The 144,179-nt window shown below is 43.1% G+C and overlaps 2 protein-coding genes across 6 annotated transcripts; both read right to left on the bottom strand.

Moving 5' to 3' along the window:
* Nucleotides 1-38,373: 38,373 nt before the first annotated feature.
* On the bottom strand, nt 38,374-47,094 carry KCNJ8 (potassium inwardly rectifying channel subfamily J member 8). The gene is made up of 3 exons (XM_020801070.3): nt 46,694-47,094; nt 42,375-42,814; nt 38,374-40,247 (listed from the first exon to the last, which is right to left on the bottom strand). The coding sequence occupies exons 2-3, from the start codon at nt 42,737-42,739 to the stop codon at nt 39,347-39,349; spliced, it is 1,266 nt and encodes a 421-aa protein (XP_020656729.1). The 5' UTR covers nt 42,740-42,814; nt 46,694-47,094; the 3' UTR covers nt 38,374-39,346.
* A 12,098-nt stretch (nt 47,095-59,192) lies between these two features.
* Nucleotides 59,193-139,863, bottom strand: ABCC9 (ATP binding cassette subfamily C member 9). 5 transcript variants are annotated; one of them, XM_072999694.2, is made up of 40 exons: nt 139,602-139,863; nt 131,571-131,737; nt 131,355-131,496; nt 130,201-130,322; nt 127,623-127,789; nt 126,449-126,691; nt 123,235-123,447; nt 121,786-121,944; nt 120,409-120,564; nt 118,386-118,520; nt 116,910-117,072; nt 115,628-115,668; nt 114,394-114,536; nt 112,920-113,028; nt 112,259-112,369; nt 110,884-110,956; nt 110,036-110,141; nt 100,316-100,354; nt 97,771-97,869; nt 95,076-95,160; nt 94,048-94,128; nt 93,207-93,344; nt 91,651-91,776; nt 89,970-90,066; nt 89,115-89,356; nt 87,872-88,020; nt 86,457-86,526; nt 85,249-85,406; nt 81,989-82,081; nt 76,485-76,587; nt 74,138-74,239; nt 69,952-70,072; nt 68,647-68,777; nt 67,598-67,676; nt 64,841-64,949; nt 64,119-64,222; nt 62,815-62,948; nt 61,780-61,842; nt 61,227-61,410; nt 59,193-59,508 (listed from the first exon to the last, which is right to left on the bottom strand). In XM_072999694.2, the coding sequence occupies exons 2-39, from the start codon at nt 131,713-131,715 to the stop codon at nt 61,273-61,275; spliced, it is 4,689 nt and encodes a 1,562-aa protein (XP_072855795.1). In that variant the 5' UTR covers nt 131,716-131,737; nt 139,602-139,863; the 3' UTR covers nt 59,193-59,508; nt 61,227-61,272. The 5 variants fall into 5 exon arrangements, with proteins under 5 accessions (XP_072855795.1, XP_072855793.1, XP_072855797.1 ...); XM_072999692.2 differs by lacking the exon at nt 61,227-61,410; XM_072999696.2 differs by lacking the exon at nt 100,316-100,354.
* Between the last annotated feature and the right edge of the window lie 4,316 nt (nt 139,864-144,179).

The raw sequence follows: 144,179 nt of genomic DNA, 5'->3' as shown, positions 1-144,179 counted from the left end.
CCCAGAGGTTGGGAGTTCAATTCCCCACTGGGCCTCCTAGAGACAAGCTGTACTTGCCTGTGACAGATGTGATCACAACTGCAACATGCAGGAAAAAAATACTGTAGTAATAATATTAGAACTGTAGAGCAGGAAGGGATCCTATGATTCACTAATATAATTGCTATTTTTTTCCTGCATGTTGCAATTGTGATCACATCTATCACAGGCAAGTTTTAGTCTGATGGTTCTTCTGAAAAGCCCTGTGGACGATTTAAAGGAACAGAAACATTAACGTACACTAAAAACTTGCTAAATTTTAACTTCACAGAGAAGATGGCCATCCTAAAAAGTCTCTTACAAACAAGCAAGCTCCACTGAAGACACTGGGACTTACTTCCAAGTAAACATACCTAGCATTATGCCATATATATGCTTGTCCCACTCCTGCCAACCTAGACGTTTGAAAGCATGTAAATGAAAGTAGATAAATAGGTACCACCACAGTGGGAAAGTAACAGCATTCTGTGTCTAGTCGCGCTGGCCACGTGACCACGGAAACTGTCTATGGACAAATGCTGGCTCTAGGGCTTGGAGATGGGGATGAGCACTGCCCCCTAGAGTTTGACACGACTGGCCTAAATGTCAAGGGGAACCTTTAGCTTATATGCAGAAGGAAGAGTGAATAAACATGCAAAAGCTTACCGTGCAAACATTGTGAAAGGCTTTTGCTTCTCCTGATGAGGTGTGATCAAAGGCAACTGGGTTTACTTTTGTGTCCATGCACCTCTGAAAGGGCGTCCAGTCCCCGACCCCTCACGGTGCCTCCATGGAAGGTCAAGGAAAACATCACACTACCCTCTCATCTCCAAAATGGATGACGCAGAGAGGGGTTGGAAAGGGGTCCCTGGAGTTTGCACTGGACACTGGAAGGTATTGGAAGCTCAGCAAGAGGATGCTTCCTGTTCTCTCTTCAGAGGTGCTTTGGCGAGTAGACCCATGAGAGCAGAACAGAGATGTATTCTGGTCTTTACTAAATTCTAGCTCTTGGCTGACTGGATAGCTCAATGGTTTAGGGCCAAGTTCAGAGGAAGGCAACAAGGTGGATCGGGGGGGCTGGAAACCAAACCCTAGGAGGAAAGACTGAAAGAAATGAGCTTGTTTAGCCTTGGGAAAAGAAGACTGAGAGGAGATAGGTTAGCATGGTGGAAATACTTGAAAGGCTGTCCTACAGAGGAGGGGCAGGATCTGTTCCCGATCATCCCAGAGTGCAGGACAGGTAACAATGGGCTCAGGCGACAGGAAGCCGGATGAATATGGGGAAAACTTATTAACTGTTAGAGCAGTACGACAATGGAACCATTGACCTCAGGAGGTGATGAGCACTACCACCAGCTGTGTAGGTGAGACAGAGGGAGGGCAAAAATGGGCCCTAGGGAGCCTCAATTTCACAGTTGGGAGGATCCAAAGATTTGAATTAATTTAAATTAAATATTTTCAGTGTAAAGCTCCACTGGTGTAAATTTACACCAACTAGATTTTGGCCAGTAGGTTGCATTCTCCCCCCCCCCCCCTCCATTGAAGAACTATATCTGAGTAAGAGTTCTGTGTGACTCCACACGCCATTTGCAATATTTGAAAATTTAGTTGATTGGATGAAGGAGGTTCTGAAACTCCTATTACAAGGAGCCGTTTTTCTTACGGTTGATAGTTAGTGAGGGACATCCTGTCCTCTAGTGGTGATGATATGTATGGCATTACAAAACGAACCCGGATTGTTTTGTTTTTTTATGAGAAACAAGTGCTTTTCACTTTTTCTCTCCTGTTTTCTTTATTTATTTGGACCTGTTTTTGAGGAAAGTGACACCAAACAGGAGCTAAAACTATTGCTGGCTGATGCCTTTGTTGGACTACTAAAATATCAGAGGCGGGCAAGCTTTAGAGACCAACAAGACCCTTCTTCAGGCATTGCATGGCATGAGTGATGGAGCAACAGACAAGTCTGCACAGTGTTTTCAGTGTCATTTTATCTGCTTTAAAGCTATGTTCTAGGGTTCAGACTCTTTACTGGTTTTATCAACTTTTGTTATGAGGTTTTTTTCTTTAGGCAGTAAAGGATGAGTTGTCCTATCCCACTTTTGTGGACGAAAATCATCTGCTGCATTCTCCGTTGCCTTGCCTTTGTTACCATTTTATTCATGTTCACCTGGGAGCAGAAGCCCATAGAGACATGGCAATCCTCATAGCAGAAGGCTTGGAAAATAAATTTAGTTGGCACACTGGGCAAAATATGAGGAACAGAGCCAACTTAGAAGCATAGAACAATGAAGCTGGAAAGGGGCCTATAATGCCATAGAGTCCAACTCCCTGCTCAAGGCAGGAATACAAATCAAAGGATATCTGCCACGTGGTTTCTCTTGAATGTGTTGGAGCACTCACCACCCCCCAAGATCATTGGTTCCATTGTTGTACTGCTCTAACAGTCAGGAAGTTTTTCCTGATATTCAACTGAAATCTGTCTTCCTGTAACTTGAGCCCATAATTACCGTATTTTTCGCTCCATAAGACACACCAATTTTTTAGGAGAAGAAAACAGGAAAATATAATCTTTTTTTCTTCGCTCCATAAGACGCACAGACTTTCCACCCCCCTGTTTTGTGGGGAAAAAGTGTGTCTTATGGTGCAAAAAATACGGTATGTATCCTGCACTCTGGGAGGATTGAGAACAGATCTTGCCCCTCCTCTGCATGACAGCTTTCAGGTATTAGAAAAGTGCTATCATATCTCCCCTCAGTGCTTTTTATCTCAAGGTTTATTCATTCATTTATTTATTTATTCATTCATTTCATTTGTATCCCATTCCTATTAGTATCACAGCACTACTCTGGGTGGGTCATAACTCATAAAATACTGTGTTTCCCTGAAAATAAGATCTAACCTGAAAATAAGCCCTACTATGATTTTTCAGGATGCTCGTAATATAAGCCCTACCCCAAAAGTAAGCCCTGGTTAAGTGAAAGCCCGCCCTCCACCCTTGTGCAGCAACCAGAAGAAGATGATGACATGACTGTATTTGAATAAACGTAGGTTGCTCATGAAAAAAATAAAAAATAAATGAAAAAAATAAAATGTCCCCTGAAAATAAGTCCTAATGTGGTTTGTTTGTTTTTTTGAGCAAAAATTAATGTAAGAACCTGCCTTATTTTCAGGGAAACACGGTAGGAAACAAAAATAAAAACAGAGATATTAAATAGGCTGAACATGCCAAATTTTTTCAGTCTTTCCTCCTGGGACTTGGTTTCTCCTTGTTGCCCTCCTCTGAACAATACTTAGAAGTATTACCTAGCTTGCTAGAGCTAGTTTACTGATGGGCTTGAAAGATCACCTGTGTTGTTTAATAGTGTGTTGTTGTTGTTGTTTTGAAAGCCCATTACCTACCCTGGTTTTCTGGATTTTGCACATGGAACGTAGGACTTTTTTTTTCTTTTTAATTGATTGCCAGAGAAAAGAAAGGGTGTCTCAAAGGAATACGTGGAGAACAGCGGCCGCTGTTTCCAAATGGATGTAGAGCGCCCAAGATTGAGCTGACACACAAACGGTGTTGATACTGGCATTGACATGATGCATCGGGGACTATCTTTTCGAGACAATCATTTGCCAAGGCATGCACAGGGCATGAAAAGCAGAGCTGTGATACAGAACCGGCTTCTAGAAGAGACTCTGGTAAAAGCCCAAGCAAAGATGGAAGCCTGAAGACAAGGTCGGGCAAAGAGGAAACACTGGACATACTGGTGGAATTTTTACTACCTTGCATGCTGCCTGGAGGAGATGTGGCTGGGAGCCCCGCCTTTCTGCTGAGAGCTTTTTCCTTCTCCAGTGTATGTTCAAGTCTGTTAAAAGCAGTCATGTTTGGATCAATCTGTTTGCAACTGTAAGTAAAATGTTTTTTATTCTTTCTCCTCCTCGTGTCTCAGAGTGAGTTATTGAGATTGCAAGTGCCAGTTAATGAGAAAAAAGGAGTGGACTACTTTGGTGAACTTGAAGCTATTCTGCTCTGTGAATCCCCACACTTCTGCAGCGCAGCTAGAGGAATTTAACCAGAAGAGCAAAGCCGTACAACTCATAGCACTACATCTGTTTGTTAGGACAAAGTTTTTCCACGTTGATACCACCCGGATTTATCCACATCCTGTCCATCTGAGTTGGAGCATGGCACCAACTTCTTTCTGACCTATTCTCCATAGTTTTCGTTCTTCTGGGGAATAGATAATAGATAATAAAAGAACATCAAAAGAAAACACTCAAAGTTGGGAGCTTCTGCCAGACTGCTTTTTCTACAAAAGAAAAATGGCAGTTGAAACAGGCTTCATTTAAAAAATAACATTTAGTTCTCCAGTTCTTTATATATATTTTTTGATTCTGTCTTTCTTCCTGTTATGAAGCTCAGGACTGTGTAATTGGGGTTCCAAAGCAATTTTCCGTGGAACTGTTGATTAACACAAATCTGCTTCTCTTCATCAGGAACAGAGATGTAACTTTTGTTATCTGTAATTCCCCTGTCTGTTCCATACCAACATGTCCTTGGAAGGGTAAAAAGGAAGATTATGACTTAGCAGTCATACAGATTATGTTACCTGTGAACAGGTACAGCACCTATGTATCTAAGTGTGGATATCTGTTTTTTCCCCTATAAAAGGGGAGAAAGCTATGAAAGGGGCCACAAAATTCAAGAAGCCACCAGCCGAGTTTTTGAACAATCTCAAGGTAACTGTTAGAGAAAACGTGAGCTTCGTTCAAGAAACGGACACCTTACACAAAGCCGAACTATGAAAAGGAATACAGATGAGCACAAAAGAATTTCAAGAGCACAAAAATGACATCATAAAGAGGTTTGGAGGAGCATTTCATTAAGACTAAAAATGACATTTTCTTTGAATACACCTGAAGCAGGAAATTCCTGCAGAAACAGTTCGCTATTATATGAAGGTGGAATTAAACTGCTTTTCCTTATAGGAAAATAAGGAGATTGCTGAGAAGCTGAATTACTTAAGGAGATGGCTATTACATGTTGTTATTATATGTTCACCCCCTCCCCAATACGATTTTTACCTTTGAAGTTTAATACCTTCGTTTTATGTATTGTCAAGTCATATCTGACTTATGGCAACCCTAATAGGGTTTGCAAGGTATATGAGATATTTGAGAAATACTAACTACACGTATTATTTTGTTAGGTTTAGAAGCAATCTATCAAATTTGAACCCAGATCTCCTGAGTCTCGCACTCACTATATTCCCTGCACCACAGTGGTTAGCTTAATCCTAATCATAATATGGATTAAACCACTGCTTCTTCATTGAACTGATTCTTAAATTTGTCCACTCCTTTGATTTGTTCACTTAGCAGTGTTATACTAAGTTTAGCAAATAGAAGCAATCAGTCTTATTAGACATTTAGAATAAATGAATCACTATTGGTTTCCAAATATCAAATGCCAATTCCCTCCCCCTCTAGAAAATACAAATAAGATTGATTAAAGAGGTAATAGGGGTTTTCCGTTGCTTTATATGTCTTAATAAAGATTTCAAGTTTTTAAATAAGAGGGGGTTTTTTGGTGGGGAATAGTTGCAACGTATGGTAAGAGTCGCTGCTGAGAAATGGTAAACTAGTCACCACACGATGGCAGTGATTGCACGTGGTTTTCCATCCAAGTGCATTTCTGTGGGAAATAAAATTAAAACAGATTGTCGTGGTTACATGGAAGACGCTTATGTGTCAGGAACAGGGGCTCAAAAGGGATCAAGCCAGAAGAAGGGCCAAGGAGGTGGCTTAAATTTAGGTCTGGCTCCCCCATAAGGCAGGGAAAGTCAGCTGCCTGGAAAAATGGGATACTGGGAACATCTTTACGATGCTGACACAACTTCTTTGAACCCGAAACAATGGATAAGTAGGGAGACAGATATATGAGGCGTAGAGACCCCTGGAAAGTTGTTACTCCATGAGCCTGGGATCTTTCTTAATCATAGATATGATGCCTAGGTTTATGCCACCTCGCTGACATGTGCACAGAGGTATATTTTGTTATTGTTTGGTCGTTAAGTCGTGTCCGACTGTTCGTGACCCCATGGACTAGAGCACGCCAGGCCCTCCTGTCTTCCACTGCCTCCCGGAGTTGGGTCAAATTCATTTTGGTCACTTCGATGACACAGTCCAGCCATCTCATCCTCCGTCGTCCCCTTCTCCTCTTTCCTTCACACGTTCCCAACATCAGGGTCTTTTCCAGGGAGTCTTCTCTTCTCGTGAGATGGCCAAAGTATTGCAGCCTCAGCTTCAGGATCTGTCCTTCCAGTGAGCACTCAGAAGTATATACACTGTTCCAAAGTTATAACAGGGATCACTGAGGAATTCTATTGGTTTCCACCATTTGCTAGAGCCACCAAATGGATGGCTGAGTAGAGAGTCAGCAACAGGCAGTCTTTGGACCAAGCATCAGCTAAAGTGCTATCTTGACATAGCCCTTATTCATATATTCCATATTCAGTTTATGGTGTAGGTTTTATTATTTATTATATTATTATTATATTATTATTATTATTTATTGGACTTATATACCGCCCCATAGCGCTACAAGCACTCTCCAGGCGGTTTACAATTTTAATTATACAGGCTACACATTGCCTCCCCAGCAAGCTGGGTACTCATTTTACCGACCTCGGAAGGATGGAAGGCTGAGTCAACCTTGAGCCGGCTACCTGGGATTTGAACCCCAGGTCGTGAGCACAGTTTTAGCTGCAGTACAGCGTTTTAACCACTGCGCCACGAGGCTCTTAACTTTAAAGGAGAGGCGGGTGATCTACAGAGGACTGCGCACATCCATTCCTTGAGTGTAGACTGCCACACCTCCCACAAACCCTCCCTCTTCAAAAAATTATCTTTAAAAATATCTTTCTTTTGGCTGAAACAGCCTTTTGCGCCCTCTAGTGGTAAATATATTTTTCTTTTAAAAATTTGGGAGGTGTGGGAGAAACCCCTTCAAATGATGGGAACCCCCTTCAAAACACGGAAGAAAATGCCTCTCGTGTATCCTAGGGAAGATGCAACCATACTTTCTGAGTCCTCCCGAGAATACCGTCACTACTGAGTCCTGCTTGAAGGTTTCATCCTAGGTTCCTTCCAGATTGTGGAATGCATTCTTCCCACACCGTCCATCATCAGCCCTCTTAACTGTGTGTAGGAAGCATGTGAAAACAAACCTCCTCAGTTTGGCCTTCTAAACTATTCTAATTGGTTTTTTTTGTGATCTTTATTGTGATTATTTTAATCGTTTTATTGTTTTATTTGCTTTTCTGTGATGTCCGTTAGCGGCCTTGAGTGCTGTATTTTTGTGAGGGCTATTTTCCAGAAAGGCAAGATACAAAAAGAATACAGGTCTCCCTTCAGCAAGGCTAGAGTTAAGGGCATGAGATCCCTCACGTAGTTCAAAATCTGTGCATAACTCTTATGCCCCCCCCCAATTGAAACTACTAGAGATGGGCACGAATCGCCGGTTCAACCGTTTGTCCCAGTTTGTTTACCACCTCAACTGGTGTGGGTGGGTACTCCACCCACTCGAAGGCAACGGCCCATCTTCTCTGCCTTGCCTCCTACAGGCTCTGCCTCTGATTGGGTGTTCGCCGGAGGGGGCGGGGAGCCGAACCATCAAACATTTTTTTGGGGGGGGAACCATGTATTATCAAAACCATGCTCTTCAGATCCATGCCATTCAAGGGAGAAGTATATATAAAATAAAATTTATAGAAGCTAACCACAAGGCCAGCAGGTCTAAGGGCTCATGGATATCCCAATGCATCCGTGACAACCATTCAGACCACTCTCCAGAAAGGAAGGAAAGGAGGACGACGGAATGGACAGCGAGCCAGTGTAACATGTGGCCATAGATCAAGTCAGATGCTATAGTTAGCACATCATTAGGAGGGGGGAAAACCACACTTGTATTTCAGCCGTCCACTCAAGCTTAGTGTCTGAACACTCAAAATGCAACCAAAGCCCCTGTTTAAGCAAGCTAGTTTTGTGAGTGACGAGAGATCAGAGCAGCAAGCGAAATTTTGATTGGATTGCTTTTAGCGGCTTCTTCACTTATGGTTGCCTTTCCTAGGTATCTTTGGACTACAACTCCCATCATTCCCAGCTGCATGCATTGCACATCCAAGCGGCCTCTGAGCTGTCCCCTTCCAGAGACAAGCCTTGCCCTGATCTCTATAGGCGACGTAATACATGAAAGGAGTGATAGTGCAGTTCGCGGGGGGCGGGGGCGGCGCTCAGCATCTCAAAGGTCCCACGTTGGCTTTTTGAGATTCCAGCGTAAAAGATCAGATACGAATGACGGAAGGAAAACTGTAGCCCAACCTCCTTGGGAACGTCTTCTGGCCAGGAGAAAGAATCGTGGGCAAGAGAGACAAATAGCTTGGACCCGGGGATAGAACAGTTCCCTGTGTATTCCCTATTGAGTCTTTTTGGGGATTTATTTTCGTTTAGATCTTGGCTGCCACGGAGGGAGCAGCCCTCAGAGGTATCCCTGCTTTAAGATTAATAGCACACATGGGACGGCCAGTTTTCTGAGTTCATGGAAATGTAATAAGTGCTGTGCTGCCATTTTCTTCCAAATTAATAAGGTGCCAGGTCAATGGGATGACTCTGGTCTCTTGGGAAGCGAAGCTGAAATGCTCCATCGGGTTAATGCTACAGGAACGCAGCCCACTCCCGAAACTCTTTCTGGCAGCTCCTCTTAATAACCTCCGAGCCGACTTACTGCTCTTTGATGGCAGGGGAAGGTGGGAGGAAGCTTACAAAAGGGTGTGTGTTTTTTTTGCATATACATAATTTATTTTTCAGCTATTAGCTGGTCATTCTTTTGGACCTTTTCATTGCTATCGTCGTCCTGGCAAGTCATGCCCTGTTTGGAATAAAGGAGGCTACGGCCTTTCCAAAGTACAAGCACACTCTTTATCTGCAGGATCCATATCCACTGATTCACGTATCCGCTGGATGAAAATATTAAATAAACCCCCTTAGAAATACCTGTTTATAGATATTACCAAGGTGTATTCTCGAAGGCTTTCATGGCCAGGATCTGATGGTTGTTGTGGATTTTTCAGGCTCTTTGGCTGTGTTCTGAAGGTTGTTTGGATAGTCTATCTAACAAACAATTATCCAACAAACAGCAACAGAGCACAGACAAAGTTCCTACTCCTGTCCTCTGAAGATGCCGGTCACAGAGACTGGCGAAACATCAGGAAGAACAACCTTCAGAACATGTCCAAAGAGCCTGAAAAACCCACAAGAACCATTACCAAGGTGTATTTACCAGAACTGGGTGCTAGAGGGTGACAGAGATTATGCAATGCATTGGGTTTGCATTTTTTTTCAGCATCCCTTGGCAGGGATGGTTTAAAACCAATCCCATCCGGTCCTACTGTAAAAACATAACCTGGATGTTGTGTTCTCAGTGACACAAAGGACACGCTACCGGAGAGCCAAAGGCAGGGATGAATGATCAGAGCAGATCTGCGATTTTGAGAACTCATAGGCCAGCATGTTAAATAATCCGACAAAACTTGGTTTATTTTGTGTAATTGCTGTATTGGTTAAGATGAGCTCCAGTCTTCATCAGACTCAAATGGAAATGTTTTCCCTTTCTTCTGCTGCTCTTAACCTCAGATTGTTTTTCGTAAATGTGAAATCCCCAGGGGACTTGGTATCTGCAGAAATATGTACGCCTGTAAATTAAAAGGAAAATAATGGCATCAAAAAGTCCAGGGGCACTTCCAGATAAAGCTTTTATGACGCCGTTTCCCCATTTTCCATCCCGGAAACTTTGCATGGGGTCTAGACCTTTCATTTATAACACTCAGATGTTTTTCCATTGCTTCTTCCTTCCGTCTTCACTCTTACCACAAGTGTTAAACTAAAAGGCCAAGGAACTGCACCATGTCTTTTTGGGTAGGTATCTCTAAGCTCTGTTAAATCTTGAAGGAGCCATAAGGCAGTTCATCGACAAGGACCTGTGAGCCTCTGATCTATTTAGAAATGTTGGGAGTCTCCCTTCATGAAAAAGAAGCAGATAGAAAGGGGAGTTGACGAAGGGCACATTTTGCTGAGGAGGAAAGGAACACACTCCAAGTTCCTAACATTTGAAGATTAGTATCTGTGAGGATTGCTGTGCTGGGATTTTTACAACCTCGCATGCTGCCTATGGTTTGAATTACTGGGAGGGATTTTTTCTGGGCTGAGCTGACTGTCAGTCTATCCAGCACTGGCCAATGGTTCCCTCCTGCCTCTGAATTCAGAGAGAGCCCCGCCTCTGTGCTGTGTCTCCCTTTCCCTCTCTTTAGTCTGTTGGAAGCCAGTCTGTTTGCTTACTGTTGATCTGCTCACAATTGTAAATAATGAAAGATTTTTAGCCTTTCTCCTACAAATGTATCGGATTGGGTTATTGAGATTAGAGATGGGGATGAATCACCAAATGGTGGTTCATCTTGGTTTGTGGCTTGTCCAGGTTCATGAACCACAAAACATGAATCTCCCCACAGTGAACTAAATCATGGTTCATTGGGTCTATTTTCTTTTTTTTTAGACAGGCCGCGGCTGTCTTAAAAGGAAGAGCAGAACCTCCGGCCCCCACACCACCTTCCCACTGTCCCTTTGCCTTCTATCTTGTCCTGTTGCATCCTCCTCCTCATTTGCTGCTGCCACTGCTGTCTCCGACGCCACCTCCATGCCACCGCTGCTGGTGGAATGGAAGCTAGGTTGTTGGCATGGCAGTTTCTGTTCCGGTAGCCAAGCTTCCATTTCCACAAACTGTGGCCAAAGAGGATTCCCTTCAGGCATCCAGGTTTGTCCTGTCTGTCCATGGCCTGCTGAACAGCTGATTGGCAGGAACATAGGGCAAGCCTGGCTGCCCAAAGGGAGGCCCCTAGTCTGTCTTTGCAATCAGCAGCCAGGTTTCCCTTCCGACAGCTTAGCCTTCCCTCTCTGCCTATGCCCCGGAGGAATAGCTGATCCATGGGAGGATAGGCAGAGAGGGAATCTGCTACAAATGGATGAATATACAACAATTAGGGACGTGGTGGCACTGTAGGCTAAACCGCAGAAGCCTGTGCTGCAGGGTCAGAAGACCAAGCAGTCGTAAGATCGAATCCATGTGACGGAGTGAGCTCCCGTTGCTTTGTCCCAGCTCCCACCAAATGCAAGTAGATAAATAGGGACCACCTTGGTGGGAAGGTAACAGCATTCCATGTCTAAGTCGCACTGGCCATGTGACCACGTAAGATTGTCTTCGGACAAAACGCTGGCTCTATGGCTTGGAAACGGGGATGAGCACCACCCCCTAGTGTCAAACACGACTGGACAAAAATTGTCAAGGGGAACCTTTACCTTTTATACAACAATTATATTTGTTCCTTCGTATTTGTCACAGTCTCTGGAACTGACTAATACAAAGTGATGAATATCCGATGAATCAGCGATATTCAACAAATATCGCAATTCATTTTTAAATTCATCCCCATGTCTAATTGAGATCTTGAATGCCAGTCAATGAGAAAGGGGTGGGCTATCTGAGGAACTTGAAGCTGCTCTCCTCTGTGAGTCTCCACATTTCTGCACAGCCAAAGGAATTTAACCAAAAATTAAAAACTCTGCAACGTGTTGATGGTGACTAGGTCTTCTCCTATGCTGCACAGGGATGCTTGAGAAAGAAAGGGAGAAAAATGTGGAGGTTGGAAATAATACTTTTTGAACTAAATCTTCCACCTAGCCTGACCAACAGGAAGTGTAGTCTAAGAAAATAACATTTCCACTTTCTGGGGAAATGGGTTTGTTTTCCCCTCCCAAATTTCTTCCCCCAAATTTTGAACCACCTGCTACTTAAAGAAAGGAGATTGGGGTTTCCCACCAGGTCAAGTAATTTCTGTTGTGAAGTTGGGCCTTTTTTTTTGGGCTGTGACCCTCCAAAGTCTGAAGGCCAATTCTAAATGATAACAAATGTGCTTTTTCAAAGTATTTTTCAACCAGTCATTTTTATTGAGACGAGAAAGCAACAGCCGTGCTGTGGTCTAGATTGTGCTTCTCCGAGAAAAGCTGCCACAGTGTCATTTGGCAACATCTCCTTCTTTGTGATATCATATATAGAATTTGAGATCCCGGGGTAGGTCCTTGAGATCTCACAAATGTGGAATGGGCAAAAAGGTGTGTGCAGAAGGCTTTTGAGTTTCCTTGCATCTCCTGGAATGCCCCGGGGAAAGAAAATCAGCATGATGACTGGCTGAAGTTGTCCATTTCGGTCATATTTCGTGGCCCTTATTAGTAGTGAGAAAAAGAATTCAATTAGAACCGAGGAATTCTTAAGGGCTGAAAACATCTAGTTTTCACTGCAGGATATTTTCACCTCTCAGGTAGTTTGGCTGTTAGCTTGATTTGTTTTGTATTGCTCTGCGAGATATTAATATAGAATCTGTATATGTGTCTGGTTTCATAGACCTGAACCTTTCATGGAATCACATCTCAACAACGTTAGTGTGATTTCAGCTAGAAGCGCATGCTATGTGTAATGTGTAATTTAGCCCTGGGAGAAGGAAATGTAACTCCTAGGACAGGGGTCGGCGCGTTCCTTACCCCCTCCTCGGGATTTGGACACCATGCTTAGTTTTATGGGGAAAGGACTAAGGCCAGAATATATTTTTATTAGTAATTTAAAAAAAATAAGTTACAATCCTCTGATCACATAACAAAAAAGAAAGGAATAATAATCACCTATAAATACACTTCCAATAATTTTCTTATCTATAGTATACTAATAATATTTAAACTTTTATATGTATTTTACTTATAACCCTATAGTTATTCAGAAGAGCCAGCATTTTAAGGCCAGATTTTTTGAAGGCACCATTGATCCTGATGTTCGTTCTACCCAAAACAAAATTGACTTCACTCTCAGCTATCCAATTTCATGGCCTTACTCACTGGTAGTGAGAGAAAGAAGAGTATGAAGTTTATTTTCTGTCTATGTATTTTATCCCTTCTCCAGTACTCTCCTAGATCCACGTTCACTGCATGGTCATCCACGCCACCAGTCCAACCTTTTGTGTGTGTGTGAACTACATTGTGTTATGATAGATGACAGATGTTCTGGGGCTTCTGGATTCCCAGAGGTCTTTCAATACCCCGAGAAACATCTGGGTCACGATAATTTGTCCTCCCTGGGAAAGGAGAAGCATGAGAAACAAGAGGAACAGAAAACAAGGAGGAAATGGGTTTGGTCTCAGGAGGGAAGAGAGAGGATGGTAATAATAAAAGATGTGGGTCTCTCTTGTGATAATGAGCTCTGAGGTCATGGAGGAGGCCTCAGAGAGACCAAAACAAGCTGGCCCTATGACAGGAACCAAGTTTGCCTTCTGCTTCACTCCATCTGTGCTTACAGACAGTGAGATGGGATCCTGTAGAACAAAAACATTGCATTATATTGTCTTGTGTTATACTTTGCAATACATGGGGAAGCGATGGCCTTCTGGATGTTATTGAATGATGGCCCCATCATTGGCCACACAGACAGGGGTTGATGGGAATTAAGAGTCTTAATGATATTCCCCAGGCCCACAACCTTGAAAGTTCAAATTTTAAATATTTTTACCCATTGAGGGCAACAGAAAAAGAGAGAGGGAACTGGAGATGTCTTGTAGAAGTGAAGAGAAAAGCAAACGATCATGGTGACGGAGAGGAAAACTTTACTAAGGATCTTGCCATGCTACACACAATGGTTTGTCTTTTGCCATAGAATAGGAAGTAAGAAATGGCACCCCTTGGAAAGAAACCAACACTCTGGTAAGAACAGTTGGTGACAGTGTCATCATGTCATTAACATACACATTTTCATACATTTGCCTTGTGCCTACTGTATTTTCTGTGGGAAGTGAACTGTTAGTATGAACGAGATCTTTATTAATATTAGAGTGTTGCACAATTTATGTTAGGATAATTAGACTATTTTTTTACCAGAAGCGGGCTACTTCAATGGCGTTACCTTGGCCATTTTCTAGATTTTCTTTTATACATGTAGTGCACTTAAGTGCTGCTTTGATTGCATTTCTCCACATCACTGTATCCAAGTAGCCCAACTTAACTTGATTCTTGTTCGATCCTTCTACTTTACTTCCAAGTCTATTAAGTGACTTTCAGATGGACCCCCTAGTGCCCTGGTGGGAAACATTCTTCAGCATTCACCCATTTTGTGAGGTGTGTTGTCTTCATTCTCCATCGGTTTAGCCTAGCCTCTTTTAGTTTAATATTTAGAGTTTGGGATGTGTGCAGAAAACTTTTTCCCTCCCAATTTTAGCCATTGTCTAGCTTGACCTAGCTTGGGCGACAAGCAGATTGACACCTGTCTCTGCCTGTTCCTGAATCCCTATGGCAGGGGTGGCAACCTCTGGGTAATCCAGGGGCCAATTTTCCATCCCAAAGACCCACCTAAGCTTTCACCAGTTTGTTGATATTTAGTCATTAAGTCGTGTCCGACCCTTCTTGACCCCATGGACCAAAGCACGCCAGGCCCTCCTGTCTTCCACTGCCTCCCGGAGTTGGGTCAAATTCATGTTGGTTGCTTCAATGACCCTGTCCAGCCATCTCGTCCTCTGTCGTCCCCTTCTCCTCTTGCCTTCACTCTTTCCTAACATCAGGGTCTTTTCCAGGGAGTCTCCTCTTCTCATGAGATGGCCAAAGTATTGGAGCCTCAGCTTCAGGATCTGTCCTTCCAGGGAGCACTCAGGGTTGATTTCCTTTAGAATGGATAAGTTTGTTCTCCTTGCAGTCCAGGGGACTCTCAAGAGTCTCCTCCAGCACCAAAATGTCACCAGCTACCAAGATGCAAAAGGGTGCATGATGCAAAGCTGGAAGTCAAGGTTCATAATTCTTGGAGGCTTCCAAAGAGGAAATTGATACCTTTTTTTAACGATAATTTTTTTCTGGCAGGGGAGCATCAGAGGTGAATGTCTTTGGTGGAGTCACGTGCATTCCAGGGAGAGGAACAGTCCAACCACTGCTTTATCATCTCTGCTTGATCCCTGCTTGGTAAAAAAATGAGTCCACTTCTCTATCCATCCACATTACCCTGAAGCCTCTGGCATATCAAGGGACTTTCCTGCCAACTCTTGGTTACTGTGCATATCCCAAGTTGCTGCACACCAAATGGGAGGGTTGTGTTTGTGATGGGTGCCTTTGACATTGACCCTGACAAATTATCAACTGAGTTATCTATTTTCTAAAGTAAATGGCCAGTTTAATCAGTATTTAATTTAACGTGGGGCGTTTGCATCTATGTTTCTTCTGCGATACATTAGTCAGGTATAGGAGAGTGCAGGGAAAGAAAGCTGTTGCCAGACGACATGATCATTAATGAACTGCATAAGAAAAATGAGATTATAAAGGAGCAAGGAAAGGGGCAGCAAGAGGAAGTTTTTTTGTTTGATGGGTAGAAATAGGATTTTCAAACATTTTTGCATGTATTTTCATTCTCTGTAAAATACAAAATGGCAAAGGGGAGGAGTAAAATCATGGATGAGATCTTCCAGTAAAGTTTTACATATAATAATACAGTGAAAATTTAAATGCTCACTTGAACATCTCTTGACTACCCTCTTTTTAACATTTTAACAGTTTTTAAAAAATATATATATATATTAACAATGAAATTCATATATGACTATTTCCCATTAACATTTGAATCTCTTTATTTGGGTTAGAATGGTTTCTCCTTAAGAAATTTAAGGATCAATATTCTAGCTTTTTCCCCCCACCAGGAACCCAGAAGTCAGAATCTCTCTTGCTTCTACAAAATACAAACAGTTAAAAATCATTTAACATAACCTTGCATCTGAAGCTCCCCCCCTGCACTCCCCAACTTCTTGATCTTGTTTTGCTGGCAAGCAACTCCCTTTCTACTGTTGTGCTTAATTTTCAAACAGAGAAAAAAAAATTTTGGTAGATGTTGACAACATTGGTCTAATGTTCTTAATACAAAACATCTGTGAACCTTCTTCACAGAGTCCCTTGTAGGTCATGGGAAAGCTTTATCTTCTTAAATGTAGTCATGTCCGTATCCACAGTCTAGTCCAGATGACCAAGGCCGACTGTATCTCTTGTCCGGCAACAGATGCCTCCTGCCACGTCTCAGAGGAGCTAAGGTTTAGCCTTCGATCCGTTTGCTCCCGTGCAATCCCTCTGAGAAGTTTGGCAGCTTGCCTCTTCCTCAAACGTGTGAGAACATTTTCAACCACTACCGCATGTCATCCGATGTACACGCAAATAAAATCTCTAAAGCAACAGGTCAGTGACACTGAGGAATGTATTGCCTCAAAATGTGCGGGAATTTAAACCAATTGTTCCATGTTGCTTACAGACAATGAGGAAATGAAAAGATGAATATCTGTCTCTTCCAAGTAGGTGGCTCAGATGACTTTGATTCTCAAGGATGTTCCTTATCGAGCAACGTAGGTTCCCACAGTTGTTTCTGTATCGAAGATAGCACGAAAATAAAATGTCTTCTCCCCCTGACTTCTTTTAAGATATTTATAGAGGTTTTAGCTCTCTATGAGAACATGGAAATGTGATAATTCCTTTTGTGGATTAGATCCAGGTTCATCTTCCCTAACACGATGATCCACACAAGACCAGCTAGACACTTCTGGGTCCTTAAAAGCTGGGTACCTTCTCTGCCTGAGCTCGGCCTTCAGAAGTATCTACAGAAATGGGACAGTGTGATTGCTCCTGTTCAGGGTTCGAGTAAGATGGTTTTTGACCTGGAAAAACCACCACCACCAAACATCTACTGACCCCTGCTGTCTCTCCTGTCTCCTCTTGCATCTGGGAAGAAGCATCCCACTTAGCTTTTATTATTTTTAAAAAAGCTATGCAGCACATATGTGCTGGCTTAATACACTTTTAAAAGAAATCAGTTCCTCTCCTCCTGAAGAGGTGTTTCATTTGACAGTCCCCTGAAAGAAAGACTCTCTTAAGCCATTTCATGATATTAGCACATTGACAGTGGGCCAAATAGCTTGAGGTCCCTATGCCGTTTGGACGCAAGGATCACACCAAATGACTAGCGACCCTACGTAATTTGGTCCAAGCTACTCCGAATAGGTGTTTCGATGAACCCTGGGCCTGCCCAGCAGCACAAATGTATAGAGCCAGAAGAGATTCCAATGGCCTCATTGAGTTCAACCCACCGGCCAACACAGGAGATCCACAGGTAAAGCGTTTCTAATGGACAACCATCCAAATATGTTAGTTATTTTTTTTAAAAAAAATCATAAATGTTACTTCTACGCCACCCTTCTCCCCCATAGGGCACCCAAGGCCTTTTAAAAACCTCCAACAAAGGAAAGTCCACCACCTTCTGAGAGGGTCCATTCCACTGCTTTATAGCTCCATACATCAAGACCTTCTTCATAACAGATTGGAAGACTCCTTTTTTATCATTTGAATCCAAATCACATAGATGGAGTAGAATGTTGTGGCGGTCTCCCCACTTCACTCCTGTCAATCACATTCAGGATCTCATTTACATGGGCCTATGAGAGGAGTGTGTAGGGATTTGAATCCACGTGCTCCCTGGAAGGACAGATCCTGAAGCTGAGGCTCCAATACTTTGGCCATCTCATGAGAAGAGAAGACTCCCTGGAAAAGACCCTGATGTTGGGAAAGTGTGATGGCAAGAGGAGAGAAGGGGACGACAGAGGACGAGATGGCTGGACAGGGTCATCGAAGCTATCAACATGAATTTGACCCAACTCCGGCAGGCAGTGGAAGACAGGAGGGCCTGGCATGCTCTGGTCCATGGGTTATGAAGAGTCGGACACAACTAATCGGCTAAACAACAACATGAGAGGAGGTGGAGGTGCGGAGTCACCAGAGAAATAAGAGGCTTGGCATGAGAGAGAAGGGGAGATAGTATCTGATGGGTGTGGAGAGTGGTGGAGAGAAATTGCAGAGAGAGAGGGAGAGAGAGATAGTCAGGGAGATAGAGATACAGTGGGGTCTTGACTTGAGAACTTAATCCGTATTGGAAGGCGGTTCTCAAGTCAAAAAGTTCTCAGGTCAAATCTGCATTTCCCATAGGAATGCATTGAAAACCATTTGATCCGTATCTGCTCTTTTCCATCCATAGAAACTAATGGGAAGCTGCTAGTCTGCCTTCGACCACTAGAGGGGCATATTTTGTTTCTTTTTTTTCTTAGGTCAAGAAAGGTTCAGGGAAGGCAGGGAAAATACAGTCCAGGCAGTACCAGGCAGTCTGAAGACTCCCAATCCACTCTCTAAACGCTGGGAGGAGTGAGGAAGCAGACAGGCACCCTTTTCACTGGCCAACAGTTAACTGGAAGTTCAAATTTTGCACTTTCCTTGCCTCCCACGTGGTTTTTTTTCAGTTCTTAACTCAAATCTAAGTATGTAAGTCAAGTCAATATTTTCCTATGAGAGTGGTTCTTAAGTCAAAATGTTCTTAACTCGAGCCGTTCTTAAGTCAAGACCCCACTGTAAGACATAATTAATAGTGATAAGCTGGTTAAGGTCAATACATATAGTAGGTGGTGATTGGGTATGTGGAAAGTATCTGACCCTTGAATGATTTGATTATAAGAATTAAATAAAGAACATGTGTGATCCTGAACAACTGTAATACACCTTAATAAATAAATAAATAATAAATAAATAAATAAATAACTTTTGTTGACAGTAATCAGACAAGGGTTTGTCTACAGTTCTTGGTATTGTGGATAAAAGAAAATCCACTGGTGGCAGCGATAAAAAGAGGAACGGTCGCAAGTGGTCAGAAGGCGTAGTGTGAGCTCCTTGTGAGGTGAAGCAGGCAGGGGCCAGAAAGAAAACATCACAAATGTCTATTATGTTTGCTAACTTTTCTTGTACCATACCTGGAGTGGAACATATGCCTCATCATCATTACTTCCTCTTCCATCGTGTTCTTTCGTTACTGAGCCTCTCTCATTACTAAAAAAAGAAAGCTTTGAAACATGAAGTTTCAGTAATTTGTATTCAGATGTGAAAGAAAAAGTCTGAAAAAGAGAATCACATAATGCTGCTTGTACATTAATTCAACCTGGGTGATTTGCTGTTTAAAAAAAAGAAAACCAGAGCTGCTGTCTAATTTTCCTGTAAAGAGTGAGGAGGTACCCTCACCGGAGGTGAAGCATGTTGTTTTCTTTAGTACTGGACCCTGTTTTCCTCAGAAGATGCTGCCCTGTCTAAAATTCACTTTGAATCTTCTGGCACATTCGTCTTCTGTGATTTTTGCTCTGTCAGCTCTAGCATCCACAGAGGACAAAGTATCTCATGTTGCTTTAGCTATGATGCGCTTCATGCCTCTGTCTTACATCTTGAATTTTCCCCCGTAAGGGCTTTTGTGACTAACCGGCCAATCCTACACATGTCAGCTCAGACGTAAATCCCACTACATGGAATGAGATGTGCTTCCTTATGGTTTTTGAATTCAAGGAGAGCCCCACTTCTCTACTGAGTGTTCTCTTTCCCTCTCTTTGTCAGGTAGTGGCAGAGGCTTGTTTGCTGTTGATCTGTTTGGTTGGTTCCCAGTATGTGTGCAATAATGAAAGCAGCATTCACAAGTCGGTAATTTCAACAAACTGGAAATTTCAGTTAAAATTACAGTATTTCTTCTACAAATGTCACAGTTATGGAGACTTCAAGTGCCAGTTAATGAGGAAGGGGTATACACTGGGGTACTTGAAGCTATTTTCCTCTGTGCTTCTGCTGTGTAGCAAAAGGAAAAAATTAGCAGGAATTGAAAACTCTGCAACAATTCCAGATAAGTGGATACAGTCTCCTATATTAATCATATATCCTTCTCTATTTTTCTCTCCTTCCATTTCCCCCAGGCTTTAGATACACCTTACGCACAAAAAGTCAACCTCACCCCCTCCATCACCGCTTGTCCTGAGATCTATTTTCTGTCAAGGATTTGGCGACAGAAAAAATGCAGAGTTATTGAAGACACTTACAAGTTCTTTTCTTTTGCAAGACGGTTGTATTTACAGTATTTACAAGTATGTACAGGCAGGCATCACATTAGCATGGCAGGACATCATTACACAAACCGGCATAGAGTATAGCAGCAAATGGTGGAGAGAGAAGAGAATGATACAAAGACACTGTTCACTTATATATATATATATACATGGCATCTCTAGTCCAATCAGAAGACACATGACTTCATCTTCTGCACCTGGGTGTCTTCTTATTTCCAGACATTGCATCATCTTCTCAGTAGTCAGAGTGACTCAGCATACACACATCTGTGCACAATGGCAGCTCGTTAATAATACATTTATCCAGGTTCAGGCCTATAAAATTTCTATATTCTGACATTTTCCCACCTGAAGATTTGGGGAGGCAAAGCCATTCCCTGAGTCTTCAGATGATGATCTGAGACCCGCCAACCCAAGCTGTACAACAGAAAGATGTCTTGGTCTCTGAAATGAAGGTTGAAAGTCTGCTGAGGCATAGAGCAGACAAGTGATGACTTATCACTCAAACTGTACAGATCAAAACGAAGCCTGCCTGATGCATATGCCAGAAGCAAATAAGGAAGACCATAAGTAGGAAATGTCCCCAGTTAGAAGTGGATCAATGGAATTTAGGGAAGCTGTGTAGCAAAGCTGTGCTCATTCTGCACATGTGAATGGCTCCAGGTTCCAGGTACAAAGCCCTGCATCTCCTGCTAGGGCAGGGAAGATCTTGTCTAAACCAGGCAAATGGGCTACTAGCAACATCCCCTTCTAACCCATGGAGTGCACAGCCGAGCAGCATTTCATTGGGTGTGTGCAGCTGCCCCCCATTTTTCCACCCAGACCAGCGGTTCACCACGAGTGGGGGATGTACCATGAGTGGGGTGCAGCAACAATTTGGGTGGGATACACTATTTTCCTAACAACTGTGAAAAATTCACAATCCTTTCTCCCAGCAAAAACAGGGTAATCGCCCGTTCTGTTGTTGTTATATGCTGTCAAGTCGCATCTGACTAATGGCAACTCTAATAAGGTTTTCGAGGTGTGTGCAATGTTTAGGGAGTGGATTGCCCTTGATAAACTGAGAATGTTTGCATGGCTGTGTAGGGATTTGAATCCACGTCTCCTGGGTCCTCGTCTAACACTCTATCTACACTGTTTTGGCTCTCACTTTCCATTCTCCTAATGGAATACCTAGTGTTGTGTGTATTCACTCACAACAGTGCTACTGCAACTCTTTATTATTGGTGTCTGGGAGAGTCCCAGTATACTGCGGTGACCGAAGGATTCAGCATTCTGTGAGCTGACTCAAAAAACCCCAAACAACAAAAAAATATATATAACTATGAAACTGGACCTTGTATCAGCACTAAATTTGGCACGGATGGAGTAGAAAGTATGCTGCCCTGTTCTGCTCACTACCTTCATATTTGTTCAAAACCAGCCCTTGATCTTTGATTTGTGTTTGAATAAGAAGTGGCTGCCAACCTAGCAGTTCAGAAGCATGTAAAAATGCAAGTAGATAAATAGGTACCACCTTGGTGGGAAGGTAACGACGTTCTGTGTCTAGCCGCACTGGCCACGTGACCACGGAAACTGTCTATGGACAAACGCTGGCTCTACGGCTTGGAAATGGGGATAAGCATCGTGCCCTAGAGTCAGACATGACTGGACTACTGTAAATGTCCTGGGGAACCTTTACCTAAGAAGTGGCTAGGGGGATGTGGTGGTGCTGCAGGTTAAACCACAGACGCGTCTGGGCTGCAAGATCAAAAGATCATCAGTTTGAATCCACGCAGCGGAGTGAGCTCCCGTCGCTTGTCCCAGCTCCTGCCAACCTAGCTGTTCGAAAGCATGCAAATGCAAGTAGATAAATAGGTACCACCACAGTGGGAAGGTAATGGCTGTGGGTATACGCGCAATAACCTACATGCTTGTGGTCACATACTCATGTTGTATTAATGTATTACTTTATGTACCACATTAATGTCACGTTGATGTCTTCGTGTGGTGTGATACTGGGCAGATTATACTCGACGCCCTATTGGCTCATGGCATTCAGTTATGTAACCTGACAGTTAATGTTATGTAACCTGTAATACAATAAAAGGAGGTGCCAGGCATCGCTGAATAAGACAAGACAGGACAGTGATCTGAGATCAGACAGTGAGCCATTGTAGCAGAGATCCTGTACTTCAGTCGATGATCCTGAGCATGCTTTGAACCAGATAATTCGACTGCAGTCTCCTTTATTTCAGAGGTCTCTCCCTCCGGAACCTTTCAGGGATCTCTCCCATCACCGCAGGCTTTTGGAGCCGGATTCCGACAAATGCCGTTCCGTGTCTAGTTGCACTTGCCACGTGACCACGGAAGATTGTCTACAGACAAAATGCTGCCTCTACAGCTTGGAAACAGGGATGAGCACCGCGCCCTAGAGTTGGACAGGACTGGACTAATTGTTGAAGGGAACCTTTACCTTTACCAAAAACTGTCTAACTGATGAAAAAAGAAGTCAGCTTCTGGGATTTTACCTTGCATGCTGTCACTTTGTGAATGGCAGTGAGCAGAAGGGGGTCTCCCATAGACCATCTTGATTGCTGCCCTTGGTGTTATCAACATTCAGGCTGCCCTTTGCTATGTAAAACCAGGCATCCTTTTTCCTGGTGGCAATGTGGGCATGATATTGTGTAGCAATAGTGGGCCATTTCCTGGCTTTTTGAATTGTGGGCACAGAAGTACAAAATCCCACATTCATAAACCAGAAGTTTTCTGAAGGATTGAATATGTCCTTAAAGCTGACTCTTTCCATATGCATTGTTTCCGACGCATTTTTTGGCATCACCTGGCAGGACAAAGTTCCAAATAGAGTTGTCCTAGAATGAGCTGGAATTTTTAGCATGTATACATTGCTGAAACAGCGACATCTATGTTGGCTCGGGCATGCTGTGAGAATGGCTGAGGGTCAGATTCCAAAAGATCTCCTGTATGGAGAATTAGTGCAGGGAAATTGCCCCAGAGGGAGACCACAGCTGTGATACAAGGATATCTGTAAGCGGGATCTGAAGGCCTTAGGAATGGCCTTTCAGATGGGAAACCTTGACATCTGAGCATTCAGCCTGGAGGCAGGCGGTGCATCATGGCCTCTCCCAATTTGAAGAGACCCTTGTCCAGCAGGCCAAGGCAAAGAGGCAGTCCGGAAAGCAGTAAAATCAGGGAGCTGGATAGGGGACAGATTGGATTTGTCTTCAGTGTGGAAGGGATTGTCACTCTCAAATTGACCTTCTCAGCCACACTAGACACTGTTCAAAGACTTTTATTCAGAGCAGGTTACCATACTCTTTCAGGACTGAAGGATGCCTACACATAAAGCTGCCCATATCTGATAAATGTACTAAATACAGTTCCTTGTAAGCATACACAGGATTTTAGTGTTGTTTTTATAATCCAGATTCTTTGAGGAAGTGATTAGGGAAAGCTAAGGAAACTCTTATGCTAGTGGGAAGGAGCTCATTCAATGGACCTGTAATTACTGGTATTGTTTCTCTGAGCACTCAAAGATTAGAGTAGTCTTTGAACTTCCAATGAATTGTTTTACCCAAGAGCTGGTTAATACTGCAGAAAACTGTCTTCCCATAACTCCACCAATGCAGATCTCTTTCTTCCTGAGTTATGTGAGGTGCCAGCAGAAAAGGACTCGCTTTGTTGATACAAAAATATACACACAGCTTAGTGAAGATTAAGGAATTTATGGCTGTATGAACAGATCAGTGCTGAAAATGGAACAGAGCAGATCTTCCTAATATAGAGTCACAATCCATTGGAAAAAATGAACATTTCAACACGCAGCCCGATGTTTCCTTACAAGTGAGCATGGTTCACGTAGGTTTAAAAGACCATAAGCCTGCTCCGAGGACAGAAGTGGGGGACAAAGGAGGAAAAAGAAATGAGTTTACAATACATTATTGCCTCTGTGCTGCAGAGATTAATCTCTCTTTCAACTCAATTTTAGAAACCATTCCCTGGGATAGGCTAGAAACAGGATTTATTTATTCTAAATATTTAACAAATCATCCTATGCAGTACAAACTTGGGAGTCGAAAAATGACCACCCAACTGGATGAACTAAGCAAATTTCAGATTATAGTCATAATTCTGATTATTCTGGCAAAGCTCCTAAGTGGTGTTTACTTTCTGAAAAGTGGAGTGAAACGCCAGGGCCATAGAAAGTCCTATTTTTAGATGTGTGCAGGCACCATCAATACTGCGCAGTCAAGAGTTGTAAGCAGATCATGCATGCTCAGAGGCCATCTTTTTATGATTTGCTTTGCAGTAGAGTTCTAGTGTAAAATTGGATTCCGGAGCTTGCTTCTTCTGAGCAGTGGTATCACTTATGTATTATTTATTTCATCTATCTTTCCTCTTAGAAGCAGGTACCCCCTGTTGATTTTAACCTGACAAGCAACCCTATTAGGTAAGTGATGATGAGAAATAGTAGTGGCCAGTGTGACAAACCCAGACCTACTGGGATCTATCACACAGTTACTAAGCTGCCACCAACCATTCCCTATAATAAGTCACACAGACCAGGGATGGATTTTTAAACAATAAAAGAATAAGGTTTATTTTAAATACAAACAGGGTAAATAAAACAATCAGGTGAATAAAATAAAGTAACGTGGCTTATTCTCACACACACAAGCATACAGTTTGGTTCACCTAGAACCTTTAACTTAAAGCACAGACCCTGAACCCATCAGTTCTGGCTAACCCACAGACACCTGAACCTATCAGGTTGGTACTCTGACACACAGTAGTACCCTGTCAGACACCCAGACTCCCACAACAGCTTCTTCTTCCCCAGCTGCTGCTTCGTCCCAACCCAGTGTCTCACAGTCTGTCTCAGCATCTACTCTTCACCACACAGGCATCACATATTTATACAGTACAGCCCCTCCTCCTGATGTCCCGCCTTCCACTCCCCATAGGATGGAACTTTCCCTCCAAACCCATGACAGACAGGTAACATCAGTGCTGTTATGTAACACCTCCCCTCTTTATAAGTTGTTTTGTAGGGGGAAAGCTAACGTGCTTTTCACCAAAAAACAACCTGTATAAAACACATAACACCAATTATACCTACCATATTATACTTACTTACATTCTAAGTTAAACATTTCAAATAGGCATTTAAACATTTACCATATACATTACACCAATTTACCTTTATTAATACAAACCAATTTAAAACCAGGTACATTTTAACTTTTTGTTTTCATTATATACATATAGTCCATGTTCTTTCGCCGTCTTCAGTCTTCAGGTCTTCTTGATAAGGCGTCAGCAACACAGTTCACTGACCCTCTGACCACCTTCACTTCAAAGTCATAGTCCTGTAAGTTCAAAGCCCACCTCATAAGTTTGCTATTGTGGGTTTTCATCGTCTTTAACCATTGCAATGGTGAATGGTCAGTACATAGAATAAAATGTCTTCCCCAGATGTAAGGCTTGGCCTTCTGGATCGCGTAGACTATGGCCAAACACTCCTTCTCCACGGTTGCCAAATGTCTCTCACCTTTTTGAAGTTTCCTACTCAGGTAGGACACTGGATGCTGGTCACCATTCTCATCCTCCTGGCACAGAACTGCTCCTACCCCGCTGTTAGACGCATCGGTGTAGATGATGAACTCCCGGTCGAAGTCTGGAGCCCGCAACACAGGATAGTTGATTAACGCCTCCTTCAACCTCTGGAACGCCGCCTCACAGTCGCTGGTCCACGGGATGCGGTCATCAGCCTTCTTCCTCGTCAGATCGGTCAGCGGAGCCGCAATCTCGCTAAACCTCGGGATGAACTTTCTGTAGTAGCCCACCAACCCAAGAAATGATTTGACTTTTTTCTTGGTGTTGGGTCTAGGCCAATCACGAACAGCTTCTATTTTGGCCTCCAGGGGTTTTATCATTCCTCCCCCTACCATGTGACCCAAGTATTTTATTTCTGGGCTACCCAGCTGACACTTGCTGGCCTTTACCGTTAGCCCTGCTGCACTTAACCTCTGCAGCACTAACTCCAGGTGTAACAGGTGATCTTCCCAGGTATTACTGAAGATCCCTATGTCGTCAATGTAGGCCACTGTAAAGTCACTGAGCCCTGCCAAGGTCTGGTCCATCAGCCTTTGGAATGTGGCTGGTGCATTTCTGAGACCAAAGCTCAGGACTCGAAACTCATAGAGACCAAAAGGGCTGCAAAAGGCAGTCTTTTCTTGATCCCTGGGATCAATTCTTAATTGCCAATATCCCTTTACCAGGTCCAATGATGAGATGAACCGACAACCCCCTATGGTTTCAATCAGGTTGTCTAGCCTGGGCATTGGGTAGGCATCAGGAGTGGTTACACGGTTTAATTTCCTGTAATCAACACAAAACCTAATGCTCCCATCAGGCTTGTCCACAAGGACTATCGGAGAGGACCAAGGACTAGAAGAGGGGACGATTATGTTCTCCCTCAGCATTTCGTCCAGCTCCTTCCGCACCTTGTCCCTATAGGGTCCCGTTACTCGGTATGGGGATACTGCCTGCGGGGGTGCATCCCCTGTGTGGATCCGATGCATCACTCCCTTCACTATCCCCGGCTTGTTGGAAAACACCTGTTGATATTTACTAAGCAGCATTTTTAGTTCTTGCTGCTGGTCTTGGGTGAGTGCAGGACTGATCTTTACCTCCTCTGGGTTGTATTTTACTTCCCCTCTACCCTCCCAGAAGGGTAATTCCGCTTCCTCACTCTCAGCTGCTTTTATCGCGAATAAAACCCTCTGTTCCCCTCTGTAGTAGGGTTTTAGGGCATTCACATGAACCACCCTCCTTGCTTGGTTCTCCTCTTGCTCTATTAGGTAGTTCAGGTCTGACATCTTGGAAATGACCCTATATGGTCCTGCCCATTTGAGCTGCAGTTTATTCTCTCTGCAGGGCCTAAGCCAAAGCACTTCCTCCCCCGGGTCAAAGTGCCTCTCTCTAGCTTTGTGGTCATACCATGTTTTCTGTCTGACCTTCTGAGCTTGCAGGTTTTCTGCTGCCAGCTCTGGATTTCTCCTTAGGTCATTCATCAAGGTGTCTATGTATGTCACTACGTCTTGTGGGTCATCCTGGGTGATCTGCTCCCAATTTTGTTTGATCAAATCAAGGGGCCCTTTCACCCCTAAGTGTGCAGCAAACATGTCAGAGTGACCCCTTTGTAAGATCATGGGGCGATACTTTTCAGGTACCACCAGCTGACTTCTGATCCCATCTCCCCCTTTTGAGATGTTCCTCAGGGTTTCTCTATATAAAATCCCCTTTTTCTCCAGAAATCTCACTGGGGTTTCAGGTGTTAGCTGGGCGTCAGTCACCTGTTCAAAACACTTTTGGAGAGTGGCGTCTGCCTTTTGCTCCTGTCCAAATCTGCTGTCTGTGGTTAAGGTTTCCACCACAGCTTCTGAACTCCCCTCTGCTTCCGTCTCTGGCTCATCATTACCCCCCTGAACTGTCCCTGTGGTGGCTTGTGAGCGTGTAATCACTAGCACCCGTTTCACATGTTCAGCCAGGTCATTTCCCACGAGCACGGCTGCTGGCAGAGTCGATGAAATTGCTAGGCGCCAAGCTCCCCTCCAGCCTTGAAAGTTGACAGGTACCTCTGCTACTGGCAGAGAGATTACCTGCCCCTCAATACCTGCCACCTTCATGCTCTCATTTGGGATTATAAACTCCCGAGGAATAATATCTGGATGGCACAGGGTTACCTGGGAACAAGTGTCCCGCAGCCCCCTATACTGACGGTCAAGTATTCCTACGTCCACCCCTGCTGTCTCAAACAACTGAGAATCTGTTTTTATCAGCAAGCAGCGCTTTACCTCCACAAGAGGACCATTTTCCTCAGCCTGTTCAGCAGAGGTAGCTGTCCCAGACTGAGTAGTCATGGCAACAGGCTCCCTCAGTGACACTGAGCCTTGCTCTTTCTGGACACAGAACACAGCTTTTGGCTTGGTCCCACTAGAATTCTGAGGCACCATTCCTTTTAGCTGCTTTAATTTCTCACACTCTGAGATCAGATGACCCTTTCCCTGACAGAAATAGCATTTTCTGGTGTATTTTGATTCTCTCTCCTCTTGTTTTGGTTTTCCCTCCAAAATCTGAGGTCTTGGTTTCATTTCTGAGGGCTTCCCTTCACCATGGGCCCCTCCCCCTTGCTGGCTTTTCCCTTTTATTCTCAAATCCAGCTCCTTTTGCTTGGCCTCAAACTCAGCCCTGATCTGTAAAATTTCTTCCTCAGCCCTTGCTTTTATCTCTTTTACTTTTTCTTCAGTCTTATCTCTGATTTCTTTTAATTTAATGTCTTTTTGCTGAGTATATTTTTCAAGATCTTGCTCACTTTGTCTGACCTGAGCCTCATACTTTTCCTTCTTTGACATTTCTTCCACTGATAAATTGTTAATAAACTTATTTAGGAACTTCAATTCCAATTGTACCAGTCTAATTTGGTGTTTCAGTTCCATCTCTTTTATCCTCATGGCCATTCCCCTTTTCTTGGCATCTGCCTCTGCCTGACAGATTTCAGCTCTTTCTTTTCTTCTGATTTCCATTTCCCTCACCCTCAGTTCATGCTGTTGGGCTAGGAGTATTTTTCTGAGTTCTGGGTTTTGTTCTCCCGTGCTGTCACCTTGCACTGAGCCAAATTCATTCTCAGAACCTTGGTCAATCTGGGGGTCTTTCACTTCACTCATGTCTGCTACTTGGCTTCGAGTCAAGGGCATAATCCCCCCCCCAGAACAGGCTGCTTTAAAAAGTCAAGCCTCAAAATAAAACGACCACTTTTTTCCTTCTTGCCTCAGAACCAGCTCTCCCTAGAGATTGCTGCTGTTCTTCAGCACTAAATTTGCAACAGTATCGAGTCAGAGCCTACCCCCCTCTGCTGGGCCTCTCAGCTGGCAAGCTAGCTCGCTGTTGCTACGCAGTTTTGCCTCAGCGTTTTCCCGCCAAAATCAGGCTGCCTCAGAGCACCTTAATCTAAGTCTCCCCAGTTGGCACGTTCTTCTACTAGTGCACCTCCCCGTGAGGTACACCTAGAAGATTACCTACGCGCCTCAGACTGTCCCTGACTAGACCCCCCTTGCTCTGGGCACACTTGCCAAGGCTTTGCTGGACCGCTGGACAACTGGACCAGTCGTATCCCACACGCTGGACACCAATCAATGTGACAAACCCAGACCTACTGGGATCTATCACACAGTTACTAAGCTGCCACCAACCATTCCCTATAATAAGTCACACAGACCAGGGATGGATTTTTAAACAATAAAAGAATAAGGTTTATTTTAAATACAAACAGGGTAAATAAAACAATCAGGTGAATAAAATAAAGTAACGTGGCTTATTCTCACACACACAAGCATACAGTTTGGTTCACCTAGAACCTTTAACTTAAAGCACAGACCCTGAACCCATCAGTTCTGGCTAACCCACAGACACCTGAACCTATCAGGTTGGTACTCTGACACACAGTAGTACCCTGTCAGACACCCAGACTCCCACAACAGCTTCTTCTTCCCCAGCTGCTGCTTCGTCCCAACCCAGTGTCTCACAGTCTGTCTCAGCATCTACTCTTCACCACACAGGCATCACATATTTATACAGTACAGCCCCTCCTCCTGATGTCCCGCCTTCCACTCCCCATAGGATGGAACTTTCCCTCCAAACCCATGACAGACAGGTATCACACAGTTACTAAGCTGCCACCAACCATTCCCTATAATAAGTCACACAGACCAGGGATGGATTTTTAAACAACAAAAGAATAAGGTTTATTTAAAACAACACACAGGAAAATAAACAATCAGGTGAATAAAATAAAGTAACGTGGCTTATTCTCACACACACAAGCATACAGTTTGGTTCACCTAGAACCTTTAACTTAAAGCACAGACCCTGAACCCATCAGTTCTGGCTAACCCACAGACACCTGAACCTTTCAGGCTGGTACTCTGACACACAGTAGTACCCTGTCAGACACCCAGACTCCCACAACAGCTTCTTCTCCCCAGCTGCTGCTTCGTCCCAACCCAGTGTCTCACAGTCTGTCTCAGCATCTACTCTTCACCACACAGGCATCACATATTTATACAGTACAGCCCCTCCTCCTGATGTCCCGCCTTCCACTCCCCATAGGATGGAACTTTCCCTCCAAACCCATGACAGACAGGTAACATCAGTGCTGTTATGTAACACCTCCCCTCTTTAAAAGTTGTTTTGTAGGGGGAAAGCTAAGGTGCTTTTCACCAAAAAACAACCTGAATAAAATACACAAAAACAGTTATACATACCATATAATACTTACATATACTTACATTCTAAGTTAAACCATAGCAAATAAGCATTTAAACATTTACCATCTACATTACATCAATTTACCTTTATTAATACCAACCAAATTCAAAACCAGGTACATTTTAACTTTTTGTTTTCATTATATACATATAGTCCATGTTCTTTCGCCGTCTTCAGTCTTCAGGTCTTCTTGATAAGGCGTCAGCAACACAGTTCACTGACCCTCTGACCACCTTCACTTCAAAGTCATAGTCCTGTATCACTTATGTATTATTTATTTCATCTATCTTTCCTCTTAGAAGCAGGTACCCCCTGTTGATTTTAACCTGACAAGCAACCCTATTAGGTAAGTGATGATGAGAAATAGTAGTGGCCAGAACTGAGCTTCTTAGCTTGGACAGAGTATTTCTAACCTTAGAGGAAATGGAGGCACAAAGCCCAGCTGAAACACAATGCTGAATTCTCTAATTCTTACATCAACAAAACCCTGGCTTTAAACATCTGCAATATGGGCAGACATGGTTACTATAATGTTGAAATACTATCACTAGAACTTCGTGTTAAAATGGATTTGTCAGGTCACTGGGCTTCTCCAAAGATTTTCAGCAATTCTTGCCAGATTATGATGAGGCCATTGAGATGAACACAACTTGCTACAAGTGTTTGGATCAAGCAGCTCTCCAGAATCACTGTGGCACATTGATGGGGTATAACAACAACAACAACAACAACCTTTGAACTACAGAGCCCTATAGATCATCAAGTCCAACCCCACTCTAGGAGGCACAGTGGGGAATCTAACTCCCAACCTCAAGTTCTTCAGCCAGAGACCCAAGCCACTGATTGGTCCAACAGTTACTGAGTATTTTAATAATAATTCATTAGGACACTAACTGTCTCAGTGAGGGTGGGGCATCTTCCTCTTTCATCTGAACAAGATAAAACTGTTTTTCCCTTCTGTAAAAAAAGCCAAGATAATTTGAGGTGCAGGTAGGTAGAGCTTTGGAGAACTTCAGAAGTTTAAAAATTACAATTTCTATCATACCTCACTGTTGACCTGTTAAGTTGAGAACATGGGTGAACTAAGCTTTAAGAGCACTGTAATTTATAATACTCCTGGACCGTTCATCCTATGAAATCCATCACATCTAACAATTCCTATGAAAGAGTTCCCTACACAGTATGAAGCAGAAGATTGATCAATCCGAAAGTCTGACATTGACAAAGTTGTCTAGTTGGTGGGCACCACATAAAATTCTGACCAATAGGCTTGGAGCCCAGCGCTTCCAAATTCTGGACCAGAAGGACATTGCCCATCTAGAAAAGAAAAGAAACACGCTCTTCCTTCTCAACAATAGTTGGAGGATTGAATGTGACATGTTCATGCTCAACCGTATTTACTGAAAATAATGACTCTGCTCATGCTAATGGGGGAACTTAATCTGGAAATGCATTTCTCCAGAAAGTAGTTCATTAAGAACTTACTGACCATGGAAACATTGAAATATCTTTTGGATTTTGTGTGCAGAAAAAAATGTGGATGACTAAAGCTTGCAGAATTAGATAAGATAATGTTGCCTGGACTCATTTTTCTCTGTTTAATTCACCAGGAGTGGAAACAATGATTTATCCTCATCCTCTGAAGAGAGACGGAGAAAATATGCAAACTACATTTTTGGCAAGCCAGCTGGGAGACCCGATTAATTAATTACTGCAGCCTAATGTTCTTGGTGAACCAGGCAGGAACAAGTAAATGACATACCTTGATACAGTACCTGGATGAATTTTGATATGATTGTCATGATTATTTGATGGGCCACCACAGACTACCAAGGGGTGTCATAAGGTTCTATAGTGCTCCAAGGGCTTTGTTTGAGTGTCATACTTTTGACCTTGACAGGCCACATTGGCTGAAGTTGAGGGAAACTGGAGTTCAACAACATTTGGAAGGCCTCATGTTTCCCCACCAATGTTTGGAGTGATATATTAGGTTCATGGGGTCTGGCTGGTTTGAAACCTTCTATTAATGCAGTTGGTGAGGAAAATGATGCAGCATGACAAATGGATATCTTTTACTGCTTGATGGAATACCTCTTCTAAAAATATGCTAAATCCACTGTCTACTATAGCTTTCTACATCATGGATCATCACTACAAATCAGTAGATATATAAGGTGCAGCCATATGCTAAGTCAGACTGCTTTTCAAGCCCAGTATTACCTACTCTACATAGACTGGTCAACGTTTTTTCAGTCTAAACATACTGGGAGATACTAGGTGTGGCAATTGGCCCTTTCACTCATGACATTCATATTCATGAGCTGATTTGCACGAACCTATGACAGAGCTAGATGGGGGGAGTCGATAGATAGATAGATAGATAGATAGATAGATAGATAGATAGATAGATAGATAGATAGATAGATAGATAGATAGATAGATAGATAGATAGATAGATAGATAGATAGATAGATAGATAGATAGATAGATAGATAGATAGATAGATAGATAGATAGATAGATAGATAGATAGATAGATAGATAGATAGATAGATAGATAGATATAGGGCTGGTTAGTCAGAGAGGGAACTGAAACTGATACCGATAGAGATAGATGAGATACTGGGAGAGATAGGATTGGTTAATCAGAGTGATAGAGCTGATTAGGAAAATAGGTAGAGAAGGTGGTAATGATATTGGAAGAGAAAAGAAGTATGCACTGAGAGAACTGTTGATGATTTGCTTATGCATAATGTGTATTTGAGAAACTTGTGTTATTAGTCAATTGGCTTCACTTCAATAAATAAGTTCTGTTTGTGTTCACAAGACAAGTGTTCTGACAAATGTCATTTATATTGTGGATTGAAGTAATCCACTGGTGGTAGCAAGAAGAAAACGTGACATGAGCCTTTGTGAGGAAAAACAAGCAGGGTCCACTAGGGTGAATGTCACACTAGGGTTTAGACCTGGTCTCTTCCTGGAAAGACAATTTTAATTAGAATGTTCTTCCATATACAAGTAAAATCCATAGAGTCCCTGTTCTCCACCCCAGGGTAAATGCTCATCATTAAATATAGTTATTCTGCCAACACAAATATATTTTAAAGCACACAATTCTGTTTAAAGAAAGAATCTGGCCAGCTTGGAGAGACAAAAGATTTCTGTTTATCCTCATGTAAGCTCTCTTTACCTTCACATGGAGCATATTAGGTGCTTATTGTTTTGTAATTAGTTATTACAAAATAAGCACAGCCATCATTTGCAAGTTGATTGCTCAGACATGAAGCTTTAAAGGAAACTGTCTCTGACAGAAAGGTGTGACAGGTTGTTCTCTGCAACCCCAAAAACCCTGTATAAAGATAACTGCCAAGGAAGTGGTAGTGAAAGACTGAACATATTTTCATCTAGGCAGGCAGGCAGGCAGGCAGGCAGGCAGGCTGGCTGGCTGGCTGGCTGGCTGGCTGGCGGGAGGGCGGGCGGGCGGGCGGGCGGGCGGGTGGGCTGGCTGGCTGACGGGCTGGCTGACGGGCTGGCTGGCAGGCGGGCTGGCGGGCGGGCTGGCTGGCTGGCTGGCTGGCTGGTTGGTTGGTTGGTTGGTTGGCTGGTTGGTTGGTTGGTTGGTTGTCAGTCAAAGCATCAAAGGTACTCTTGGACAGATACTCCCATACCCAGACTTGAAGAGATGTCACATACTGAAGTGTGGTAAGAAAACGAAAACCAGTTTTTGATCAATTATGTTCAGATTATGAATTAAATGGGTGTGAATAAAGTAACTGAAAAGGATAGAGTTAAATTTTAAATCAGTACTGTAATAGGGAATGCATGTCTTTCCAGAAATTGTTAGAGTGTAGCGCCCAGCGGCTGGGAACAGCATAGCCAGGGCTAGGAGATTAACATAGAATTGTCGTAGGATTGGAAGGGATCTTGGAGGTCTTCTAGTCCAGTGGTTCTTAACGTGGGCGATAATGCCCCCCAGGGGGCGATTTCATTTTTCAGGGGGGTGGTAGAACAAAAAGGGGCGGCGTGGGGGCACTGGAGCAAAAGGGGGGCGGTAGGGGGGTGATGGAGCAAGCCAAACCTGTGAAGATGGCTGCAGCCTTTTTACAGTGTGCATGAATATATATTTTCCTGCAATCTTAATTTAGTTTTAGAGTTTTTGTCTTGAAATTTTTAGTTCCTGCATTGCGGTTTGTTTTTATGCCCTTTTTATATTTCTTTTTGCGTCTTAAAATTTGCTTACAACTAAATAATTAAATGTTACTTTTTGGGAGCATTTCATTTTCTTGGAATTGAATTTTGTTTTCAGCGGTCATTGGATTTAAGTGTCTTAAATAAATAAATAAATAAATAAATAAATAAATAAATAAATAAATAAATAAATAAATAAATAAATAAATAAATAAATAAATAAATAAATAAATAAATAAATAAATAAATAAATAAATAAATAAGATATCATCACCCTGGCGAGGGGGGCGATGATAACTTCTTCAATGGGTCAAGGGGGCGTTTCTTTCAAAAAGGTTAAGAACCACTGTTCTAGTCCAACCCCCTGCCCAAGGGAGGAGACCTCATACCAATCCCGGACAGTCCAATCTTTTCTTGAAAACCTCCAGTGATGGGGCACCCACCACATCAGGAGCCAAGCTGTTTCACTGCTTAATGGTTCTCACCGTCAGGAAATTCCTACTTATTTCCAGGTTGGATCTCCCTCTGACGGGTTCTTGTCCTACCCTCAGGTGCAATGAAGAATAAATGAATGCCCTCTGCCCTGTGGCAACCCAGGGACTTCCCAGGCTCAAAATTTTGAAGCTGTCACAGTTGTTAACCCCTGTATCTGCCTGCCTGTCTATATCTATCCAATCATCCATGAGTTTCACTTCAGAAACCCCATATGACTTCCAAAATACCACATGAAAGGAATGATGATCTTCTTATGTGCCATCAAGTCACTGTCAATTGATGGCTACATTATGAATCCATGACCTCTAAAAAGTCCTGTTACTAAAAGGACAAGTCAGGTCTTGCAAAGCAAAGGCTGTGGCCTCCAGCCTTGGGCAAGCTGCACAGTTTCGGTGTGTTACTTAACAGAAGGAAGGACTGATGAATCATGTCTGAGAACTTTATTCCTGGGAAATCTTTGGAAGATCACCATAAATCAGAACTGATGGCACACAATGATCTTTCTATATATCAGTTTGGCTGACGTTTTTACTTAAGATTTAAACTATTAAAATGATTTAAAAACAAATTTTGATGTTCCCTCCCCTCCAGCCCATGGGAATCTATGTTGCAGGTCATCCTATAGTCATCTGGACACTCACCGCAGAATGAAAATGAATTTTATCTCACCACTTTTACCACACATTTCTGAACACTGCCAAAGTAATAAAGAAGTGTTAGGAATGTGTGAGGATAACCACACTCTACAGATGATGGCACTCCCATCTGCACATAAGGAACCCTACATGTGAGGAAGTAGCTTCCATGAATAATTCCACGAATTATGCATCCATAGGATGATGCCCCTGTACATGTCAATGTAATGGAGTATGGTTAGCTGCCCCCTCACACATCCAGCCCAACGGGGATTGAGAACTTGAAGTGGCTGTGTATGAGAAGGCCAACTTTATCCAATCACAGCAGTTTTTTTTTATTATGATGCTTATAAGCAGATATATGACACATCAAGAGGATGGATTAGGCCTTTACGCATACTAATTTATTTAAAATATTTCTAACCTCCACCAGTGTTGACAATACGGTTTTCAAGCTGGCTAGCACCAGACTTTGTACATACGGTTCCAGAATAACACATTAAACATATCGTAAGAAAGGAAATTAGTATTGAGGTAAAGATAGCAACATTTGAATTAAATAGAAGTACAGATGGCACACACACAAACACAAAAAAGTTTCAAATGACATTTTCCCAAATGCTTGTGAATATAAAGCAGATTTCACTTAGAGAAAACGGACATTCTTGGTGTGAATTACATGTCAGGATGATTTAGTTGACATCGAGGAAAATACTTTGGTTTTTATTTACTCTTCCCACCAATTGCTGAAGCAGTTCAGAGCATGTTCTGAGAAGACAGCTTTAACAAATGGGTAGATTCATATTAAATGGGTGAGCAGAGTGAGGCCCACAGGCTGTATGTGCCCCTCCGGGTCCCAAATGTGACCCACAAACATCCCAGAAGATGCCAGCCCTCCACCATGGCTTCACGGCCTAGCTTCCTCTTACAAAAAGAAGCCGCCCCAATGATTGTTAGGAATTTCCCAGCAAGCACCAGGGTAGCTTCCTTTTGTAACAGGAAGCTAGGCCATGAAGTCTTCTGGCTAGGCCTTCATCCAGCTGAGCCACATTTCTGCTTCCAGAATTTTCCATTCTAGGAGTTTCACCTAATAGCCTCACACCTAAATGTGGCTCAGATGGATGAAGGCCTAGCCAGGAGACTTCATGGCCTAGCTTCCTGTTACATTTTGTTTTATTATGTATAAAATCTAAATGGCATGTCCCTACCCTCCAACCCCATAACGTTTTGGAAAAAAAAATCTGCTCAAAATGTCCCTGTGGGGGCATGGGAGGCCATTAGTTCACTTTTGGGGACCTTCCACTTAGGCTCCACCACAACCCTCCAAATCTTTGAATTTGTATTTCTTTTCTTTTTGAATAACACTACATGGCATGGGGGCTTGTTCATTAAAAAAAAACTTTTAAAAAAGAAAATGAAATATTTTGATGGTGGTTAAGGGGCAGGGCTGGATATGTCCCTCCAAGGTCTAGAGGAAAGCAGGTTTGATCCTTGAACCTCTAGAGGCCACCCACCCCACATATTGTTGTTGTTTAGTCGTTAAGTCATGTCCGACTCTTCGTGACCCCATGGACCAGAGCACGCCAGGCCCTCCTGTCTTCCACTGCCTCCTGGCGATGGGTCAAATTCATGTTGGGAGCTTCGATGACACTGTCCAGCCATCTCATCCTCTGTCATCCCCTTCTCCTCTTGCTCTCACACTTTCCCAACATCAGGGACTTTTCCAGGGAGTCTTCTCTTCTCATGAGATGGCCAAAGTATTGGAGCCTTAGCTTCAGGATCTGTCCTTCCAATGAGCACTCTGTCTGTTCTCCTTGCAGTCCAGGGGACTCTCAAGAGTCCCTGCATATAGAAGACAACAGATGCCCTGTTTCAACCATTTGGAGATTCACTGATCAAAAGAAGCATTTTGCATGTGTTCTGGAAACAAACTGGAGACCCAGGAAGAATTCAAAAGGCTGAATCCCAGTTAGCCTAACTAACGCTGCATTCTCAACCAGTTGACATTTCCTTTTATTTCTCAGTGCCAGTTCTTACACATGAGAGCTCTCCAAAGAAGGTTTGGACAATGGGGAAAGGATTATATCTCTCTCTTCCCTCTCTCTAGAATGGGATGCAAGTGTCATACCAACTGAAAATGTCAAAAAGCATGTTTCACTAGAGATATAAACTGTAAAGTGGAAAGCCATCACTCAATACAACCCCAAATACCTAGTTCTCGGCAATATAGTAAACTATCTTTAGATTAGTAGTGGACAAAATGTGAGGGTATGGACAGTCAAAGCTGTTTTTTGCACACATGCCCCAGTCTCCATTCACCACAGATGTCACTATGCTTCCAAAACCAAAAGGGAAGAAGACAGTCTACCCTACAGACTGGCAAACCTCTATGGTACAAAGGACTGCTCTTTCACGCCGTAGAGAGTCACTGCAGCTGCTGCCACGTTGCAGCAGCAGCTGTGGGAAATTCAGCAGTGGTAGCCAAATTCATTGGTGAGACTCTGTGGCCTTGAGCATTCTGGTGTCACCTTTAATCCAAGACATCATCCATTCCTGATCTAGACTGTGCCCATTTAGACTGAATAGATGCTCTTCCATACACAAACAAAACTCTTCTGTGGAACAGCCTTCTACTTGAAAGGCTGCCTGACCCAAGTTTGATTTAAATCCTAATTTTACCCACTATGGTAAGAGGCTTTGTATTTCTACTGCAATGAGGGCAATTGGCCAGAATCCTATTGTAGATGTATGCTTGGGTAGGGAAAACTGATTGTGCAGTTGGGCATCCATCCAGGAATACAACCAGCACTTCATTATGGAGCAGAAATGTGCCACCAAGACTTTGGCAATTTCCTTTATGTAGGCAGAAATTGGCAACAGGATATTGGGTAATATTGCTCAAACTGCATCTATACATACACTAGCAAGTGCACGTTTTATGCGGATCAACCTCTCCTATTGATCATGATACATTTTCCCCACTTCTGTTGCTGAGCTGCAAATACCCACTCTAGTTCTGGTCTATTTTTGTCCTCTAATATGTCAATTTTGTATACAAATCTTACCTTTTGATATGAAGAACATCTAATAATGTACCGAACCTGGAGTGTTCACAGACACCTCAGCCCTTGAAATACTACACCAGTGGCAACAAGGCCCAAGTTATGTCTTTCTCATATGGACTGGGAATGCATGATTCTCCAGGTATTATGGGACTACAGCTTCCATCATCCATCACCATTGTCTGCGTCATCTCAGACAACCCTCATTGTTGTCCAGAAACATCTAGAAGATCACACATTCCCCATCCATGCTGTGTTTCTTTTGACCTTATGTGTAATATGAATAGCCCCTGATTCTGTTACATCAGTGGCTCCCAACCTTGGGTAATCCAGGTGTTCTTAGACTGCACCTCCCAGAAACCCAAGCCAGCACAGCTAATGGCGAAGGCTTCTGGGATTTTCAGTCCCAGAACACGTGGCTTACCCAAAGTTGGGAGCCACCGTATTACATGCTTATGCCAAGTTGCTACTGCTTATATTGTATTTACATAAATTAAAAAGGAAAGTATTTGATTCCGCCAAAGAGCTCCGTGTGATCTGTTCCAGATCCGTCATGTCTCCAAGGTGCTCTGGCTTCCTTCATGGGTCATGAACTGGACCTTGGGCACAATGAAGGAAGAATTATTCCTTCTCATGGAGTTATTCCGTCTGATGGAATTGTTCCTCCTCATTGAATTCCGTTTCCTCAAAGAGTTCTGATGGGACAGCTCACTTTTCTGGAGTGTCTGGATCAGAATGGAAGGCTTGTCGTCCAGCTCCTTGGCACTGCAACGGGGCGCCGCCACTTTGCTCGTGTTGCCGAACTTGGAGTAGTCCACTGCGTAAGTCCCTTCCTCTTCCGTGACGATCGGCACAAAGCGGTGGCCCCACAGGATCTCTTCCGATATGTAGGATGTTCTTGCTTGGGTGGTGATCCCCGTGGTTTCCACCACACCTTCAAGTATTACGATAATTTCTAGGTCTTGGCTGGCCAAGTCGTTGGCACAGAGGTCGTAGAGAGGACTCCGCTTGTCAATGACATGGCAGATAATCAAAGGAGCTACAAGAAAAATATTGTTGCTCTCCACCGGATTGTCAACCGGAACATCTAACTGGTGGATGGGGATGATCTCTCCTTCCGGGGTTGTAGTCTTCTTAACAACTTGTATTCGCACTGAAGCATTGATGATCATGCTTTTCCTCAGGTCTCCCACCCGGAACATGAAGCACAGATGGCCATTACGAACGGCAATCACTGCATTCCGGCTAAAGATCAGCGTCTCTGCTCTTCGGTGTGCCTGGGCTGTTTTCATGAAGATGCAACCAAGCATGACGGCATTGATAATCAAGCCCACAATGTTCTGGAACATCAAGACCCCAATGGCTATAAGACATTCTTCAGTCATCATCCTGCCTCCAAAACCAATGGTCACTTGAACCTCAATAGAGAAGAGGAAAGCAGAGGTGAAGGACCTATGGGGAGAAAAGTTGCACAGTGTTATAAAATTATGAAGCCACTCAAGATATCTGTCAGTACAGCATAAGTGCAAATGGCCTGGAGACCAATTCAGATGCTATCATTTTGTACTGTAACTTAGTTCTATTTTGGGAGAAGAATTAAATGCACATAACTCACTATTTTTTATTAATTAATTCCATACTCTAGCATGGAACACATAAATTTGAGTTTGGTCACACCTATGTTGGCTGTTGCAGGTCCTGGACCTCCAAGTTTCTCCAGCTGCCCTCAAAACTTCCACCCGTTGTAAATAAATGGCTGTCATTCATGTTTCTATGACAAACACAAGTACTATTGAAAAAAAAAGGGATCTGTGAAGATTCTCAGTCATCCAGGTGAGGCTAATCTGGAAGTTGAACCATGGCAACTGGACTTCTTTCCTGTTAGGTTGAAACATTTTGCTATTCCTCCAAGTAGTTTCTTCAGTCTGAGGAGAGTTGGTAGGAGATCCCTGATAAATCCTTCACATTGGTTTCACTTCCCCCTGGTCTGAATAGGCTCGTTAGATGGACAAAGGACTGAGGGTGAGGGATAATCCCACTTCTGTAGTCTTTCTCCACCCATTGTCATGAGTTGGGCCTTTCATCGGTCCCCAGAAAGATCAGGACCAGACACCAGAAAGACCACTTTTAATGACTGTTAATGGCCCATGATAATGGGTGGAGAAGGACTGCAGTTACTTGGATGAGTACTGAAACATTTCAACCCAAAAGGAAAGAAGCCCAGTTGCCATGACTCAACTTCCAGATACCGAAAAGAAGGTTCTTTTGGTGAAGGCGGCTTCCACATGCACACTTGCTGCTGCCTCAGTGTCACTTGACACAACTCCTGCTGGATGCCTTGACCTGTAGAAGTCCAGCAAACACAAAACGTAACTGGTAGGTGGTGGTTGCAGGTTGTTCTGGCTGTTTGACCATGTTCTGGAGGTTTTTCTTCCTAACGTTTTGCCAGTCTCTGTGGCTGGCATCTTCAGAGGACAGGACACTGTCTGTGTACTGGTATAGTGTGTGGGTTAGTTGAGTATTTGTAGCTGTGGGCTCAGCTTTTGTCCTTTTCAGAAGATTGGGTGACTAAAACAACCAGAAAAATTGGCAGTAGCTGAACATGTCCTGAAACAAGCTGGACATGAAATCCTATTTCAAAAAACAGAAGTACTGGACAACACCAGTAATCATTATGTTAGACTACACAGAGAAGCCATTGAAATCCACAAACGTCAGCACAGCTTCAACAAAAAAGAAGAAAGTCTAAAACTCAGCAAAGTCTGGCTCCCAGCACTGAAAAATACAGCCTGCAAAAAGGTCAACGAACTCTACCCAGCCACAAGGACCGGTGATCACTGCACATAAAAGACTAGCTAACGACACATATCAATCACAGTGATAGATCATCTCCTCCTTATCACAATACACCAATAACAAAAAACACCCTGATCACCATATTACCCAATCTCCTGAAAAGGACAAAAGCTGATCGCACAGCTACAAATACTCAATTATCCCACACACTACACTAGAACACAGACAGAGTTCTGACTCCTGTCCTCTGAAGATGCCAGCCACCGAGACTGGTGTAACATTAGGAAGAAAAACCTCCGGAACACGGCCAAACAACCCAAAAAACCTACAACAACTGTTGGATCCTGGCTGTGAAGTCCTTCGAGAACACATTTAGGCTTGAAACCTAAAAATTATGCAGAAGTTCTTGTTACTTGCCATCCTGTCATCCTTTTCAGCCAACATAGCTAATAACCATTTTGACTGGGATGATGGGAGCTATAGTTAAATATGCAACTTGGACACATTTTGGAACCACAACTCCCAGAATCTCCCAGTCAAGCCAACAAACAAACATGTTCAAGCACATCTGAAGAGTGTCAGATTCGGAAAGCCTGCAGTATAGTCTGGGTGGCAACACAGGATACAGGTGCCACAAATATAGGCCAAAAATATGTGTCATGTACGCAAGAGACACCAGTTGCAGCCTACTTGTGACCATGCACACTTGAATGGCACTGATTCGTACTTTATTTGGCGGCTGTTGTTTTACCTACTTCACTGTGCTAGCTCGCTACACATTACCTGACGCAGGTGATGCATGGCTTCCATTTGCTGACATCCTCGTTTCCCACGCACGGCTTGTCCATGTCTCCGTGGGCAAAGGCCACCAGCCACCACACCATGGCAAAGAAAAGCCAGCTGCACAGGAAGGACATGGTGAAGATCACCAAGGTGTGGCGCCACTTCAGGTCCACCAAGGTGGTGAAGATGTCTTGCAAGAACCGCCCTTGCTCACGGATGTTCTTGTGAGCCAGGTTGCACGCGCCGTTCTTGGCAATGAACCGGGCTTTGCGGGGCCGGTCCCGGACACGTGGCTTGCCCAGGTTCTCCGCTGCGATTCGTGCAAGGACATACTCTTCCGGAATGATGCTCTTCCTAGCCAACATCTTCCTGTCACCATAGTTCACCAGCCAACAGAGAAGGGAGCTGGAGTTGAGGACTCAGAAGCAGCCTGTTCAATTCTGTGGAAAGAAAGACCACATAAAACCCCTTTTTGCTATTTCTGTTTGAAATGCCTTGCCCAGCTGAGGTGCCAGGCAGGTGAACCTTCTTACTGGTGCATTTCTTTTCCAAATGTGGGCAGCTTTTTGTGCTTTGCACTGATCGGTCTTTCTCATCAAAAGTGTTTCCTTTGTAAATTAAATTCCACTAACGGTTTATTGGACAGCATGAGATGGTTCCCAGCAACGGTTAGTGCTCAGTAAATAAACAAAATCCTCTTCCCACATATATCGCTGGTCTATTTCTCTAGCGGTGATTCTTGGGACCCCAGATGTTTTGGGATTAAAACTCCCAAGAGCCTTTCCCACTAGTCTGTGCTGGTCCAGATTTCTGGGAGTTGTAGTCCAAGAACATCAGGGGACCCAAGGTTGGGAACCACTGCTCTAAACACACAAGAAGTGTCCATACTCCTGCAGAATAAGTTACAATATTAAGAGACAAGAGGGGAAAATATCCAAGCCGGTTTAGATTATATCTGATCAGGAAGGTGAGTAAATCCTTTCAAAAGGAACAGCGCACTTGTACATTATCCTAGGAATTGCACTAGTCATCAGAACTTGTTGTTCACTTTGAAAGCCCCTAAATTTTGATATGACCTTTGCTATAAAAACACAGTGAAAATCTAGTAAAGTTGAGGAAACACCCCCCTCTCGCATGTGCTCTTTCTTGGCAACCCATAGAATTCTTCAGATATAGAAACCTCCACAATGTCTTCACCTTTGCTTTAATTGAAAGCTGATGACACGAAAGATACATGCACAGTCCTGCTAATAAATAGGAAGCATCATCCGATGGTCCCAGATTTCCCTGGATGAAAAGTAGGTTGAAATTATAACTAAAGGGTGCTTCAAACATAGACCCCTTGCTAAGTGCACACTAGTGCAAAACTCTCATCTGTCTTAAGTCAGTAGTTCCCAACCTCTGGTCCCTAGATGTTCTTAGACTACAACTCCCAGAAGTCCTGGCCAACACAGCTAAAGGTGAAGGCTTCTGGGAATTTTACTCCAAGAGTATCTGGGTACCCCAAGGCTGGGAACTATTGGTCTAAGTCGATGATGCTCAGCATGAAGAGCCTCGTGGCGCAGTGGTTAAAACGCTGTACTGCAGCTAAAACTGTGCTCACGACCTGGGGTTCAAATCCCAGGTAGCCGGCTCAAGGTTGACTCAGCCTTCCATCCTTCCGAGGTCGGTAAAATGAGTACCCAGCTTGCTGGGGGGGCAATGTGTAGCCTGTATAATTAAATTGTAAACTGCCCGGAGAGTGCTTGTAGCGCTATGAGGCGGTATATACCCGTATTTTTCGCTCCATAAGACGCACCTTTCCATAAGACGCACCAATTTTTTAGGAGAAGAAAACAGGAAAATATAATCTGTTTTCTTAGCTCCATAAGACGCACAGACTTTCCACACCCCTGTTTTGTGGGAAAAAAGTGAGTCTTATGGTGCAAAAAATACAGTAAGTCCAAAAAAAAAAAAGATTGGGGAATGAATGAATGTTCATGATTATGCAGATAAGCTTGCTTTGTTTGGTAATTATTCTTCTGGGCTTAAGCACTGGGGATATCTTTGACAAACATGGGAAATCAGCCTCAACCATCTCCCATCAAGATTGACGTGCTTTCAGAGCTAATCATGGCTACCTCTAATCTCTCTCTCTCTCTCTCTCTCTCTCTCTGGTTTCAGGCATTCTCAAGCCTGTTTTGCGAAGTGCTTAAAATGGAGAGTTCAGGAACTGAACCTTGGATCAGCGTGCAAAGTATGTTCATGCACCATGGCCCTTTCATTGAAAGTGAATGAGAACAAAGACATGGAAGGGGAAGGAAATGGAGCAGGGCATCAATATTTCTCCATGAGATTCTGCACAATCCTGGATCACATCTCATGCAAAACGAGAAGCTGTGAAAAACGGAAAGCAGTGTCAAGCCAGAGTAAGAGACAACCCGCCAGGAAGCTTTCCTGATGAAGTCCTACATCAAGCGAATGCAGAAGTCCTGAAATGGAGGGAAATCCCCGGAGATCTCTATTAATGGAAGTTCTGCCACAAGCAAGCAAAACTGTTCAGATTTTCCCTCAAACTTATATGGACATCATTCAAAAGCAGTTTGGGTTTAGTGAATCCTTTCTCAGACAAGTTCAGAAGACTAGATGCACTGTCAAAACTCTTTCCATCAATATTTCAGAGGAGGCCCTCTTCTTGGTCCCATTGCCAGCACAGGCATGGCTGATGAGGACACGAGACAGGGCCTTCTCTGTGGCTGCTCCCAGGTGATGAAATGCTCTCCCTCGGGAGATCACACTGCCCCCCTCCCTTTTACCCTTCCGCTGACAGCTAAAGATTCATCTCTTCAGGCAGGCTTTTAACAATCATGAGTGAGTCTCTGAATGCCTTCTTAGTGTTCAGATAGTTTTAAATCTTTACTTGCTTTTAATTATTCAATGGTATTTTAATTAGCCTATAGTTCAATGTGTTGTTTTTTATATTTAACTTACGTTTCTAGTTCTTTTCCTTTAAATATTGTGAGCTGCCTTGAGTTTCCTTATGGGGAGAAAGGCGGCATATAAATCAAGCAAGCAAGCAAACAAACAAGATGCACATTTCTACTATAAACACAATACAACGTGGAAGCAGTATAGGTGGAGATATAAATTGCCAGGAGGTTAAAATCTTGCTGATCTTCCAGCCAACTGAGAAACACCGAGCAGCCAAGATTAAAGATTTAAGTACCATTGCTCTGTTGCTTTGAGGTTGTCTGTCACTGAAGAGCAAGCGTTTGGAAACAGAACAAAGAATTTAACACCCCCTTAAAGACGAACATGTTTTATTTGCCATAAACGTTCATAGACTGCAAGCCCGTTGCATCACATCCATGCATCTGGTGAAGGAGGGTGCCAGCTGCGGTCTATCAAAATATGTGTCAAATAAACTTACTCTTAAAAACTCCTTGCTGTGCTAACTTGGCAACAGGCTAACATGGCTGTCTCTCCTTCCCCAGAAAGTTTTTTTGTGTTCAGAAAGGAGGCTTCTGAGTTATAGAAAGTTTTTCATTGTGCCTACTGTTGTAAACAAGTAGAAGGTGCTCATTCAGGCATGCCTAGAAAACAGGATTGAAGAAAGACCCTGTTCCAGCAAAATTATCTCATTATCACCATCCTAGAACATTATCCAGTATAACTGAAGAGCCCTGTCTGATCCAAAAGCTTGCTTCATTTACTTAGAACATTGTGTTCTTTGTTCTGTTTAGTTTTGATTAGTGTTGAAGCTGCACAAACACACACACCTGACTACTGAAACTCAAATTAGCAGTACATGTTAATAAAATACCCAACCCAAAAGTTAGCTACATAGACTTGGATGAAAGGAGAAAATTGCTCTCTGAGCTGGGGAGGGGGGTGGAGATCTGTGGTCTCAGCACATTTTAATCTGCTCAAAAACAGGATTAAATTTGAGTTGGAGCACACAGGGTTTTATAATGTAATCCACCTTTCCCTTTGAGATCAGCTGAGGATACATCAATGATCTTCTGAGCATGTCCAAAGTACTTCTCTCTTATTTGCAATCTTTTGCCGCTAGACCCTCCTGAGACCTGGGGAAAATGTTTCAAGGTCAGAAGATGTGATTTCCTGGCAAACGGGTGCTCTGGTCTTTCTCATATGACTTCAGCACAGACCCTCTGGCTTACTAGAGGAAAGGGTGAGGAAGATGGGAATGTTGTAAACTGGGAGAGAGAACATTCAGGACAAGTCACAACAGCTGGAAACACCTGGACAGGGAGGATCAGAGGAAAGGGGCCGTGTCTAAGATGGCGCAGACAGACCAAAGAAGGAAAATAGAAACTTACAAAGATTAGGGCGGCCGTAGATCAGACGTCTCCTGGCACCCGCTGGTCGTCAGCTTAGCCGAATCCTTTGAGTTCCCATGGCTGCTGAAAACCCAGGATGCAAAAAACAGCAGGGGCGCAAGTAAGAATATACTGCCGTGGGTCGCTGACTGCTCTTCTTTCTCTGCTCTTTTGCACTTGACCTCCAGTCTAAATGTGAGGGTTGGAGAGAACGGCCAGAGCCATGATTTCTGTCTTCTTCAGCAAAGGTGGGGGGGGAGGGAGGGAAAGAAAGGAATCAGAGAACAACTGGAATTTTTTAAAAAAAGAAAAACCTGCTGCTGATTAAGGGAAGAGTGACCAAGCGATTGTGCGCCAAATGAGGTGGAGGAGAAACATCTCAGCTGCACAAGCAGTCTTCTGAGATTTCTCCACCTCCCTGGACATCACAAACTTTCACAAAGTTTCCAACATTTTCCCAAGTGTTGGGAAGGGAGGGAGGGAGGGAGGCATGAGGGCTACTGGCTTGTGTCCAAAATTGCATTGACGCAGTGCGTGCGTGTGTGTGTGTGTGTGTGAGAGAGAGAGACAGAGAGAGAGAGAGAGAGAGAGAGAGAGAGAGAGAGAGAGAGAGATTCTAACCTCTGGAGTAAACAGATCTTACTGGAAAAGGGAACCTAAATCTCGATCTTCTAAACTATTTGGTTAGGCTGGTTTGTGTTGGTTGCACTTGTCTTGGTGGAGGGCCAGCCCCAAATACGTTGCTACCCCATAGCAGTTGGGCCACATGATTCAAGAGGAGTTTCCTGGCATCTGTGGCGAAATGTCATAGAAGGTACAGGAATAATGGTCTCCATCTGATGGAGAGTTTTGCCTTTTCTAAGGACTGGCTTGTTCAGTGAGTGAGGTATCTAGTTGTGAAGCCAGAGGTTGGGAGTTCAATTCCCCACTGGGCCTCCTGAGAGTAGCTCCAGGCCCCAAGGAAGGGAATGGTGAACCCCTCCTGCGTACTCTTTAGCTGGAAAACCCTGAAAAGTGGCATCATAAGTCAGAACTGAAGTCAGATGATGATAGTGAGGGATTCTTATGGGAGAAGACAAAACATATTCTCGGCACCCCAATATAGCAGTGAGGCTCCAAGAAATCATTCTTGCTGGGCCAACAAACGGAAGTGATTTGTGGGAGACAGAAAATTTTAGAGCACTCTTTGCTTGAAGGCAATGGGATTACCAGCAACTTGGATGCTTTTAAAAGGGAATGTCTGGACCAAGCACATTCACGGATAGTGACATGAAAGTCTTTCTTTCTGCACCAGTCTTTTAATCGTCGTATTCTTTATATTCCAAATCTGGAAGATTTATAAACAAACACCTTCCTTACCTGTGTGATTCTCAGGTTTAACTGGTGGGCCACTTTGGAAAGCAGACGATCTGCTACTGTATCAGCACTCATCTGATGTCTGAGCATTTGGAACAGCCTCATATTTTATTTTATTTTATTTTTTATTTTATTTTAATACCTCTCCATTAGTCAATGCACTGTTCTGGGCAGTTTACAGCATGATAAAATAAGCAACTTGGGAGAATAAAATTATAAATGAACAGTCAGAGAAATAAAACCAATGGTAAAAGGTAAAGGTTCCCCTTGACATTTAGTCCAGTCATGTCCGACTCTAGGGTGCGGTGCTCATCCCCATTTCCAAGCCGTAGAGCCAGCGTTTGTCCAAAGACACTTTCTGTGGTCACGTGGCCAGCGCGACTAGACACGGAACGCAATGACTTTCCCACTGTGGTGGCACCTATTTATCTATTTGCATTTGCATGCTTTCAAACTGCTAGATTGGCAGGAGCTGGGACAAACGATGGGAGCTCCCTCCATCGCATGGATTCGATCTTACAACGGCTGGTCTTCTGACCTTGCAGCACAGAGGCTTCTATGGTTTAACCCGCAGCGCCACCATGTCCTGGGGCAAAAAACACAAACCAATGGTACTAAGAGGCATATTATCTCTGACTGGCAGGACAGGAGGCAAGAAGTCATGCAGAGTCATTATCGAAAGCCTGTCTAAAAGCAACATTTTGAGATGCCTTCTAAATGTTAGGAGGGAAAGGACCAGGCACTGCCATGCCAGGAATTGATTTCAAAGTGCTGTTGCCACAGCGAAGTAGGCCCCACTTCTTGTAGATGACTTCTGGGCCTCCTTTGGAGTAGCTACCCGGAGGAGCATTGCCCGGGAGGATCTAGTACAGCGGACAGATGACCTTGGGGAGAGATGCTCCAACAGGTAATGTGGGATGGGTTACATGATCATTTATTCCTTCTTGTAAATTGTTTTAGTGTCAGGTGGCTGGTTGCCAAGGCTAATTGCAATTCACTGGATTGAAGCTGCCAGTAATAACATGATGCCCTTACTCAATGACTGAAGCTAGATTTCCTCAAAATACTTGCATCTAATGTTCTGTGCAGATCTTGCAAAAATGCACGTAGCTAAAAATTGGTTCTATATTTCATGCACTCTTCTGTTTCCATTGCTAAATCCCATTGCCTTGCTTGAAATGGCTCTGGCTGTTGGAGTTTTATTTGCAACCTTGCATACTGCCAGTGGCTTGAATGAGTGAAAGGCATTTTTCTGGGCTAGGGTGACTGTCAATCTATCCAGGACTAACCAATTATTCCCTCCCACTTCTGAATTCAGAAGGAGCCTCGCCTCTCTCCTGAGTGTTTCTTTTCCCTCTCTTTAATCTATTGAAAGCAATTTGTTTGTTTGCTGTTGATCTGTTCACAGCTGTAAGTAATGAAATATTTTTATTCTTTCTCCTACAAATGTCTCAGAGTGAGTTATCGAGCCATTAAGTGCTAGTTGATGAGAAAAGGGTGGACTATCTGGAGAACCTGAAGCTATTCTCCGCTGTGTGTACACCTACTGTGTAGCACAAGGAATTTTGCCAGGAATTCGAAACTCTGCAACACAGATCACACATTAAGTAAGGGCACTTTTCCTCCTCTTACAAAAATTATCCCCCCAGCACACAAATATATCAGTGCTACATGCTCAGGTCTGTAGGGAGGCAAATAAAGCTATACTATCTACTAACTGTTGGATTACAAAACAATAAATGCTAAAGGTGGATTAAAACAAACTAATGTTGCCATAAACAGGCAGTTTTTTTCACTTCAGGGTGCACTGCTTCTAGACGTGGAATCAGAGTCTCATCCACTAGGGACCTTTAGTAGTGACTAAATTTTGCTGGTTCATCCCCAACTAGCTTATTTTTATCTTAGAACTGTTGCTAGCGCAACAAAGTCAACAAAAATATGTATCTCTTTCATCTAAAGTGCAACCCATTACTGTCCGAAAGCTGGCAAAACACTTTGTATAAACCCTTGAGCTAATAAAAGACATCTCGATACGATGTTCTCTGTCTTCACCAAGAGCACCCCGAGAAATATGAACTGAAGTTGGCAGAAAACACCGAGAAGAAAGCAAAGCTAATCAGTTCACAGTGAAAGTTTGTGATCCTTTCCCACTGGTTTGGGTTGATGAAGTGTATTGGCCTGGCACTGAACTTCTATTTAATGGAAACTTACATTCTTGGAAGTCTGGTTCCTTTCTTCCTTGTAATCCCCCACGTCCTCAGAAAAACAATTAGAGTCACTAATAGGAAAATGAGCACCTTGGTTAGTTTCTGAAGCTAAGTTTACACAGCTAAATTTAGAAGGGTCTAGAAAATTCAGATTCTTCTTCTTAGCATTGAGCTGAAAGGTACAACATAATACTCTAAAGATGCACTGTTTGGAAAGGCAGTGTAATGTGGCGGTTGGATTGTTCACAATGCGAAAGAGATAAACAAATATTAAGTTTGCTCTCTGTGTTGCAGAATAGGTGCTGCAGTAGATCCATGGGCCAACGGGCGAATGGGAAAGCAGGAGAAGCAGTTAGCATCAAATAACTGAACTTACATTGAAGATTTTTGTTGTCATTGTTTAGTTGTTTAGTCGTGTCTGACTCTTTGTGACCCCATGGACCAGAGCACGGCAGGCCCTCCTATCTTCCACTGCCTCCCGGAGTTGGGTCCAATTCATGTTGGTCGCTTCGATGACCCTGTTCAACCATCTTGTCCTCTGTCGTCCCCTTCTCCTCCTGCCTTCACACTTTCCCAACATCAGGGTCTTTTCCAGGGAGTCTTCTCTTCTCATGAGATGGCCAAAGTATTGGAGCCTCAGCTTCAGGAGCTGCCCTTCCAGGGAGCACTCAGGATTGATTTCCTTCAGAACGGATAGGTTTGTTCTCCTTGCAGTCCAGGGGACTCTCAAGAGTCTCCTCCAGCACCACATTTCAAAAGCATCAATTCTTCGGTGGTCAGCCTTCTTTATGGTCCAACTCTCACTTCCATACATCGCTACTGGAAAAACCATAGCTTTGACTATGCAGACTTTTGCCGGCAAGGTGATGTCTAGAAAAGCCTAAATCATCATTCTAACTAGTTAGGCATGTGCCCCAAGGCTCCTGACTTTGAGACTGCATGTCTGCTGATTAGAAAGATGAAAACAAGATGGAAGTCAGAATGAGACTGAGAGGCAGACCCTGATCTCATGATAGGAAGTAGAAGTCAGAGAGTTAAAGGTGAAAGGCATGCTTTTCCAGACTTCTCCTCCCAAATATCTCTTCCAGCTGTTTGGGCTGGATAGATATTTAAGAGTAGATATCCAGTGTAGAGTAGATATGTGCACAGACTGGAAAACCATGATGGTTCATGATGGTTCATGGTTTCTGGCTACCACCGAACCACAAACTATCACGTCTCCTCCCCTCCCAAAATGAACTAGTTTGGGGTTCATTTTTCCAAACTGGGGAGGACATGAGTTTGTGCTGGGGAGGACATGAGTGCGCTGCTGACGAGCGGGTGCATGCACACAGACAGCAGGCCTGGCTTCCGTGCAAGGATCCGGGCCTGCTGCCTTTCAGGATGGTGGGGGCAGCTTCAAAACAAATAGGGAGGTGATGGAGGGGGCAGTGAGAGGGAGCAGGGCGGTCATCCCATTTTGCAAACCAAAGTGCTGAGGGGGGAAACGGTTGGTGCTTCGTTTCGTTTTGGCAAAACGAGATCCATGCACCGAACCACAAACCAGCCCTGGTTTTTTGTATTTTTTCCCCCTGGTTCGTGGTTCAGTTTGTGCCCATCTCTAGTGTAGAATGATAGCCTAGTGTTTGAACTGATTTCAATAAGGTTTTTCCCCTGCCTTTTAAAACTGAATATGTTTAATTGTTGATAGTATGATTATTGAAAATATATCGTCCATGTTTTAATATTTGTTTTTGAGCCATTTGTAAGCTGCCTACAGGGAGAAAGGCAGTGAAAACATGAAATGAAGGGAAATTTAACATAGAAATCAAGAGCATGGTGGACTCCTCAGGTACTCTGAAAAGAAGCTTTCCAGGCTGCCTCCCTGCCCCATGTAGCAACTCGAAACATACATTTGCAGAAACCTACCCAAAATAAAATAAAATTTAACTTAGAAACCAAGAGCATGTTAGAATCCTCGGGTACTCTGAAAAGAGCTTTCTAAGCTAGCCATCTCTCTCTCCCTCCCTCCCTCCCTCCCTCCGTCCCCCCCCCCTCTCTCTCTCTCTCTCTCTCTCTCTCGCAAATGGAAACATAAATTTGCAGATAACTACTATTATAATCCTGCATGGCTGGGAACTGCAGGCCGGCGTGTGAGTGAAGTAGAAGACAAAGACACACACTCCACTCTCTGTGAACGTCCTCAAGTCCATTTTAACCTCCTGCTCGTTTGCCACAGGAATGTGACTCCCAGGAGCTAGTTCATGAGGGAATGTAGCTTTCCGGCTTGAACCGTTTCCTTAACCCCAAAGAGATTCCACACCCCATGATGATTTTTTTAAAATAAAAAAAAACTAATTTCATGCTTCTAATGAGTTCAGGTCACTGTCCCAGTTTATCCCTGTCTCAGCTCCGTGACAGCAGTTCAGTCACAGCCTGGAAAGGTTGCTTTGGGGATAACAGCTTCCAAAACCTCCCAGCCAGGAAGCCCAGCGAGATGCTGGGATTTTGGAAGACAGAAAAGCAATTCCCCCAATCGTTGGTTTTAGTGTCGCTCTTGGAACAAGGACAAACTTCATGGCAGAGCAGGAATGGCCTCCAGGCAGGGTGGTGGGTCTACTGTAAAACGAATGAAGCTTAAGCTTCAGGGACCCTGATTCTAAAGGGTCCCCCAAAAATAACTGTGGTGGCCTGTCGTGGGAAAAAGACCCATTGAAGAAGATAACAGTGGTTATCCTGATTTCATTGCTGGTTGTGAAGGATCCCCCTCCCCCAACAATTCAAGCTTCAGAGACCCAAAAGGTAGGCCCAGCCCTGTCTCCAGGCCTACTATATCCAACAATCAAAAGGACAACACACACTGGCAGACATCCTATTAGTAGTCCCAAGTAAGATAGATCTTTTGCCTCTGGGATTTACAGAAGTGCTGACTCGCATTCAGCTGTTGACTTACTGGGGACACAGCTACATTAGCAACAGGGAGTGATCTAGTCTTGGAATGGGGGGGGGCTTGTTTGTTCCTTCTGTTCACATGGGCATCGCTCCTGCAGCCCCCGTAGTTGTGATCTAGTCAACCATAGTTGGCATTAGAACGGTCTGTTTTGGTCTGTTGGGTTGCAATGCTTCTCTCCCCTTCTTGCTCCTCGTCTCCTGCCTTCTCTTGCTCCTCATCTGCTATCAGCCAGTGGGAAACAGCCTGCTTCTGTTTGCTTTTGGGTGGGCATTAATGCTGGGGTTTTATGCACACAAAGAGGGGAGCCATGGAGTGCCGTGTTACATGGACATGCCACAAGGTAGTTAGTTATACAGAGGAGGGGCATGATCATCTCAGAATGCTGGACATGTAATAAGGGATATGAGCTGCAGGAACCTAGACTTTGGTTGAATATCTAGAAAAATGTCTTAATTGTTAGAGCAGTATGACAACGGAACCAATGTCCTTGGGAGGTGGTGAGCCCTCCAATGCTGGTGGCATTCAAGAGAAAATTGGACAGCCAGCTGTCAGATCTGCTTTGATTTGTATTCCTGCCTTGAGCAGAGGGTTTGAACTCAATGGCCTTGGAGGCCCCTTCCAACTCCATTGTCCTGTGATTCTATCTTTCAGCCCCACGTTTCTCGCTTTCTTCTTTTTTTTCAAAAAATAATTTTTGGTCAGTGGTATAGCGCTGCATTGTTTCATCATTGAAAAACCCTAAATGATTATTTGGTTTTCTTCAGTTCTGAACCACATTTCCATCTTAAAAAATAAAAAATGACTGCCTGCTGTACTTACTATTGTGCTATGTAGTCCTCCTTGACAGATGTTAAGCAAAACTAACAGGCAATAAAATGTATGTAAAGTTGAAGCTGCACAGCCAGGCTATTGTCTTCATCTCTATACTTTATAGCACTTAAATGATGTAGCATAATAGTGGGAAAGTTTCTTTTCTTAAAAGGAATTAGATTTTTAAAAAAGCCTTTCCCCCCACTTCAAAATGGGACGGAGGGTGCTATCTGCAGTCGTGGTCAGACCATGACTACCTTTATACATCATCTAAGCCGCCTAGAGTGGCCTTTTAGGCCAGATGGGCGGGGTATAAATAAATAAATAAATAAATAAATAAATAAATAAATAAATAAATAAATAAATAAATAAATAAATCTCCCATCCCACACTTGAGTGACTACCGTCGCCATTTCCGTTGCCTGTATAGCGAGGAATCCATCCCTCCTGTCAATACTTAATTTCTTTTTCTTCTTATTTATTTTTTGTTTTATTATTGTATGTGCCACAGTTTGTTTGTTAAATCTTTATGGTCTATTGTATTTTTTTGTACAGTGGACCCTCGACTTACAGACGGCTCGACTTACAGACTTTTCAAGTTACAGACTTCCCTGGCAACAAAATTTAGATTCGACTTGCAGCCAGAGAATCGACTTACAGACCAGAAAAAAACCAAAATGGAATAAAAATAGAATAAAGACCGCTGGTTATGGGATTAATTGGTTTTCAATGCATTGTAGGTCAATGGAGATTCGACCTACAGACTTTTCGACCTGCAGCCACTGTTCCAATATGGATTAATTCCGTAAGTAGAGGGTCCACTGTATATTCTATGGTTTATTGTATATTTTATTGTAAGCCGCCCAGAGTGGTCGACCAGACCAGATGGATGGGATATAAAGCAAATAAATAAATAAATAAATAAATAAATAAATAAATAAATAAATAAATAAATAAATAAATAAATAAATAAATAGGGGACTGCTCGGCAAGAAAACCATGTTATTTGAACTGATCCCAGTCATTCCAAACAATCAGGAGGCTCCAACCTTAGACCGATCGGGGACAGATTGATCCCCATTAAGAACACGTTGGAATGTTCTAAGAAGAACATCATGTAGTCAATGTTTTTTAGAGCAATCTCTACTGTTCTAGCAGGTGGCTACAAAGTGGGATAAACTCTGGGGCTGCTCTTTAGCTGAGACTAGCTATATGTGGCTGATTATTGTTTTCTGACATGATCACATGGCTGGGGAAGATCAGGGCTTTCTTATAAGAATTTTCTGAAGGTTTTTCTGGGAGTACATGGGGCTTTTGGTCATCAGGGTAATTGGCCGCTAGAGCATTTGGAATGGGACTTTGGGGGACCATGGGGCAGACTCTGTCTCTCAGCCTGATCTACCTCACAGGGTTATCATGGGGCTAAAGCGGAGGAGAGCTAAATACTGTATGTGCCAACTTGACTTCATTGGAGGAAACGTGAGAGATAAATGTTAGAAATAAACAAACCCTAAATGTTCAGCAATGCTTCTTGTCACTTTTCTGGCAAATGTCTCTCAGCCAACATTTGTTAAATTATGCTGAGTTTTCAGATACTGGCTTGATTCTACCTGTTTGCAGAAGCTTCTTGGACTTTCCTGATTCAGCAGGGCTTGAAGGAATTAATCACTGAACCAATTAATCAATCTGGGAAAGTGGACAGACAGTAAGAAAGCATGGATGTGTCTGTTGAGTCGCAAGCGCTGCCCTTGGTTTGGAGTGAATTGCTTTATTGTGGGGGGTGAGCGGCTGTGACCCTCCAGATTATTTCCGGCCGCAACACCTCTAACCTCTCAGAGCATTGGCTATGTTAGGCTCCTGGGGGAGGTAGACAAAAACATCTGGAGGGCCACAGGAAGGAAAATCCCTTTCCTTTCAGTCAGGGCAAGGCTAGCCTGCCATTTGCCTTTTGGTTTGCCCCAAATCCCAGTGTGCTGAGCCAGGTTACATCAACATTCTCCTCCTCTTTGCTACCTACAGTGACCCCCTCTTTCCTCCAAAAGATGGGGGCAGGGGTGTCACTGGCCTCTTTTAGGACATTCCTCCATTGGAATGGCCGCCATGCCACAAACCTCCCTTGGGAAGGCCTCCCTGGAGTTCACTGGCCTTAGGACAAGCATGGAAGGTTTTGGCCACGCCAACAGGTCCTCGTTGAGGGACCCGTTACACAGCTGGTTGCACAACCCTTTCTCAAGAGCAGTGCAAGAGTGGACCAGCAAAGGGAAGCTTGCACATTTGGGGAGACCATTTACATGGCTGCCCTTCCAGAACTATGTACAGTAGGACCGCTGTATCCGCAGGATCAGGACCCGTGGTTCCACTTATCTGCTGCCTAAAAAAACTTATAAATTAAAAATTAAATAAATACCCAACTCTCAAACAAACTGCACCAGAGCACAGAGTTCTGACTCCTGTCCTCTGAAGATGCCAGCCACAGAGACTGGAGAAACGTTAGGAAGAACAACCTTCATAACACGGCCAAAGAGACCGAAAAACCCACAACAATCAATTAAATAAAACCCAGAAATGCATGTTCCCAAAGTGTATTACCAGGACTGACCACTAGATGGAAACAGAGACTATGCTATATACAGGTGACTTAAGGGAAATGCGCTCATGGCCAGATGTCTCCAAAGGAAGCAGCTTGCAGTGAGGTAGAAAAGCCACATTTGCAAACAGGAGGGCAGGAAACACAGCCCTTTGGCAAGACTGGGCCAGGTCATCCTTTCTCAACATGCACATACACCAAAGAAACAGGAAAGAAGTGCTTCGCTTATCCGCTATTTCTGGCATCCGTGAGTGGGCTAGGAATTTATCTCCTATGGATACCCCAGTCCTACTGTAATGCAACAGGATACTGGGCAAAGAGCAAAATGAAGGAGATCATACTCTTGAAGTTGCCCGTTCACTGTCAGCACCTGGAAAGTAAACCTGGGAAGCAGACAGATGTCCTGGTCACAGTCTTCCACCCCTGGGAGAAATGCAATGCCATTCTACTTAAATTGTTATACATACATGTTTTGCATCCATATATCCAATTAACGTATGTTTCATTCAGATCCGTGTCTATTTTTGATTCCCCTTTTATTGGCGACAAGCAAGACTGTGCCGTACGAGGAGACCTCCACCAAGACTTAATGAGACAAGCGGTGATGTGTGTGAACAAAAATGTGCGGTGTGAACCACAGCCAAGAGTGAGCCTTTATGGTTTGCTTCTTGGATGGAATAATGATTCCCATGCTGGCTCTTGAGTTTGTAAGAGTCAACGCCCTCTTATCTCACAACAAACAATCATCATAGTTGACTTCTCATTAGATGATGGCAAAGAGAGTGCTAAATCCTGGCAAAAAAAAGAGAGAGGTGCTCAAGCTAATGAGAAAGCAAGGCTGGAAATTACTTGTGACAGCAGTTCTTGAACAGTTTGTGGAGGAATAATTTGTAGTTGCACTTCTAGAGTTGTGTGCTCTTTTCCGCGCTGATATTGAACTGGCGTGTCCCCAAAGGAAATGCAAGAATGTTGCCATTAAGGGGGAGCTAACTTATTCTGAAGAAGGCTTTTGCTTCTTAAGTGATGGCGCTTGAGGTTATAATATTGAAATTATGGTGAGGAGCTATTAAAGGTACTTGCATTAGTATGGGGTGATTCCCCTGCATCCCTGATACACGCTAAAAAATTAGTGACATTAAAGCTCTTGTTTGTCATCATTTTAAGTGAGGACAAAGAACTGTTAAATTAATCTCACCAATATGGAATTTGCAGGCACTTTTGATACAGTTCTCACATCAGTTAGCAATATGTTTTCTGCATATTACACAGATTTGCACAAAACTGCACAATTTGCATAAAACTATGACTGCCGCTTTGACTTTTAAGAATGTGAAGCATTGAATAGGTTGCTCATGTCTTTCTTAACAATCAGTCAGTGCTTCTGTGCTTTCTCAAGGAGAATTTTTTTAGTTTCTCACTGACATACTATATTTTGCACAAATATTGGTAGCCTAATGGATGAGATGGTTGAACAGTGTCATTGAAGCGACCAACATGAATTTGACCCATCTCCGGGAGGCAGTGGAAGACAGGAGGGCCTGGCGTGCTCTGGTCCATGGGGTCACAAAGAGTCGGACATGACGTAACGACTAAACAACAACAACAATCATATCACCCCTCAGTCTTCTTTCTCAAGGCTAAGCATGCCCAGTCCTTTTCGTCTTTCCTTCTAGAGCTTGGTTTCCATTCTCCTGATCATCCTTGTTGCCCTCCTCTGAACTTGTTGCAGTTTGTTGGCATCCTTCTTCAAGTGTGGTTTCCAGAACTGGAAACAGTCCTCTAGAATGATGAAACCTAACCAGTGCTGAATAGAGGGTGGCTGCCTTGAAAGCAATGGGGTTGATTGATTACTCCTAATTAAGGTCTAAATCTTAATCACACTTACTCACAGGTAAATTCCACCAAAAGGAGTGGGTCTTAGTTCTGAATCCACAGGGTCAGACTACACATTTAGTTCTCAACTAATGTTTGTAGCAGTCATGTTTTGCCAGATTTTTCAGTTTCTTTACTTTTTCTTTACGTTCTTTGTTTACCACACAAAAAATAGCTGAACAGAGGAATTCTCCTGTCTATCCTATGAAGTAAATCCGCCTCCTTGCCAAAATAGGAAAAAGCTCAACTCTTATTTTTCAAGGTAATTAATTAATTAATTAATTAATTAATTAATTTGTTTGTTTGTTTGTTTGTTTGTTTGTTTATTTATTTATTTTCCAACTTTTACTCCACCCATCTAGATTCAATGAATCTACTCTGGGCAGCTTACAAACAAAATTTAAAACAAACAATATCAAACAATGTAGAAAGGTCCAAGATGATAAGACATAGGGAATTAAGAAATGGAAGCGGGGAAAGGCTTGCCTGAAGAACCAAGTCTTCAGCTTGTTCTTAAAAACTCCCAGGTGAATTTCAAGGGGAGAAGATGTTCTGGAGGTGAGGGGCCACCGCCGAGAAGGCCCAGTTTCTAGTTTTCTCCTTGCAGGCCTCTCTCGGGGGTCAAACCCTCAGCCGCCCAGCCTGGCTAGATTGAGTGACGCAAGTAGAACTAGAAATACCAACTCTGTTCATGAGAAGGAACCCAATTATAAGGTAAGACAAAACTGTCCAGACTTTTGTGAAGAAAAATTTATTTCTTTAAACCATACATAATGCGGTTCAGTTTTATAAAAGTTACAGATGGAAAAAATCCTTCCAAAGTTTTCAGTGATACTACAGTATATAGAAAATATATTTCCCCTCTTCTTTATTGAAAAATCAGGCATTAAAAAGCCAACCACATGCAACTCTTTCACATGTCAGCCCGGACGAAAGACGCAAAGATGCTATCTTCTTGAGCCAGGAGATGTTCGGGGGTGTCGTTCTCCAAAATGACCCCTCGTTTCATCACCATGACCAGATCTGCTGTCAGGATGGTGTGGACCCGGTGCTGCAATTAGAAAAAAACAGAAGCTTTTGTTCATCATTATGTTCTACACTGTGAGAGGTTTAGACCTGGATTCCTGGGATAATAACTGGGCTACTGATGCAATTAGCATGGCGAGTGGCCACATGACATATATAAAAGAATGTGAAAGTTTGGAAAGTTACTTTAAAGAAGAACAAATGTAACTGCCTAATGAAACCATCTATAACAACAGTGGTGGGATGATGATCCGGGACCCAGAGTATTCTCCTAACAATGCTCAGTTATGGGTGACTTCAGTAAATCATTATATTCATTTCTCTCCAAAGTAATTTGATGAGCTTCACATGTGATACAAGGGGGCTATATAACAAAGGGGCCTTTCACAGGCAACTTGTGGACAAAGTCAGGACAGGGGAATGCCTCACTCTGAAATAGCAGGAGGAAGCACCTCCTGCTCTGGCCATGAGCTACTCCCATATATCCGAAGAAGACCCAAAGGTTTCATTCTTTTCCTAATTTGAGAGGGGAAAATCATTCGAACCATGCTTTTGACACACACAAAAAGCTGCCAGGATAACTGTTTCTGGTTTAGAAACTAGTTTGGGCTTGAGTAAAACTATAAAGCATGCTTAGCAGCATGTATGTAGAAGAGGTGCTCTCTTGATTGGTAAAAGATATCTGTTTGTCCTCACCATGTATCTCATATTTTGCCTGCTTTGTTTTGTGATTGGTCAATGCTTTGAGGAAACAGGTATTCACTTTAGGGCTCCTAATGTACACTTTAACACGTCAGGAAGTTCCTTGAATTATGTTGGCCTCTACAAGATTATTTTAAGGGAACCTTTCTGAAGTTGTGAAGAGGACATTTGCCCATGTTCGGTCCTCATTGGGTTGTTTGTTGGGGAAACGGGTGTGTTTGGGTGTGTGTGTGCTAATGATTGTTGTAATTCATTTACTTTTGTACCTAACATTTTCTGCCAAATGATGGGCCTGCTGTACTAAGGGTGCTTTATGTATATCCCCACCAAATTTCCTGTTAGCACATGGGACAAACTTAGTGGATCAGTTTTCAGCAGTCTCTCCCCTAAGCAGTATACATGAAGCATTTAAAACAGAATTATAAAAAGGAAACTTAAAATAAAACACAGGTAAGCAATTCTCTTTCAAGTACCAAAGGTCTGTTTGCAAACAATCGTGGGGGGAATGGGGGAGAAGAGAATATCTTGAGGAGGAGAGTTCCAAAGTTCTACAGTATGTGCAGAACAGCCGCTGTTCTTCATGGAAGCCAACTTGGCCTCTGCAAAGGTTGGTAACTTCAGAAATGTCTCATCAGCTGTTGTCAGGTTTCAAGGTGTGGATAAGAAGAGTTGCTTCATGAGGTAATCAGAACTAAAACCATGTAGGGCTAGATAAGAAACACTCATCACCAAAAATGTATGCATCTTTTCTATTTAAGATGGAAGTGTGACATTCTTTTTAGTATAAAGCAGTTCCCAACCATGGCTCCCAGTAACCCTGGCCAGCGCAGCTTGTGGTGAAGGCTTCTGGGAATTGTAGTCCAAGAACACCTGGGTTGGCCAAGGTTGGGAACCACTGGCGTAGAGCAAACTATGTCTTTGGTTTAATCGTTTGGGAAAACCTGGATCTCAGAATACCTGACTGCCCGCACTTCGAAATATTGTAAGTCGTACAGAGGTTGAACTGAGAAGAGGAGCAGAGAGAAATAAAAGCAAGAATACCAGAAGAAGGCCAGAAATGATGCAGGAAATCTTGGCTTGGGAGTATCTATTTGTGTGTCTTCACCAAAGTGGTGAAAAGGCCATCTTTGTTGAGAAGTAAATTAGCAGCCGAATCACACTCAACAAGTACGCCATCGGAGAAGACTAAAACAATGTCTGCATCCAGAATCTGAGAGACCCGGTGCTGGAAGGAGAAAAAAAGGAAGGAAGAAAAGGAAAGAAAAGAAGGAAGAATGAGACAAATAAGAGAAAGACTGTCATGTGAAAGTGATTAAAGCTTGGTATAAATATAGATGGACAATGTTTCTGAAAACTGAGAGGAAAGAACCACAGAGAGTTAACATGCAAGTATTAAACATTAGCATGACACTCCATAGAGAATCCAATAAAACAGTGTTATTTATCCAATTCTCATAATTATCACACATGGACTATTGCATGTGAGTTGACCTACACATAGGACCTAGACAACTCAAGCAACATCACATCTGATCTGCATGAAAGTGGGAAGATGCAGTGAAGAAGCAGGTCCATCATGATTGTATCTACTTACAGCTATTATTACTACCGTGCGATCAGCAAAGGCAGTCATGACGACTTTCTGCAGGATGTTTTCCTAGAAAGAAAAGAGCACAACAGTTAAACCCATGAATTCAACTTTCTACCCTTCCTTAAAATAGGATGGGCAGCATTTCCAATACCTTCCTAGCAATAATTACTTCATCCTTTGACTCACGAGTGAATTAGATTGAGGCTATGACTTGATGGATAAATATTTTGGGATTTGCTCCGCAATTAGCAGGGCAGAATTCAAAGTATTTTTAATGGCCACATGATGCAAACAGCAATGGAAATCAACCCAGTCCTTGGCATCCAATCTGGAATTTTCCCCCCTGCTGCTGGGGGCTTCCACTTTTTGAAAGCAGGAACGATTCAAATAGCGTTTTCACTGTGGAATGAGGTTGTTTCGTTCTACAAAAGGACAGGGGGGGCATGGCTCTGGGTGGTATTTTTGGATAGCAGGAACACCCATCTCTGCAATCTTTCTCTCTAGTGGTCCCAAAGTATTTTCTTTTAAAAAATAAAATATCAAGTTTGGCACCAGATTGCCTTATCATTACACGGATACATTAGCGCTAAATTTCCTCTTCACAGACCACCAAACAAATAAAGGAAAGGAGAGCCAGGGATCCCGAGGGGGGCAGTATCACAGGAAGTAGACCCATAGGCTGTCAGCACATATCAAATTGCACTGAGAGCCAGTGTGGACACTTACACTAACCGGGGTCTTTGTGTGGTCACTTAGACTAAATACAACCAAAAGGTGACTGAATTAAGCCACAGCAAGGCTGAATCAGAGTGATTTGCTTTTGCTGTGGCTTGACTCAAGCTTCTTTTATAGTTGTATTCAGTTTAGGTGATCACGCTGGTTGCACCCTGAATTTTGTATATAAAGGTAATATAATGGTTCCGTTATTATCTGCTGTTTTGACTTGGAGCTAAAAATGGCTCCGTTGCTTGTGCTTTGGAACAGTGTGTGTGAACGGACAGAGCAGCAAGAGGGCAGGAGCCCACAGCTGTTACTCACCGTGGCCATATCAATGGAAGCTGTAGCTTCATCCATGATGAGGATGCTGCTCTTGCGCACAAACGCCCTGGCCAGGCAAAAAAGTTGGCGCTGACCAACACTAAAGTTCTCTCCACCTTCCGTTACCACAGCGTCTGAGGAGGGGGGAAAAAAGCAAGTGGTAAGGATTGTGACGGTCCAGCTTCATCTACTGAACGTGAGCAATTGAGATAATGGTGGATCTCGACATGGTTGGACAGTGGTACCAAAGGATAGGTTTTGGCAGAAGCAACCTAGCACTTGTGAACTGCTACAATTGATGACTGTGAATAAAATGTAATTTGTGACTCCAAATATAGGAGATTAGAAACTGGTATGCACCAACACATCGGCTCGTTGGGCTGCAGCTCTTTAATAAGTGCAAACTTGGTCACAAAGCTACAGAAGGACTGGTGAAAAGGCCCTTTGACATATTTAGCAGCTAACAAATTGGCTAGCCCTTTTGCCAGCAACCAGATTATGTAGGTGCCAGCACAAACCAAGCCAGCCCAGAACATTCTTGCTTGCACCTTTCTAACTTCTTGTCAGGGGCTACTGTTTTTTTAGGTACAGGTGCGATTGCCCCAGTTAGGTTCAATCCCAGGTATGGGATTGCTGAAATCAAACCAAAGGGGCTAACTGCCTATTTCTTTGGAGAAGCTGCTTACCGTATTTTTCTGTGCATAAGTTGCCTCCATGTATAAGACGCCCCCCCACTTTTCTAACCCAAAATTAAGAAATCTAAATGGGGCTTAGCAAGTGGAGGGGAAAGCAGGGATCAAAGTCCTGAAGGGTCACTTTGCTCCCTGCTTTCCCCTCCACTTATTTTTTTCTTTCCTCAGCTTACTTCTGTGTATAAGATGGCCCTCAATTTTTAGTCTAAAGATTTTAGACAAAAGTATAGTCTTATACATGGAAAAATACGGTAATTGGGAACTTCCACTGGACTCTCCTTTGAAGGCTCCGGAAGAGCAGGAGAGCCCAGTGGAAGATTTCAATTAAGTGGCTTCTTCAAAAGGACAGCCTTAACAATCTCGATCAGTCCTCCCCTTTAAAAAGGAACCATATTTCCTTTCCTTTTAACGGGAAAGAAGACTATAATTCTACTAAACAGGGTTGCTTGAGATGCCGTGTGATTTCCTTGCCCAAAATTGCCAGATTCTTGACTATGGATGCAAGGATCCCACCATGCATCTCTGACCAACCTTAGCTGACTTTAAGTGGCCCGCTCCAATTTGTCCATCTAGCCAAGCCCTTTGTATTGTATTTTATTCTGATGTACACACCTAAACCTCCTGGCAAGGACTTGACCATGTTCTTCAGCTGGGCAATCTCTAGAGCTTCCCAAAGCACATCATCCGTACATTTGCACTCTGGATCCAGATTAAAGCTATGGAAAAGAAGATGTAGAAGTATTTAACTTAGACCATGCTACTGAATTAAATTCGCTGATTTCGGCAACACTTTTGCTCCTAATATTGTATTGAGACAAAGAACGAGAACATTACAGTTACATGTGTTTTCCCTCCCTGCTCCCTTTAGTACAGTGAGGTGTGACTGGCTGAAGGAAGGGATGTTGGGTTTCGCAACCTGCTCAATACAATCTCCCCCAAAGGATGAGGATATTGGGGTGGTAAAGGAAAATCTTGTTTTCCAAGGGAAAATTGCAAAAAAGAAAATGAAAGCAGTCTTTTTGTGCATACTAAACAAATGCAGAAAAATGTGGGTTTTGGACAGCACAGATTTATGAGTGAAAATGTAAAGGACAGACACGGGCCAGAGACAGATCAATACATCTTCAAGGTAGGAAAAGTTATTTTCTTACAACTCCCTGAATATCCCAGCCAGCACTGGCCATGCTAACTGAGGTGTTCTGGGTCTTGCAATCCAAAAAGTAAAGTTTTTCATTTGTGTCCCAGTTTTTGGGACCAGTTAGCCATGTTGAGTCTCATTTCGGGTAGGAAAAAAAGGGGGATAGAAATGAAATCCATCCTCAACCAACGCTTACCGAATGGAACCACTGAATAAGATGGGATCCTGGAGGATGATGGACAGTCTGGAGCGCAGCATATCGAGTGGCAGCTTTGAAATGTCAATGCCATCAATAATTATTCTCCCTGTATGAAGTGATATGGACCAAAAAAAAAATGAGATGCACAACAAAATAAGCAAAGTGTACAGAACAACAACAGATTTGGGAGCATAGTTGTGTGATCCAACAAAACACTGCCCACATCATCAGGGAGGCATCAGAGGGCACAAATTGAGGGCCAACATCCTGTGCACCCAACTGAAGAAAATGAATAGGGAAGCCTGAAAGAGAGTGGGAAGAGTCTTACAGAATTAGTAACAGCCTAACTCTACATTAGCATGGAATGCATTCTATTGTGTGATTTATTGGGAACGAACCAAATGGGACACGCGAGGCATCAAACCAACAGAAGGATTCAGTAACAAGCAGCTCAGATGGTCAAGGGTACTATCAAAAGGTTTGGGTGCAAACGCCCTGTGCTTCACACAGCAGAAAGGGATGAAGAAGGATTCAGAAGAGTGGAAGAGGAGGAGGATCATAAGCCATTAGTCAGGAATCAAACTGGGCATCACTATAATAGGTGCTCTATTATAGCACAGCATATGTTACTTGCTATATTGTGGTCCATACAGGAGATAAACCAGAGGTGATGGGGCATCATGCATAAACAAGAGATGAGTGAGCTTCAGACTGACATGGAAATAAATGGTGGTTTCTGAGATCATCAGAAATAGTTTTGTTTTCAAGCCAACACTACAGCTAGCCCTTAGAAGAGTTACATTCCCCATGGACCCACAATCACATGCATGCTCTGTTTTAAGGCCACCCCTCCTTGGAGGTTCCCCTTAGGGCCCTTGGCATGAACACCTGGCCAGATAAAGGGTAACGCCTGAAAAAGAAGACGAGATGGTGGAGATGGGGAGACAGAAGCTGAGAAGTCTTCTCCAGCTTGGATTTTAATTTTGTTGTTTAGGCATTAAGTCGTGTCCGACTCTTCATGACCCCATGGACCAGAGCATACCAGGCCCTCCTGTCTTCCACTGCCTCCCAGAGTCGGGTTAAATTCATGTTGGTCGCTTCGATGACTCGTGGCACAGTGGTTAAACTGCTGTACTGCAGCCAAAAAACTGTGCTCACGACCTGGGGGTTCAATCCCAGGTAGCCGGCTGAAGGTTGACTCAGCCTTCTGTCCGTCCGAGGTCGGTAAAATGAGTACCCAGCTCGCTGGGGGGGGGGGGCAATGTGTAGCCTGCATATTTAACTTGTAAACCGCCCAGAGAGTGCTTGAAGTGCTATGGGGCGGTATATAAGTAGCACACTTTGCTTTTTAATAGATTACGGAGAAGTTCCTTTTTTGGAGTTAAGTCCAAAAAAAGCAATGTTTCTAAAATCTGTTCTTGGTTGGCAGTAGGAGTTGGAGTTTTGCCTAGGCCATAGCTGGTAATGGCCTCACCCAGGCTCCAGTCTTCATCTTCTGAACTCAGATGTCTTTGAATTATTACAAAGGGTTGTTGGTAAACCAAAGGAGGTACAATATCACGAGTCACAGAGCTTGGAATTGTTACCTCCCCCCCTTGGACAACAACTCCCAAAATCCCCAGCCAGCATGCTGGGGGCTGCAGTCCTAAAAACGAACATATCCACACTCTGATGATTCATGAGATTTCTACAGCCGGCCAACAACATTTTCAATCAATCAGCTCACATTTTTAATTTGCAGTTAAAGTTCAGCTTTATTTAAATGGAGCAATTTGTTTGTCCCAGTGTGGTGTAGCGGATAGAGTAACAGACTAGGACTCGAGAACAGGGTTCGAATCCTTGGCCATGGAAACTCACTGAGGATATGTGGAACTGTTAAAGCCACTCCCTAAATATCTCACCTAACCTTGAAAGCCATATTAGGGTCTCCAAAAGCTGCTTCCAACTTGAAAGCACAGAAGACACACAATGAGTACTCTGGCAACAATGCCTTAACATTTAATGAGGAAAAAACCAGCAGCAAAAGGGAGCTGAAATTTATTCGTCCCGATTTTAACTCAGCCAAAAGGGTAGGTGATTCTATACTGATCCATCCCAGACCAAAGTCATGACGGATGCCTCCCTTCTGTTTTGTTTTTCTCTGCCACCCTCCTTTTGTTTTTCCCATAAAGGAAATATTTTGATTCCTCTGTACATGATTAATGACGCTACTGTGTGCTGGAGGTGGGAGCCGGAGAAAGAGCTGCAGCCGATGTAGCTGTCATTAGCTGAGGCTGATCTAACCCAGCCATGAAATAGGAATCTAGGCTTTTGTTTCTCATCTGTTTCACCTCTAGGTTGCCAATGACTTTCTGCTGACACCAGCTGCTGTAAGAAGCGGCAAATTGGTACTAAAGAAATGCTAAGTGGCAGTGGAGATGGTGGTTGTTCTGTGCCCTCAAAGTCCAAACTGCCTTACAGTGATCCTAGTAGGGTTTTTAATGTAAGCGAGATATTTAAGGAGTGGCTTTACCCGTTCCACGGACCCAGTGAGCTTCTGTGGCTGAAGACGGATTCAAACCCATGTCTCCCAAGTCCTAGTCTGTTATTCTATCCCCCACACCACACTCTGGCCCCAGTATTCAGAAAAAGAAACCTCCCCCATTCTGGCCACCATACACAGCTGGTAGGTTACATTTGCCTTCGTGGTTCCATGACAGAGCTTGGAGAACATGCAGGTAAGTCCAAAGGAGCTTGTTCTCCTAGAATACCTACCATCAAATATGTCTACCATTCTGAAGAAAGCCAGGGACAACGAAGACTTCCCACTGCCGGTGCGACCGCAGATCCCAACCTAGAAGATATGTATTTACTATTTATTTCATTTCTATGCCACCTTTCTCCCAAAGGGAGAAAGAGCAGCAGAAAATGGAACGGTCAGATGAGGTTTGATCTGGTCTTTTCTAAAGCACGGTTGGGGCCAAAAGGGAAAGATCCTCAGACCCATGATTTTTAGTTAGAGAGGGAAAGACATTTCATATACATCAGTGGTTCCCAATCTTGGGTCTCCAGATGTTTTTGGACTACAACTCCCAGAAATCCTGGCCTGCACAGCTAGTGGCGAAAGCTTCTGGGAATTTTAGTCCAGGAACATCTGGGGACTCAAGGTTGGGAGTCACTGAATATGCTGACTTTTGTACTGCCTTGACATCGGAGTAGATCAGAGTAGCTCCTATGATGACTCACAATCACAACTCACAATCACAACACACAATCACAACAGATTACCACATTTTTCCGTGTATAAGACTATACTTTTGTTTAAAATCTTTAGACTAAAAGTTGATGGTCGTCTTATACACGGAAGTAAGCTGAGGAGAGAACAAAACAAGTGGAGGGAAAGCAGGGATCAAAGCACTTGCTAATCCCCACTTAGATTTCTTAATTTTGGATTAGAAAAGTGGGGGTGTTTTATACATGGGGGCGTCTTATACAGGGGAAAATACGGTATATTGCTTGGAATCTGTTAATACGGGACTGAGCAAGGCTGCTCATGATACTTTGGAGGTTATAAATTCCACAGGGTTACTATAATGATTGATGGCACATAACATATACAGGTTATTAATACTCTAAATCCGTAGGTATGATTTAGTGGAAGCAGTAAAAAATTCAGAGCTGCACCCCATAATCTAGCTGGTAGAAATGTGGGACTTTTAAAGCTTCTTTTTGACACCGTTCCATCTCAGATAATGGTTACCGTCTGTTTACTTCAAGGTTACAAAGCCTAAAAAAGGAAATGAGACAATTTAAGTTCACAGAACCTTCTGGCCTGGTTTGATGTAAGCTTTGACATGCTTGAGAACTGGCTTCAGGTTGTTTTCGTATCGGACACACAGATTTTCAATCTTGATTTCTCCTTCTTGGGGCCAGTCTTTGGGGACCTGAGAAATATCTGTAAAGATTAACAAAGAGATGTGAAAGCCAAGAAGATTGTGGGGCCTTTGATTCACACAATCAGCGAGTATGGCACAACAGTCTTGTGTATCCTTAAAGTTTGTGTGCACAATAAAAATAGTCATCTGATTCTAAGAAAAGCAAAAAGTGAGGCAAAATAAAAATTTAATCCCAGTTCATTGGAGGCCTTTGGCTGAGCTGTGTTTCATATCATGATGAAATGGAGGAGTAAGACTTAACACGTTGCAAAGAATATGCAAGGTAGACTTTGGATGACCCTAATCAATCCTGCACTCCTACGCAGATTCAGCATAATACACAATGAAAGCTCCTAAACATGTCTGTGACCTCTGTTGATCCCCTGTGCACAAACATTCTTCCAAGCTTTCATTGAATAATAATAATATAATATCTTAGAACTGTAGAGATGGAAAATCTACTCTATGGATCATCAAGTCTAGCTCCTGTCAAGGAGGCCCAGTGGGGAATAGAATTCTGCAGCCAGAAATAGAATTCTGAGATATCTAGACTGAAGCCAACAACATGATTCTGCAACCCCTTTTATGTTTGCAATGTGTGGAATATATAACAGGCAATCCAGTTTGGGATGATCAGGGAATTTACATATAACTCAGGCCCAGACGCAGGAAATGCTATCTTTTTTTGGACGACAGCTTCCAGAACTGCACAATCCCCCCACTCTACATGGACACTCTGAATCAGAAGTTACTTTTTGAAAGGCATAAGAGCAAAGGTATGATAAACACAATAAATTACTCAGGCTCCTTTCTGAAGGAAGAGCAAAGGGACTTCCTAAAAAATGGGAATTTCAAAGGAGCATCCTGAGACTATCAAAAGGACATCCTGGGAAGGAAGTTCAAAGGAATACCAATGCAAATTAACTTTTATGACTCTTTGTGCGTATTTTCTATATATTTACTCTGTATGTTGTGGTGCCTCAAACTTTTCCGGCATGCATTTGTTATACCGTACTTGTATTCAAAACTGTCTCAGCCAGTTAGCCAAATAAATGCTTTCCTGACAGAAACCTCACAATATGCCTCTTCTGCATGTTTAACAAGAAAAATTCTCCACATAGAAAGACAGCAGACTTCTGAAATGATATGTGCTTTTGTGAATTTTTTTAAAAAGTAAGGAATCCGGCATCCTACCCATGGTGCCTTCATAATTCTCAGACTCCATGTTGAGAAAACTGTTCACTTTCTTCACGGCGCCCATTTGCACTTCAAGGTCCGCCAGATTTCTCACCACCCAGTTCAAATAATTTGAGATCTGTAAAAGCACAGAATAAGAATGTTTTGTCATCCTTTGTAGCAATGATGGAAGAAGGAGATGGGTTTGCTGGTGGAACAGTGGTGACTGAGTCAATGGATTCATAAACTCAACCAACAGCCGCTGTTGAAAACATATACAGTGTTAGTAGGGTTCTTGTAAACTAGATCCGAGATCTTGAGTCAAATGTCACCCCTAACCGCTCCCTTTGGCTGCCCCCTTTCTCCACATCGTCTTGCCAAAGGAGAGAGGTAAGGTGAGGAGAAGCCAGAGTTCCATCTCGCTTTCGCTACTCCTTGATGCATATGTATATTCATTTTTATCTTCAAATTGTACAATGCTTTGATCGAAGGAACTTTGAAAAATCTCAAAGAAAGAATTTGAAAGAAAGAACAAAGGAAAAGAAGGGGGGACAGTAAAGAAGGGGAGAAAGGGAAGGAATAAAGAAGTTATAAGGAAGAAAAAGGATTTGCGGGTTGGTTTTCTGATATTTTCTAAGAGAACCTGGCATCAGCAAAGTGGCCTTTCTATATTAGTATCAGAACATTGCACAATTTAAAATTATGGATGTATATGAAATTAGTTAAAATAAAAAAAATGTTAAGAAAATTAGACTACAGTATTTTTGACTAGAAGCAGGCTACATCAATAGCATTATCTTGGCCCTGTCTTAGATCTTCTTTTGTACATGTGGTGGGGCATAAATTGCATGCACATCACTGCTGAATTGATTGAATTTCTTCACAGAGAAAATTGGTCTTGTATCCAAGTAACTTCATTTTACTTGAACATTCTTTGATCATCCTATTTTGTAAAGAGGTGAGATGGAAGAAAATGGTGAAAACAGCTGAAAAACCATGTGAGATGTAGAGGGGATTGAGAGAAAGCAAGAATTTCTTTTGAACCTGAATAATAAGATTGTAGAGGGAAAGCAAACCCTTCACAGTTTGCTGCCTTGTCGTGGTGAAGGGGTTTGAGTCATTCAGAGAACATATGGGCTATGCCGTGCAGGGACACCCAAGACGGACAAGTCATAGTGGAGAGTTCTGACTCAATGCGATCCACCTGGAGCAGGCTTTGGCAAGCCACTCCAGTATCTTTGCCAAGAAAACTCCATGGACAGAAACAAAAGGCTAAAAGATATGATGCTGGAAGATGGGCCCCTCAGGTCGGAAGGCGTCCAACATGCTCCTGAAGAAGAGCAGAGGACAAGTATGAGTAGCTCCAGAGCTAATGAAGTGGTTGGGCCAAAGCCGAAAGGACGCTCAGCTGTGGACGCGCCTGGAAGTGAAAGGAAAGTCCGATGCTACAAAGAAAAATATTGCATAGGAACCTGGAATGTAAGATCTATGACCCTTGGGAAGCTGGAGGTGGTCAAACAGGAGATGGCAAGAATAAACATTGACATCCTAGGCGTCAGTGAACTAAAATGGACAGGAATGGGTGAATTCAACTCAGATGATTATCATGTCTACTATTGTGGGCAAGAATCCTGTAGAACAGTGGTGTCGAACTGTGGCCCTCCAGATGTTCTTGGACTCCAACTCCCAGAAGCCTTCACCACCACCTCTGCTGGCCAGGATTTCTGGGAGTTGAAGGCCAAGAACATCTGGAGGGCCACAGTTCGACACCACTGCTGTAGAAGAAATGAAGTTGAAAAAAACTAAGATCATGGCCACTGGTCCCATCACCTCCTGGCAAACAGAAGGGGAAGATATGGAGGCAATGACAGATTTTACTTTCTTGGGCTCCATGATCACTGCAGATGGGTACAGCAGCCACGAAATTAAAAGACGCCTGCTTCTTGGGAGGAAAGCGATGACAAACCTAGACAGCATCTTAAAAAGCAAAGACATCAACTTGCTGACAAAGGTCTGCATAGTCAAAGCTATGGTTTTTTCCAGTAGCAATGTATGGAAATAAGATCTAAACCATAAAGAAGGCTGACCACCGAAGAATTAATGCTTTTGAATTGTGGTGCTGGAGGAGACTCTTGAGAGTCCCCTGGACTGCAAGGAGAACAAACCAATCCATTTTGAAGGAAATCAACCCTGAGTGCTCCCTAGAAGGACAGATCCTGAAGCAGAGGCTCCAATACTTTGGCCATCTCATGAGAAGAGAAGACTCCCTGGAAAAGACCCTGATGTTGGGCAAGAGTGAAGGCAAGAGGAGAAGGGGACGACAGAGAGCAAGATGGCTGGACAGGGTCATCGAAGCGACCAACATGAATTTGACCCAACTCTGGGAGGCAGTGGAAGATCGGAGGGCCTGGCATGCTCTGGCCCATGGGGACACGAAGAGTTGGACACAACAACTAAAGAACAAGATGAAAAGCGAATATGCCATTGCTTGACATCACTTTGGAAACAATAGCTCTCCTTTTATAAGTTTCTTATCTCCACTTCCATCTCATCAGTTACATATATTATACAGAGAGCCACTTTTTGAAAAGATGTTGGAGTTGGCATGAATGTACATAATTCTCTAGCTGGCACTGTTCACAGTCCAGGGATGGAAATACTCCATTTTGTGACTAATTCATTTTCAAATCACGACCCATGATCAGAGGGTATTTCAGGTCACACTGAGGGTGCCCCACCAATTACTGTAGAGCTTCGTGGCGCAGTGGTTAAACTGCAGTACGTCAGCCAATACTCTGCTCACGATCCAGGTTTCAATCCCAGGTAGCCGGCTCAAGGTTGACTGAGCCTTTTATCCTTCCGAGGTTGGTAAAAGGGAGTACCCAGCTCGCTGGTGGGGGGCAATGTGTAGTCTACATAATTAGCTTTTAAACCACTCAGAGAGTGCTTTAAATGCTATGGGATGGTGGATAAGCAGAAGACTGCTTTGCTTTGAGAGGGAAGGAGAGTGGGAGAAATGGGACACAGGAATGAAGTAAGGGAGAAAAAGAAAGAAAGAGGAAGAAAGAAGAGCAACAAGATGCAGAGAAAAAATATATATATTCTGCCTTTTCTACTGTTAACCTTCCCTTCCTCATCTCTTCCACCTCTTGGAATTTGGATTGTAAGTTCTTTGGATAGAGAGCTGTGGGGAGGTGTATGTATTTTTATATATATTCTGTGATGATGGACTATTAATAAGAATCACAACAACAAAATTAAAGAAGAAAGGAATAGCTAGCCATTGAGTGAATTATGGACAGCCCATAAGACCATGTGGGGGATAATATAATAATAACCATGTGCTATTGGGTCAATTCCAACTTATGGCAACTCTTTTCAGGGGCTTCCAGGTAGAGATTACTCAGAGATGATTTATCTTCTCCTTCTTCTAGAGGTAACCTGGGACTATGGTGCAGCTGGCCCAAGGCCACCCGGGCTGGCTCTGCTCTCAGGAGGCCCAGTGGGGAATCAAACTCCTGACGTTTGTATCTGCAGCCAGATGCCTAAGCCACTGAGCTATATAGAAAGTAGGCACCTCCCAAATTCGGTAGATACTTTCCTTGAGGCACAAGCCCCTGGGGGCAGGTAGACAACGCGGGTCAATTAATTATGAATTTACATTGAAACAGTCAGCCTCTCCATCAATCCAAGTCGCGCCTTAAAGGTGCAGACGACAACAAGGTCGCATCAGAGAGAGAGAGAAAACAAAATACAGATGTGCTGTTGAAGGCTGGACCCTGATTTTGGGAAGGTCACAGGCCATAGATGCAGCACTGTACAACAAACCAAAAGTCCATGCGTGCCCTTTTCTCCTTCTTTCCTCGGGAGCATTCGGAGCCTGGGAATCTTAGGGTCTGTATTGTAGTTCTTATTTTAGTTGGCTCACGGAACTTGCAGGTGAAGTTTTTTCTGTCCTGGCGAGATGGTTCCTTTTCTACTGGAAAAGCCAGGCAGGGAATCACAGCCATTTGGGATTTCTAACGGTGGGCCACCCACCTGATGGGTAGTCTTCAAAGGGAATAGTCCACTAGGAAATTCTTCTGCCCACAGGATGTCTAAAAACAAATGAGGATGCCAAAAGAAATGGCTCCCCCTCAGGTTGGTCACGGGACCTTCCTGCTGGGTCACGCCCAAAGGATCTCAGCTTTTCTGCTATACGTACCGTCAATGCATAGAGGAGGCCCAAGCCTACAAAGCCAGACATGGGGCTCTTAGAAATGGAGGCGAGAGCTGCAGTGAGAACAATGAAGGCCCCCAGATAATCCTGGAAAAAAGAAAGAAAAGAAAAGGCAATCAGAGAAAGATGGATGCACTGAAGTAAAAAGAGAATCAAATGTCCTACAATAAGACCCTATATGGTTTGGGTCCACGCTGCTTGTCGGAGCATCTTTCCCTTGATGTCCTCGGCCTGACCCACTAGATCATCACAGGCGAGGCCCTTTTGGGTGACCAGCATGAGGGAGGCCCATAAATCATCTACTGGGAGTAGGGTCTTTTTCGCAGTGGCCCCAACCTCGTGGAACCACTTTCTGGAGGTGTTTCGCCTGTCCCCCTCTCTTTGGACATTCAGGAGGCAACTGAAGACATGGTTTTTCATGGAGGCTTTTCCACACCAACCCTAACTGACTGCGCCTTTGGGCCACCATTTTGTTGTTCTGTAGTTTTGGCACCATCTGGTTTTATGGGTTAGTTGTTATTTGGTTTCTTTTCTTTTGTTTTGTTTATAATTGTAAACCGCCCAGAGTACTGCTTTGGCACTAATGGGGAGCAGTATATAAATTTAAGTAATAAAATAAATAAATACAACAACCTTGCTTTTTTTCATTGTGTTGCAGCACAACAAACTGATCTTAGACTCTCTTTTCTGTGTGGATTCTTGCCATAGCCAAGAGCGATCTGGCAGCTTTGGGGGCCCATAAACATGGTAGGAAGTGGAAGCTCAGGATATTATCACCCCTATGCAGTCTACGTCTGAGCAAGACAAAATTTCAAAGGTACAGAGCTCACCCAGCATTGCATTTCCTTAGAAAAATCAAAGGACACATCTAATAGTCATGTGACCCATGGCTTTATATAAACTTTACTGAAGGGACTGGCAATTTTTGGAAGAACCAGGATCTTCAGGGAGCCACGCAGAGTGCCAAAATACAAAACGAAACTCGGAGGTGGCCAGATGTTCTCTTCTGGTGTGTGTAGGTGTGCTTGTTTGTTGTTCACAGTAGAAGGGTAGAGAATTTCAAAATGCCATTTAGGGTTGCCTTGGACATGAATGGATCAATTAAGACCCATCCGCTTTACAAAATACCACCTTTAAGCAAGGATAAAAATGACTAGAGTTGGTTCACTGAGATGGATCAACAAAGCTGTCTGGATTTGTGGACTATCCTTGATTGAGGGTATGGCTTTATCCCATGAACAATGGCTTTTTATACACGTGGGGGCAGGAATCGCAAGTTTTTCAACTAGTAGAAAAGGGGGTTGTGATCCAAAAAAGGTGTGGAACCACTGCTCTACACCAATGGGGCAGCAAGAGTATCCCCGTCTTTTCTATCTTCACTTCTGTTATCTGTGAACATCACCACAGGACTATATCGCTTGAATACAGACCACATACCTAGAATCCAGTAAAGACATGTGGCTGTCAAGTCCAGATGTGGCTTGTCGGTGGCTCCCATCAAGCCAATAGAAAAACAGAACTGGAGGGCCATAGGTTCCCTCTCCGGTGATCCATGTCTCCTAATAGCTACCAGTTTTTTTCTAGGAAATCCATGCAAGCTTGGCTGATGCGTACAGGCCATACTCAAATTTTGGATTAGGCATCCATCAGTTTCGAGAGACTATGGGAACATGCTCTGTATGGAGGACTTGGAACAGCATCTAGTGTGGCTGAGAAGGCCGATTCGAGAGTGGCAGTCCCTTCCACACTGAGGACAAATACAATCTGTCCTGTGTCCAGCTCCCTGATTTTGATGCTTTCGGGACTTCCTCTTTGCCTCGGCCTGCTGGACAAGGGTCTCTTCAAATTGGGAGAGGCTGTGATGCAAAGCCTGTCTCCAGGCTGAACACTCAGATGTCAAGGTTTCCCATCTGTTGAGGTCCATTCTTAAATAAAACTCAAATTTTATGGCCCTAAGTAAGTGTGCAAAAAACAGTGACAACGGGGCCAGTTTGCAAAGTGTGCTGGGAAGGGAGACCGGTCCTTTTCACTCCTTTCTGTGTCTGGTTGAACTGAGGAAAGCTCCAATCCACTCTAGTTATCTTTTTTGTATGATGGGAACCACAGCAGTATTACATGACGACGTTTCTTGGCTTCGTCGAGGAAAAGAAAAACAAAAGTCCTCCACCGAAACAGCGCAGAGCTATTTTTAAGTATCGCTGTTTACAAAACTCTTATGTTTCGCTGCCAGATGTACCCTGGTGGGGATTTTGGCCTGGCGTCCTGCAACAAGCAAAGTAACTTGTCAGGTTCTAAGGTTTCGAAGCCGAGGCATTGACTAAGCCGTACGTACCGTCCTGACCTCCAGCCATCTGTTGGCAGCAGACAGAAACAAGTACGCTATGTTGTTTGTGTCCGTCAATTCCAGCATACGCTGTTTAAATCTGGGTTCGTGCCTGCAAAGGACGAAACAGTGCTTACGTTAACGATGGTGTGATTCATGGTGCGGGTGCTGCCGTGGGCAGAGTACAACAGAGAACCTCATCTCTTCAGACAGAGTGATCAACTAAACCTTAGTAGGTGTGGATCAACCTGCCATGTTTTCAAGAACCAGGTATAAGTCTGAGGGTACCCAAGGCTTTTGTTCATATCCTTAAGCTATAATCTTAGCCCTGGAATGTGGAGTGGATAGTCCCTGATCTGGATGAGGCCTCAAGGGTGCCATGGTAACCCAACCACAAGCATCTTCTGCTCTTATCTCTGATCACTCAACAGTGATCAGAGATAAGAGCAGAAGTCGAGGAAACTACTGTATGGATCTGGTTTGCAAAGGCTTAACTTCTCTGGTTTCTTCCCTGTTTATTTCTCAGTTATCCTCGACTCCTCTCCTCCACGGTCATCCTATTGTCTTTTCCCACCCCACATTAAACAAGATGACTTACAATTAAGTTCAGTAAGTTTCCCACTTGTTATTCTTACATGCCATCAAGTCATCTCTGGCTTACGGCAAGCAGGTAAACAAGTGCCCTCCTCTCAGCAGCTTACTCATGTCTTGAAAACTCAAGGATGTGGCTTCCTTTATGAAGTCAATCTATCTCCTATTTGGTCTTTCTCTTTTCCTGATGCCTTTCGTTTTTCCTAACATTGATGTCTTTTCCAATCGAATCTTGCCTTTTCATGGCATGGGCAAAGGATGACAGTCTCAGTTTCATCATTTTTGCTTCCACTAAATTCCCCATTAAATATGCTTTAAATTAAATAATTTAAATTAAAAAAAATTAAATAAATTAAATTAAATAAGCTCTTGCAGCCTTACTTTCTCCAATTTGTTGGTTTTTTCCCCCAGTACATTTATATCTCACCTTTCTTCCATTCTAGGGAGAGCTAAGTAATCTCCTTGGGTTCATATGATTTTCCTCCTCCTCATTTTATCCTTACAGTAATCTCGTGAGATATATTGTGCTGAGAGACCGTAACTGCCCCAAAGTCACCTGGTGGGTTCCATGGCTGAGTGGGGATTTGAACTCAGGTCTTCTGCATGCTAGCCCAACAGTCCAACCTCTACACCACGCTGGCTCTCACAGACAAGGTACTGATCCCTATTGCATAGCTGAGAAAGGGGTGCTTATCCAGATGATGCTGGAAACCCATCAATGGCCATCACAGGCTCCTATCAGTTGCCATTGTGGCCATCATCACTGCCAAGCAGGATAAGGTAAAGGTAAAGGTTCCCCTTGACATTTAGTCCAGTTGTGTCCAGCTCCAGGGGGCGGTGCTCATCCCCGTCTCCAAGCCGTAGTGCTAGCGTTTGTCCGTAGACAGTTTCTGTGGTCACGTGGCCAGCGCGACTAGGCACAGAAGGCTGTTACCTTCCCACCGAGGTGGTACCTACTTGCATTTTTACATGCTTTCGAACTGCTAGGTTGGTAGGAACTGGGACAAGCGACGGGAGCTCACTCCGTCATGTGGATTCGATCTTACGACAGCTGGTCTTCTGACCTTGCAGCACAGAGGCTTCTGCGGTTTAACCCGCAGCGCCACCACGTCCCGCTAAGCAGGATAGGCTAGGACAAAGGCCTTTAATGAACAGTCCGCTTCAACTTTTGTATTTGGTCACCCTATCTGGCCATCATGAAGGGTGCTGATAATGTGACATTCCAAAGTTCCACACTCTTTACATTTGTTACTCTCTACATCTGACAAAAAGTCAGCGATGCCTCACTTTTCCAGCTGTACACCAGCCCTGCTTTGCACCGCTCTAAACACCAGCTAACTAGGGCTAGACTGTATATTATTGCTGATGTATCATTTAAGCTGAAATCACATTAGTGTTTCTGAAGCAGACTTTTGCCTGCAACACAAGGCAACTTGGCAACAAAGAATATGTTTATAAAACTGCAGGAGTTGATGAAAATCTTTGCTGTGACAATAACACACAATCAACAAAGAGGTATTTCTTTTTCTAATAATGGGTCATCTATAATACATTGTATGCTCTGCAAGAGCTCAAGAAAGGCCTTGCGTCACAAGAGCAAAGGGTTCATGTTTCAGCCAACATTTCCTAAGCGATCCAGTCAAGCCAGTAGCACACTTTGGTATGGTCTTTTCAGCTTCATGAGTTGGCTGACGATCCTGCAGCTGTGGCCAGATATTTGCATAGTTATGATACCTCCCTGCTTCCTAATAACCAGCTCAGAGAAATTTCATCATAATGCCTACATACATTTCTCCATTACGAAAAGGGGGAGGGAAAAATCATTCTTGCTTCAGTTTGGACTGGACACCTTCACTTACAGGGCAGTTTCGAAAACTGTAAATGCTGGCAGAAGTATTGTATCATACGTGTCATATAAACGTCAGTGATGTACCTCTGGATTGCTAAAAATAGAGCACAACTCTCTCTCCGTTTATTCTACACTGAAAGAATATAATGCTTCTCATTTGCTTTAGTTTTGCTTTCCTCAAATCAAGGAATAGCCATTTTACAATCACGACATGTTTGACCAACGACATGCCTGGCTCAGAGCAGGACTTTTCCAGTTTGATTATGAACCTTGCAATCAAGAAACTGCTATTCCTGATTTAAGTGCAGGATAAACCTGAAAAGGAGGTGCTGGATATCCCTTTACACCAGCATGATAACTCTTGAGCTGCTTCTGCAACAGGTCTCCGGAGACGTGGGGCAAGAAAGCAGGATTCTGCTCGATATTGGCTCAAATCCTCTTACCTAGCTACCCTGGCGGAGCAGAAATGGTATAACTTTCAGAGATGAACTGCCCCAAGTTAAGAAATCACTGTTGACAAGACCAGTTGCATACTGAGTTGTATGGCTTGGTGTGGGACTTACAACCTCTACAGTGATTTCTTAACTTGGAGCCATTCACCTCCAGCAATTCAACACCATTTGCTTTGCTACACAACAGGATTTTAGCCACTCTATCATACAGATGTGCTTTTCTGCATACTAGCCAGGCAAAAGGGTGAGAGTGCTGTCCTCTGAAGATGCCAGCCACAGAGACTGGCAAAATGTTAGGAAGAACAACCTTCAGAACACGGCCAAAGAGCCTGAAAAACCCACAACAACCAGTAGATCCTTGCCGTGAAAGCCTTCGCGAATACAAAAAGAGTTACTGCCAGCTAGATATGGGCGTGAACCAGTTTGTAAAGGTACCAGCCTCGTAAAGGTACTGCTGCTGCTGCTCACCCCTGCCTCCTCAGTTGATCAAGCTCCTTACCAAGCCCAGCTTGCTTGCTTCCTTGCTTTTCCCACCTCCTCGGCTAATCTCCCAGTCAGAAGCAAGAGCACAGACTTCCCTGCCCCGCCCTTTTTCTCTGATTGGGAGATCAGACGAGAAGGCGGGGCAGAGAAGCCTGAGCTGCTGCCGGGACTGGAAGATTAGTTGAGGAGGTGCAGGAAGCAACCATGCTGGACCCGGCGAGTGGCTGATTGAAACAGAGGAGGCAGGGGAGGGGAGCAGCAGCACCTCTGGTGCCACCTTTACAAACTGGGATGAACTGGGATGGACCAGTTTGTGCCCATCTCTAGTACCAGGTTGCAACTAGAAGAAGATTTATATCAAGAAGGAATAGGGCCCCCACAATTCAAATCCCATCCTTCCTCACTGTTTGCGACGCTGGCCAGGGCTGGTGGGACTGGTAGTCCAGCAGCAGCATCAGGGCCACATTCCCCCCAATTCTAGCTTTGCAAAAAGGCACTGTCTGCTTCATCCCTGGATTGTTGTCTTTTGGCAGCATCACTCCCCCTCTCTGCCTCCCCCCCACCCCTACCGCTCCACAGTGGAAACTCTGACACACTCGGTCTGCATCGTTTCATCTGCATCCAGCGCTTCCTTTTCTGCACATCCCCAGACTTTTTATCCTGCTCGGATGACGAACAAAAAGGTCACCCAAATCCCACTCTTAACTGGCCTGTGCTACTTTGAGGTTAATGGATGAAGGGAGTTCATTATTGCTCAATGGGTACATAATGAACTCAGAAGAAAGGGAAACAATCACTACCAGGCTTAATTCAGTAAATGTTAGTTTTCTCTATCAAAGCCCTGTGGTGAAAGAATATGGTGTTGTCTATTAAACAGGCAGGAAAAAGTGGATAAAACTGAGTGAGGTTAGATTAAATTAAGGTGAGAACAGAGAGTTAAGTTTAAAAAACAACAACAACAACAACAACAATACATATTGAAGGCTTCATTGTTGTTATGCACCATCAAGTTGGAACTTGTAGCAACCCTAGTAGGGCTTTCAAAGTAAACAAAAACACATCCAGATGGATATATAGCTTGCTAATTAGATCCCTTTTGGTGTTGTTTGGTTCAAATCAAATAACAGCATCCAGACGTCTTTTGACTTACAGCAATCCATCCTTTTTAGAGCTGTCCTGCTCCTTTTTGAGTGCTAGGGCTACAGTTTTTTTTATCCTGTTCTGTAGCCCATGTGGGTGGTTAGTTTGCACCAAAATAGAGCTGTGGCTGGCATTATCTGAAGTAACAACGCTGTGACATATTTGTTGGGTTGTGGTATTGAAAGGGACAATGGTGAACCCCTCCTCCTCTGTTTTCATTTACTTTACCATTTTAATTTAAAAAAATACTTATTTCTATTGATGCACTACTGTTCTAGATGAACGAGATGCACTGGCCATATTATGTGTACCATACATGTGTTATGTGTTGCGCTATGTCACTTCATTTCCTTCTTCTGGACGTGCCCTGAGATATTTAAGGAATGGTTTTTATCAGTCCCAGGCCTCCAGTGAGTCTCTGTGGCTGAATGTGGATTTGAACACAGTCCTCCTGAGAATTAGCCCACCTCACTATTCACTACACTATTCACTGGGTATCTACGTATGTTGAAGATTTAGACTGCACATTTTGAAATGTTTTTTGGACTACAACTCCCAGAATTCCTTAGCCAGCATGACCATGGGATATGCCGGCTAAGGGGGTGGATTTAGGGGTTCTGTTCTCTCTTCTCTTTGCACGTCTTACATGTTTTCTTCCAGTAGCCTGAAACGAAAGTCCCTTCCTTTACAATTGTGAATCAAACTAGAGGCTAAGAAAAATGCATAGTCCCTGTGATTAGTCTTTCCCCCCAGAACATGATTTCCTCAGGAATCTACATCTCAGCAACTAGACTTGCAAATTAAGCCCATGTTCACCTTCTGTTGGTGACTTACACAACAAATCATGCTGCAATGCAAGCTTGCAAGAACTCACGGAAATGTGAACGCATCTCATAAAAACTCAGTAAATGTATCATCTAGCTTGAACCTCAGTTGAGCAGGCTTGCCAAAGGATGGGTGCCATATACTAATTCAAAGGGAGACCCTCACTTGCCTACCTGAATGCTCTGATGGTAGTGAGACCTTCGGCCGTCTCTGAGAAGTGGCATAGGAGAGGCAGCTGGGTGCTGTCGTCGAGCTCCTGGAGGTCCCTGCCCCCCCCCCAAAGACAAGAAAGGTATGTAAGCAGGAGGAACCAGAAAGGGAAGAAAAGCAAAGAGCAGCAAATGGGAAAGGGGAAAAAACAACAGCAGTTCTGTGTTCAAAATTTCATTTCCCTAAAATTTAGGGCTGGCTGGGGAGGATAAGTTGGATTCAGCACTTGGAGACGGTGCATCTCTGGGCCAGAATGCTCTAAATTACGGTTCCCGCCGTCCTTCAACAACAGCTGTCCTGACCTAAGGCCCTGGTCACACGAGGGAAATGTTCTGTAGTTCTTCCAATACTATCCATACCTCTGTAGTGTTGGATTGCGGTCACATGATAGATAGATAGATAGATAGATAGATAGATAGATAGATAGATAGATAGATAGATAGATAGATAGATAGATAGATAGATAGATAGATAGATAGATAGATAGATAGATGGATAGATGGATAGATGGATAGATGGATGGATGGATGGATGGATGGATAGATAGATAGATAGATAGATAGATAGATAGATAGATAGATAGATAGATAGATAGATAGATAGATAGATAGATAGATAGATAGATAGATAGATAGATAGATAGATAGATAGATAGATAGATAGATAGATAGATAGATAGATAGATGGATGGATGGATGGATGGATGGATGGATGGATGGATGGATGGATGGATGGATGGATGGATGGATAGATAGATTGATAGATAGATGGATAGATGGATAGATGGATAGATAGATAGATAGATAGATAGATAGATAGATAGATAGATAGATAGATAGATAGATAGATAGATAGATAGATAGATAGATAGATAGATAGATAGATAGATAGATAGATAGATAGATAGATAGATAGATAGATAGATGGATAGATGGATAGATGGATAGATAGATAGATGGATGGATGGATGGATGGATGGATGGATGGATGGATGGATGGATGGATGGATGGATGGATGGATAGATAGATAGATAGATAGATAGATAGATAGATAGATAGATAGATAGATAGATAGATAGATAGATAGATAGATGGATAGATGGATAGATGGATAGATAGATAGATAGATAGATAGATAGATAGATAGATAGATAGATAGATAGATAGATAGATGTAGGTAGGTAGGTAGGTAGGTAGGTAGGTAGGTAGGTAGGTAGGTAGGTAGGTAGGTAGGTAGGTAGGTAGGTACAGTAGACAGAGACAGGTAGGTAGGTAGATACAGAGAGAGAGAGAGAGAGAGAGAGAGAGAGATATGACATTATCTATCTATATACGAGTGTCCCAAGCCCTTTTATTGGCAGCCGGCTGTTTTCTCCTATTTGAATCAAGATGTTCTGCTACACAATGTTGCTGGTTTATTTTTTCTCCATCCTTAACGATTCATGTATGCCTTCAATTTAAAAAAAATTACTCATTTTATCAATAGATTGATATAGGGGCTTTCTGTTTTGAGAAGTGTCCTTCATTGTACTGGTTGATCCTGCACGGACAGTGGACACAGGACCACTGGATGTCACTGTATAGCCACTGGACACAGGAACACGGAAGTCAAGCTGTGCAGGTATCATCCATTTAAAAACCTAGGTGTAGGTTCACCCAATTATCAGTTTACGGGGCCACAAATATTTAAAAAGTGCATTCTTGGCAGTCAGGGCAGGAGGCTCCACTGACACATATGAACATGCAGGCAGTTAGGAAGGGGCAACTGTTAAAAAAAATGTCTTCCTGCGCAACCAGTCATGATAACCACCCTTGGCTTGAAGTATCGTTAATAAGGATTTTTTTTAAAAAAATAAAATCCTGGCTGTAATGCACTTTTAGCATCATTTTATCAATGTACCAGACAGGACAGGGGAAACGTATATATGGGAGCAGCAGTAATGGAGGCAACCTGACAGCCTTCGCCTCAGAAAAGAAGCGAAGTGGGATGTGCGCACAGGCAAACTCGGTAAGGAACATACCGGTACAACAAAAGTACAAAATAACACAAGCCTCTCAGGGAGTGGAAAATAAACGGCACTGCTGGCAAGGGAAATGTTTCGATCTTGACTGTGCGTTATGTGACCAGGAAAATTAAAAAAAAACTCAATAGAACTGGTGGATCTCTAGAGAATATTTCCCTCTTGTGACCTAGGCCAAAGGCGGAGGGGAGTCATATTTCAAGAACTTTTGGAAGGAAATACCTTCTCCAGCCCTAGTCTAGAACAGTGGTTCTTAACGTGGGCGATAATGCCCCCCAGGGGGCGATTTCATTTTTCAGGGGGGCGGTAGAATGAAAAGGGGCGGTGTGGGGGCGCTGGAGCAGAAGGGGGGCGGTAGGGGGGCGCTGCAGCAAGCCAAACCTGTGAAGATGGCTGCAGCCTTTTTACAGTGTGCATGAATATATATTTTCCTACAATTTTAATTTAGTTTCAGACTTTTTGTCTTGAAATTTTTATTTCCTGCATTTGTTTTTATGCCCTTTTTATATTTCATCTTGCATCTTAAAATTCACTTGCAACTAAATCATTAAATGTTACTTTTTGGGGGGCATTTCATTTTCTTGGAATTTAATTTTGTTTTCAGGGGTCATTGGATTTAAGTGTCTTATATAAATAAATAAATAAATAAATAAATAAATAAATAAATAAATAAATAAATAAATAAATAAATAAATAAATAAATAAATAGAAGATATCATCACCGCGGGGAGGGGGGCGATGATAACTTCTTCAATGGCTCAAGGGGGCGTTTCTTTCAAAAAGGTTAAGAACCACTGGTCTAGAACATCAACAGACACTGCCAGCAGCAAACATTGCTATTATGATATAACAGATTGCCAGTTGATACTCTGTTTCCCCGAAAATAAGACCTAACCTGAAAATAAGCCCTAGTAGGATTTTTCAGGATGCTCGTCATATCAGCCCTACCCCAAAAATAAGCCCTAGTTAAGTGAAACACCGCCCTCCACTCTTGTGCAGCAACCAGAAGTAGATGACATGGCTGCATCTGAATCAATGTAGATGGTTGTACATGAAAATAAAATAAAACACCCTCTGAAAATAAGCCCTACTGCATTTTTTTGGAGCAGAAATTAATATAAGACCCTGTCTTATTTTCGGGGAAACACGGTACCCGTTCTCTTTTTTTTTAAAAAAAGAAATTTATTATGAAAGAAGCGTACTTGGATGCAACTCGGAAGTATTTCTGGATGAAATAAAAGGCGATGCCAAGAGGCGCGAGAGCAACTACGAACAGCGGAGTGGTGTACGAAATCATCCCGATGGCAGACAGGCAGAGCAACGTGGATCGGGAGAGGGACTCCAGAGTTGGTGGAATGTGCTGTGCCAAACAGAATTTTCAAGCATTACATCAGGCCAATGTTTGGGTCCTTACCAAATAGTGAAATAGTGATCTATTGACTGGATTTGTCATCTAATCTTTCCTCCATCATGGGACCCAAGGCGGTACACACCCATTTATTTAGAACATGGCCATCTCTCTTTTAAAAATCTATGGGTGGGGACACAGGAGAGGGCCTTCTCTGTGGTTGCCCCAGACTTTGGAACTCCCTCCCACAGGAAGCCAGCCTGGCCCCATCTTTGCTGTCCTACCACAAGCAGGCCAAGGCCTTTCTCTTCAGGCAAGCTTTCTCTCACTGACTGGCTGCCTGAATTGGGGTTCTTAAATGGACGGTTGTGCTTTATTGCCTTGAAGGTATTTTCGGTATTGCTTTGTTTACCGTTTCTTCGGGTGGTATTTGTTTGATCCTTTTTAACATTTGTACACTTACTGGTTTTTAGTTTTAAATTTTGTCTTTTATCTATTTAAGCTGCCATGGATCCTTTTTAAGGACAAAGCAGGGTAAAAATATTTTAAATAAATAAACAACTAATTCAAGAAACAAACATTTCTATTTTACTTTTTAAGGAAATTGTCTCAAGGTGTCAATAAAAACACTGCCACTATCTAAATTTCCTTGGGGGGGGGTAGTGGGCACCAATGTAGAGTGAGGTATTTAATTATTGAAAACTCCTTTTTCCAGATTGCCTAAACCTCATGTGACGGAGCGCTCCGTTGTCATAATGACCAGGCTCCACCGGGACAATGTCCATGCCTATATGTAAAACTGGGATGAATTAATGGATATTAAAACTATTATAATGCAGATATGCTATTAGTTTTAATGATCACCATCATTGCATTGTTGTGACCAGCACTTCTTCCTTTGAAATCATTATGCAACCGTCCCCGTACAAACCCTCAGAAATCATTATAATTCCCATTTTATTATGGCGAGGCTTAGGGGGACATTGGAAACATGTTCCGAAAAGATACCCTTTACTGGGCCACTGTATTCTTTAAAACGCTGCGTCAAATCAATGATCTCACCTGATCAATAATATTTGTATCCGCGGAGAAGCGGTTGAGGATCAGCCCCAATGGTGTTGTGTCGAAGAATCTGACAGATGGGGAGAAAAGTTAAAATGTGAACAAGAATACTGCTGTGTTTCTCTGTGGTCTGATTTATCACACCATGGGGTGGTATGGCAAGGAAGTTTCAAGATGGGATCATAGCAGCCAGACCCAAACGCTTATGCCTTTGACAGGCAAGGAGGTAGAAGCTCAAATAAGGGGGATGCTATACATTATGACTGGAAGGACAGATCCTGAAGCTGAGGCTCCAATACTTTGGCCATCTCATGAGAAGAGAAGACTCCCTAGAAAAGACCCTGATGTTGGGAAAGTGTAAAGGCAAGAGGAGAAGGGGACGACGGAGGATGAGATGGTTGGACAGTGTCATTGAAGCAACCAACATGAATTTGACCCAACTCTGGGAGGCAGTGGAAGACAGGAGGGCCTGGCGTGCTCTGGTCCATGGGGTCACGAGGAGTTGGACACGACTTAACAACTAAAAATACGTTATTATGAGAAGGCAGAATCAAGAAGATAGACTACTTTGTGCTTTGCTTAGCAACCCCTCTGCCTCTTTCCATCCACATCCAATGGCCACCGCTTAGCTTCTCCACAACCTTCCAAATGCACCCACTTGGCACTAGAAAGCTCCACCTATTCTCATGTCCTGTCCCATATAGGCCCCACCCTTTCGCTCCCCATTACCATTTCCTGCCTCCCATGTTTGGAATCTCAGTAGATCAGGCACAAAAGTAGCAAAACCAGGGAGCTGGACAGGGGACAGATTGGATTTGTCTTCAGTGTGGAAGAGATTGTTACTCTCGAACTGGCCTCTTCAGCCACACTAGATGCTGTTCCAAGTCCTCCATACAGAGCACGTTACCCTAGTCCCTCGAGACTGAAGGATGCCTAACCCTATAAACACTAAAGAGGCCATGGTGCTGATGGTTTTCTTTCTTTCTTTTTTTTAAGGAAAAGGCTAGAATAGGAATAAACATGTGCCATCAAGTCAATTCTGAGTGACGGGAACCCTTCTCAGGGTTTTCCAGGTAGATAATAATCAGGAGCGGTTTATCATTCTCTTTTTCTGGAAGTGCAGCTTGTCAAAGCCCACACAGGCTGGCTCTACTTGCAGGATGCACATTGCAGAACTGAACCTCCAGCCTCTGGCTCCATAGCCAGGTACCTAAACCACTGAGCTATCCAGCCAGCTAAAAAGTGACAGGATTTCCATTTTATTGATTAGTCTTTGTCTTCGGTTAATGTTCTAACAACTGAAATCAAAGGCCAAACGGTCTTTAGGGGAGCAGAACTTGTCGTTGAGTGAGCACGTTGTCCTATCAAATCAAAAAGCACCTTAATGAAGTGACTTGCTCCATTTTGGGCTCTACCTGATTGGTCCAAGGATGATTTTGTTGAGAAGATCATGATGGAGGTTCTTAGCTGCGGTCAGGCCCATCCATTCCACTGTCAAAGACGTGACCAGGCAAAGCACGATCCCCGCGCCACTTAAGATACTGAAGACAGCTACGTTGCAAGTCTGTGTGAAACATGGGGAAAAGGATGCATTTCTGATCCTGGGAAGGGATATCGAACACTCCCCATAGGCATATCCCTCTCTATAGGGTAGACCAGCTGGTGGTCATAGTTCGGAAAAACTTCTGCTTTAGTACTTTGTGTGCCTCCTATTTAAATTATTTGAACATTTTTTATAGTGCTTTGGGGAAAAATCTGAAGCTTTGTGTGCGCCTGTGGGAGTACTGCTGAGACATAAATCTGAGTCATAATTTCAGTGTTGACATCTGTTTGGAAGAAATGTCACTGAATAGTGGAAAATGGAACGACTAAAGGGTTAAACCAAAATAGGGCTAACGCACCAGTTTGGTAATGACCTCCCTCCCCACAAATCTCTTTACTGAATGCCTGCATAGCTTAGTGTAGGGGGAAAGTGCCCTGTGTAAATCTTATATGACCCCCGTGAGGTTTTCCTTAAGTTCCCAGGACCTGAGAATAAAACTGGCACCCAAACCACAAGAAATGCTGGGGGGTGATTTGGTATATAAATATAATTCCAATTCCCCAGCACCTCTTGTTTAGAAACCAGATGCGACCAGCCAGTCATTTCTTGTTTCTAAGAACAGCCTTCTGAGAGATGTAAAACAGGCACTGAAGAGAGTCCAGGCTTTGTTTACATGCACCCAAAGGCCTAGTTTACAATGAGGAGGGGGGCAAAATGTGATGTGGGTGTCAGGGGTGCTTGTCCAGGGCTCAGGATGAGAAAAATTAATTATTAGCAATTGGTCACTCTGATATAAAACCAGCCCATTCTGTTGCAATGACCATTTTTGCCTAATGAACTCAGCAACAGGCACTGCTTATAATGGCAGATGAGGAATATGGCACCTAGTCTTCCCAAAGGTATTAGAAAACATAGATTTTCATAGTCTCTTGAAAAAGGTACAAACTGCCCCCTCCCCATGGTCATTAGGAGAGACGTTGGTTTGGAGGTGTTATTTTGGAGGTTGATCCATTGCTAAAACATATTAAATTATGGCTATTGCATCTTTTCAGGGTTTTTTCGTGTTGTTCATTTATCTCCTGCTAATCGCTCCGAGCCTTTTCCATTTGGCTTACCTTTCTGGTCGGCTCTTCTGTGGAACACAAGGTCTGGTACTCGTCCATTGAGGTCCACTGGGCCAGCCAATAATCAATGGCAACGATGACTGAATGCTTCAGTAGTTTGGAGAAAATCATCAGAGAGAGCAGGAGGAAGCCTCCAGAAGTGAGGTAGAGCCAGCAGGTTTTCCATGGCATCTTCGTCCTGAGACGCATGACTGTTGACATATTGTCATCCTCATCCTCATCCTCCTCTTCCTCTGACAGGTGAAAAAGGTAATATAGTTAGTTAACTGGTACTAGCTACTGTATATTAGTTCCCAAGCAACTGTTATAAAGTGCAGAGGATTTACTCCAGCACCTGAACTATCTGAATTGCTTGATGGACTGATTGGTTTTGTATTCCTATTCTTCACTCCAATTTTCAATCTCTTCCTCTAAGCAGGGTTTTGAATTATTTATATAAAAATTTTGACAGAGATGAGCATGAAAGAGCTGAGCGAGGGCTGTTGACGATCAGACATTTTAGAGGTCGCTAGTTCATAGGCTTGCCACAGGTCAAAAGTGATTTGACAGTATGTAACAACAGCATGTACACATTTGACCTTTTTATTCATGATGGAAGTACCTTTTGTTGACAATTTTGACAATACAGGTAGGAGTGAGAAGCATCAATTGCATTCATATATCATCTGTTCCCATCCATCCATCCATCCATCCATCCATCCATCCATCCATCCATCCATCCATCCATCCATCCATCCATCCATCCATCCATCCATCCATCCATCCATCCATCCATCCATCCACCCACTTCTAGTAACTATTGTCAAAGCAATGGAAAAATGAAATGGAGGCTTTATTGATCATTACCTTCATCTTCATCCTCTAGCTGTGCTTTAGATTCTCTTGGATACATAGCTCTTCGGAGTGTCTTCCTTTCCAGAGTGGTTTGGTCAGCTTCCATATCCTACCATGAAGTTTGAAATGTTTGTGGTGAGGACTACTTAGAACAAGAAACAATTTGGTGGATAATATTAGGGTGGTTGTGTCTGACAAGTCGTGTCTGACAAGACGCAGCTACAATTTTGCATAAAACATGGGGAACCAGTTGGATGATCTAATCCTGGCTGGATTAAGACCTGTTAAGACCAGATAGGAATGAAGTTTGTTGTTTCCTTTTACAGGAGGAAAAAAAGAAACCCAGAAGCCTCAGCTTCCCATCATGTCATAACCAGGAAACTACAGTTAAAGGCTTCCTAAGAAGCCAGAGTAGGGGTGGTACAAATTAATGTTCACATCAATTTGAATGCCTGAAAGTCATTAGCCATAGTTCTTGACTGATCAGAAGTAACAGTAAGCTATGGCTGATTGTAAATTCCTGGCATGTGGGCTTACTGATATGAAGCAAAACAGGAGCACAGGAGGTTAAAAGCATGACCAGACAGAGCATTTATATCCCTTAACATTTCCCCTTAATCATTAATCTTAAAGAAAGTTCGCCCCCAAATCCCGATGATGTTCTTATCACACTTTATAATAGCTTCCCCATGAGTTACTGGACAGGTTTGATCTTCTCAACTCCTTGGTTTATTTTTTGTATCACTTTGTACAGGGGGCTGAGTTTAGTGCTATGACACTTCCTGTTTACAGCAGATGCCCATGGCAGAAGCCTCCTCACTGGAAGTTCTCCATAAGTGGGATATAGCTCTGTAGTTTAGGTATCTGGCTGTGGAGCCAGAGGTTGGGAGTTTGATTCCCCACTATGCCTCCTTGAAAGGGGTTGGACTTGGTGATCCATTGGGTCCCTTTCATCTCTGCTGTTCAGAGATGATGATGATGATGATTTTCAATTAGCATGGAAGCCCAGTTGTCTAGATAGGGAAGCAGTAGCAGACGGAAGAGAGATCAAAGAAACAAGTTTCCACTACACATAGAAGCCAAATCAAGGAAAAGGAAGCCCAACGTATAAGGAAATGTGATTGCTCTCAAATTGGAGGAGAGTAGGCAAAGCTCAAAAGAGGTGGTGGGTGAGATGAAAGTAAATAGCCATAGCTGTTGGGATATGCGGAAAGGACTGGAAATAGTAAATACAGCTGTAAAGAAAATGTCAGGACAGTGATTTAGAACCAGGTCAGTAGTCCAATTGAGAAAGACAACAATTTAAGGGCAACGTACGTGTTGCCTGGAGAAAAAAATTGCTCAGACGAAGCCATGTTAATTGATGTTTTAACAGGGTCATGAATAACCTTACATTTCCCCCTTCAAACATCTATCCCTCAAGAAGATGTTCCCCTTCAACAGGAGCGGCTGATTTTGACAGGGCCAAAATTTTCCAGTTCAATGGCAGTCCAAGCCCTAAACTTCCTAACTTGCATATTTAATTACTTCTTAAAAAGAATTTTTAACACAGTGGTTGTGTATTGTAAAGGTTGCTACAAGTGGGCAAAAGGAAATTGATCATAAGTGTCATTGAGAAGAGACAGACTCCGCTCTCAACGCATGGTATGGGTCAAAAGCTTGGCCTGTTTACACCTTCCCAGTTGGCCATTACCTTTTCTAGTTCCTGATCTTGCCGATTCATCAGAGTTTTCCAGTGTTCATACAGCTCAACGTCGTTAGTTTGGATATCCTTCAGTGTCCCTTCTCTAAGCACAGTCCCATCCTTCATGGCAATGATCTAAGAAGGAGGAAAATGAAGGACCTTTTACTACAATAACATAACACTACTTTTTTGCCTGCAAGACCAGCGACGCAGAAGTCTTGTTCAGTTCAGTTGTTCAGAAATCACGCTTACTGGCCACATGTAGAGAAAAGCAGCTAGCTCCTGCCCCTGCTGTTCCTGGTATCATTGCTCTGCTACATGAAGGTGATGTGTCTGAGGAGAAAACTCTTCCCATGAGTCAGGATGCTGAATTTCCAAGGTTCCGATTCGATTGAAAATCATTCCCACCCATCTCCAGACAGCAGATACTCTCCTTTATAAACCCACTGCTCCCCACAGGTAGGAGAGTGACATGCCTTGAAACACGGAGGGCAGGGCTAGAGGGCTCCTCTTTACCACCATAAATAGACTCAATCTCCAGACAATTGAAGACGGCTACATAATTAGATCAGTCCACAATACACAAGTTTCCTCTTCTGCATTCAGAGCACAGTAGCACAGCATGGCCATAACGACACACTCAAAAAAAAAAAAGAGAGTAGAATTTGCAGATAGTACTGTGACGATGCACACGATGCAAGCCCTACTGCAGTTTTAAAATGTCACCAACAGACACTTTTAAAAATCGCAGTAGGGCTTCCATCACCGGCCGGTTAGCATTGGGAGGCTTCATGGCTACCAACAGTGCCAAATTTTTGCAAGGCTGCAAAATTCTTGTCCACTCGATAGGCTGCCAAAACATGGCCACCTGCCCAGTGCTGGGAGGCTTCCTGGCTCCCTTGGCATCAGCCGTTGACATTCTTCTTGCCCAAGGGTGGGCAGCTCCACTGGCATCCGTATGTCAAGCAGGAAAGGACTCTACTGTCCCACCCACAGCACTGTCTGTAGCCAGGAAGTTTCCCAGAACTGGCCCACCGGTGGCTCAAAACTACACATCCTACTTTAATGTGAGGAAGGGCATTAAAACGGGACGTGTGTTTCAAGCCGTTTTGTGCCTGTTTGCAAATAAAAAACATGCTGTGGGTCCTCTGAAGATGTGTAGCTCCTGTCCATGAGAAATGCAGGAAAAAGTTGTGCTGTTTATTCATCGCATGTTCTTTTCCCATCTGGACGGCACAATCAGTCTCAACTTTGCTGACTCCATAATTGTTTTATGGTCCCAGGCGTCCAGGAGATTTGCATGGCCTGGGTCTGGGTTACATCTTGTCTGTAGTGCAAGAATGTATTAAACTAGCCCTTTAGAGTCCTAACTTTACCTTGAGCCAACACATTTTGAAATCAGTGTGGTTGATTGGTTGGTTGGTTGGTTGGTTGGTCGGTCGGTCGGTTGGTTGGTCGGTCGGTTGGTTGGTTGGTTGGTTCCTCCCTCCCACCCACCCTAAATGCATGGTAAGATGGGGGAGATTCTGTCACAGTAACAAAAAAGGGACACATGCATCTCTTACCCAGTCAGCATGTGGCAGGTACTGCAGTTTATGAGTCACTAGTATGAGGGTCCTTTTGTCATCTTTCAGAAACTTCAAGATACCTTCTTGCATCAGGTGGTCACTTAGATGAATGTCCAAGGCTGAAAATGGGTCATCCTGGAATAACATATGGCAACACAGCATAATGATTAGGGATGTGTGAGGAATTCACTCTGATGGATTTTAGTGGTAGAGGTGGTGGGATTCTCAATATCTGCTTCCTAGATTTGTATGTTTGCTGTGGCTGGATATGATGGGAATTGTTGTACAATGCATGAGCAACATACAAATTGTGGCTTAATTCACCTACAAATACACGTTTCTGCTGTACCTCTATCATACCTCTTTTTGGCTCAATACGAGAAAAGACAAGAGTACCTTTATCATTTCCTTCATGTAGGGAAAGCTAGTTTTTGATACTTGTGTGACTTCAACCACAATCTAAGAAAAGGATACTAGCGCAAGACAATGCTAAATGAACCTCATGATGCAGTGGTTAAACTCCTGCGCTGCAGCCAAAGATGGCTCAAGGTTCACTCAGCCTTCCATCCTTCCAATAAGAGATCTTCTTTATAAGTACGAGTACCTAGCTTGCTGAGGGGGCAATGTGTAGCCTGCACAATTAACTGGTAAACCGCCCAGAGAGTGCTTTAAAAGCTATGGGGCAGTATATAAGCAGCTTGGGATGAGGGATTTATTTTAGAAATTATTTTAAAAGATTTTGATCCATTGTTATTCTAAATAGCTAGGAATATAAATGAGAAAAGAAAAGAAAAAAAAGACATTGTTGTCATACTCTTAACATATTATACAGTCTTACCAGAAAGACAATGTTGGTGTTTTGGTAAAGTGCACGAGCCACGCAGATCCGTTGCCTTTGACCCCCGCTTAAGTTAATTCCCTGATGGGTATATAAAAGGCCGTTAGTTTCAGTCTTTGGAATAAATCCTGTGACATTTGTAGTGACAGCATCTTGAAAAATGTTGGCTTCTTAGAGGCAGCTCCGAAAAGCAAATATCCCCACACTTAGATAAGCTCATGATGTTAAGGCTCTTGGTGGCCAAACCTGGAAACCTTTTGCACTGTCTAAGAAAGAAAGGGTATCTAAATCATTAAGTAGGGGATAAAACATCCCAAATAACTCACAAGCTATAAATACCATGTTCTGAAAAGATAAGAATACAGCGGTGAAGACCTGCCAGTAAAAACATGCCTCATTACGGCAACATGTTTCCTCAGCAACAACCAACAAGCCCTGGGGATAATGCATGAGACACGTCCCGAAGCTACAAAAGGAGGTCTCTGGACTTCTGCAGCCAGGAAGCATGAATGCCATGGGAACACAAAGCTAAGCACTCTAGAATCCAGACCCTGTGCTAAGGCAGGGTGAGGAACATGGACTAGTATGATTCTAGAGGTGGAATGAGGGCAACAGCAGTCATATTAGGTTGAATTGGATGATAAGGGGAATGTGTATTTTCTTGGACTAAACTCACATTCTCTCCCATAATAGGATTTCTTCAGAGATATTTACCACAGCAATGGGATTTGCAAATGATAACCATTTCAACTTTCAGTGACCAATCACAAACCAAACCATGTTAAATGCAAGGCACGGTTAAGAAGACAAACAGATCTCTTTCATCAGTAGGGGAGCACCCTTTCTAAAACCATGCCGAGTATATTTTCTGCACCATCAGTCTAACATGAACGATGGAAGAAAACTATTTGTGGGTATGGAGGGGGTTTCCGCAGAACAACGAATGTGGGCTGACATCCCTGCTGAAAACTGTTGGGCTGAGTTTAAAAAGAGTAACCACGGTAATGATTTCTTCATCCTTCACTTACCCTTTCTCCAATTTCTGTCTGATCTCCAAAGGGCAACAGATCAATATCAGGTTGTAGAGAACATGCCTCTGTGACAGCTTTGTATCTAAGGATATAACAGAAGAGGAGACCAGCTGGATCAGACCAAAACCTGACTAGTCAAGCATTCTTTTTCCACAGTGGCCAAACCCTGGTGGCTCAAGCCTGCAATCTGATGAGAGAGGTAGCAAATACTCATTCACAACAACAAAAAGGGGTGTGTAGAAGTATCCATTGAGAAAATTGCCAGTTGTGGCAAGATTTTTTTTCCCGGCACAGAAACAAACAAACAAAATGGCAGCATTTTGGACAAGAGTATTTGCCAAAAAAGAGAGGTGGTTTTGCAGCTTACATTTTGGGTCAACATCCTTGTATCTTGCATGAAATACAGGGTTTTCTCTAGTGAATTGTAGGTTTTCTGTGGAAAACATAACTTTTTTCGGGGCAAACCCAACCAACCATTGCTATGAGGTGTTTTTTTTTCCAGAAACAAATGCCAAAATAGAAAAGAATGCATAAAAAACTTGCAATTCAGCTCAGTTCTCAGAAACTTTTGAAATGATGCATTCTTTCTTGGAAGAACAATAAATAAAGGACAATGCATTTCCTAAACCAGATACAAACAAATACAAGCAGAGGTTATCTTCCCATGCTTTCAAACCAGATCCTCCAGTTTGTGTTCCCTAGTAACCTTTACACTGATACAGGCTGTCTCTGATACAGGCTGTAATATAGACCCATTATGACTGGTAGCCATCAATAGCTTTCTCCCCCACAATTTTTTCTAAGCCACCTTTAAAGTTGCTATTGCTAAATTTTGGGAAAGCAAAACAAACTATTAAGTAGGAGAAGGAACATCTACAGTATATGTATATAGCATTTGTATGTGCTATATGTATATGCTCTCTCTCTCTCTCTCTCTCTAGCATATACATATAGCATATATAACATTTTATATATAAAAATATATATGCTCTCATATAAATGAGAGCATTATCCAGCGGTGGTTTTGGGCTGGTGGAACAAAGTGATCCAGGACAGGCAGGAGGCTGGAAGTTCTCTGTTCCTCTAAGCCTCAAACTTGGGTCCCCCCAGATGTTCTTGGACTGCAATTCCCAGAAGTCTTCCCCACTTGCTGTGCTGGCCAGGATTTCTGGGAGTTCCAGTCCAAGAACATCTGGGGACTCCAGTTCGAGAACCACTGCTCTAAGTCAATGCTTCCCAACTTTGGGTCCCCAGGTGTTCTTGGACTAAAACTCCCCAAAGCCTTTGCCACTAGCTGCGCTGGGCAGGAACATTTAGGAACCCAAGGCTGGGAAGCACTGCTGTAAGCCCCCCTCCCCCGTGCTCGGGGGACACAGGGGAGGGGAGGGGAATTTCCACTGTGAGCAGCACCAGAGGGCTGGGTTCAACCCTTTGAGGAAGGTTTGGTTAAGGAAGTGTGACTGGCCAAGATCACAAAGTGAGTTTCACAACTCAATATGAACTTCTTCCCCATAATCCAGCTTCCCTGAATGAGTCTTTAATACACAATATTGTGTCCATTGACTTCCTGCACGCCATAAATGAATTTCTGTATCTCAGAAGGTTCAGATCTGAAAACAAATTCCTAGGCTATGAGTGCTCTTTGAGGTCTCCAGCTGCTTAATTCTACCTTGAACTGAGTCAAGTTCCTGGTCCTCATGGTCGACTCTGCCTAGTAGCAGCTCTCCAGGGTTTGCAAAAGGTTTCTTTCTCTTTCTTTCTTTCTTTCTTTCTTTCTTTCTTTCTTTCTTTCTTTCTTTCTTTCTTTCTTTCTTTCTTTCTTTTCCTTCCTTCCTTCCTTCCTTCCTTCCTTTCTTTCTTTTCCTTCCTTTCTTCCTTCCTTCCTTCCTTCCTTCCTTCCTTCCTTCCTTCCTTCCTTCCTTCCTTCCTTCCTTTCTTTCGCTCTGCATGGGGATCCCTGGTGTTCTGTTGTGGTCTCCCATCTAATTTTTTAGCTGGCCCAACCCTGCTTAGCTTTCTTAAATTGGAGAAGATCAGGTGTACACAAGGGAACATAAGCACGGTGTCTGTTTTTTTTCCTAAGCCACCATTCTGCTCTTGGCTACTGTAGGTGGACCTTCAGATTTCCAGAAATATAAAGAAGATCTCATAAGTCTGATGTCAGCCTACCTACAGCACAGGCAACTGTGTCCCCGAGATGTCCCTTGACATTGCATCTCCCTTGCTCTATCTGAGTTCACAGCCCTCTCCTACGTTTCCTGCTCCGGCTCTCTCCTTTCCACTTAACTGCATCCTTATTTGGAGAATACTTGTGGAGATCAGAAGAATTTTCATTGGGTTTACCTAAGCAGAGGCCAGCTGCTTTGAGCACTGGATTATGTTCCCAAATGAACCCAATCAGAGGTTGTCTTTCACGCTTCCAATACTTCAAGCTTTCAGCACTTTACAGTTCATGAGATAACAGTGAATTCAAGAGCGAGGGGAAACGAGGGGAAGACGGGGGCTGACTGGATGGATTTTTGTTGTTGCTTCTGCCTGTTATTTCCAAAGCACTAGCGTGAGAAGATTTCCAATCGCATTGCACCCCTTCTTTGGACATTTTAAAGTCCTCCCACCTTGTTGTCTGCTAGTTTATCTGTCATAAGAACAAGATCATGTGCGATTTTTTGCTGTAAGAAATACTGTTTGTTACCTCTGCTTATTAAATGGACTTCCAAATGTAATGTTTTCTTCCACTGTGGCATTCAGGAGCCAGGGCTTCTGGGCTGCATAAGCCACCGAGTATCGGTTCCTGAGGGGAAGATGTAGATGTAAAAAGGATTAGTAGCAGTAGACAGGGAGATTCTTTGTAGGCTTTTAAAAAAATGTGTTTTGAAATTGGTAAGGGATCAAGAAGCACACAAAGAAAAAGCAGCTGTTACTAGAACGAGCAAGAAGAGGAAAGTTTTAAGGGAAAGAGTTATGTTAGAAGAGCACCCACTCTTTGTCATGGCTCCCCCCCCCCGTGATCAATTTCAGGTGTACTGCATCCCACCCACCACCCACTACTACAACATGTGTGTCCCACCTCCAAGTAAACCAAGTGTTTGGTATAGCACTAGAACTGCGTCTAAGCAGAATGGCTAGAACCCTATTCAGATTTTATCCTGAAGTACGTGAAATTGTTATTAAATGCAGTTAATTCATAAGGTGCAGGTCACATGGCTGGTTGTGTGCTTGCTTGAGTATTATGCTGCTGAAGAGCTGCAATTCATTGCTGTGACTTGCATGTTTTCACTTACTCTAAAGTGAAATCCCAATGGGATTCAGGCACCTGTCCAATAGGTGGAAAAAGTATTCTGTGGTCTAAATCTAACGGTGAGATGTTCAACTAGATCGATTGATTGATCGATCGGTCTGTCTGTCTGTCTGTCTATCTATCTTGTATCTAGAGCTGTGCTGGGTGGGTTTTCTGGGAGTGCCACTGATAAACACTTACAGACACCTACATGTGTTTCACCTGGGAGAAAGGTCTAAGTTCGAAAGCCTAGCATGGGTGTCTGTAGACATTTATGTGTCTATACGAGTCTGTCAGGTGGGACTCCCACAATGGTGAATTCTAAAATGTATAGTCCTCCCAAAAGTTGCATATTTAGTCATATCCTAAAGTATTGCACATATGTTGGAACATGTGCAGAAGATAGTACGAAGGAGTTCCAGTGTCAATTCCAGGGTGCCAGCAAGTGTCTAGCTGTGCTGACAGGTGCCATAAAAATTCACAGCTCTGCTACTTTTCTTTCCTCTTTATCAAATGAATAAAGCATAACGGCATCTTTGAGATAAGTGTGGTACTTGTGGAAGGACATATAGGTACAGATTGGCATTTAACCTCTGACAGTTTGTGAAATTCCTTATCTAAAGTCTGCCACAAGCAATACTTCCAAATAATAATAATAACTAAAAAACTTCTAAGCTGTCTAAAGCATTTGAGCATCAAAGTTAAAAATGTCACATTCAAAATGGAAATTCAGATATTGAATGTGAAATGTGGACAATTTATAGCATTTTTTTAAAAAAAATTGCAGTTGTTCAGTTTAGGTCTAACTGACATTAATATTTTTTTTCTGGAAAGTGTACATTTATTTCATCCAAACAGATCCTCTTCAAGATTTGGTGATAGTTGTATTATTTGCATACATCTTGCATGATCGAATCACTCGCATCAAAGAGAGTTGGGTGCTGGATAATATCAAATGTTGGTTAGAAAGATCTAATGTAGCTCCAGTAGTTTTCACATTTAAAGAGTTTAGAAGGCACAAACATTTGTTCTGTTCTGTTAATTTCTTACAATTGTCAAGTATCTGCTAATACAGTGGTTCCCAGTTGCTCCCACATTTCCTATTAGTTAAAAGCTGAAATGCCACCTCAGCTCAAAAACTATCTGTATGTCTGGACTACTGAAATTTAAGTAACTGTAAACTTTGGCTCGCTTTGTAGATGACCAATCATAGTTTAGATTTGCAGGTCATTTTTGGTCATTTGCAGGTTATATTTGGTCATTGAGACATTCACATTTGCCGTATGATTGATTCTTGGGCATCAAAATGTTCAATTTGTGTCAAAATATGAAGTCTGAAACTTGATTTCTATGTGTTCTAATATCACAAAATAATCCAAACAGTTGTAGATACTGTACTGTATACAATAATAGCTGCAGTCCAGATGGAAAATTCTACTACTACTACTACTACTACTACTACTGCTACTACTACTACTATGAAAAGTACTTTTTCATTTCTTTCATCCACTTTAGTGCTCAGTGATCAACACATTTTAGGATAGGCAGCTTGTGGCATGAGAAGTGGCCATCCCCCACGGAAGCCCACAAGCCACTCTACTTTCCAACCTGTGTCTAAACTTCCAAACATTAGCCATACAGTAATTTAAATGTTATTAGTAAAAATAATTGAGAAGTTGCAATTAATTGAAGTTAGACTGCTACAGACTGTAATTTATTGGGTCCTTTGTTAAAATATTCACTCGTTTAAAATGTCTCTTGGCATTTACTTGATCAGGATTTGAAATGCATAAACTCATTGTGCCCCCCCCCCCAAAACTGGGAACCACTGCATTGAAGACGTCTATTAGTTAATATATTCTAGTAAATTATTGGGAATGGGGTAAAGAGACAATGCATTCTTTGTACTGAATAAAAAGTAGGGATTTAGGTAGAGAAGAAAAAGATTCAAGAATAATACCTCCGGTTTGCTTCAAAAGAAGACTCAGTTTCATTTACACTGCAAATTTGGTAAACAATATTTTAGTAATTTGATTTTTGGAGAGGATGAGGTCAAGTGTAGTTTGAGTAAATTTTACATACTTGTGTGGAGTATTGAAAAATAAAAAGAATACAAACCCCTGATTATGATGCAGAGAAAGGAAGAAACTCACAGTTGAAACAATTGATCCCAACCATGATACCACCATAGATGGTTCTACTGAAAACTCTGACTAGCTTTGCACAGTTGTCTGTTTAGTTCCCTCCATTAATTCATACAATTTAATCCCAAACAGCACATATTGGTCTGGTCTTTATGTTGTTTCCTTTTTGTAAAATGAGATTCAGGATTTAAGTCTTCATGGGATATTGTATTAACTGCCTACTGGATTTTGTGCTCTCGGGCCTCCTGTGTGAAGATCTGAGTGTCTGATGAAAAGGTTGGAAAAGTTGCATTTTGGGACTAAATCCCTCTCTCTCGTACACACACACACTAACACACTGCAGTCTTAAAATATATAGATAAGTTTTCCAAGCTCTGAACGTTGTTCATATGAGTTCACGTATCATTGGAATCTTCAAATTTCTGTCTACAGATACCTGCTGTTATCCCAAACACTACCGCAATATCTTCAAGCAGCCTCGGGTCTAGATCTCCACCACAATTAAGAAACCTTGCCTGTCCTCTGAATAGGGTTCCCATTGAGGGCTTCTGGTTAAGTTGTAGGGAGTTCATTTTGTTCTTCTTCACTGCTACAGCTGCATATACCTGTGGTCCCATCACACGGATTACCCATTTCCAACTGCCCCTTAACTTTCATATGACCACAGAAAACACCAAGTAACAACTAGTGTGACTTTAGCTTTTTGATATGTTCCATTGGTAACAGAGTGCATCTATAGACCGGCGTTCCTGACGTCGGGGGAGTTGCCTGCAATATCTGCCGTCCCCAGGCACGGGTGAGAGACGTGTCTGGGAGACTTTCTGACCTGCGCTCCCTCGGCCTTCTTCAGGACTGGGACCCTGTTGCTACTGCTCCTGCTGCTTCAGGCCATCCCACCCCCTTCCATAACATCAGCCACCTGGCTGGGAGGGAGGGAGGCCATAAAAGCCGGAAGCTTGTGCCAGGGCCCTCACAGACCAGCGTTCCTGACGTCGGGGGAGTTGCCTGCAATATCTGCCGTCCCCAGGCACGGGTGAGAGACGTGTCTGGGAGAATTTCTGGCTTGCGCTCCCCGACCTTTTTCAGGACTGGGACCCTGTTGCTACTGCTCCTGCTGCTTCAGGCCATCCCACCCCCTTCCATAACATCAGCCACCTGGCTGGGAGGGAGGGAGGCCATAAAAGCCGGAAGCTTGTGCCAGGGCCCTCACAGACCGGCGTTCCTGACGTCGGGGGAGTTGCCTGCAATATCTGCCGTCCCCAGGCACGGGTGAGAGACGTGTCTGGGAGAATTTCTGACCTGCGCTCCCTCGGCCTTCGTCAGGACTGGGACCCTGTTCCTACTGCTCCTGCTGCTTCAGGCCATCCCACCCCCTTCCATAACATCAGCCACCTGGCTGGGAGGGAGGGAGGCCATAAAAGCCGGAAGCTTGTGCCAGGGCCCTCACAGACCAGCGTTCCTGACGTCGGGGGAGTTGCCTGCAATATCTGCCGTCCCCAGGCACGGGTGAGAGACGTGTCTGGGAGAATTTCTGGCCTGCGCTCCCTCGGCCTTCTTCAGGACTGGGACCCTGTTCCTACTGCTCCTGCTGCTTCAGGCCATCCCACCCCCTTCCATAACATCAGCCACCTGGCTGGGAGGGAGGGAGGCCATAAAAGCCGGAAGCTTGTGCCAGGGCCCTCACAGACCGGCGTTCCTGACGTCGGGGGAGTTGCCTGCAATATCTGCCGTCCCCAGGCACGGGTGAGAGACGTGTCTGGGAGACTTTCTGGCCTGCGCTCCCTCGGCCTTCTTCAGGACTGGGACCCTGTTCCTACTGCTCCTGCTGCTTCAGGCCATCCCACCCCCTTCCATAACATCAGCCACCTGGCTGGGAGGGAGGGAGGCCATAAAAGCCGGAAGCTTGTGCCAGGGCCCTCACAGACCAGCGTTCCTGACGTCGGGGGAGTTGCCTGCAATATCTGCCGTCCCCAGGCACGGGTGAGAGACGTGTCTGGGAGACTTTCTGGCTTGCGCTCCCCGGCCTTTTTCAGGACTGGGACCCTGTTGCTACTGCTCCTGCTGCTTCAGGCCATCCCACCCCTTCCATAACATCAGCCACCTGGCTGGGAGGGAGGGAGGCCATAAAAGCCGGAAGCTTGTGCCAGGGCCCTCACAGACCAGCGTTCCTGACGTCGGGGGAGTTGCCTGCAATATCTGCCGTCCCCAGGCACGGGTGAGAGACGTGTCTGGGAGACTTTCTGGCCTGCGCTCCCTCGGCCTTCTTCAGGACTGGGACCCTGTTCCTTCTGCTCCTGCTGCTTCAGGCCATCCCACCCCCTTCCATAACATCAGCCACCTGGCTGGGAGGGAGGGAGGCCATAAAAGCCGGAAGCTTGTGCCAGGGCCCTCACAGACCAGCGTTCCTGTCGTCGGGGGAGTCGCTGGTAACATCTGCCATCCCCAGGCACTGGGTGAGAGTCAGTGTCTGGGAGTATTTCTGGCCTGCACTCCCCTGCCTTTCAGGACCAGGACCCTGCTGCTGCTGCTGCTGCTTGGGGCCACCCCACCCCTTCCTCAACACCAGCCACCTGGCTGGGAGGGGAGAAGGGGCATTAGAAGGGTGTGTGGGTTTGTTCTTGTTTGTTTGTTTTAACTAGTATTACTAATTGCCATCAGGTTGCATAGAGATCCACAGTGGACCTGATGGAACAGGAAGGGGGGAGGGCGTTGGAGGGGGCAGCCATTGAGGTGGTGCTGGGTAGGGGAAGGAATGGTGGTGGGGGTAGAACATGCCCGCGTAGGAGAAGAGAGGTTAGATATCTTACATCTATCCCCTCTTCTAGTCCTACCTCCAACCAAATGGTATCAAGCGACCATATCAGCAAACCCTCGAGCCACACGGTGCTGTTGATGAACGCCAGGTCAGTACAAAATAAAACTGCCCTCATCCATGATGTAATTCTGGATGAGGGTGCTGACCTGGCGTGCATTACTGAGACCTGGGTGGGAGAGGAAGGTGGTGTCCCCCTCTCCCAGCTGTGTCCTCCTGGGTACTCAGTCCAGCACCAGTGTCGCTCGGAGGGTCGGGGAGGGGGAGTTGCTATAGTCTATAGGAGTTCTATCTCCTTGACCAGGCTTCCTATCCCTTTGAGAGGAGGTCTTGAGGGCCTGTATTGTGTGTTGGGCTCACGAGACAGATTAGGGATTCTGTTGGTGTACCGCCCACCCTGCTGCGTACCAACAGTCTCCCTACCTGAGCTGACGGAGGCAGTCTCGGACCTGGTGTTGAGGACTCCCAGGCTGCTGGTGCTGGGGGACCTCAACATCCATGCTGAGGCTGCCTTGACTGGGGCGGCTCAGGACTTCATGGCCGCCATGACAACCATGGGACTGTCTCAATGTGTCATCGGCCCGACACATGAGAAGGGCCACACCTTGGACCTGGTTTTCACAACGGGACTGGAAGATGGTGGTTTGGATGTGGAGGGGCTGGTTGTGACCCCATTGTCATGGTCAGACCACTTCCTGGTCAAGTTTAGTCTATTAGCTTCTTCTTCCCTCTGCAAGGGTGGGGGATCTATTAAGATGATCCGCCCTCGGAGACTTATGGATCCAGATGGATTCCTGAATGCTCTGGGGGAGTATCCGTCTGATATGGTTGGCGCTCCTGTCGAAGCTCAGGTCACCCTATGGAATAGGGAGATGACCCGGGCGGTTGACACGATTGCGCCTAAGCACCCTCTCCCTGCTCGCCGAGCCCAGACAGCTCCTTGGTATACTTCTGAACTGCGGGCGATGAAGCGAGAGGGGAGACGGCTAGAGCGCAGGTGGAGGAAGTCCCGCTGGGAATCCGATCGAACACGACTTAGAGCCCATTATCGGGCCTATTTTGTGGCAATACGGCTGGCGAAACGGCAATATTTCTCCAGCCGCATTGCTTCCTCAGAATGTCGTCCAGCAGAGCTGTTTCGGGTGGTCCGGGATCTTCTTCAACCGGGAAACCCGGTGGAGGTCCCGGACTGCTCATCAGCTCGCTGTGATGAGTTTGCTATTCATTTTGAGGAAAAAATCGCTCAGATTCGCAGTGGGCTGGACTCAACTGTTACTGCAAAATCGGAAGATGTGTCCAGTGTGCCGTGCTTAGGTCAAACTTTAATGGATGAGTTTCAATTGTTGAGACCCGAGGATGTGGACAGGGTGCTTGGATCTGTCCGTTCTACCACCACGCCGCTCGACCCTTGCCCATCTTGGCTAATTGGAAGATCTGCCAGGGGGGTTCGCACTTGGGTCCAGGAGGCCATGAACGCCTCTCTGAGAGAGGGAGTGGTCCCTACCGCCTTGAAAGAGGCGGTAATTCGACCACTCCTTAAAAAGCCTAACCTGGACCCAAGGCTGGTGGTCAACTACCGACCAGTGGCGAACCTCCCTTATTTGGGCAAGGTGTTGGAGCGGGTTGTGGCCGGGCAACTCCAGGCGCTGCTGGATGAAACGGATTTTCTGGATCCATTTCAGTCGGGTTTCAGGCCGGGTTTTGGTACAGAGACAGCCTTGGTCGCCCTGTATGATGACCTTTGCCGGGAGAGAGACAGGGGGAGTGTGACCCTGTTGATACTCCTGGACCTCTCAGCGGCTTTCGACACCATCGACCATGGTGTCCTTCTGGATAGGCTGGCTGGGTTAGGAGTTGGGGGCACTGTTTTACGGTGGTTCCGCTCCTTCCTAGCTGACCGTATCCAGAGGGTGGTGCTGGGGGACAGTTGCTCTGCCCTATGGCATTTATGTCATGGGGTTCCTCAGGGCTCGATACTGTCCCCCATGCTGTTTAACATCTACATGAAACCGCTGGGAGAGGTCATCAGGAGGTTTGGGCTGAGGAGTCAGCAATATGCTGACGACACTCAGCTCTACCTCTCGTTTTCCACCAATCCAGGTGAGGCGGTTTCTGTGCTGAACTCGTGTCTGGACCTGATAATGGACTGGATGAGGGTTAATAAATTGAAACTCAATCCAGACAAGACGGAAGTGCTGTTAGTGGGTGCTTCGCCGGACAGGTTGGAGGGCCACTTCCCTGTCCTGAATGGGGTTACACTCCCCCTAAGGGACAGGGTCCGCAGCCTGGGGGTGCTCCTGGACCCCAGTCTAACTTTGGAAGCTCAGGTGGACTCGGTGGCCAGGGGTGCCTTCCTTCAGCTGCGGAAATTATACCAGCTACGGCCCTACCTGGACGAGTGGAGTCTCATGACAGTTACACATGCACTGGTAACATCTCGTATTGATTATTGCAATGCGCTCTACGTGGGGCTGCCTTTGAAGACGGTCCGGCGACTGCAACTGGTTCAGAATCGAGCTGCGCGGCTGGTGAGTGGTGGAGCCGCCAGAGAGCACATCAAGCCGATTCTGTATAATTTACACTGGTTACCAGTTGCTGTCCGGGCCCAATTCAAAGTGCTTGTTTTGACATATAAAGCCCTAAACGGCTTGGGCCCTGGATACTTGAAGGACCGCCTCCTTCCATATGAGCCTACCCGGCTGTTAAGATCTAGCCAGGGGGCCCTTTTGAAAGAGCCATCCCTCAAGGAGGTAAGAGGGATGGCTTGTAGACAAAGGGCCTTCTCGGCAGCTGCCCCCAGACTATGGAACGCCCTCCCAACTGAAATTCGCCTGGCGCCGACACTGATGATATTTCGGCGCCAGGTCAAAACCTTCCTGTTCCAGAAGGCTTTTAATTGAAATAACATTAACTGTGGGTCTTAATGATGGCAATTTTAACTGTATTTTAATTGTATTTTAATTGTATTTTAATCATTTTATTTTATTGCATTTAATTTTAATTGTTGTAAGCCGCCCAGAGACCTTTGGGTAGAGTGGGCGGCATATAAATTAAATAAATAAATAAATAAAATATATGCCACAGTTATACAATCTGGCACCATTTTAACTGTCATGGCTCTTATCCTATGGGATCCTTGGATTTGTAGTTTGATAAATATTCTTCACTGTAGTTCAGGGGAGCGTACTAGAGCACTATAGCATAAGTATTTTCTTAAAATACAGATCTCAACTTTCTTCACACAAAGCCACGGCAGTTAAAGCGGTATCAACCAATCCAAATGTGCAGTATGTATACATTCCCTTATTTTCTTTCAAACTTCCATCCATATTCTGGAATACGAAATAAAGTTGTCAAGTGTTCTTCCGTCTCATCAGCCTTTAATGTGCTCCGGCCCCCACATGATTCCAAATTCTTTAAAGGAACATGTCATAACATATGCATGCAAAGAACAATAATAACACCTATGACTTGAGAAATGAATACTATATATAATACTAATAATTCATATTAATAAGGGTGAATGTTTTGATGCAACAAGCAATTGTTCTGACACCACACCTGGTAGATGAGAAACACACGGGAAGAAAAAGGCATAACAGTTAATTAACTCATGGATATAAGCCTTTTTTTAAAAAGGAAGGAAGGAATAAGAGTTGAAGCAAAAAAAAGAGAGAAAAGCACAGAATGTAAAATATGGCTTAAGAGAAAACCTGTGTTAACCCTTCTGATGCTGATGGTCCATATCTTTCCCTTTGCTTGTCTTTTTAAGAACAGCAAGCATGCAGAATTATGTAGTAAGGGGGAAATGGGAGAAATTAGAATCTTGATTATTATTTCATGAAACTGAAACCAACAGGGTTGAGTTTAGCAATACCTGCAGGGTTCTTCCGAAAAAAACGCCTCTCTGCCAGGCAGTCTGAAATTATATCAGCAAAAAACCATATTTGTTTGTTATAACACAGGTTTGAGGAATATCAAACCTGTGATATATGCTTGCATGACTTCTTAGAATTAAATCTCTCTTTAAGTCCCAACCTTCATCTGTGGTGTTTCAGTCTAACTCTCATGGATCACAGAAATAAATGTGAAAAGATGCAAAAATATTAAGTAATTCAAACAATGAGATAAGTGAAAGGAGAACCAAACTCATTGGCCAAAATCCTGTTGCTTGGTATACTAAATTGTGTTAAATTGGACTCATTGTATCAATGGGAATTTAGTGTGTCATCTCCTCCCTCCACTGATTCAACTGGGCCTACTCTAACTTAGACTTGTGATGGTAAAGTAAGTAGACCCGTTTAAATCAATGGGGCTTACAGAGGAGTTGACTCATTAAATGCCTCTTGAGCCAATGGTGAGCTCTAGTGCAATTTACTACACTAAGCAACAGGATTTTGGCCATTGAATGTTTGAATTGCTGTGATTCCTAAATCCACCTGCCACATTTTTCCAAAGCTAGCTCATGTTTTACTAAGAAACCCAGATATAAGGAAAGAGTTCCTGTATCTATAAGAGTTGTATAGAAGAAAAAATTCTAGCAGATGTAATTAAACATGATTTTCCGCCTCCTATACAACTGTTTTAAAAAGTCTTGTGGCACAGTGGTTAAAACTCTGCTCACAACTTGCCTTCAATCCCAATGGGCTCAGGTAACTGGATCAAGGTTAACTCAGGCTTCCATCTTGGTGAGGGACAATGGGTAGCCTCCATGATTAAATTTCAAACTGCCCAGAGAGTGCGTTAAGCACCATGGTGCAGCATATAAGCAGCACACTTTGATTTGTTTTGAAGACATTGACAATGCTAACTGAAATCTCAGGGAACTGCTAGGCACCTCCATGTCTCTGGATAAAGAGAAACGTCTTATGGTGGATAGAGCTGGAGAAGAAGGTAGTGCAACTTTTACAGATAAAGACACTTTAAAGCCAGGGCACCTTGCCAGGACTCACTGGCTCAGCTTGTAAGTGACAGGGGTGTGTGTTCAGTTGGACAGTAAGTGCAAGTGGCTTTTTGGCTTGCTGATACTGGGCCCTAACCATGCTATCTGGAGCAGGTGGAGCACCAGCTTTGTGACACATGAGCCTTCTTTCACAAGCCTTGGCAGTTAGCAGCATAAAACCAGGAGGCATGGGGGAAAGCTCCTCCCTCCAAACTCTTGCTTGCCACGCCCATGACACCACAACAGCCCATTCCTATGATTTCATTAGGATCTACCTTCTAATCTCAAGCTTTAGCTTTACAATATCATAGAATGAGATGCTGCTCTACTGGCAACCCTACTGGCAACCCTACTCACTCTGTGTTTTACCTTAAATCTCCGACTACATATTAGTGTTATGGAAACAACAGGCAAACAAGGATGACTGCATATTGCACAATCAGAAGATGAGAATCATTTGGGCTACAGTTCCCATGGCCATAGCTGTGGGCTTCTGGGACCCGTAGTCAGAAAAAATATGTTACCTATCTCTAAGCAATATAAACACACACACACACACACACACACACACACACACACACACACACACACACACACACACACACACACACACACACACACACACATACATACATACATACATACATACATAAGGGCCATCTCATGAATGGTACAGGACTGAGATATTTCTCAAAGCTATGCCCCTTCCTTCCAAACACTGACTGGTTATCAATTAGGGCTGCCAGCTGTCGATGATTGCTACTGATCGTTCTTATCCCTAGAAAAATTCTGTGCAAAATCCATCATTTCTAAATGTGCAGCATGTAAATATATGTGAGTAGGCACTGTGGAGCCTTTTCCTCTGGCTTAGTCTGATTTGATTGCACATTGTCATGGTTCTAGTGCTCTGTGTCCAGCCACTTGAAATCAATGCCATTCCCTCAAGAAAAGGAAAGTCGTGAAACATTCATCTCTACGATATGCCAGGTACCCTTATTAGGACTGCAAATATCCTTCTAGTTTTTGTCCTTATTTTCTATGAATTGTGTATTCATGGGTGACCTTTGCCTTTAATTTCACGACAATGGATCCAATTAGTTGATACATTTAACATTTATGATATGTTTAGCATGTATTTAGCAAAGCTGCTCCTTTTGGTCATGAAAAAAACATCTGTTTGTCATACTGTGTGATTATCCTCACCTATCACATACATTTAGTATTTCTCCTTTTAAGGAGAAAGGCAGGGTAAAAATATTTTAAATACATAAATAAATGATGTGTTTAGTCAATGGAAAGGAAACGCTGTTTTGATTTTCAGATTCGATTGGTGAGGCCCATATCCCTAAAAAAGTCAAATTGTTGGAAGCAAGGAAGGAATGGTTAATTGTAGGAAACATGCATTCTTCGGAATATTTAGACAGACCCAACGTGTTTGAGGAAAAAGGGGGCCCAAGAGCCAATTTAGAGGGACAGCAGGTAGAAAAAGTAGCTTCAGGAAAAAGTTGCTTCAGGAAAATAAAACATGTTATTTTTCTCAACTTCAGAAATCACAGTAAGGAATAATAATGTCATATTATGGTGTTCCATAATTAAAACAATGATATCGCTAGAATCTATTTCATTGTTTCATATATGCCATATTTTGCCCTTCTTCGATGGCTGGACTGACCGTCATTTACCAAATTAAAAGACAACTTTATAATTATTGGACGTCTACCAAAATCTCCATCCTATCGCCCTCCACCCCCCCAAAATCCAGTAAACAACTTCAAAACATACCGGCTCCAGTGAACTTTGCCTTCCAGGGTTTGCATCTCGCCAAGCATAGCCAGGAGGAGAGAAGATTTGCCACAACCCACCTGACCCACAATCATTGTCATTTGGCCTGCACAGAACAACAGACTAAAGTCAAACTCTCAACAAAAAGCGGTTGATTAATTCGATGCCCAAGATGGACTGCATGAATGGTGGCCTCTTACATCTTTACATTACTTGCCCATAATACAGACAAGATGCTGTGTTATGGGTGTGTTTTTCCCAGTGAGCTGTTCCTTTGCACTTTGCAGTGTCAGTTGTTGTTTTATTTCCTTTCGTATGGCGTCTTGAGACAGTTTGTGCACATGTCCAGTTATAAACTCTTCACTCAAAAAGGCAGACAAACAAAAAAGGCAAGACAAAAAGCATTGTTTGTTTCAGAGAACAAAAGAATGCCCTGCTGTATTGACTGCGTGGGAGTTTTCACAATCTTGCATGCTGCCTTTAGTAGGTTTGGCTGAGAGGGACCTTTTCGGACTGGAGTCCAATGACAACAGCAATCTTAGAACTGTTGGAAGGGACCATATGGATCATCATGTCCAGCCCTTGTCAAGGAGACACTGTGGGAAATCAAACTCCCAAACTTTGGCTCCACAGCCAGATACTTTAACCACTGAGCTATCCAGCACAACCTATGCTTTCTCCTTTTCATGTTGGTGGGATGCAAAAGTGTGTTAAAGTTTTATTAGCAGAATGTTTTATTTCCATACTGATGTATACTTGATCCTTCTAATGATGTAACCTATCCAGATACTACAAGAAAACCTCTGCTAAATTAAATAATATTGAATACGGAAGGTTATAAATCCTACCTGTTGGGATTCTGATATCAATATTGGATAATGTTGCTAAACCACTTCCCCAGGAGAAATATCCATTGGTTACCTGCAACATATAGTACCTTACACTGAAACAACAAACAACTGTAACTTTTATACTGTAATTTATATACTTGCATCCCTATTTTTCACCACCTGGACTGGGATTTAGTTTTACACACACATCCCCCCAAGAAATGCTGCAAAAGTCAGAATTACATGAGAAAAGGGTGGGGGTGGGTGATATATGCGTTTCACAGTAAATCTCGCCTTGTAAGCTTTTTTAGTCTTGAAAGATCCATAAATAGATCAGTGGCCTAAATTAAGTTTTAATACAACTGCACTAGACCTAGCAAAACAAATACTGTACGACTCGTCAGTCAATATCATTGAGAGTCCCACTGATTTAAATGAATCAAAGTACTCCAACTGGGACTAAAATTGGATTTAGCCCAATAAACCCAATTGTGCAATGATGATGATGATGATGATGATGATGATGATGATGATGATGATGTACCACCAGGTCAATTCTGACTTATGGCAACCCTTTTTCCAAGTAGAGAGTACTTAGAAGTGTTTTACTATTCCCTTCTTCTGAGGATGCCCTGGGACTATGCAGTTTGCCCAGGGCCAAACAGGCTGGTTCTACCTGCAGGAGGCACTGTGGGAAATCAAACTCCCAGCTGCTGGCTCTGCAGCTAGAGACCTAAACCACTGAGCTATCTGGCCAGCAATAACTCCTCCCAAAAAAGAATGAGAAACAACCACCAACCCTCAAGTCTCAGCTTGTGAAAGATGTTTTGTGCCACAAACAGCAGCTTTGTATCAAAGCATAGAGATAGAATTAAGAATACCTGTCAGCTGAGAAACTGTTCTTCAAGTGCAGAGTCCCATCCTGCCCAGGATAAAGTCTAGCTGCCCAACCAGAGGAGCATGTAATAACTATACATCAATCCTATCTGGATGAAGCTTTCTAGCCTTTCATTAACTGATCACACTGGTTTGGTTGGACACAGCCAAAAAACCCTGGGATTTGACCTGTGCTAAAAACCTTCCTGAGTTTCACACTCACACAATGAATTCCAAAGTGTGTACTTATTTTACTCTGAATAAGTAAATGACTACCAGAGGGCCATTTATTTTAGCACATTGTTTTCTTAATCAACTTTAGCCGATTATGAACATTACAGCCAATTTTAAAAGGGAGCATTTCAATTACTCAGTAGGAATGTAGGAAACAACTCAAAAAACACATGACTTGAGTCAGCTAAATCATTGTAGTGTTTTTGAGAAATGTAGACTGACTCCAAGTAATCAATGGATATAAAAATATTTGGTTCCGTGGTCTGCTTAAAATACAAGGTACCTTGATAGCATAATCATCAACTTCCATATGGCGGCTCGACATCCTCAGTGGTGGCTCATAGCTGTCCAGCTGGTATCGCAGGGGCTGTTTCCGATTTATGGTTTTGGGATACTTAAGAGGTTGACATAAACAGGGAAGAAAGAAGAAAAGTTTTATTGGTTGCACGATTAACCAACAACTTCCAGATTTCAGGCCCATTCTAAAAAGTGATGGGTTACTTTGACCCTTACTACAATTTCTAATTGATCTGGGAAATAAACATGGTCCAGATTAATTAGCTCAATATGAGCCAAACCGCATACAAGCAGAGCTGAGAGAGTCAACCCTGAGTGCTCCCTGGAAGGGATTTGAATCCACGTGCTCCCTGGAAGAACTGATCCTGAAGCTGAGGCTCCAATGCTTTGGCCATCTCATGAGAAGAGAAAACTCCCTGGAAAAGACACTGATGTTGGGAAAGTGTGAAGGCAAGAGGAGAAGGGGACGACAGAGGACGAGATGGTTGGACAGGGTCATCGAAGCTACCAACATGAATTTGACCAAACTCTTGGAGGCAGTGGAAGAGAGGACGGCCTGGCGTGCTCTGGTCCATGGGGTCACGAAGAGTCAGACACGACTTAAGGACTAAACAACAACTTTCAGAGAGAGAGAGAGAGGCCCTTACAAGTCCAGGGTGCTTTTCACAAGGCTCACAGGTTAAAGCACTCTCTTCAGGCCTCCAGCTGTCATCTCCAATCTCATCACTTATGAGAAATTCATTCAATTTTTGCACGCTGGAAACAAAAAGAGAGAGGGGCAGGTTACAGGTACTCCTAAGAACAAGGTTTGCAGAGGTGTGTGTCTGCGAAGCAACCAACATGAAATTGACACAACTACAGGAGGCAGTGGAAGATAGGAGGGCCTGGCGTGCTCTGGTCCAGTGGTTCTTAACCTTGAGTTACTCAAGTGTTTTTGGACTGCAACTCTCAGAAGCCTTCACCATCAGCTGTGCTGGCTGGGGTTTCTGGGAGTTGCAGTTCAAAAACACCTGAGTAACCCAAGGTCAAGAACCACTGCTCTAGTCCATAGGGTCACGAAGAGTCGGACACGACTAAACAACTAAACGAACGAACGACGAACGTGATCTTGGACTAAATTGCCAGGCAGCTGCACTATAAGCGAGGAAAAATGAAACTCCGGGACCTTGGTGGTTTGTCTTGGCAAACCAGGGATCTTTGAATGTCCCAAGTGAGCAAAGAAAGTAGTGAATGCAGCCCCACTCATTATAGCACACAACAAGGAGGAGCTGAACACTGAAACAAAGGGAAAGAGTTTTTAAATTTCAAATTTTTTTGATCTCTGAAATGAAATAGGGCCACTGCCATGTGTAGGATTAGAAAAAACCTTTTTTGTCCAATTATTTATTATAACTTTTCTTACTTCCTGTGTAGTTCATTTCAGGTAGTCAGTTTGTCTTTGAACTACCCTTTTCCATTTACTCTGTTCTCTACAACTGGGTTTCAGTGAAATTTCAGCCCGCCCTGGTCTGTCTTAAGCAACATCAGAGGCTGTGCAGGATTTCTGATGGTGAGGCTGGGGTTGGATCCCTCTTCTTTACCACTGTTTTAAATAATTTTTGGCCTGCATCATTCTTGGCTCCGGCCCATGACATGATCATCTTAAACAAAATGATCCCTGAGCCAAAGGACCAGTGATGATGATAGAGCAGAGCTCTTTCCAACACTTTATGCAGTGGAGAAATAACCATCACGCATTCTGTGACAACTGAAGGTGTTGAGGATTTACCGATCCCTGTATTTTCCTGCTGTGGAGGCAGGCCCAGTGTCAGTATATTCCATCATGGTGGGACAAACATGGGTCACACAGAACCCACACAGAGTTTGGGAGTTTACAATTTTGTGCATAGTGGTCGTGTGTGTTTTACCCATAATGCCTTAGGACCTTGGACCATCCTGGAGATTCTGTAAAAACAAAATGGCAGTCAAGAGAAGTGGATGCTTAGGGAACCTTCGCAGCCTGAGAGACAGCTTCTGTCTCTCTAGTTCGATGTGGTTAGAAAGGCTCTGAGGTGACAGAGTTGGGGAAGAATTATGGCAAAACTCAAGACCTACTGTCACTCAGAGGAGGCAAAAACACACCTTATGATGGCCTTGACAGCAAATCTAACGACCGTGGAGAGCAGGAAAAGTGGAGTGACCAGGATGTGAAACAGCGAGAGCGATGCAAACGCCTGAGCTGTCGTTAGTTGCTTATCTTCTGTATAAGCATAGGTCACAAAGGTCTGTCGGATGGGGAAAAGAGGAGAGGAATAGAAGCATGTCTTACTTTGGGTAGAGCAAAACAATGAACATGTTGGACTTCAGGTCAACTCAACACAGAATCAGATAGCTGACCTGTAGCAGAGATAGGTTGATTTTAAAAAGCCTCTACATTTCTGTGGAATTTTCAAGACTCCAAAACCTCACTCTTTGATTCTCGATCTTGCACACCCTTCTTTTTAAAAGGAATGGGTATACTCAGGACATAGATCCGAATGCCCCATGAAAGGTGCAGCGTAAACACTTTCCTTTTGCTTTCCTCCACATCAGGCTGCTTCTTGCAGAAGATGCTGTGCATCCTGTCTTCTGTCTTCCCAGGTGGGAACTAAAACAGAATTGGACAGAATTCTAGGCAAGACAGCTGTGTTGGGCAACTGCGACGTGGGACTAGGCTCTGGTTGGCAGCCCGGGAAGCCGCAATGTGAAACTGTACTCTAGTTTTCAGCCCAGGATACTGTTGCATGAAAACAAACTCTGCTTTGCAGGCCAGGAACCTGCTGTATGGAACTGAGCTCTAGTCTGCAGGTCAGGAAACTTTTTCATGTAGCTGAACTCTGCTTTGCAGGCCGGGGAACCTTTGCATGGAGCAGAGCTCTGCTTTGCAGTTCACAAAAATGTTGCTCATTTTTGCTGACTGAGAAGAAACTGAACGGAGCTTGGTGGTGAAATATCCAAATTTGCCTTAATTTACATCTAGCCCTGTCCATTTTAATTTGTCTCCACCCTGTGACCTTAAGTATGCCCACTTCTGGAATCTAGGCCTCAAAACCATTGCCAAATTGGAATTCAACTGTTCAACTAAGCAAAGTTCCCCACTCATATTCTAATGGATCATCCTGGATAACAGCCCGCTTGCATTCAAGGGGTAGCTATAGCACCTATTAGGAGAGTCAGTGCCCATAGCTGCTTGGCTCATGTTTGGTATAATGAAAACAAAAATAAAATATAAAACAACAACAACAACAACAACAACAACAACAACAACAACAACAACAACAACAACAACAACAACAACAACAACAACAACAACAACAACAACAAAATGAATTCTTACCGCAAGAACAGCTGCAATTGGGATAGCGGCATTCATAAAAACTGTGGAAATGAGCACAATCATAAACCTATTTTATACAACAGAGTGTATCAGAGTTCATTCAGAACAATTTATTTATTTATTCCTTTATTTTATTTATATCCAGGCTTTCTTCTGATAAAGGAAGAAAAGGTAGCATACAACAATTAAAATCTACATGTACGAAATTGCAATAAATTAAGAGATGATCATTAAAACAGAATTAAACCAAAGGAATATTAAAAGCACCATGAGTTTTAGAAGTGAAAATAGATCTAAAATATCTAATTTGGAGAGAGAAAGAGAAAGAGAAAGATTATAAAAATATAATCCTGCAAAATGTTTGTGGACAAAGGTAGACACATTCTGTAGGGCCATTCTCCCCACTTTACCCTTAAATTTGTTTCAGGCAGGTGACCTAATATCCCTTTAGGTTTTGGAAAAAGGCCCTTCCTGTCTTAAACGAGGTCAGGTGGATTCAAAATGTGGGGATATTATCCCCTAACACCCCTTAAAGGATGCACTGGATTTTTTTTTTGGCCCCCAGCCCCAATGTTGGGGAAGCATTTGAGAGTTTGGTGTGTGGACACTAACACTGTGAGTCCTGGGGGGACTCACATATGATCTGTGGACCACATTCTGCTCAACCCTCTTCTACTGGTTCCATACATACATACACACCCATAGGCATAGTCCTTATTTCACCCCACCCTTTTTCAGGTAATTAAATTAGGCTGCATGCCCTACTTTCCCTAAAAACATTACCCTATGCCATCAAATCCCCATAGTCCATGCTCTTATGGGTTGCTGCACTGAGAGATGCTAGGAAGATGTCTACTAGAAACCGGTCCTTCTCAGCTGTGGCTCCATCCTGGTAGAGCTGTGCCTGGCCCCCTCCCTCCCTCCCTGCCTTTAAGAGGATGCTCAAAACAAAGCTGTTCACTGAAGCCTTTGAGGGCATCCTCTCTTCATGTTTTTATGGTCTTGTTCTACCAATGTTGCCTGTCTTTTGATTTGTTTGGTTTAAGAATGGAAGCTTGGATTATTTTGATTATTTGTATGTGAATAGAAGCTTCCTTGTTATACTATTGCAAGTTCTATGACATCCATCCATCCATCCATCCATCCATGAATGAATGAATGAATGAATGAATGAATGAATGAATGAGTGAGTGAGTGAGTGAGTGCATGAGTGAGTGAGTGAATGAATGAATGAATGAGGCTTACCAGTCATCCTGCCATATGTGGAAAATAGTTTACTTACTGGAGAGGGAAGTATAAAGAGCAAACGTTTTGAGGCTAGTTAATTCCTTCATTCTTGTATCCTCCACGCTGCGGCAGAAGATATGTTCCCACGCATACAGCTTTAACAGTTTGATGCCCTTCAATATTTCATTGGTTTTTTTCAGCCTTTCCGTAGAATAATCCTTATTTCCATGCAAAGGCAAAGACATACAGAAAGAAAGCGGGAAATGCATTCATTTACGCTTTGAAAGAGAATATCAGCTGAAGAAAATAAAATACACAGTAGGAAACCTTTCCAGCTTTTAGAAAAATAACCAGCTTTTGCAATTTCTGTGTGATTTAAGTAATGAAATTGATATTAATGGAAATGGTCTTATTTGTTTAATTCTCATATTTCTAGGTTTAAATGCATTTGAAGATAAAGGCTCCATTTAGTTAGCCTTCCACTTAAAACCACAACACTAGATCTCAGTCTGGAGAGCAGTTTAAATGAGATCTGAGGGACTGCCTGAATTGTGATGGCTTTGCTAACTAGTATTTTTTTTAATCCAATTGAAAAATATAACTATTCAGTCTATGAAATACAAATAACTACATCCAATGCCAGTTCCTATTAGAGAAGGCCCATTTGAATCAATGGAATTAATAGAAATATTGACTTACTGTTCAACAATTGATTCAAAAGTGCTATTTTAGTTAGGATCAGGTTTAGTAAAAATGTACATTGCAATTTAAAATATAGTTCTGTTTAATAAAAATGCCTATCTGATGCATAGAGTATTCACCAACTCTGTTTTTTTATTTAAAAAATCTAACTTTTTAAATAGCCACTCCCCAACTCTTTTATAGTCACAATAGGAATACTGGAATTCACCAAAATCTAGATAAATTAATACTGCCTTCAGTTAGTAAATTAATAAATTAATTAACTATCAGCTTCTCTACTCTTTCATTTCTGAGAGGCAGTTCAACGATATTGACCATCAGTATATTTATAATGTCATTTCCACATTTTCCAAGACTTAGGATATGTATCATATAAATCAATGGCATTTATACTCTTGTTCCAGTTGTTCTGAAACCAATGCACATATGAGTTTAAATGAGCCAAAAGAAATATGTTAAACAGCACCTGCAACAAGCACCTACTTTTATTCCACTTGGAGATCCTGCAACATCAAGTGGTATACAAATGATCTAAACAAACAGAAAAGGAGCAACGGGCAAGAAAGCGGCAGAGACCGGTGACCCCAATTTTGTAAGAGCAACAAATCTATCCTGGGTTTTAGTCCGAACTTTGCAAGAGAAGTCCAAAGGCACTGAATGTACTGTATTTTGATAGGAGGTTTCAGCACCTTGGATAGCTCCCTAAAGCAGCTGCACTGACCCAGAAAAATTAGGAATGAATAGTCAACTTCTACTGTTCCTGTAATTTTATCCTGGTAGTCATCATGTACTTACTAACAACAAGTGTCATGGTAAGGGAATCACTTACAAGGGTACTCTTCTGGGCCTCAGCCAGTTTTGTTGCTATGAAATACTGTATTGGAGCCAACAGTACTATGACAGCAGCTCCAACCAAGGCACTGTGTCCAAGTAAGTTGTAAAGTAGAATGACACCCATGATAATCTACAAAAAGGAAGAAGATACACAGAAAGGTTATCAGCATAAACCTGTGCAGGTGATTAAAGGACTACTGCCTCCTGCTGCTTCCCTTTACGCCTAGTCTGAAAGGTGCCACATTTATTCTCTTACTTCATATTCTTAGAGATGGGCACGAACTGCCGGTTCGTTGGTTCGTGCTGGTTCGTTTATTGGCGGAACAGGTGTTTGGCACTTCCCAGCCCCGCCTTCTCCAGTGGGCACCTACTCAGAGGCAACAGCCAGGCTTCCCTGGCTTCCCTCCTCCAGGTGTTGCCTCTGAGTAGGCATTTGCTGTAGGAGGTTCAGCCAATAAACGAACCAGCACGAACCAACAAACCAGTGGCCTGTGCCCATCTCCAGCCCTAATAGGGATCATATGGAACAGAATTCTCTTCCCTGACCCAAAATAGCAAAGAAAAAAAAGAATGGGAACAGGGAAGCAAGCCTTACCAAATTACAAACTCCTTTTGTGACTTTTTCACCCTACTTCACAAGGAAACAGGTGAAAGATATTCAAGAGCCAAGAGAGAAAGAAATGTTATTTCCCCTTTCTTCAGGAAAAAAAAGGATGGAAGAAGGTAAGAAAGGTCAGAAGGGGGGAAAAAAACTGGCAACCAGCGTCTCCATATCTTATTACCAAGCAAACTCCAGGTACACAGTTGTGAGAGAAGGAAGATTTCAGATGTTTTGGACTCTCACTCCCACAGTCTTCCTGATGGCCATGATGGCTGTTGACTGTGGGGAGTTGAAGTCCAGAACATCTGAAGGGCCCAAAGCAGTGGTAGAGACCGGTGACTCCCATTCCAGGGGTGTTGTGAATCCACTCTGGGCTTTAGTCTGGACTTTACAAGAGCTATATCTCAAATAGATTCAGAACCTTGATGAATTCCTGAAAAGTGCAGAGTAAAATGTGGAGTGGATTCACAGCACCCCTGAAATGGGAGTCACCAGCTGCCGCTGGTCATAAATTCTGAATCTCTGCATTACAGCCTATTACAATGGCTTATGGGATCAGTACTCCCCAGGTTTATTCAACACATCTTAACTATAATTCAAATGTGCAGCAGAATCTCCTTGTGAAATTTTCCTCCCCGTTTTCTTGTTTGCTTTGCCGCATCTCCTTCATATCAAAAGGAGCTGATGGTGCAGGTGGGAAAAATCATATCTACTTTATATCACTTGCTGTCAAATCACATGTTATGAGAAATGCATGTTTCCTGCTACTTTTTCTCCAGGCACACAATTCCTTCCAAGCACAGTCAGACTTGCTAATGAAGCCCATGTTTACCTTTTCCTGACTAATCAAAAATAGAGATGGGGGTATTCGTATTTGTATACGAATATGAATATCCCCGCACAGGCGGCCTTAACGAGGGTCCAGCCCTATGGGGCCGGATGGTCCACTCGCCGATCTGCCACGGACGGCGCGATTCTGCCAATGGCTCCACAGTGTGCAATTGGTAAGTGGACCATCCGGCCCCATGGGGCTGGAGTCTTGTTAACGTCACCTGTGTGAGTATATTCGTATTCATATACGAATATGAATACCCCCCTCTCTAACCAAAAGCAAGCTTATTTGCAACATGTGCAGTGAGGCAAACTCATGCTGGAAAAACATCTTTTTCTCACTTAAGGGAGCCCTGCTTCTAATGATGCGCTAACTTTTTCATCGAGTTGGGCCAATGGCCAGCATACACACTGGTGATGCAACTGGAGATGCCAGGACTGAACCTGTTGTTCATGTGCTCTATCAGAAAGGTTTGGGCCCTCCAGTAATTTGCCAGTAAAAAATACATGTTTTTGTTCTTGCATTGACAAATGCAATGAATACGTGGTGTCTTTCAAAAATTAGTCCCTTACTTCGATGCTGTACCTGAACGGGCATAGCCCATAGGTTAGGACACAGGAACAAGAACCACATGAGCTGATTTGTTTCTATGGCAACCAGATTATTGATCTGTCCCAACGTCATCTCTCCCATGGACAAGTTGGATGTCGAAAGTCTCAGGATTTTATTATATATCATTGCCTGGAACAAAAAAAGAAACAAACACAAAGTCAGCTGCCGTTGTATATTTCATCCTAGAAGATAGTCTGGCACAAATCCCCATTTTTGCAGCTTACCCCCAAAAGGTGCACATGTTTTGGGTATATTTCTAATGGAACAGACCCTTACAAGAGTCCCTCCTATCTAATGCTGCGCTGTTAAAACACTGCAGCAGAAGCATGGAATATGATCAATATACTGTATCATGGTGATATAAGAGCTTTTTTTCAAATATCCAGTAGCTTCTCAAGTGGATGATGTAGAACAAGACCCTGTTCTGCTGCTCCAGAGAATCAGAACCCAAGCTGGTAGAAGATATGGACTAAACCAGCACTATCTGGTTTAGTCCAAGAAGATGTAGACTTAACTAGAACTTTCTAGATGTAAGAGCTGTTCAAGAGTGGTGGGTATTGCCTCAAAAGCAGCACACAGTTCTTCACTAGAAATTTTAAAATGGAGATTATATGGCCATCTGTCAGAGGTTACTTTAGCTGACGATTTCCTGCATCAGCAGGGAGGTGGACTAGAGATGAACCTTAGAATCCCTTCCAAAACTACACTTCCATGATTCTGTGATTCTGCTGGAGAGCTTATCAGACAAAAAGAAAAACAAACAAAATGAAAACATAAATACAAGAGGCAGAAAGGCTGTGGCACCTTAAAGATTAACTGCTATATTTTAATTTGAGCTTGTGCGGATGAAGTCCACTTCCTTACACATGTGGTACCATGTCATTTTTATTTCTTGGGGTTGGTTTGGGGTTTTTTGGGGGTTTTTTCTGATACATTTCTTTGGCATCCCCAATATGCAGCCATCTATTTCCCAATCCGCCCAAAGAAACAGACACCTATTTCTTTGGAAACTACATATTGGAGAGCACAGTTTCAAAAATGTATTTTCCGGAACTACAATTCCCAGAATCCCCTTGCCAGCATGGTCAGTGGGATTCTGGGAGCTGTAGTCCATAAAGGGCAGCATTCCAAGTTCTGCCAGAGGCAGGCCAAAGAATTAACAGGGTTTGTTTCATCCAGTTTGTTTCCACTAACAGTCTTATCAGATCTACATCGAACTGTCTTTTATCTTAGTCCAGCTTAGCCTGCGGGTCTCAATAAAAAGTCAATTAAACCAAAGTAAAAATAATTTAAAGGCCCTAGTAAGGGATTTTATAGCATCCAAGTCAATGAAGGAATGCCTTTATTCACCAGTAAAGCTCCTCGCAGGTTGATGCCCGTTTCTATGGTAACGTAGTAGGAGGCCTGGAGAAACGTCCTCTGCAGGATGAGGGCCAGGAAAAGGAGGACAGCCAAAACATAATTGTTCTTGAGGAAATCCTTTGAACTGAGGAAAGGATCTGTAGTATACTTAGAAGCACAAAAAAAGGGATACTGTCAGAGAGACTAATTCAAGAACAAGGGAAACAAAAGATAATAATTATGACCATCACAATTATTAGGGAAAACTTCAAATAACGGTGCAGTTCATGCCTATTTAGAAATAAGACCTCTTGAGCTTAGCAAAAAGTGGGTGTAGTAATATGGTCAAATCTGCATAAATACTGTACAAAACATTACTGTATTTATAACCATAGTCAATAGTTAGGAGTAAGAAAAACACAATGGCTCTGTGTTTCAATGTGGCAAAAGTTTGTTCTGGACTGCTAAGGACACTATAAATAAAATATTGCAGTGTATTTTTGGACTCTGGATAATTTTTAATGTGAACTAGAGAATACCCACGATATGAGTAACTCTGATAACTTTTTTTTAATCAACCAATTGTTGGTATCAACACTTATGTAAGCTATATTGATTCAGTGAGTTTACTCATATTGGGACTAAAATGATGATGATGATGATGATGATGATGATGATGATGATGATGATGATGATGATGATGATAAACCCTATGCAGGCATTAATGAATGTGATTTCTTGAAAATAAAGGGGAACATATGACCCGCCCCTCCATCAAGCAGGCAACTATGTGTCGGAAGATGTGAGGTTCCTGCTTATGAGTAGGCCCTACATGTGCACAAGAACCTCTTAGACAGGGTGTTTTGAACTGCTTCCCTTTGCCGCAATTCCACACTGGATTTCCACCCCTCCATGTCATGCCTGTATACTTTCTTAGAACAGAAAGGACAATAACTGTTCTCACATGGAAGCTGAAAATCCAGTGCACATATTTTGTGCTCCTACTATTGAGCAGTTCCAAGATCTATACAGACTAAACAAGGAGCTTTGCAGTTAGACAGGGATCTGAGTTAAGCAGTAAAATAAGTGTGATTATCCTCTAGCACTTTTCACATCTATGCAAATTGCAACGTAGGTTGGGTGTTTTTTCCCTTGGATGATTGGAATTGGCAAATAGCAACTGTGAAATAATATGCCACTGGTAGCTGTTTTATTGGCTCCTAAACCGTCCTCGTTGCAATTTATGAAGGACTTGGTCCCTGTGTTTTTGAAGTATTGATTGTTATTAAATAGCAGGAGCAGTTATCAATTATAGTTGTTTGCTTCTTCAATAGACCTTTTTAAAGGATGCAACCACCAGCATCCTCCTGCAAATACTGACAGGAGAAGAGAAATGCACAGAGGACAAATGCACATTATCCATTATTGCAGTTCAATCATCCGTAGCTGCTAACTCACATTAGTGGGAAGGCTGGTTGAGTTCAGGCTGCCATTTTGTTCCATCTCATCGGAGAAGCTCTGGACAATACCAGAAATGCAGAGTGGTCCAGCAAACCCCAGAAGGTCAGCTAAGTAACGGAAGGTGCTGCTCAGAAGGATCGGCCTCCCAAAAGCATGGTACATGGCTAGCCAGATGGACGGGACACGGTTGGGATGATCTGCCACCTTTTTCTGGAAAAAGAAGTAGGCTAGCTGAATATCCATATAGCAGAAAATAATGAAGGCTGCAAAGCTTTGGAGCATGCTTGGTTTTTTTTTTTTTTTTTTTTTTTGCTTTTGTTTTTTTTTTTAAGCTAAGCAGGGTTGGACCTGGTTAGCAGTTGGGTTGGGGGACTATTGGGAATCTTCAGGCATGGATAGGAAAGAATCTCATCTGGAGCCCTGGAGTTCAGAAATTACAGTTTGAGGTTAGATGAATCAATAGTCTGAACTCAATACAAATTTGCTTTCCTCGTTGCTAACTGGGGCAATTTTTGAAAAAAAGAAACCTTGTCCAGAATCCTCTTGAGGAAACATGGCATGGGTAAATGAGATCTTGAGTGTTTTTGCCAGTTCCACTTCACATGATACTGTACTTATCAAATTTTTCCGTGTATAAGATATCCCCATGTATAAAACATCCCCCCCCACTTTTCAAAATCAAAATTTCTTCCTTTGCAAGAAAGAGGAGGGGGCAAGCTCCTGCTTTCCCCCTACATTTTCGTTGCAAAAAGCAGCTTCCCCCCTCCAAGTTTTGCAAAGAAAATGCAAGAATTGGAAAGCGGTTTGCAATGAAAATGTAGGGGGAAAGTAGGAATCGCTTTCACCCTGCATTTTCTTTGCAAAACCTGGAGGCAGAAAGCTGCTTTTTGCAACAAAAATGTAGGGAGAAAGCGGAAATCGCTTTCCCCCTGCATTTTCTTTGCAAAACATGGAGGAGGGGGGGGGGAACAGGGATCAAAGCACTTTGATTTATTTATTTATTTATTTATTTATTTATTTATTTATTAAATTCCTATCCCACCTATCTAGTCGTTTCGACTACTCTGGGTGGCATACATCAAACACAACAAAAACAATTAAAGTAATATCAACATCCAAAAATAAAATAAATAATCGTTCAAGATGGAAAACAAAAATAAATCAAATAATAGCCGGAGGGAAGGCCTGCCTAAACAGCCATGTTTTTAATTGGCTTTTAAAAACACCCAGCGAAGGGGCCATACAGATCTCTGAAGGTAAGTTGATCCGTCCCCCCCCCCCATACTTCTGAGTATAAAACAACTTGATTTTTTCCTTCAATTATTTTAGGAAAAAGTGTCATTTTATACACAGAAAAATATGGTAGTTTTTAACTCCAAAACGAAAAGCAGTCAGATTGTCATTTCTTGTCCCTCTGAAAAATGTGAGGGGTGGGATTGGGGCCCAGGAAGATGCAGAGCCCCCCAAAATGAATGGGGATCACATACAGTCTACAGGTGGGACTTTACTCTCCTCTGTCCTAGTTCACTATATTTTTCTTTGCTGTTCTCTTTTACTGGCCTGTCTTGTTATTTCTCTTGTTATATCTAGACTTGTATTTTCATTTGTTTTGTTGCCATATCATCTAGTCTCACATGATGCCTGGACACAGAAAGGTGGGTGAAAAATGCTGTACCAAAATAAACAAATCTATCCAGCAGAAATCCCTTTCAGGGCTCTTTTTAATCTAAGAATGTTTTATCTGGCAGTACCACAGGACTGAAGCTGGTAAATTCATCCTCCTCTCTTCTGCCGAGCAATAATTTCTGCTTAGAAAAGTCTCTTGTTCCGTGAACTCAAGAGTCAAGACATAATTCTGCAGGGAGGTAGCCCATTCGACGTCAGTCGCTCAAGTGTGATGAAAGGCTTTGTGGGACAATGTACGCCTGCATTCTACAGAGAGAGGGAATGCGCTCAGCGCCGTCTCTGTTCCATTCCAGACGGGAACAGTTTGACTTCATCTAGACTCTTCAGGAAACCTTGTAAGCTCACTAGGTTTGAATAATAGCTAACCCTAGAGCATCGGCATAAACAATGGCAGACGTTAACGGCTTCCGCAGATTCCAGCGGAGATGCATTTCTACTGAGGATTCTCATTTTCTAACTGGAGATGATAAGAAATGAACTTCGGGTCAGTGTTAATTTAACAAACCACATGCTTAGCATAAGCTGTTAGCTGAATCACCTCCATGCCAAAAAAGGAGAAAAAAGGTGGTTGGGCATGCAGCACCTCCAGAAAGGATGTCGCTTTGCGCAAAATGAAATAGTGCATAAATGTATGTTTATATGCACGCTTGGAAGTAAGCACTGTAATTTGAATTGACATAATGTGAGCAAGAGCTTGGAAAAGCTCTTTAGATGGCTGACAACCCTCAGAAGCTCTGAACTGATATGGCTACTATCATTTCAACATTGGGAAGAAGACTGCAGCTGTGCAGCCTGTGACCCTCTTTACTCAGTTATCCAATACGTAAATGGTGATGGGCAACTTCAAGGCCCCTTTAAGTTATTTCTAAATAGATCGTGATTCTCTGTGAAATCAGCTCCATGGATACCATGGCTTTATGCTGTTGGCTAACTTTTTAGCAGAGACTCCGAATATTCCTACATCACAGCATTGTGGGAAGTTAAAATGGCAGCCATTCACGACCAACCAGTGTAACTCTACGTATCCCACCACAGCCTGGTAAAAAGAAATAGGAAGTACTCTTCAGAGTAGAATTAGGCCTGTTATTCCAAGGGGGCTTTTCACTCTAGACCCATACATTTACCACAGCAATGCAAAGAGCATCAGAGTTTGCAACATTTCCTTTATTTTGATTGCAATCCGAGAATCCCAGAATCTCCGAAACTGATATTTTACTGTATCTATTTTGGAATGAAGGACGCAGATTCTGAAGGAATATGGGCCAGAATCCTATAGTTATTAGAGGAAAATTTGTGGAATTTACCACAGCTAATTGTGGCTAATGGATGAGATGCTGCAGCACCTCTTGGTTGCTTCCTCTGTCATGTGACCAAGCACCTAACCAAGAACCACGGCCGTATCAGTTAGCCACAATTATCTGTAGCAAGTTGTATCTTAGATAAATACCAATAGGATTTTAGCCATAGTTGGAAAATCACTGTGCTGTGCTTAACAACACAAAACAATATGGCATTTCAAGACTACCTTTTGCTCCTCATATGCATCTTTTAAGCAAACATAATTCGTCAGGGCTCGCATGGCAATTGGTAGCTTCCCGATGGCCTTCAGGTCGATCGGCTTCCGGTGAGCTGATATGATGAGCGTGTTCATCCACCAATACGTTCCTTTTGAGAGTAAGTTGACAAAGGGCTGGAGAAACCTCACGCCCAGATCCTGCAGATCTTCAGGAGGCTTCACTTTTTGAGGGTTTGTGAAAAATACATATTTCTGAAGAAAAAGCAACATGGAATGTCTTAAAACTCATCCACCCACCACCAGACATTTAAATCTGCACAGAATGATACCCACAAAGTAGTCATTTTTATGACACGGTCACTTGGAGAGTTGTAAATATGGTTCAGTTGTTACCACATACAGGTTTTTTTTGAGGGGAGGGTATTTTTGGTCAAAAATCATCCCCATAAACCTGCAGCAAGGGCCCTCATATCAGCAGGATCAGTATTCATGGGTTCACTTATCCACGGTCTGAACATATTAAATGAAAACACCCAGAAATACGTATTTTCATGATGTTATTACCAGAGCGTGCCTCTAATGTAATCAAAGACTATGCTATATATGGGTTTACTATTATCTGCGATTTTCAGCATGGGGGGGGGCTTGGAAATCATCCCCTATGATTACCACAGTCCTACTGTATGCCTTTTTGCCATCTACTTCCCCTTAAACTTGCAAAAATCTAGAGAACTTCTGGATGGGGGAAATATAGGGAGCAGAACTGATATATACCCCCACATCCCACCACTTGCTGAGTCCACCATGGATTAGAGTCCATCTTCCTTGCCATTCTACAGTATTGAGGCAGGAAAAAAAAGATTTTGTTGGTTGATCAATTTCATCCTTAACATCAAAACTGGAAGACTTCTAGATGTTGTCAGCCAATAACAACTCCCATCCTTCCTGAACACTGGCCATGTTTCCTGGGGATGAAGGACGGTGGACCTCTGAAGTATTTGGTGGACTTGTGTGTCACACACACACCTCAGTTAGGCTTTGACTCTGCAGAGCGACACCTTTTTAGGAACTCTTCTTCAGCGCTCACTCTAGCCCTGAAGAACCCATGCAAAAATGTCCCGGCCTTTGGCCATGCCATCAATTGCCCAGCAACGATACAGTATTTCAGAAGAGCAGAACATACCCTAACACGGATGACGTTGATCTCCACTGCCATTAGCAACCCATAGAGCACAACCATAATTCCCGTAATGCACACACGCAGCAGAGTAAACTGGATCCCATCCTGGCAATATTTGACTAGCTTGATGGTTTTGGTAATAAAGGCCATGATCCAGTAGACAAAGAGAGCTGTGGTGTACAAAAGAAAGAAGAATACTTAATTTGGGGCTGCATTAACAGAAGCAGAGTCTCCAAATCCCGTGAGGTACTAGTTCCTCCTCTGTTCGGCATTGGTTAGGCCTCATCCTGAGTACTGTGCCCATTCTGGACACCACACTTCTAGAAGGATGCTGACAAACTGGAACAAGTTCAGAGGAGGGCAACAAGGATGATCAGGGGACTGGAAACCAAGCCCCAGGAGGAAAGACTGAAAGAAGTGGGCATGTTTAGCCTTGAGAAAAGAAAACCAAGGGGAGAACTGATAGCACTTTTCAAATACCTGAAAGGCTATCATACGGAGGAGTGGGGAAGATCTGTTTTCAATCATCTCTGAGTGTAGGACACAAAACGATGGGCTCCAGTTACAGGAAGCCCGATTTCCATTGAATATCATGAACAAATATTCTAACAGAGCAGTACGACAGTGGAACCAATTACCTCGAGAGGCAGTGAGTGCTCCAACACTGGAGACATTCAAGGGAAATTCAGGCAACCAACGGACACATATCCTTTGATCTGTATTCCTGCACTGAGCATGGGGTTATTATTTATTATTTATTTATTGGACTTATATACCGCCCCATAGCGCTACAAGCACTCTCCGGGCGGTTTACAATTTTAATTATACAGGCTACACATTGCCCCCCCAGCAAGCTGGGTACTCATTTTACTGACCTCGGAAGGATGGAAGGCTGAGTCAACCTTGAGCCGGCTACCTGGGATTTGAACCCCAGGTCGTGAGCACAGTTTTAGCTGCAGTACAGCGGTTTAACCACTGCGCCACGAGGCTCTTGATTCTATGATTCTAATTGCACCATGCCCGCATACGCGATTTATTCTCCAATTCAGGGCTAAGACATGGCCCTAAGACATGGATGGACCTCTACCCAATATTTTGGCTGTGATCCTGTCCACAGCTGGCATCTATCTTCCTGAATGGAGAAGCAAGATTACTTGTATTTGCACTAAGCAAATATTTAATCGAGACCAGAATTTAAAGAAAATGTGTATAGTTTAGAAACAAATTGTAGGGAACTAGTAGTTAATAGCAGAACAATATGGTAGGTTAAATAGCATTAATCTGTGATCTGAATTTCCTAACTTTGGGGGATATATTTTCAACCATAAGTTTGCCCTGAAGTACAGGTTGATGGTGACCTGGATTTTATTTTATTTCTATTTGGAGAGTTTCTCTGTTTTTTTAAATGTAGCAATACAGAGATGTCAGTGTTGGGAGAGAGAAAAAACCTTTATCATTTCAGAACAACATAAACTTTGAGATTTGTTTCTAAAGCATAGGAAACATTCAGAAGCATAACAGCACCTTGTACAAACCAGCCCCTCCCAAACAGCTGAATCTCTAAGGAACCAGCACACCCTAGCAAAAGAGATGGCGCTGCATATAGGTCGTGAAGAAAAAGGTCTTTATCACTAAAAGGTGCTGGTCATGGTTAGTGTGCCACTCAAAATTTCACCTCCAAACAAACAAACAAACAAAAAACACAGCACATTTTGGGATCAGCCATTGTTCCGTTAATAGCTAGGCTATGTTCCCCTTGACATTCTTAGTCCAGTTGTGTCTGACTCTAAGGGGCAGTGCTCATCCCGTTTTCAAGCCGTAGAGCCAGCGCTTGTCCGAAGACAGTTTCCATGGTCATGTGGCCAGCGTGACTAGGGAAAGCTGTTTTACCTTCCCATCGAGGTGGTCCCTATCTATCTACTTGCATTTACATGCTTTCAAACTGCTAGGTTGGCGAGGAGCTGGGACAAAGCAATGGGAGCTCACTCCGTCGCATAGATTCGATTTTACGACTGCTGGTCTTCTGACCCTGCAGCACAGAGGCTCCTGCGGTTTAGCCTAGAGATGGGGATATTCGTATCCGTATATGAATACGAATACCGCTGCACAGGTAGCGGTAATGAGGCTCCTGGCAGGAGGTGGGATGACAAGGTTGAAGAGCCAATCGCCAGCTCTGGAGTGATAGGAAGGCTCCCGAAGCCAGCAGCAGCAGAATTGTGAGTGGATGGTCCGGCCTCGGGGGGCTGGCCCCTCATTATTGCCACCTGTGCAGGGGGTATTCATATACAAATACGAATACCCCCATCCCTACTAATGTCTCAGAGTGAGTTATATTGAGACTGTAAGTGCCAGTTAATGAGAAATAGGGGTGAAGTAAATTGGGGGAACTTGAAGCTATTCTCCTCTGTGAATCCCAGCGCTTCAGCTGTGCAGCGATAGGAATTGAACCAGAAATTCAAAACTCTGCAACCATTTCCACCACTAATTTTTATGAAGGAGATAACAGGGAAACCTCTCACAAATCATAATCATATACTGTCTGCAGCGACTGTACAAAATACTTCAAAATATAACTAGTTACCCAGAAGCAGTTTGGGAAAGTTTGATGTCTCGATGTTGTGGTAATATACAATAGACGTTGTTGCAGCTACAAATCCCATTACGGCAGGAAGGAAAAGATGCAGATGGCAAGTGTTCAATTTTCTGTGAAGGAAAAATGGGGAACATCAGACATCAGGTTAGATATGGCTAAAAGGATGCAGCAAAGCCAGGAAGTCCCTTATTCAAATCTCTTATCCCCAACAAATCCACTAGGCATCCTTAGGTGAATCTCTGTGCCTCAACATATACTCTGCCTGTCTAAGAACAATATGGTAGAAGTAGTACTTATGGTAATTATTATGAAGACTTATAGTAAGCTTTTACACAGTTGTGAACCTCTGTGCTTCTGGCCAACATGCCAACAAAAGACTTGGCAGTGTCTCATATTTTCCCTGGAAGAGCACTGATACTTTCCCTCTCTTCAGGATGCTGATACAGCCAACATGGAGGCCTGTGATATCTGTGTGGGGGATGGGTTCCAAGCCACCACCCTGCGGATGCCAGAAATTGAAGATAAGCAAGTCCTGTATACAATGGTACGTTGACTTACGAATGTCTCCACTTGCGAACGTTTTGAGTTACGAACAGCTCCATTCACAAAATGTTGCTTTGACTTGCGAACGGAGCCTCAACTTACAAACAAACAAACAAACAAAACCCTTTCCTGCCCTTTTTTTGACCTAAGTTCATCTTAGGTCAAAATAAAAAATAAAAAAATCTCCCCCTAGTGGTAAAGTATGGATTAACCAGCTTTGCATTAGTTCCGATGGGAACTAATGCCTCTACTTCCGAACAATGCCTCGACATATGAACGAAAAAACAGCCGAAACAGATTTAATGGTTTTCAGTGCATTCCTATGGGAAATTTTGCCTTGACTTACGAACTTTTTGACATACGAATGCCGTTCCAATACGGATTAAGTTCATAAGTTGAGGTACCACTATACATAGCATAGTCTCTGGTTCCCTCTAGTGGCCTGTTCTTGTAATACATCTTGGAAATGTAGATTTCTGTTTTTTTTTTTTAATTTAATAATTTCAGGCACAAATGGTTTAGAACAGATTTCCCTTCTCCAAAATGACCTGTATGCTACACAGTAAGCAAGGGGCATTGCTCGACATGCAAGCTCTTACCCATCTGAAACTATGCCTTCTCCTATTTCACAGACATGCACGAACAGGAGGGTGAACGTCAGGATCCATCGCAGGTTGTGTCCCGGGAAGTGTAGCCATGTGTTGTGATGGATCTGAACTTTGGAACTCTGACTTCCCCATCCTGAAAACCAGGAATGTTATAAGCTATGTGCAAAAAAATGAAGAGGTCTAGAAGCCAGCAGCTCAACTACTTACCGATGAACAATATAGGAAAGGTGATAAATAAGAGGAAAACATGGGGTACCAAGTTGAGGGCATCCAGAAAGCAGACATTCCTGATGAGGCCACCGCTGATGTTGTAGGCAAAACGGTTGTCGTTGCCACAAAACGCAAGGTCCATTGCTTCGCTCGAGGCAACTCCGCTATCAAAAAGCAAAAGAAACAAAAACACCACACCTGTAATAAAAGCAGGGGACATGTTTTCCCTCCCTTAATAATAACGGCACGCCTTCAAGTCAATTCTGATTTATGGTGACCTTTTCAGAGTTTCTTAAGTAGGGAATACCTGGACGTGCATTACCATTCTCTTCCTCTAGGGGTGCTCTTGGACTGTGCAGCTTGCCCAAGGCCACCCAAGCTGGCTTTACTCATAGGAGGCACAGTGGGGGGATCGAACTCCCAACCTCTGGCTTTGCAGTCAGATAACTAAACCACTGAGCTATCCAGCCATAAAACTCTTCTATGGACAGAGGAATCTCTTAAACAGCATACCAGCTTGTTTGGCTACACAGATATAAATCGATTTGCTCAGAAGCATTTTGTGGAAGAGATATTTTCGAACAGTTTTATGAGAATGTTTTTTGCTCACTGTCCTAACCCACCGAAGGGGCATTTTGCAGAATACTTGAATGAATCGTCTCTACTATTCTTCCCCTTAAGAGAATATCATTGCAGCCCATATGGTTTCTTAGAATTATACTTAGCCAAAATCTTTTGCTTCCCATAATAAATTGCATTAGAGTAGGCCCATTAAATCCACAGGGATTTAGTGAGTCAACTCCTCCTTCAAGTTCCATTGATTCAAAAAGGTTTACTCTAACTGTAACTTGCTATGCTAAAGTAAACCTCTCTCTCTCTCTCTCTCTCTCTCAAGTTCCCCCCCTTTTTTTCCCCTTTCACTCCTAACTCACTCAATGGTTAGGTATTTGCCAGAGGTTGGGAGTTCAATTCCCCACTGCACCTCCTTGACAGGTGGACTAGATGACCCATAGAGTCCCTTCCAGCAATATAGTTCCAACATTATTATTAGTAGTAATAGTATTATAACTTAATTTTAATTTTGCCAACATGTTGAGTTGTCTAATAACAACTGTTTCTTGCAAAATAGAAGAATACTGGCACTCTTTCATCTCAAGAAGGCACCAGGACTTTCCTGTGAGCGCAAAACCACCACCTTTATCTCTGAGGTAGGTCCTTTAAGCCTCAGAAGTGCATAGCATAAGCCTCATGGACTATCTTGACCTTAAAAGAAAACTTTGCTTACTTACAAAGCAATCAAGCATTGACTTTGCGTTTCCTTAAACAACACAACAGCCTGGTAAAGCAGGACCACTCAAATATAGTAGCAATTTAGGGACTTTCTCTAATCTCTACCGGATTTAGGTGTAAACCCTGCTGTTTCAAGAAACTAGTCTTCTATAAGGATTATATTTGTTTTATTAAGAAAATAAAGTAGTTTCTATTAGAATACAGTTGTCGCAGCATTGGACTTTTCTTTCCCTTCCAGGCGCGTCTGCAGCTGAGCGTCCTTTCGGCTTCATTAGCTCTGGAGCTATTTGTACTTGATCTCTGCTCTTCCACAGTAGCATGTTGGATGCCTTCCAACCTGAGGGGCTCATCTTCTAGCATCATATCTTTTAGCCTTTTGTTTCTGTCTATGGAGTTTTCTTGGCAAAGATACTGGAGTGGCTTGCCAGTTCCTACTCCAGGTGGATTGCGTTTAGTCAGAACTCTCTACTATGACCTGTCTGTATTGGGTGTCCCTGCACAGCATAGCCCATAGCTTGTCTGAATTACTCAAGCCCCTTTGCCATGACAAGGCAGCAATCCGTGAAGGCGATCCATCCATTACAATGGTTAAACAAAGCTGCTATTTCTAATTAAAATAAAAACAACTAAAATCTAAGCTAAGTAATCATTTTGACTTCTAAGCTGGGCTATTCACTCCTCCTCTTTTCAAAAGGCAAACCTTTTTTCTCTTACAGTCTCCAAGCATTCCTCCACATGCTACGAACCAACTTTATACATACACAAACAATCATTTTTCTACATGTCTAAGACCTCCTTCTTCCTGACCCTTTCTAGCTGTCATCCAATTAATTGCAAGAAAGCTTAAAACACGACTCTCCACCCATATTTCACATGAGATCCACAGGTGCCTTATCTCGCTTCTCATTAAGCGATATTCTTCTTTGGTGTCTCCTGTCTGGCTTCTTCGGCCTTGCCTTCTCATCTTCTGTACCAGTCAGCTCTGCAAAAAACAGCCTCACACATGCCATTGGTTTTAGCTCATCTTACACAGAACCTAACAGACTCCATCTTTATATGACTACATTCCCAGTACAGTGGTGCCTCGCAAGATGATGTTAATTCGTTCAGCGAAAATAGCTGTTAAGGAAAAACATCATCTTGCGAAACATGTTTTCCCATTGAAATGCATTGAAAACCTGATAATCTGTTCCAATGGGAACGGATTGTCATCATAAAGCGAAAATTGCCATAGGAAACATAGTTAAGCGAAACGCGGTTCCCAAGCGAAAACAGCCGTCTAACAAAACAGAGACCATTAAAAGACTCGTATAGCAAAGCAAGACCAAGCTGTCAAAAACATTGTAAAGCAAAAAACAGGGACCTAAAATTTAACCGTCTTGCGAGGCAAGGTCCCTAACATTGTAAAGCGAAAATCACCCATAGGAAACATTGTTAAACGAAGCGCAAGATCGCTCCGAAAACCGCATCGTAAAGCGAATTTGTCGTTATGCGAAGCAATTGTCTTGCGAGGCACCACTGTATCCTTCAATTCATTGCAGACAATAACCCCAACGTTACTTTGAAGGATGTCCCATCTACAGTATTCAGAAATATTTCCATCTTTCTCTTGCCCAAGGATAAATACTGGTAGAGCTCCACTGAGAAGGATTCCCTTCCTGACCAAGCAGGAACCTATTCCTCTTGCCTGATAAATATGCCATAGCAAGTCAGCTCCTGTACTTGTCTGCACCCATGTGTGCATGCACACGTGCATCCGCATTGGTTACAGGAGTGTAAACTATTGCACTGGGATTTTCAGCATGTTTCCTTTCTCCTCGTGTTTCTCTAACAGGCAACTGAAACAGCACCTCACGAAAGTTTGTCATCTTAGCTGCTCTTTACGAGACCGGCACTCAGTTGGAAAACATCAGCTTGCACTTCAAGAGAGGGGCAAACATACAAAGCCGTGAAGAGAGAGGTGTTGGGCTCGGAGAGACAGCTTCAAGGATCTGGTGAATTCATAACAAAACCCAGAGCTTGACAATGACGTGATATGAACCGCAGTTACCTATAATTAGTTCCTTTCATGGTGGGTAACAAAGGTACACTGAAGTTACATTCCATCAGTAACGAGAATGCAATGAGCACAGATGTTTGTTACTGATGCAACAAGTAATATTTTCTCACTGGTTTCAAAAGTCACTTTAAAATGGAATTTTCAGACACTTTTAATGGTATTTTGACAAGTTTTCTTCAACTTTTGATGGCATCCTCTTGTTATATATGTCATCAAGCCACTTCCAACGTATGACAATCTTATGAATTACTGCCTTCCAAAAGATCCTATACTTAATAGCCCTGTTTAAGTGTGCAGACTAGAAGTCATAGCTTCCTTTCTTGGGTTAATATGTCCCATATTTGATCTTTCTCTTTTCCTGCTGCTTTCATCTTTCCCTTTCGTTACATGTTTTCCAATGAATCTTGTCTTCTCATGGCATGTCCAAAGTGCACTAGCCTCAGCTTGTTTATTTTTGCTTCTTGAGAGAGTTCAGACTTGATTTTGATCTATTGCCTATGTATTTTTCTTTCCGGGGGCCCATGGTGTTCAACAAGTACTCCTTCGACAAATGTTGAATGAATGAATATTTTTCCTGCCCACTTTCTTCATTATCCAGCATTCATATCTGTACACAGGAAATTGGAGTATCATAGTATGAATGACCTTGTTTTAAAGCGGCTCATTCCAACTTTAACATACTTTGTAGCTATTTTTCTGAGCCCCAGTCTTCTCCTGATGCCTTAGCGGCAGCCTCCATTTGAACTGATAACTAGTCCAAGATATAAAAAACCTCTAATGCATGATGATTACTGAAACAGCAACGTCTACGTTGGTTTGGGCACGTCGTGAGAATGGCTGATGGTCGAATTCCAAAGGATCTCCTGTATGGAGAATTAGTGCAGGGAAGGAGACCAGAGGGAGACCACAGCAGTGATACAAGGACATCTGCAAGTGGGATCTGAAGGCCTTAGGAATGGACCTCAACAGATGGGAAACCTTGATATCTGAGCGTTCAGCCTGGAGTCAGGCACGGCCTCTCCCAATTTGAAGAGATCCTTGTCCAGCAGGCCAAGGCAAAGAGGCAGTCCCGAAACCAGCAAAACCAGGGAGCTGGACAGAGGACAGATTGTATTTGTCTCCAGTGTGGAACGGATTGTCATTCTCGAATTGGCCTTCTCAGCCACACTAGACACTGTTCCAAGTCCTCCAAACAGAGCACATTACCATAGTCTTTCAAGACTGAAGGATGCCTAACTATAGTTGTTTCAGTTATTATTTCAAGAACTATCATCTGATTGTGGTAAGCATATTGTACGACACACTGTCTTGCCACCTGTCTCATCATTGTCTTGGCACCACAGCAGAGCACAAGCCGGCACTCAAACCATGTGATATTCCTCCTCCATAGTTCAGTGGGACCACAGCCCAATAACTACAGGAGTAATTGAAAATTTACCATTGTTTTCCAAAGGAAATTAACTTTTTTCTTCTTAATTTACAGCTGTGATGTAACTTAGTTATGCCTCAGTTATTCTAAAAAGGGAATTAATCACAAGTAACTAGTCAACTCTAAGCCTCTGAATACCAGTTGTTGGGAAACATAAGCAAAAGAATCTGCTTGTGGGCCACCCAAAGGCATTTGCTCAGCACAGGAGGATCAGAACGCTGGCCTACCAAGCATTCTTTCGTTTCTTCCAGGAAGGCTGTCTTCTTGTATTTTTATGTTCATAACTCACTCTTATCTGAGTATTTCACAGGTAATTTCCCAAGTAACAGTTACTTTTCTAGAGCCAGGGTTGTACAATGTCAAATGCCTGCTCAGTCAGAGAAACTCACGGGGGGGGGGGGGGAACCATATTAAAAAACATTCCTTGAACATCTCATATATGAAACACACGCACACACACACACACACACAGACACTGATAGGGTTGCTGTAAGTCAGGAGTGACTTGATGGTATGTAACAACACATTTTTTTTCTAATCCTGCCTGGAATTTGGACCTTTTAAAAGGAATTCCTTTTATTACTGATTGTTTCTTCCCGGCCAGGTTACAATCAGGACCATTTAGCCTTACTAATACCAATAGGTGAGGGGGGACAAAATATAGAGAAATACTCTCTGGTTCCATCTAGTGGTAAATGCTGACACTGCACCTCAGATATATTTATAGAAAAATAATGATAATAATGTGCTGTCAAGCCAATTCTGACTTTTGATTACCCTTTCCAGGGTTTTCTAGGTAGAAAGTTTTCCAAGTGCTTTTCCATTCCCTTGTTATGTGGGCATGCGCAGCCTGGCTCTACTGGGAGGAGGCACTGTGGGGAATCAAACTCCTAACCTGTCCTAAACCTGGGCTATGCAGCCAGTCATAGAAATTATCATAAAATAATTCCCTTGCCCCTTAGGACTGATGACAAAATATGATAAAACTGGGGGTAAATCTTGTCACAAAGTCTATAGAAATGCCCTAAAATGCTCTTTTAAAAGTAATGAGGTACTTTGACGTTATTCTTTCTACCTAAGTAACTTACAGGTAGTATCCACTATAGCAGAAATGTAAATGTAACTAGTAGTCTCATCACTCATCACCCCCAAAGTGACTAGTTATATGTAACTGCTACTTCTTACTAGTAATTTCTAAAGTCTGGTTACATTCATCACACGTTTGCCCTGCTTTTCTTCCAAGGACGTCTGAGGCAGTTATCCCACACTGTCCTGCTAAGAAATCCTGTGAGGCAGGCTAGGCTTAGCGTCTTAACTGCCACCCAGATTGGCAGCTCAAGAGCCAAAAGAATAACAACTCATAATTTATTGAAGTATTTCACATTAGCTTCCCTGATTTGCTCTCTATTTTACTTTTTACTTTATTTAGACATATACCCCACCCTTCTAGACAAAGTCTACTCGGAGCGGCTTACATATTTGTTCCCCAAAGCTCCAGATAACAGAAGTAACTCCTTTTATATTTCTGAATAATGTGCTGGTATATGGACTGAGATGCACCCTAACATAGAGTAGGGTTTGAAGTCTTATATAAACTTCCATGAAAGTAAGTCCCAACAAATACAGTGCGGCTTTCCTCTGAATAAACACTCTTCACTCTCTCACTCTTACATTCATAAATAAATAAATAAAAAGTGACATATCTATTTGAATCAGAACATCTTCAAAACATGACAACAACATAGATTAAGACATAGTTTCCATTGTCATCTTTTTTTCGCTTCCCCTTGTCTGCCATTCTTATGGAACACAAGCTAAATGTCTCATAATGTTTCGTAGCGAAACTATTTGCATTTTCCAGAGAAATAATCCCATGTATATTAGCCTGTTTCCCCGAAAATAAGACCTAACCTGAAAATAAGCCCTAGTATGATTTTTCAGGATGCTCGTTATATAAGCTGTATCCCAAAAACAAGCCCCAGTGAAGTGAAACCCCGCCCTCCACCATCATGCAGAAGATGACATGACTGTAAAATAAAGCATCCCCTGAAAATAAGCCCTAATGCATTTTTGGAGCAAAAATTAATATAAGACCCTGTCTAATTTTGGGGGAAACACGGTATATATTGCTCTGAATTATTTAAAACAAACCATTCTAGACGATATTCCAGGAAGAAATATTATTGACGGTGATGACAATGATAAAGTTCATACTTAACGTTCACATGCAGATTCCCCTGAAATCCATGGAAAGTGGATTGGACAGAATAAAGACACAATCGTGTTTAGAACAGACCCATGGAAACCAATGGAACGACTCTCAATACACTGTATCTACATCTGGATCTGAAGCCCTTGCATTTCCTTTCACTTATTTTCTCAAGTTGTGTTCCTGCTCAGAGTGGCTTTGTAGCCTAAGCATGGCAGGAGTACCTTACCCCATCATTTCAAGCTGAGCTTCTCCTCCTGCTCAGACTGTTTGTGATTATGATGCTCACACCTAAATAAGCTAGTACACTGCGTTGCCAAATTAAGTCCTCTTTTCTTCTGCTGATTTCGATGAGAGAGGCTTATTGTGTGTCAAAGCTTTACAAAAGGGTATCAACGGTAGGGGAAACATGCAAGGAGCAATCCCACATGGAGTAAGGAGCAAAACTTTACTAAGGAGTAAAACCCACCCAAGTAAACAGGCCTTACTTGCACATAAACATGCTAACGACAGTGCTATAGATATGCTTAACATCTTTGGTTTTGAGTGTGCCATGAATGTATCAATACAAATAGTTCGTGTATCTCATGCAATGGTTAAGAAAGTACAAAATTATGCTAACATTTGTTTCTATGTTTACTATAAAACAGCACTAAAAAAGCAATATTTGCAATGATATAAACAGTCCCTTTTGCGTCTTCTCTCCCCAAACGTGTTTATTTATTTTTAAAAAATCTTAATACAAACACTTGTGCGTTCTCCAATAACATTATGCTACATCCCCTGCCTTTAGCATGTACACCAGATTTTTGCACACCAGGAGTGAAAGATGACTATGATACTTTGAAGGAGAAGGAGAAGTAAGGCAGAAGCTATCCCGACAGAGCTGCAGAAGAAAATGTTCCCGCAGTTTTTAGTGTCAAACTCTAATAGAGTTACACAGAGGCAGGGGGAGATCTTTCGCCTCCAAAGATTCGAGGCAGAGAAAGGAAAAAGATCGATGGGGCTACATTCACAAGCCCAGATCAAACTCCGTCTTACCTTCACAAACACACACACATACCCTGACCCAAAAAGCCAATGAAAACTTCTCCAGATTTGGCCAGGATCATCCAGATGACAGAGACCGGTACTGCTGCGAAGAAGCCGACACACAGGATCCGGAGTAGATTATTTTTAGGCTGATGATGAGAGACTCAGCTGCTGCCTCCTATCGAGTTTCTAGAGTGTATAGATTCTTCTTAACTTTCTCACACGCATGTAGTCCAGAAGACAGGAAGCCCAAGAGGGAAGAGCAAGCAAGAAAAGAAGAAAAGACATGCTATGACTTATTGAAATGACATTATTTTTGGTATCCCTTTTTTCTAAACCAAACTGCACTCAAAGGGGACCCTCACAAAGGTATTGTCCGCCTGTGGATTTCAGCTTTATTTTTATTCCTGCAGCCTCTTTCTTTCTTTCTTTCTTTCTTTCTTTCTTTCTTTCTTTCTTTCTTTCTTTCTTTCTTTCTTTCTTTCTTTCTTTCTTTCTTTCCTTCCTTCCTTCCTTCCTTCCTTCTTTCTTTCTTTCTTTCTTTCTTTCTTTCTTTCTTTCTTTCTTTCTTTCTTTCTTTCTTTCTTTCTTTCTTTCTTTCTTTCTTTCTGTCTGTCTGTCTGTCTGTCTGTCTGTCTGTCTGTCTGTCTTTCTTTGTAAGACAATTTTTCTGAAGCTCTGCAATCTATAGGTATTTCCAAACACCCCTCCAGAAAGTCTTCTCTAGAACTTCCATTTCAGTCCTCCCTCTCTTTCACAAGATGTCTTTCAAAACATCATAACTGTCAGGTATTTCACTGATGAATCTGGGGACAGAAGTTAAATCTCCTGATGATCTGTCCACATAGCTGTTAATAGTGCAGGGATAAAGCAAAGAAAGGCAGAAGGCAACTGTACCTCAGAGTTTGGGCCTGCATCACTTCAAAAGATGTTCGTTGCCATCATCATCATCATCATCATCATCATCATCATCATCATCATCATCATCATCATCATCATCATAGAATTGCCAGTAGAGTGGGTGAGGGTGCCATCTTTTTCTTTACCTTAGTGGTCCCCAACCTTGGGCTTCCAGATGTTCTTGGACTACAATTCCCAGAAGCCTTCGCCACCATCTCTGCTAGCCAGGATTTCTGGGAGTTAAAGCCTAAGAACATCTGGAGGCCCAAGGTTGGGGACCCACTGCCTTAGACCACAAAATGTCTTGGGCCACCAATACTCAGGAGTATTAAAAACCTTGACTCATCTCATTCAGGTGTACCATGTAATATTCCCCACCAACGATTGTGTCCACAGTCACACCGGTTTACAACAACTATAATCCCACCAAGTCAATGAGAGTTGTAGTCCCATCTGGAAACCCTAAGGAATAATCTTTAACCTTTGAACTGCAGAGCTGGAAGGGACCCTCTGGATCATCCAGTCCAGCCCCTCTGAAAGAGGCCCAGTGGGAGAATTGAACTCCCAACCTCTGGCTTTGCAGCTGAAGACCTAAGCCACTGCGCTCTCAGCTACGTGCATCTAAATCAGCAATAATAGCAAAGAGTCTGATCTTTAAAATGCACAAAACTATTGCAATAAACAATAATCCCAAATGCATTTTTGAATGTGTGCAGAAAATTAGAATCTTTGCTAAATAAATAGCTTACACAACACATAAACACACAGACACACCCACAAAACCATATACCTGTATTTATTTATTGTATTGATATGCCACCCATTGTTCAGAACTGGAACTTAAGCGGGCTTAAAAACAGCGAAAGACAGAAAATTTAAATATAATATGCTAAAATAGGATCTAATGCAAATTAAAATTAAAGCACTTTAAACTATTTGGTTAAAAATGTGTTTGTGTGTTTTGCTGTTAAATTGTTGTTAAATCTTATGGTGATCTTATAAACCTTTCAAGGTAGATGTAGTATTCAGGGAATAGTTTACTGTGCTCACTCCCCCTGAGTTTTCACAGCCGAATATTTCAACATTCTATCCGCTAAACTAAACCCAACATAACACGCCATGGATACATACAAATAGAAAAGGCATGTTGCCTGCACATGTTGAATTACATATTAACCAAATGTGGGTCTGTTTGAATATTAAACTAATGTAGAACTATTTGAATTTGGAGTCATAATTTCTTTTTAAAAAGGAAAGTGCTTCTTTCCTTCCTGTCCTGTAACTGCTAAGGTGATTTCTGGCTTTATGTGCAAAAATGCCCTTACTGCTTCATAGCCCTTAAAGTCTGCCATCACCACTGCAAGTGATGGACAAGACTACTGATTTATGAATGTACTTTCCAGTGTGATCCTGTGCATGTCACGTACCTCTGAAAGCAAGCCAGTCTTTTTTTCCCCCTTCCCCCAAGTGGGTTTATGAGTATTCCCCAAGCATTGTTTCGAGACCTTCCACAGAGTTTATGCAGCAGAGCACGAAAAAATATATCCTAAAGTAGTCTTTACCAGCGTGGTTTAAGCACGTGGAAAAGCTGATGCACATCAGAAAACCTACCGCCCAGAATAATAATCCCAGGCTGTTTTTAGGGGTAGGCTTCGCGATTTGAGCCATATTACGTAACACGAGCACTCAGCAAGCAACCTTCTTAATGCAGCTTTTACCCCTCCTTCTACTACGTCTGTTTGCCTAATGAAAAGGACTTACCGGGATCGATTCTAGCCCAATGACGAATCAGGCTGGAGGCATAGATGGCTGGCTCTCTGGGGATACCACATTACAGGTTGGCATTCGGCAGTTTACGAAGCAAGATGCTCTTATGGCTGCTTCTCTCTCTCTCAGCAGGCAAGCATGAATATTTGTGCCGGCAAAGCAGCCGCATTACACATTAAAGCACAAGCTTTATGGCTGAAGCCTCTGATACCTACTCAGGGTGAGAGGGGAGCGCTCTCCCTCTTGCAAGAAGCAAAATTGCTTCCCACAGAGTTAAGCGAGATTAGGACATATCTGCAGGATGATGACTCTGTGGGTATAAGAACACTGCATCCATTGTGGTTTATCTGGTCTACCCCTCTTTTGGGTGTACACATAGATTGTGTGCATTTGCTTCTCATCTCCAAGTTGCTCTTCAACACGAATATTCCCCAAAGAGAAAAGGCACTTTTTGGGTTAAAGCAAAAACTATTTGTTGCACCGATACCTGAAAAAGCAAAGCAGTTAAGACTGCAGTCTCCGCTTCCCATCAATCAGCTAAAATATGGGCATATCCATGCTTCTTTCTTTCTTCCCTTAGTGACTGGCAACCTGAGTGGGGGTTTTAAGAGCCTCGTGGCACAGTGGTGAAACGGCAGTACTGCAGCCAAAACTGTGCTCATGACCCGGGGTTCAATCCCAGGTAGATGGCTCAAGGTTGACTCAGCCTTTCATTCTTCTGAGGTTGGTAAAATGAGTACCCAGCTCGCTGGAGAAGGGAGCAATGAGTAGCCTGCATAATTAAATTGTAAACCACCTAGAGAGTACTTTAAGGGCTGTGGGGCAGTATATAAGCAGCACGCTTTGATGTGTGTGTGTGTGTGTGTGTGTGTGTGTGTGTGTGTGTGTGTGTGTGTGTGTGTGTGTGTGTGTGTGTGTGTGTGTGTGTGTGTTTAATGGAGTTTTGTGCCTTACTGCTTTGAATTCCTTTTTAGCATTATATTTGTTTATCGCTTTTTAGTGTGGTATCCATTTGATCCTTGTTAATATTTGTCTGCTCACTCTTTTTAGCTTTAAATATTGCCTTTTAATGATATAAGATGCCTTTGGGTCCTTCTCTAATGAGAAAGCCAGGGTGTAAAATATTTTAAATAAAGAAATACATTTATTATATCTTATGGAGGCCTGTCATCATCACTCAGCTAGACCAGTGGTTCCCAAAATTGGGTCCCCAGATGTTCTTGGCCTACAACTCCCAGAAATCCTGGCCAGCAGAGGTGGTGGTGAAGGCTTCTGGGAGTTTTAATCCAAGGACATTTGGGGAGTCGGGACCCAAGGTTGAGAACCGATGGCTAGAGCCTCTGTGTTTTATTTCCATCTTTGTTGTTGTTTAATCATTTAGTCGTGTCCGACTCTTCGTGAGCCCATGAACCAGAACACGCCAGGCCCTCCTGTCTTCCCTGCCTCCCAGAGTTGGGTCAAATATCTACTGAGGCATTTTTAGGTCAGTGATGAAGATGGGTACCTCTTGTCCCACCTATCATCTTTTGGAGGAAAAGCCATGAATCCCAGGACTCCCTCTCCCCCCCAACTTGCCCCCAACTGCATCCTCAGTCCAAACAATGCATCATCACATGGATTTTCATGCACAGTTCTTTAACCTCTTGACAACAGCTGGATGTTGTCTCTGGTCTGGTCTTCACAACATTTGGATGTTGTAACATGGGATGATTATCAAAGAGACATTCTCATGCAGTGATGGACGGCCCGTATTTGGGTGTGTATACGTATACACACATTGCACCAACAGTTTATGATGGCTGATTGTTGTATGTAGTTGTCCGTGGCTCACAATATTTCATGATGTGTGTCTGTGTGAATATTGGATTTTTCTCAGACTACATTCTTTAAGAAAAATCCCAGGAAACAGCCATGTCAGGT

The sequence above is a fragment of the Pogona vitticeps genome, chromosome 5 (genome assembly GCF_051106095.1).
Source record: "Pogona vitticeps strain Pit_001003342236 chromosome 5, PviZW2.1, whole genome shotgun sequence".
Taxonomy (NCBI): Eukaryota; Metazoa; Chordata; class Lepidosauria; order Squamata; family Agamidae; genus Pogona; species Pogona vitticeps.
This window is presented reverse-complemented; position numbering and strand designations above follow the sequence as displayed.

Excerpts from the sequence above, each read along its gene's own strand:
- KCNJ8 (XM_020801070.3), bottom strand. The coding sequence starts at position 42,739 with ATGTTGGCTAGGAAGAGCATCATTCCGGAAGAGTATGTCCTTGCACGA. Across the intron at positions 40,248-42,374 it reads CCATGCATCACCTGCGTCAG|GTCCTTCACCTCTGCTTTCC; the intron begins GTAATGTGTAGC and ends TTCTCCCCATAG.
- ABCC9 (XM_072999694.2), bottom strand. The coding sequence starts at position 131,715 with ATGGACCTTGCGTTTTGTGGCAACGACAACCGTTTTGCCTACAACATC. Across the intron at positions 123,448-126,448 it reads ATGCATATGAGGAGCAAAAG|AAAAAGGTGGCAGATCATCC; the intron begins GTAGTCTTGAAA and ends TTCTTTTTCCAG. Across the intron at positions 97,870-100,315 it reads TCTTTTGAAGCAAACCGGAG|GAACCGATACTCGGTGGCTT; the intron begins GTATTATTCTTG and ends TCTTCCCCTCAG.